General features: G+C 36.9%; 1 protein-coding gene across 1 annotated transcript; it reads left to right on the top strand.

Moving 5' to 3' along the window:
* The first annotated feature begins 80,430 nt into the window (after positions 1 to 80,430).
* Positions 80,431 to 121,091, top strand: Anxa10 (annexin A10). Its single transcript, XM_041674200.1, has 12 exons — positions 80,431 to 80,447; positions 80,616 to 80,725; positions 84,815 to 84,909; positions 98,311 to 98,424; positions 100,280 to 100,370; positions 102,035 to 102,114; positions 111,447 to 111,500; positions 111,594 to 111,687; positions 112,495 to 112,590; positions 114,668 to 114,726; positions 118,633 to 118,755; positions 121,023 to 121,091. Exons 1-12 carry the CDS (start codon positions 80,431 to 80,433, stop codon positions 121,089 to 121,091), a joined length of 1,002 nt encoding a protein of 333 aa, XP_041530134.1.
* The last annotated feature ends 805 nt before the right edge of the window (positions 121,092 to 121,896 follow it).

Here is a 121,896-nt window from a genome sequence, read left to right on the forward strand (position 1 = left end):
AAATGGTGTGCCTGCGTTTGTCATGACTTACACATTTATTAGGATGAACAAGTCTTATAGTGCCTTCAGTTCCCCCACTCTGTTTGTTTTATTTTCACATGGTCAGTTGTCCTCATTTGTAGTTAGTTTTCTTTAATTTCTTTTACTGAGACAGTCGCAGGTCCCCCAGCTTATTCATTCCACTTCTGCCCTCTATAAGATTCTGAGACACCAGAACTGGGGTACTCATTGGGGGAAATGAAGTTTATAGAATTTGAAAAGCTAAATAGATCAATATTTGGGTAGTGACATAAGGAAAGAATGGGAAAAAAGGAGGCAAAATCTTATTGAGAAGGGGAACACATGAGTTTTAGATATGAGAGATAAGAGAAAGACTTGATGTATAGAAGAAAGGGGCACTAATAAAAGTATTTTCTGGTAAGATGCAAGTTAATACAGTAACATAACAAAGAAAAACTGGCTATTTTTATTTCTTCTTTTGAGAACCATTAGTTCAGCTTCATAGTCTAGTTTTTGATAGGGATGGTTTTTTTTTCCTCATGATTCTTTGTTTTCTGAGCTCCTGATCCTCTATTGGATATATAATTGGCAAGTTGTTCTCTGCTCTGTGAGTATCCTCTTCACTCCATTGATTGCTTCCTTTGCAGTGTACAAGCTCCTTAGTTTAATGAGGTTCCATTTGTCAATTGCTGGCCTTAATTCCTGAGCAAATGGAGTTCTATTCAGAAAGCACTTTCCTATACTTATACTTTGTAGGGTTCTTCATTGTGCATTATGATGCAAATGTGAAAAGCTGAATTAGGTTTCTACCGGAGATGATCCGGAAGAGGCATGTGTGCAATTGGAAGCATGATATTCTGAAGGAACCAAGTAATTCAAGATAATGGCCAATCACTCTTACAAAAGAACTTCCTCAGATCATAAAAAGTGTGAGGTGAGATGGTTGAATAAGGGAAAAACATTTATAATAGCCAAGATCTCAAGTGGTTCACTAGAAGAAACAAGAAACTTTCCACGTCAAAATTTTAAAGTACTGGAAACTTGAGATAATTTTTAAAAGTTTAAACACAGGTTGTTCAAGAGTCTAAAGGATATATTAACTTTGGGGATATTTTACAACCTTCCTACTTTATGCTACTCAGGTAAGTGAAGCCCTTTCTATAGCAAAAGTGCTGTCTACCTGTCAGTTCTCTGGAAGCTGATCTACGGCAGCTGTTGCCTTTATTTGTTTCCTCCAAGATATATGCATCATGCCAAGATCAAAGGAGAGTCACTGTAACACAACACTGTAAAGATAAATAGCCATAAGATCCAGTAAAGAGTGAATCTCGTTCTGACCATTGAAACCAAGTCTGAGCACTAAGAAAGAGATGAAAAGTGATTGAGGAAGCACTTGGGCTGCTTTGTGATTCTTGGGTGGCATTCCAAAGCTCTGTATAATGATGGTCTAGAAACAAGAAAGGCAAACTCATTCCCAGAATTGGGATCAGTTCTTCTGAGACTGAACTTAGAGCCCTTGAATAGAAAAGACAGAATTTAGTGAACTTTCCCAAAATGGACACTTGGTTTCCTCAAGAAATATGTATATGAGGCTCAGTGTTATCATATTGGTGGCAATATTCAGAAGTCACAGTGGTTTTTTGAGCCTTAGTAAATGCATTGCCCCATCTTAACTGTTGTGGCCTGCTGTGAGACAGTCAAACACTCAATAAGCAAGGATATTGTTTGCTTAGATGTTCAGCTTCTTCTACAGTGTGTTTTCTGGAAGGTGACAAAAAGACATATTAGCTTCCTAAAACTTCTCTAAAATTTCACAACATTAGTGGTTTAAAACAACTTTCTTTCTGGAGGTAGGAAGTCTAAAAGGTCTGTCACAGGGCTGGAATCATGGCATTGTGAGTGGTGAGTGCCAAAAAAAGTTCTTGAGAATTGATTTCTTTGTTTTATCTCACTTCTAGCTTCATTTCTTAGATTCTCAGCCTCAAGGGCCATTCCTCCATCTTCAAATCCATCATCATGGTTTCTTATAACACCTCTATTTCCGTTGTCACATTGCCTTCTCCTGTAATCAAATGCATCATTGCTCCCTTGTTATAGGGCTTGTATTTAAGGAACACAAAATATCTCAGGATAATCTTAATTTTCAAAAAATGATTATAATTTTTGAGATTGTGATATAATTACATAATTTCATCTTTTCATTTTTTGTTCCAATTTCTCCCATGCGCTATCCTTGTTTTTTTTATCAGTGTTTTCCCCCTTGAATTGTAATCTCTCTCTCTCTCTCTCTCTCTCTCTCTCTCTCTCTCACTCACTCACACACACACACACACACACACACACACACACATTACTTTTCTTTTTATAGTGTTTTGAAGACAGGGTTTCTCTGTGTAACAGCCTTGGCTATCTTGGAACTCAACTTTGTAGCCTCAAATTTGCAGAGATCCATCTGCCTCTGCCTTCCAAGTGCTGATTTTAAAGACATGTGGCACAGCACCCCAGCAACATTTCTAAATACATAAATACAACTTGTTCAGTCTATACAATGTTACTTATATGTATAAGATTTCTGGGCTGGTATTATATAACCAGCTGGTGTACTCCCACCTAAAGGAAGACTATTTCTTCTGCTCTTAGGACTCATCAGTTACCTATAGTTCTTTGTGTAAGATTAAGACCTGTGAGTTTCCCTTCACACTAGCCATTCTACTGGTGGAGTCTGAGGATGCTTGTTTGTTTCCAGGTCACCCAGACCTAAAATAATAACTCAAAAATTATATTAGTTACAACAGTGCTTGGCCTATCTTATGCATAGTTCTAACTAACTCTTACATCTTAAATCAACCCATCTCTATTAAACTGTGCATCACCATGAAGTCATGATCTACCAGCAAGATTCCAACATCTGTCTCCTCTGGCAGCTATATGGCATCTCCCTGACTCTGCCTCTTTCTCCCAGCTTTCAGATTAGTTTTCCTGTCTAGCTCTATTCTGCACTGTCAAAGGCCCAAGGGACTTCTTTATTAACCAATGGCATTCACAATATACAGAAGATAATCCTACATCACCTCTCTTTTTCTGTTTAAAAAAGGAAGGTTTTAACTTTAAATAGTAAAATTGCATATAACAAAACAGGTATCAAGCACTAATTACAGTTACACATATCTTAACATAATAAAGGCAATATACAGCAAGGCAACAGCCAACATCAAACTAAATGGAGAGAAACTCCCAGTGATCCCACTGAAATCAGAAATGAGACAAGGTTGCCCACTCTCTCCATATCTATTCAACATACTTCTTGAGGTTCTAGCTAGAGCAATAAGACAACAAGAAAAGATTAAAGGGATACAAATTAGAAAAAAAAATTAAATTCTCACTATTTTCGATGATATAATAGTTTACATAAGTGACCCCGAAAGAATTCTACCAAAGAACTTCTACAACTCATAAACACTTTCAATAATGTAGCATGATACAAGATTAAATCAAAAAATCAGTAGCCCTTCTTTTCACAAATGATAAATAGGCTGAGAAAGAAATCAGAGAAACATTACCCTTCACAATAACCACAAATAGCATAAAATGTCTCAATTTAACCCTAACCAAATAAGTGGAAGATATATATGACAAGAACTTTAAATCTTTGATGGAAGAAATTGAAAAAGACACCAGAAAACAGAAAGATCTCCCATGCTCTTGGGTAAACAGAATTAACATAGTAAAAATGGCAATTTTACCAAAAACAATCTACAGATTCAATTCAATGCCCATCAAAATCCCTGCAAAATTATTCACAGACCTGGAAAGTATAGTACTCAAATTCATATGGAAAAATAAAAAGCCCAGGATAGCCAAAACAATCCTGTACAATAAAAGAACTTCCGGAGACATTACAAACTGTGACTTCAAACTCTACTAAAGAGCTAGAGTACTGAAAACAGCCTGGTATTTAGTGTAGGAGTTCCTTCTGTATTTGTGTTGCTTTCATTGGTTGAATAAAGAAGCTGCCTTGGCCTTTTGATAGGGCAGCCCTTAGGTGGGTGGAGTAGACAGAACAGAATGCTGGGAAGAAGAGAAGTGTGCCAGATGCCATGATTCTCCTGCCTGAGACAGATGCTGGTTAGAATCTTTCCCAGTAAGCCACAACCTCATAGTGATACACAGATTTTCAGAAATGAATTAAACTAAATGGGAGAGTTAGCAAATAAGAGGCTAGAGCTAATGGACCAGCCAGTAATTTAATTAATACAATTTCCATGTGGTTATATCCGGGCTAAGCTAGCCAGGTGGCTGGGACAAACAAAAGTCTCCATTCCATCTACAACAGGTATTAGCATAAAAATAGACAAAAGGACCAATAGAATTGAATCAAAGACCCAGATATTAATCCATACACCTACAAACACCTGATTTTTGACAACGAAGTCAAAAATACAAAATGAGAAAAAGAAAACATTTCATAGATAGTTCTGGCATAACTGGATATCAGCACGTAGAAAAATGAAAATAGATCCATACCTATCACCATACACAAAATTCAAGTTCAAATGGATCAAAGACCTCAACATAAAGCCAACCACATTGAACCTCATATAAGGGAAAGTGAGAAGAACACTTTAACACATGGGCACAGGAGACCACTTCCTTAATATAACCCTAGTAGCACAGACACTCAGAGAAACAATTAATAAATGGGACCTCGTGAAGCTGAAAAGATTATGTAAATCACAGGACATAGTCAATAAGACAAAATGACAGCTTACAGAATGGGAAAATATCTTCACCAACCCTACATTGGACAAAAGGCTCATCTCCAAAATATACAAAGAACTCAAAAAAAAATGGTCATCAAAACACAAACAAATAATCTAATAAAAAATGGAAAATAGACCTTAACAGAGAATTCTCAACAGAGGAATCTAAAATGCCTGGACGACATTTAAGGATATGCTCAACATCCTTTGCCATTGGAGAAATACAAATAAAAAACTCTTAAGAGTCCATCTTATGTAAGAATGGCCAAGATCAAAAACACTGATGATAATTTATGCTGGATAGGATGCATTGCTGGTGGGAGTGCAAGTTGGTACAGCCCCTATGGATGTCAGTATGGCGATTTCTCAGAAAATTGGGAAACAACCTTCCTCAAAACTCAACAATATCACTTTTGGGTATATATCCAAAGGATGCTCAATAGTGCCACAAAGACATATGCTCCACGATGTTCATAGCAGCATTGTTTCTCATAGCCAGAACATGGAAATAACTTAAATACCCCTTGACCAAAGAATGGACAAGGAAAATGTGGTACACTTACACAATGGAATATTACACAGCAGAAAAAATTAATGGCATATTGAAATTTGCGGGCAAATGAATGGATCTAGAAAACATCATATTGAGTGAGATAATCCAGACCCAGAAAGACAAATATCATATGTACTCACTCATAAGTGGCTTTTGGACCTAATGTCAGAAAAAAAAAACAGCCTACAATTCATAATCCCAGACAACCTAGATAACAATGAGGACCCAAGTAACTTACAGCAAGCTGCCCACAAACCCCATCAAGTGCTCTGCTTCCTGTAAGAGCCAGAGTTTCATACTGCCTGAACCAGGAAGCCAGATCTTATAGAAGCTGTGCAATTTTTTTCCACTAAAGCTGAAACAGGAAACCTCTTAAAGGAGCCACTCCTCTGTCTGCTGCCTGGGCTCCACAACTCTGCTTTTTGTTAGGTTGTTGTTTTCTATAATGGTCTTCAACTGTTGCACAAAGAAGTTACATTGATGAGAAGTGAGGGTTATACTTCTCAATGTATGTGAGGGCAAATGTTTCAAATGTAGTTAGGGATTGAGCTAAAGTTTAGTAACATGGTGGTTGTAGATTTTCCTCCAAAGTATGTGACTTTACTAGCTCTGGGTAGCTGACTAGGTTTCTAGGATATGAAATGATGTTTCTCTTGTTGAGTGGGTCTTAAGTCCAATTAGAGAGCCATTGTTTGCCAGCAAGGTGTTTGTGCCACTACTGCACAGATAAGGTTAAGACAACCTTAATTTGATCAGCCCTGTACAGGTTCTTTTACTCTAAAAGGTAACATTCATAGCCACAGGTATTGGGGTGCTGGACTCTTTGGAATCCACTGTCTGTCTACCTGAGTGTCACAAAAACTTCCATACTTTCCTTTATCCCTTTATGTTCCACTCCTCAGTTCTTCTTGGTTCATGGCTCAGGCATTTGTATTTCAAGTCACTTAGGCAGCCATTCTAAAATTGTGGTCAAAATACATTAGGGGTCCAAAGACTCTTTCACAGGGGTCACTTAGTCAACCGAGAAACCCAGATGTTTACATTATAATTCATAACAATAGCAAAATTGCAGTTGTGAATCAGCAATGAAAATAATTTTATGGTTAGGGGTCACCACATGAAGATCTGCATTAAAGGGTCACAGCATTAGGAAGGTTGAGAACCACTGCACTAATGAGTCATTCCATCATTATGTCTATGCAAGAACCTTTTTACTGTGGAAGAATATTGTTACTGTAGAACATATCTAAGGATATCTATGTAGTAGGTGCATGACTTGCATCTTCAATATGGGAAGATTCTTCACATTTACTGTGTGTTAAAAACAATCCTGAAAATGGATATTACACTAGTCATTTTCAATGTATACACATGAATCAACCTAGCTCAAGGACAAACTTAGCTCCATATTTTTTTCCTCACTTTCAGTTGGATTCAGAGAATTTATATTTACTTACTGGTACAAAGTGGAGGCTACGGCAGTATGATTCTGAGAGATGGCATGAAGGCTTGACTACCTGTTCAAAAAGTATTCTCATACCCCTGTTCCTACTCAATTCGATCTTTGGATCATTAGTTACATACTTTTTTAATTGGTAGATCAGACAGAACTCAGTAGTGAGCAAGTCCAGGTCCATTTTTACTTAGCGTTCAGAAGGAAATATTTTCTATCAGGATTATTCAATGTTTTATACCCCTCTGCTAAAAGTGTCATAATGGCAGGTGAGATGGCCCAGCTGGTAATGTCCTTGTCACGTTCTCAGCACCTACATAAAACCTGGACATGGTAGGGCAAGTTTCTCATCCCAGAATGAGGAGTTGGAAACAGACAGCAACCTGGAGCTCGTGGACCAGGCAGTATAGCCAAATTGATGATTCCCAGGATCTCAGAGAGACTCTGTGTCAGAAAAAAAAAGTGTAGGGCTACTGAAGAAGATACCTAACATCAACCTCCAGCCTCCACATACATGTGAAGACATGCACAGGCACCTGAAAACATGTACATGTACGTTACATACCCTCATTTTATGCACATATGCATACATATATATGTATTATATATAATCACAGATATTTATGAGAGATAGAGAGTCTGTAGGAAAGAGTGAGGAGAGGGATTATGGCTCTGCTGCAGAATACTGCGAGCTTATGCATTGATTCTCCAACGAATGCAGAATCCTGCATGGTTTTGAACTTGACCTTACTCTGGTGACTATGGAATGAATAAAGAACAGATACACACACAGAAAATATGGGTTCAGGTGGGCAAAGTACACTCTAATTGAGTGGTATCAATTATGCAACAACCCAGAATCTCATCACCTTTATTATGTAGTGCAAAGATAAGGGTTGGTTAGACTTCCCCTTCTAGAGATTGGTAGGAAATCTCTAGAAAGAGCAGTCTCAGGTTACAGTCATCGGGAAGAGGAAACTGTGGCTAAAGTTTCACTGCCCAGTACCAACATTTGCACTTAAACCAAAGGAAGCCTTAGCCATCTCTCTGAGGAAAAGCTTTGCCACTCCCATTAGTCTGAAGCATTGGGTATTTGACGTAGCTATTTCCATGTCTACAATATACATTCATTCAGGACTTCATCCACTTTCCACTCATTCAGTTAGGGCTTCTTTGGCTTTCCTCTTGCAGGGAGGCTTCTCCTGAGCTACAGGCTGCATTTATTTTCTTCTGGCACAAGTAGAATTCCTTACACCAAGCTCTGGACCTGTTGGAAGATTTTCTGTACTAGATTTCAATCCACATTCATCAACATTCATGCTGAATACTCTTTAGACTATGTGCCAGAATGTCTTGCCTATAAAACCAAGGAAAGGACCTCATAAGAGACAAGTGTGTATGTGTGTGTGTGTGTGTGTGTGTGTGTGTGTGTGTGTGTGTGTGAGAGAGAGAGAGAGAGAGAGAGAGAGAGAGAGAGAGAGAATGTCAAATGTGGTAATTTCTTCCTTTTAGATAGTATCTCAGTATGAGTCTGCTCCTTGAAACTCTCCAAACATCACTGGTAAGGTAGGTTCCTTCTAATCTTTGATGATCTGGTCTTCAGTATATCAACAAATATCCTCATGGGTATCAACCTAGGTTGTTCCAATCCATAATCTTGGTCTCAGATTCATAGTTTATTAAATAGCAATGTCTTGGATATAGTTTTTCAGTCTTACTGCTCTTTAACTTTTCCAATCATATCTCAGTTGCTCTATTGTACCTATAACAACACTGGAAGGTATCAACCTCTTTATGTAGCCAGACTATGCTTCTCATGCTCATACATAGTAGTTATTACTTTCTTCCCTTAGACAATCATCAATACAATATATTCAGAAAGGAAACACTTTTGTGCTACTTGTGGGATTTGTTTCTCCCTAGATTTCAATTTCAACCAGTGGGGACATTATTTTCCAGTGCTATTATTCCCTCAATGGCTCTCCTAGGGTCTTCAACAAAAAAATAGACGCTAAGGATTTCCATTCTCCCTTATTCCTTTTGGGTACTGGCTATTTTTACTAGAAAATCCATGAGTGATTCGGTCCCAGAGCTTCATCATGTTGTCTGTCTTCTTTAATCACTGCTATGTAACATATCAGTCCATTTCTTCTAAAAAGATAGCAAGGTTACATATGCATGTTACTTGTTGAAGAAAATGATCAACGAGTAATATGTAGAAAGAGCCACGGAGGGTGCAAGAATCAGTAGTCAAGAAAGGAGAACTGCTCCAGAAAGAAAGAAGAAAGGAAGAGATGATTTAAAGGGGTTTAAATCATGTTGTCTTTCTCAAATTAATCTGTTTTTAATACATACCCTTGTTGTGTGCAATGGCTAGCCTGAGGTCCTTCTGCCTCCATGCCTCAAGAGCCAGGTTACAGGTTTGTACCACCCCAGCTCTGTGTCAGTTTAGAGAAGTTAAATACGCTTCTTGAGCCTCATATCTCATAGAAGTGAAGCTGGCCTGTATCATTGCCATACTCAGCAACACAGACCAACTCAGGAAAAGTGTGGCCACTTCATGAGCTTGAAGATGGGGGTACACTTCCACCTATTAGATCATAGCAACTTAAGAAGATTAGAGAAGTCAAAATTGATGGTTACTGCATTCAATAACTTACCAAAAGCCCTTAGTGAAAGTCTTGCAGCTACAGAGTTGCTTTGTGTGTGGTTTTTTGAAGATGTAAGTTGCTCATGAGGAATTCTGTTCATAGGTTCCTTGATGTTGTATTCTGGTCCTGCAGCTGCATAGTCAAATTGCCTCCCCTGTCTTCTTACTATTGAGGAATATTCTTTTTGAAAAACAGATGTGTCAGAAAGGGATGAAAACTGTCTCCTCTATTCAGAATTACATTTATAAGAGACACGTAATCAACACTATCTTCAGAATCAAACCCCTCTGGTGGGAACTTTTCACTTTTTATGCAGTTGCAAAGAAAAGTAAAAAGACTGCTTTCTCATTCAACAGCCATCTTATTTGCCACTGTCACATCTCTACCCCAGTCTCTATTAAACTGAAACTGTTCATCTATGCAAGTGTGATCATGTGTAGCATAAAAGGCCATCAAATAGGCTGCGATTATAAAATATGTTGTCACAAAGCAGCAATGAATTCTCCCTATCTCCTTATCATTTTGCCTGTACTTTGCAAAATTGGGATGGAAAGCATGAAGAGTCTAGACTCTACTCACTTCTGAAACACTCCATCCTCAGTTTTTCTATCTCCTCAGGTATTCATTTCTTTTGCCCTTTATCTGAACTCTGACATAATTAATTATTACTGAAGATTGGGCATGGATTTTCAGGTGCTAACTTAAAATGTCTTTCTGTACTGTTGTTTGGAGAATCATTATCTGACTATAATGTAAAAGATGCCATCAATTTCCTTCCTTGACTATTCCTGTCAATCAATTGCATGCCTGTAGTAATAGGAGCGGCGGGCTGCATCCCCGGCACCCGGCCACCCGTATGGCTAGCTTTACCCGAAATAATTACACGGAAACTGTATTCTTTTAAACACTGTCTGGCCCATTAGTTCCAGTTTCATATTGGCTAGCTCTTACATATCGATCTAACCCATTTCTAATAATCTGTATAGCTCCATGAGCTGGCTTACCAGGAAAGATCTTAACCTATGTCTGTCTGGAGTGGGAGAATCATAGCGACTCCTTGACTCAGCTTCTTTCTCCCAGCATTCTGTTCTGCTTACTCCGCCTATTTAATTTTTGTCCTCTTAAAGGGCCAAGGCAGTCTCTTTATTTAACCAATAAAATTAACACAAGCCAGAAGACTCTCCCCCATCACATGCCCACACCCATAAGTGGAACCAATCCTGTGAAAAACAAGTACATGTTACCTAGCTTGCTCATCTTGTTATCCCCCTGCCCAATGTCTGTTCTCCCTAGACTGTGAATCATGGAACTATATGTAGCAAATGAAGCTGTCCTTCATTGTGTTTCCATTCCCTCACCTGGCCATGTTCCATTCACTTCCTGTGACTCTCTCACCACTGCACATCTACTGTGATTCCAGCTGTCTGGTGTCCACATCACGGCTCCAAGTGTTTCTAAAGACACCAAAAGACACTCTGCTACTCATCCTCAAAAAACCACTTCAACTTACCTATCCTTTACCAAGACAACTTTCAAGCAAAGGCCTAAATGAAGTTGGGGTAATAAATGAATATCTGCTTTGTTTTTTTCTAAAGATGATATGTTAGACTTTTTGTATTGATGTGCCATGTCCTTCTGTATATGTGTTGCTTTTATTGACCAATGAATAAAGTTGGCTTGGCTTATAGCAGGGAAGAATATAGCCAGATTGAAAGAGACATAGAGAGAGAGTAGGCAGACTCAGAGAGATGCCTTGTAGATGTCAAAGGAGAAAGATGCCAGAACAGAACCTTACCTGGTAAGCCACAGCCTTATAGCAATACCCAGATTAATAGAAATGAATTAATTTAAGATGCTGAGTTAGTTAATAAGAAGCATTAGCTAATAGCCTAAAAAAATGTTGTAATTAACATAGTTTCTGTGTGATTATACAGGTCTGGGCAGCTGGGAATGAACAAGCAGTCTCCTATTACGAAATGGCACTGATCATCAGGCATGGACCCATATAAGACCTAAGAGAGAAAGAGAGAGAGAGAGAGAGAGAGAGAGAGAGAGAGAGCGAGAGAGCATCTTGACCCACAGAAATGGGAGTCAAACACAACTTCTTGGTAGCTGCATTTTTTTCAAATTGGCTCTGTTTGCTGGCTGCAAGCAGAGGCATGGCTCCTTTAAGAAGTTTTCTTGGTTCATATAGGCAGTACAAACAGCTCTGGCTCTTTCAGGAGGTCCACCTAGAGAAAACTTAAATGGGGTTTGTGATCAGAGTGCTACAAGTTGCTTAATTGCAACATAGCCCCACTACATCCCTGGAGCTGGGGTGGTGAGCATGGCTCACAGAGCTGGCAATGAATATACATCCTCCATGTTGGACTGGGCAGGGCCAAAAGGCAAAGCTGCCTTAGTCCTAGCCAATTTAGCATTTTAAAAGGTGCTCCAAATCAGAAAATAATTACAGATATAGAATAAAAAAACAGATTCATACAGAAATAAACCTCTGAATGGGTTATAATGTGTTTTAAAAATGTGTATAGTCTTGGGAGAGAGAAGAAAAATATTATAGACAGTTAAAAAATAAATAAATAGTTTAAAAAATAAAACAAAGTCCTTAAAGAGACAGTAAAAGTAATTTAAAAGAGTACAGAAAATCATAGATCAAAGGGGTAATGAAAAATAAGCAACATAAAAATGGAATATATACAGAGAATCTGGATTATGTATATTATTGTGTTGTCTTTGAATTTTTTGACTGCAGAAAGCTATTTGATTCTGGGATCTGGTAAGCTAATCCAACATAAAGGTATCTTGTCTTCAAAATTTTGTTCTAAGGATATGTTGCTTTGAAAAACAGGTTCTGCTTTTGTTCTGCAGAGGAAAGGTGGGAACATGTGGTTTCCTTCCAGACTAATGTGGTTTGATGGACTAAGAACCCCCTAAAAGGTCTCTGTGAACCCTAAAAGTATTTCATCCAAAAAAAGTGCAGGAAGCAGTTTTAAGAAAATTTTGCCCAAATTTTCAAAACTATTATGTACAAATGTTAATTTTTATTTAAAGGGGGTTGAGTATAGTGGTTAATAGTCACAGTCAATCTCTAAAAAAAAATAAAGATATGATATAAAGATAAGTACTTGTATTGATATGGATCTTGGTCTACTGATACAAATTTAAGGTCTATATATTACACTGTGTATATATATTTCTACTCTTGTTTAAAGTATTATGTTTATACAGCTCTTTTTAAATGTAATGTATTATTAAAATTATATATTAATAAATACTCATTTATAATTGTCAGATTTGTAGTCATGTTAGTTAGATTTTCTAGATGTACAGAGATTTATTTCAGATAGATAGTCTTTCTTCAAATATGGCGTCTAAAATGTTTTAAGAACTAGACTTTTCCTGAAAATGAGACACATCTGCTCCTGGCAACACCAATTTACTTCAAGAGGATGATGGTCATCAAAGAGGCTCCTTTGGAGCTGGTTAGTCTTTTGGGCAAGAAACTGTTCTTGCTTGAAATTCTTGATGGCATGTTGTATGAACTAGGCATGCAGGACCCACGGAAAAGTGACTGTTGAATATTCCAAATTACAGGATGGTCCTTCAGGGTTCCTGCTTCACAGAAGAAATTGTCAGACATTCTGCAGGACACAGAAGAAAGTGACTGACTAACTACCAAGATAGGCAAAACAGCCTTTCAAATTTTCTGCTTCATGGAAAAGTCTGCCAGATACTATGGGCCTGTAGGCTGAAGATGGGTGCCCCAATGTTGCAGAAGAACTTTGGGTGACTGTCCAGGTAGCAAGACATCTCTGTCAATTCTAAAGTTTTGGAAGTTGTTTACAATGTACTTCCTGTTTACTTAAGTAATAGTATATGTTTTTGTGGTCTTGAAGTGTTGAAGAAAGATAGTTATAGTTTTCCTTAGTTATAACAAAGATAAATTAGATATGAAACTTAAACTTGCAAAGATAAAAGAGATAATAGTGTATTTTCTTTAATTTTGCCAAATACAAATAGACTAAATATTGTAACTATAATTCTTGTTTGAGTTTATTTTGTTATATGTAATTTTACTACATTAAAGTTAAGCCTTTTTATTTATACAGTAAGGGGGAGATGATACGGGATGGCCTTCTGTATATGTGTTGCTTTTATTGGCTAATGAATAAAGCTGCTTTGACCTATAGCAGGGCAGAATATAGACAGGCTGGAAGAGATATATAGAAAATGTAGGCAGAGTCAGAAAGATGCCATGTAGCTGTGGAAGAAGAAAGGCACCAGAACAGAACCTTAGCTGATAATCCACAGCCTCATGACAATATACGAATTAATAGAAATGGGTTAATTTAAGATGTAAGAGTTAGATAATAAGAAGCCTGAGCTAATAGGCCAAGTGGTGTTGTAAATTCATACAGTTTCTGTGTGGTTATTGGGGTCTGGGTGGCTGGGAATGAATGAGCAATCTCCTACTATATTATATTGGTATAACAAGAGGCTAAGGATTATATTATTTATAAGGAAAATAAACTTATTTTCATGGTTCTGGAGGCTGCAAGAATCAGAACAATAGAAGGTTTATTATCTGGTAATAGTTTGGTATGTGCTTTAATATGAACCAAAGTTTTATTTTAAGTTTTAATTACTTTCCCTAACATGTCCATGAAATAAAAATGCCTCTGAAATGCAAGCCACTTGCCCAAAGATGGATAATTCCTAAAATGTTTGAGGGCATTGTTTGTGGAAGATAACAAGCCATATGTTTTCTTTCCCTGAAACAAGATTTTTTTTTGACCCATCTTCATCAATGTGCTTGATAACATATGTGTAGGAGGTTCACAAGATGAAGCTATGTCAGGATGTATGCTTGTCCCTGATTGGATCTTATGAGAAATGCAATGAATTGTAGTTTTATCTGCTACAGACTGTGATTCTGAGCCATTTTTCCAGGAACCTCAGCATGAACCTGGTGAGAGCCTGTCCACCTGGCCAATATTTAAAGTTTGCTTCAAATTTGGCTTTAAAATGATGAAGTTGTCTTATTCTTGATTGGTGGAAATAATACTTTCAGAATGACAGGGCATCTTCTTAAGGCAAGAAACATTAATCCTATCATAGCAGTAGAAAGAATAACAACAGGAACTTCCTGCCACCTCTAGTACTTCGGGATCAAGGTCAAATTTAGAAGTTTTCTCCTCTTCACTAAAACTGACAATTCCTCTACAAGCAAAGTTTGACTCAGGAATCATAATAGTTTGTATTTACTCTTGGTGTGTTTATATGTTCAGTTTTTATTTTTGAGTTTTTTCTTTTGTTGAAAATAGATTTGTTTTAATACAGCATATTTTGCCAATGATTTCTCCTCTCCCAACTCCTTCTTGATTTTTCCTATCTTCCGTCCCAACTGAATCCACCCCTTACTGCCTCTGTTGGGAAGGCAGTTAGATATCTCAAGAATTATAATAAAATAAGATAAAATCAAACAAACAAATTGGAATAGGACAAAACAATCAACAAGAGAAAAAGAGCCAAAGAAAAAGTTAAAAAAGTATAGACACAGAGACTGGCAAGTTTGTACATTCAAGAATTTCATGAAATCATAAAACTGCAATTCTTAATATATACAGCAAACTTGTAAAGAAGCAAAAAAAATTATGAGACTAAGAATCTACAAAGATACCATTGAGTTCTTTTTTTTTTTTTTTTTGACCACCTAGTGCTGCCTGACTTGGGACCTGCCTTTCAGAGTGGTTTTTACACCCAGTGAGACTCCCTTAGAAACTGCTAAGTTTTGAGTGGTTGCCAACTAGAGATGGTCTCTGACTTAGAGATGGGGCCTTGTGTCCACGTCTCCTCTCTGTGCTGGAACCCCACCTGGCAGAAATCCATAGCCTCTGTGGGTTCTTATATACATTGGTGCAGTTGTGCTTACAGAGCCTTGTTTCCTTGGTGTCCTCCATCCGCTCTGGCTCTTACAATCCTTCTGCCCCCTGCAGAGTTCCCTTAGACCTGAGACTGGGGATTTGATGGAGACATCCCATGGAGCTAAGGATTCCCAGGCCTCTCACTCTCTCCCCATTACTCCGTTGTGGGGCTCTGTATTTGTTTCTCTATACTGCAGAAGGAACCTTCTCTGATGACATCTGAGTATGATATCTATGAATATATCATAATGCCATTAAAAGTTATCTTATTGCTATGTTTCTTTAGCAGAGCAATAGCATTAGGTTTTTCTCCATGGTGCCTGGCCTATCTGTCTCAGGCTCTTGGCCACCTTATTGGTGTTTTGGGTTAGTTTCATCTCATGGAGTGTGTCTTCAAATATTTTTGTTATGATCCTACTTCTCTTAGTATGGAACTTGTGGGCCCATGGAATAGCTCAGTGAATAGTGATGCTTGCCACAAGCCTGACAATTGGAGTTCAATAATAAGAACTCACATAAAGGCTAAAAGATAGAATCATTTCCATGAGTCTATATAGATTTACACACAAACACACAAACACAAACACACACACACACACACACAATGACAACTTCATGCCACTTACATCATCACAAATATACATACAATAATAATAAAATAAAAATTTAAAAATTAAAACAGTTGCTGTGCTATGCTAAATGAGTAATGTTGCCTACAAGTAGCTAATGAACATATTTTTAAAGTAATTTTTTCCTTGTTTCTATAATTTAACCTGAGTAGTTTCTGGTCCCGTTTAGGTGCTCTGATATTGTTGACTGGTTCTTGTTGACTTTACTGTCTTGTATTAGCCATGCTTGCCCACTGAATTTTTATTTAAAAGAGGAATCCTGATGTTTCGAATAAAACTCAAAAGGAGATAAACCATTTCTGTTCATTTATTTTATTGTTTGATAGCTTATAGTATATAAAACATGACAAGGTATTGCCAATGCTCTTCTTTTGGTTGCCCTCCAAAACTTTAAAAAATCATAAAACATGAATAAATCAAACTAGTACTCATCTGGAAGCTTCTCCACATTGGCTCACCTTCATAATGCTGGAAAGTTTTATGCACAGTGCTGGAATAAAAAAGTAATGTCACCCACCAGTGAGCCCTGCAAGCTAAAATAACGACTGGCCTGACAAGATAAGCCCACCAGTGCAATAATGGCAGTAATTTTTTTGGAGTACCAACCACCTTCCTATTGTTTCTTACAACCTATTCCATAAGGTAAAAACCCATAAATATTACTGTTAATGTGGCCAAGAACCTGGGCTAGGTGGGCCATGGGCTCTAGAAGAGAATTTGCTACCTTTATTCTGTCAAATGGACATAGCATTAAAATAATTACTGATATCTTGTGACTATATCCATAAATCAGGCCTTCTTTCAACCCTCTTCAGAGAAGCTTCTTTAAGAAAGAACTGAGTGTTGAGACTCCTATCTTGACAACATGCAGTAAGTAAGTGGCTGTGAGATGTTGAGTCTGAAATGGGAAATCCATATCATATCCACTACCATCCCTCGGGCTTTAGGAGTCTTCAGAGAAAAGTGTAGAAGAATTTAAAATCCAGAGATGGTAGGTGACCTCAAAAAAAAAATATCTTCCAGATTCAGCAGGGCAGTTGCACATATTAACTCACAGCAATTGCAAGAGCATGCTCAAGATCTGCATAATCTCAATCGAGACTAAATCCCAACATGAAGGTAGCAGTAAATTCCACTACTAGATAAGGAGATAGTGGTATTTGATAGTGTCTGGGAAAGGGAGAGTCAGGTTTCTCTAATGGTGTCAGCCCAGATAGGTCAACCACAGCCAGTGTACAGGTCTCACACCCAAGAGTAGCTGAACAACAGAAATTGGACTTTATGGGTGAAAGAAGAGGAGGAAGAACCAGGAAGAAGAGGAGACAGAAGTATTTCAAGCACAGTATTTTGCATGGGTAAGGAATTGAGAGTTGCATGGGTTAGAAAGTGAGGGTAGATCTGGGAGGAGTTGGAGGAAGGGAGCAAATATGATCAAAACACATATGAAATTAACAAAGTAATAATATAATAAAGGCACCCAGGTGATAAATCTGGTGCAACTTCAGATCCCATCTTTTTCAGAGATGAGAAATCTGGTACAACTTCAGAACTCATATTATTCAGGTCTTTTCAGAGTTAAAAGCAGAAGCTTCCTATATTTTTACCTACTTGTAAACATCTGTAATTTCCTCAACAGAAATATTCATAAGTAGGAAGGAAAATGCCAATAACACAAAGGTACCTGGGAAGAAAAAAATTACATTAGACATGACAATTCTAATTTTGTCAACAACAACTTCTGTCTCCCAGGAGGAGAACTTTTGAGGCTGAAGCTTTGTTGGTAAGCAGGTTTATATCCAACAGAAGGCTTAGGAGGCTCCTCAGAAAGAACATATCTGCAGTGCTGGCAACAGAGTTAGCTTGCCATGCATAATCTATTGGCGGAAAAGAGGCTGTTAGAATATGAACAGTACTGTTTTTCTTAGGCTGAATATGTATGTTTTAAATGAGAATACTTTGAAACTGTTCAAATTTTGAAGGTTGTCTTCATTAGCAAACATTTATGACAATTGTTGAAATATTTTCGTTTCACTTGTACATTTCCATAAGGATTCTCATTCTGGCAGTAATTTCATTTGTCAGTTTTGCATGAAGCTAGGAAAGAAAATCTGCTTTCTTAACAGCTAAAATGTGTGTTCAAGCACCTTATTTGTGGTAATATTAAGAAAAGAAACTTAAATGTGAGTTACAGCTTTCAGAGTAAAGACAGAAAGGAGCATGAGTTGAAATTCTTTTCCAAACAAATGTCTACTTCATCCCTGTCTCAGTGATCCATCAATACATACAGTAGGTGGGCATAAATTCTCAGCTTCCAATGGAGTAAAAATCCCCAGTTAGAGGTACAAAGTTTGTGATAAACACTAACTATGAAAAAAAGTGCTTAACTAAACAAAAGCCATCTTAAAAACTGTAGCTTAAATGGTTGTCAGTTACATTTAAAAAAATAAAAAAAAATGATAAAATCAAATTTCCTTGGAAAGTTTGAACAATTAAATTAATGCATGTGGGCATGGGTGATTTAGACAACGAGTTTCAGGAGGGCTCAGGAACAGGAATCTAGAGGTGAAGTGAGAATCGGAAATGTAGCTGACTGGCAGGTTCACTGATGTGTAAGGCCACCCATGTGGAGATCAGAGGATTCCATGTCTCAGAATCAGAGTGGAAGACCAAGGATAAAGAAGCATCTTTTCCTAAAAAGAAATACAAACTTGTTTCCTTCAGTAGAGAATTTAAAGTTTTCTCTAATTACATCAAATGATACTTGTATGTGTTCAAATCTTCTATCAGTTACCGTTTGATTTTAAGTAAATTTGGAGATGATAAGCTAACAATAGAACTCATAATGGTAGTTGGGATCTTAAATAGTTGATAGTTATCAATATTTCCTTTAACATATGAAAGTAACATGTGTGTGTTACTAGATGAAATTGATTGTCAATTTTCATTAAAATAATAAATTGTGGCAAAGGAAGTTGACTGTGAACATTGCTGTAAACTTGCTTTTTTAAAACCATACTACTAAAAAGACAGCACAGGCTCATCTGGCATCCTGTGGTCCTGCACTACCACTCAGAGCAATGTCGGGATAGGAGCCTCAGCCAAAGGTCATCTGGGCTGCCACCTGGGTCACAGTGGTGTCCAAGCACTCTTGCATGGACCATACCTCTCTGAGTCGCCTGCCCTGACACCCAAGGCCCTATGACACCTGGGGTGTGAACTGTGGTTGAGGGCTGTATCTGGCTGGGTCCATGGTCCTACTACAGAGTCTGTGTTGATGTTTATGGCTCACGTTACCACATCGGGCCATGGGAGAGCTGGCCCTCATGGCCTGGGCTACGGTCTGCTGGTCTCATTCCTAGCCAGCCACCTCAGGGGGAAAGCTGTCCCCATCCCTGGAGTGCTGGACCTTCATATGAGAGAGCTGGCTACTCCCTTCACCATTCTCAAGGGAGAGCTGGACATACCCCTAAGCATTCTCGAAAGAGATCTGGCCCTGCTTCTTGCTTGAGTAGGTGGTCCCAGTGGAGGCCTGGACTGACCAACTCAACTACCACCCATGCCCACCTCCAAGGTTTTAAGGTGGCCAACACCAATATCTACACCATCTATGACTTCTAGAAAGCATGGAAGGGCCATGGACTCTTCCTGATGAACCATGGCCACAGAATCTACACAACTTGGGGAAATAGCAGGATATCCAAGAGAAATTTCGGTGAGGCTTCAGTATTGAGAATGTACCCAAAACCAGAAGCTTTAAACCAGACCAACATCTCACTGCAATGAAAATATCCAAGTAAAGCTGTTTCAACAAAAGGATAACTTTGGGTACACCACAGCTCCCAAGGCCACTGTGCCAAATGAATATATAAAGATGGAGGAGTGAAGCGGGTTTGGTGTTGCTACTGTTGCTGTGTGGCATCTTGTTGCTATTGTTTTCTTTTTTTAAATTTTATTAGGGGGGACTACCATGGCGGAGGGCAGACACGAGACTGAGAAATGAGTATGTATGTTGTGAAATTCTAAAGATTCAATAAAAAATTACATTGAAAATGATCTTAAACTAATTTTATCCCTCAGTATGGCTATAATAGGGCCATTTCAGGCTCCCTCTCGTCAGCTGCCCAAGGAACTAGCTGGGGACATCTTCTTGGATACCTGGAAACCCATCTAAAGTCAAGTCCCTTGCCAACCCTAAGATGGCTCCCTTAATTAAGATATTTACTTCCCTGCTCTCATATCCACCTTTCCTCTATCCTAACCCTCCCATTCCCCCAAGCTGTCCCCATCCTCCCCTTCTCACTTTTCTCTCCCCATCTCCCCTTACCCCCACCTCACATCCACCCCCAAGTTCCCAATTGTTGCCTGACAATCTTGTCTACTTCCAATATCCAGGAGGATAACTATATGTTTTTCGTTGGGTTCACCTTCTTATTTAGCTTCTCTAGGATCATGAATTATAGGCTCAATGTCCTTTATTTATGGCTAGAATCTACTTATGAGTGAGTACATACCATATTCATCTTTTTGGGTCTGGGTTACCTAACTCAGGATAGTGTTTTCTATTTCCATCCATTTGCATGCAAAATTCAAGATGTTGTTTTTACCACTGAGTAGTACTCTAATGCATATATATTCCAAATTTTCTTTATCCATTCTTCCATTGAGGGGCATCCAGTTTGTTTCCAGGTTCGGCTATTACAAATATTGCTGCTATGAACATAGTTGAACAAATGCTTTTGTAGTATGCATATCACCATAGAACCTTCATCTGGCAGACGGATGGAGATAGAAACAGATACCCACATTGGAGCACTGGACTGAGCTCCCAAGGTCCAAATGAGGGGCAGAAGGAGGGAGAACATGAGCAAGGAAGTCAGGACCATGAGGGGTGCACCCACCCACTGAGACGGTGGGGCTGATCTAATGGGAGCTCACCAAGGCCAGCTGAACTGGGACTGATGGAGCATGTGATCAAACTGGACTCTTTCAATGTGGCTGAAAATGAGGACTGACTGAGAAGCCAAGGACAATGGCACTGGATTTTGATCCTGCTGCATGTACTGGCTTTGTGGTAGCCTATTCTGTTTGCATGCTCACCTTCCTAGATCTAGATGGAGAGGGGAGGACCTTGGACTTCCGACAGGGCAGGGAACCCTGACTGCTTTTTGGACTGGAGAGGGAGGGGGAGGAGGAGGGGGAGTGGAGGGAGGGGGAGGAAAATGGGAGGAGGGGAGGAGGTGGAAATTTTTAATAAAAATAATAAGAAAAAAATAATAATAATTTTATCCCAAGATAATTACATTCAAATTAGCAAAAAGAGTAAGCTCATTTAGGTTTGAAGACAGTTTGAACATAAACCTAAAGTCAAATATGTTCACCACTTTGCTCCCAAATCAACTTGAATAGAGACATCCTAACTTTAATAGATGGAGAAATTTACAAAGAATTTGGTATAGTTTTTAAACCTTTTCCTGTAATATTTCCATCTGTACTACTGTAACCACCCTATTGCTGAGGGTTCCCCAAGAAACAGCCAGTAGGGCATTATGTTCCAAATAGACAGCATGCAGCCTTAGTATGAATCTTAAGACCTTAAGTTCAGGAAATCTGACAGCATAAACTCCAGTCTGGAAGCCAACAAGTTATAGGACACCAAAGCAGTGCACTTTATGTGAGTCTGAAGCCAGATAAAACCAGTGTTAAACTGTCTCACACCAAGTGTTTCTCCTTCCTCAATTTTACACACAGCAGATTGAAATGAAAATAAGACCAGCCACTACAGAAAGTAAAATAGAGCTTCCTCCCAGAAATAAACATAGACCTATCATGTGACCCAAACACTCTGCTTCACTTATTAACTTAAGGACTTGAGGTCAGTATATCATAGAGGTCCTGGTATAGCAATGTAAACTTCAGCATTAGTCACAATAACTAAATAACAAAATTAAAATACATGTCTGTCAACAAAGGAGTAGACAAAGAAATTCTGTTTTATGTACACAATCAGCTAACAAGATAAGTAAAATTATATTATCTATAAGAAAAGTAGATATAACTGGAGAATAACTTGCTAAGTAAAGTAAGACTCGGAGAGACATATATCATGTTTCCCTTTATTTTGGACCCTACACTTTATATAGACACATAAAACCATGCATGCATATATGCCATGAAAACAGAAACAAAACTATCTAGGGGGAAGGGAAACTAATGGGAGGGTAGATGGAAGATTGAGGAGATATGGGAACGAGGCAGGGCATGTGGTCAAAGTACATCACATGTTTATATAAATAGCCGTGTGCTATTTGTCCTGAAATATACAATCACTTAAAAAAGGAGGGGGAGATAATCTTTGATCAGAATTACAGTTGGTTAGAGAAGGCCCTCATAGTAAGGGGGATCATTGATATTTCTCAACTCCTCAATACAAATGTTGTTCTTACCCAGAGTATCTTCACAGATATGCCTAGAAAAGCACTGGACTGCCTGCCTGGGCACTCTATAGGGCAAGAGAGTTAACTAACAAAATTATCAAATTTATCTGGCCAAATATTTTTATAATACAATTCCTATTTTTACAGACAAACTTTATTGTCTAAGGCTATTCTATTCATTCTGTTTAATTGATGTGGGGATATATTAAACGGATCAATATTGAGATGATTTGTTTAAGAAAATCTAAAGTGTATGACTAGATTTATGAACATGTACATAGCCTGTCTGTGATACACCTGTGCACTTCCAAAAACTGTTCTGAAAAATCTGGAAAGTGTGATTACTGCTGTGAATGTCTCAAGTCTCCTACATTTATTTATCCCCTTCATATAATCCTAACACAGTTGGCATCTATATATGTATAAACACAATTGACATCACACACACGCGCACACACTGAACTGATACACATATCATTTTAGCTAAGTTGGAACTGAGTATCGCTGTAAAGTTCCTCTTTGCATGTGGTTCAAGTTTAGAGTATCTCACATGTAATATTGGGACTGTCAAACCGGAATAACAGATATTTTCATGCAAACGTCAGAACTCTAGGACCAGAATTGCTGGAATTCTAATTCCAAATGGGTTCGATGACCTGAGACTGATGTGTAAAGTCAGCGCAGCGAAGGAACTATGACCACCTGTTTCAAACAAGTGCCCACGGATAACCTGGACTGTTTTTGTATATACAGTGTTAATAGTTTAGCCTGAGTAGTTTTACAATCAAATTTGTTTCCTTGTTTATCTAATAATGGTTACAGTCATTGTCAGTTTGATTTTGCCTCATTTCCCTTACATCCTCCATGTTTCCCACCAGTAACCATTAACTACTTGATTCATGACGCTAATGGAAGAAGCATAAGTAGTGTTACGAGTAACAAAGGAAGCTTTTCTAACTGGTCACACCTATAGATAGAATGGTATGCCCAGTTGGCAGCATTTGCAGTTACAGAGACATGCAAAGAAAAGGAGTTTTGCCTCTACTGATTAATGTTTACTTCTGGCAGGGCCTGAGTCCTCACAGGTGACTCACCAGTCAAAGCTAGATCAATTCATTCTACAGTCAGTTCTAGTCTATTTCCTATGGGGATATACCAGGCTTTTCCCCATCATCTTGTAAGAAATATAGCTTAAATGCTTACTCTTAATAGTTTATTCCCTGTTCTCATATCACCTTCCTCTTAACTTCCTACAGTATTGTCACAACTCCTAGAAATGACAATGATTCTGCTTCATTCTCTGCTCCTGGACTGTTCCTATTAACTCCTGATAACATCTATTTATTAGCATTTCACCTAGACTCTTGTGGTTAAAAACATTCTCTCCAGAACAGTTATATTAAATATATAATATCATGAACTACTAAGACTCTTTCAGGCTAGTCACAGGGTGCATAGGAAAGCAAAATCTTGTTCTTAAGAAGACTGAATTCGCTGGTTGTGGTGGCACGTGGCAGTAGGATTTACTGAAGGAGGCAGAGGCAGGAGGATCATGACTTTGAGGCCAGGATGGGCTTTACTTTAAAAAAAAAAAAAAAGAAGAAGAAGAAGAAGAAGCCTGAATTCATGGTGGCCACACTTGAAACATCAAAGGCTTTAAAGACTGAATCAGATCCACTGTATATTTTTAACAGCATCCCTTCTGGCTGAACCAAAGGAGAGGCATCAGGTGGAAAGTTTCCTTTTGTAATAACTATTTCATCCATAGCTCTGAGAAAGTAAAATGAGAGGCAGCCAGCAATATGATTTATATAAAGAAGGCAAGGAGAGCAGGTAGCACAGATTCCCCTGGGGTCATGCCCAGAATTATACAGTGAACTATCTACTGGCCTTGCCAAAATGAGTCAGTCAGGGTCTTGCCACAAAGAGAACTTGATTGTTCCATTCTCAGGTCTTGTCCCCAGAAGAAGTCTCATGGCTCCCGGCAAAGGATGCCTTGTGAACAATCTGTCCATGGGAGGTGTTTCAGTGTGGGTATGGATCATCTCACTTCCACTATTCCCTGATTTAAAGAACAACATCATCTGAAGCTTCCTGCAGGTGCAGTGTGATGGCACAGGGATCCCACCCAGAAACTCAGTTATGACAGAGAAGATGGAGACAGAAAGTGATGCCCTGCTCCAGCTTGTTAGCGTGGGTGTTATTTGACCCCGAGTGTTCTTTTCAGGTTTTCATTTCAGTACCTGAGAGTTACTGCAGTTCTTTCTTACCTGTGACTTACTAGGGTCAGAGGCTTAACACTGGGCACAGAGAAAATGCTCCCAAATCCCACATGGCACTGCACAAAGTGTGGTTATTTGTCTAATGAAGTCCTCATTTTGTGTTGTTCATAATCTCAGATGGTAGCTTGATAGTCAGATGCCAAGTATCACAATGACAACAACTAAAGCCTGTGATTGTATGATGTGTTATAAAGAAAATTCATCATACATTTCTGGCAAAAAAAAAAGTGTCTAACCTTGATATAACCCGAACCTACTCTCAGACAAACATACTTTAAAATATTCATGAATTAATTGGTCCATGTTACCAAAATGTCAAGGTCATACAGCAAAGGAATCTTAAGAAGTTTTTCAAGTTAATGGAGAATTAAAAACACTGCAGCAGAAAGCAATTCAGGCTTCTTGATTAGATCCTAAGGAGAGAACAAAAATAGACATAAATGGCATTAATGGAACAACTGGGGAGACGAAGCATGGGATAAGGATCAGGTAAGAGCAAGGTGTGTTACATTTAATCATCCATAGTGCTTCACTAAGAGTCAAAAAAATCTTTGTCCTTTGATAAATACAAAAGAAAATATCTGTGGCTAAAGTACCTACTTGTGCTCAATTTCTATGCATTAAATTGATACCCAGTGCAGATGTGTGCACTTGTGCCAGTATGTGTACAGAAAAATTAAAGAATATGAGAGTAATGGACAAGGAAAGAGACTTGAAGTGAGCATGCTACAACAAAGGCCCCAATAGAAAGGATGTTGGTAAATAATATAAGCAAACATTGTATGGATATTCTTTTTATTTGTCTTCTTCATATAATTTTTCTGTAAGTTTGTAGTTATGGGAAATAATTTTTCGACACCAAAATTGCTTAAAATTATTTAAGAAACAGCTTGATATTTTCTAGTCTTTTCAGATGAGTGACCTATAAATATGTGAGAATGGATCATGTTGACAGGCATATAGATATTATAGGAAGCTAACCTTTCTCTGTACAGTTAAACTATGGTAATTACAAACATACGCATTCTTGACAGTTGTTTCATGGTGGACTTTTATAGGCATTCTAAAAGCAAGCATTCAAGCTTAACGTACAGTGCTTTGTTTATAGATATTCAACCTAACCTTATGCCTTAAATTAATAAGATAGCCATCCCTATGTTACAAAGGTAAATTATAAAATGAAAATATGCTGTTAGAATGCTAAATTCTAATGTATGAAATACAAGCTTCATGCAATTTTTTTAATTCAGAATGATTCTTCTATAATAATATAAGAGCCCTCAGCAGATGTTATGTGTTCAATTATCTTAATCACTTTGAAATATAAGGTGAAGTGCTGAAATTACTGATTAAGTATTGCATCATTCAGAAACAGAAGCTTTTGATAATTATAGAATATAACTGTAGCAGCATACATTGAGGAAAATTCACCAAATTTTTCCATCACTTTCCATCATGTCAGCTTTATGATATATTTAATATTTTATTCCACTAATATGCCTTTTACATTTAATGCAAAATACCTCCCCCAGAAGCTCTTGAGTTTAAACCCGTAGACCTAAGCTAGTGAGGTTGCTTGGAAAGTAATGGAACCTTTAGGAGGTGGAGCCTCCCTAAAGGAAGGGGTGGGCCTTTCTGCCTTAGAGCCTGGCACTGCGTTCCATCCACCCTGCTTCCTGAGTATGGATGCAATGTGTCCAGCCATCACCCAGGCTCCATGCCTTCTCTGTCAACTACTGTGATTTCTTTGTATGATTTGCAATGATGTAAAGATCTCCTCTTACTGTAAACCAGAATAAATCTTTAAATTGTGTCTTGTCATATATTTGGTTATAGCAATAATAAAAGTACAATGACTTTCGGTAGATTTCTAAAATAGTTGTTAAATATATATAAATTTATAAATAAATATGTATATAAATTGTTATGTGTGTGTGTGTGTGTGTGTGTGTGCGTTTGTGTGTGTGTGTATAAAAAATTTAAAATCTCTTCTTATTGGGGCCAGCAAGATGGCTAAGGACCTGAATTGGATCGCATGACTTGATGATAGAAGGAGAGAACTTATTTCCTTGAATAGTCATTTGACCTACGTGCAGCATAGTATGTGTGCAGGTGCAAACATTTCATACAAATTAATAATAAATAAGTAAAATGTAAATGGAAAAATGATCTTTTACCTCACTGATGTTCAATCCATTCCAAAGGAATAAATGTGTTACTAAATCTTAAAGAATTAGCAGTGTTTTGTAGAAGAAAGAGAGAGAGAGAGAGAGAGAGAGAGAGAGAGAGAGAGAGACTCATTTGTGCCTTATGGATATAGTTCTGAAGGACCTATCTCATGGACATGAGGACTGACTGACTGACTTCCAACGGGTAAGGAAGAGAGGAGAAACTTGTTTATAGCCATCAGACAAGTTTAAAACAGTGGCATAACACTAGATTGTAAATAGTTTTATAAAATCAAAAGGCTTAATTTTCTCCCCGGCAATTGGGTCTACTTCCCTTAGCCAAGAGGATAACTATATGTTTTTCCTTGGGTTCACCTTCTTACTTAGCTTCTTTAGGTTCACCTATTGTAGACTCCGTGGCCCTAATTTATGGCTAGAAACCAATTATGAGCGAGTACATCCCATGTTCATCTTTTTGGGTCTGGGACACCTCACTCAGGATAGTGTTTTCTATTTCCATCCATTTGCCTGCAAAATTCGAGAAGTCATTGTTTTTTACCGCAGCGTAGTACTCTAGCGTGTATATATTCCATACTTTCTTCATCCATTCTTCCATTGAAGGGCATCTAGGTTGTTTCCAGGTTCTGGCTATTACAAATAATACTGCTATGAACATAGTTGAACAAATGCTTTTGTCATATGATAGAGCATCTCTTGGGTATATTCCCAGGAGTGGTATTGCTGGGTCCAGGGGTAAGTTGATCCCGAATTTCCTGAGAAACCGAAACACTGACTTCCACAGTGGTTGCACAAGATTGCATTCCCACCAGCAATGGATGAGGGTACCCGGTCCTCCACAGCCGGGGAGAAAATTAGGATCTTGGGGGTGGGGTGGGATGGGGGTAAGGGGAGATGGGGAGAGAAAAGGTAGAAGGGAAGGAGGGGGGATTTGGGGAATCAGGAGAATTGGGATAAAGGAAAGGTGGATAGGGGAGCACGGAACCACAATTCTTAGTTAAGGGAACCACTTTAGGGTGAGCAAGAGATTTGACCCTAGAGGGGCTCCCAAGTGCCCAACATGAGGTTCCCAGTTAGTTCCTTGGGTAGCTGAGGATTGGGAACCTGAAATGACCCTATCCGAGAGCAATACTGACGAATATCTTGCATATCATCATAGAACCTTCATCTGGTGATGGATGGAGACAGAGACAGAGACCCACACTGGAGCACTGGACTGAGCTCCCAAGGTTCCAATGAGGAGCAGAAGGAGGGAGAACATGAGCAAAGAAGTCGGGACCACGAGGCGTGCACCCACCCACTGAGACAGTGGAGCTGATCTACTGGGAGCTCACCAAGGCCAGCTGGACTGTGACCGAAAAAGCATGGGATAAAACCGGACTCTCTGAACATGGCGAACAATGAGGGCTGATGAGACGCCAAGGACAATGGCACGGGGTTTTGATCCTACTTAATGTGCTGGCTTTGTGGAAGCCTAGCCAGTTTGGATGTTCACCTTCCTAGATATGGACGGAGGGGGGAGGACCTAGGACTTACCACAGGGCAGGGAACCTGGACTGCTCTGTGGACTGGAGAGGGAGGGGGAGAGGAGTGGGGGGAGGGGGAGAAGGGTGGGAGGAGGGGGAGGGAAATGGGAGGCTGGGAGGAGGTGGAAACTTGTTTTTTGTTTATGTTTTTTTTTTCTTCTTTTCTTAATAAAAAAAAATTATTAAAAAAAAATCAAAAGGCTTTTGTTTCTATCCCAAGGTCAAAAAATATATTAACTGTTTTAAAGAAATTGAAGATGGAAGAAAGGCGTTATCTCAGATGAAGAGCCTGGTCATTGGATCTTATGGAAAACTGTTATAAAAGATGAAGTAAGGGATGTCAGTACCTTTGGGTAAATTTTGTTTATGTGTGAGTGTACATGTGAGTTCATGTGCGCAGAAGTAAATGCTAGCTGTCCCTTTAAAATAGGATCTCCCACTGAACCTGGAACTCTATGCTTCAACCAGGCAAGCTGGCTCACAACCAAGACCTACTGTCCTATGTCCTCTCCCCAGTGCTGCAATTACATGGGCACACTACAGTGTCTGATTTCATTCGCTGTTCACCTCCCCAGGGCTGTGATTATATGTACACACTACAGTTTCTGACTTCAGCTTTTGTGACTATATTGGATATTGTCTACGTCCATCAAATTTTATGTTTGAAATACAAGTGAATAGAAGATGCTACAGTCTGACTTATATGAAAAACCTGTAGCATGTGGGGTTACAATGGTGGCTAAACACAGTAGATAATTAGAAATATTTAACCTACCTTAATCCTTCCTCTGGCAGAAGGCAAAACTGAAAATGTAATAGCTCATTTAGCTCACAATGAACTAACTCAGTAGCCCACATGAACAAACTCAGTCAGACAAGCCTTTGGCTTATGATTGTGTTGAGGCTACATGCATACAATTCTACAAGGCTATTGAAGGGAGCTCAAAAATGTGGGGTGCTCCCTTCTGGACCCTATAATAGGTACAGACCACACCCAAATGCCAATTTCCAAGCACAAACCAAACACAAGAGATCCTCTATTAAGCAAGGCAGAGACAAGGTGGCTGAATCTGAATTGTGTAGAAACATCAGCAAATAGCTTTGCAGGTGTTAATTTTAAGAGGAAAGAGGGGAATGAGCTAGAATATGTTGGTAAATTCTGATTGGGTATGTAAATTAGAGCCAAATGGGATTTATGATTGCTCTACCATGATGTTTTGATAGGTTGACCTGGGTGGTCAGTCTTAGGAATGAGTCAGACATAAGAAAGTGGCCAAATAAGGAAGTAAACCTTGGTAACTGACTTGAAGGATGTTGTAACAATGCTGTCTTTTATTATTCGTGCAACTGGATGTAACTAATGGTTTAACAAGAAGACGGCAATGGGAAAAGCACAACCTGATGGCACCATGTTTGCCACGCTCCTGTCTGCTAAAGCCCTTCAGATGCAGAGCATGCTTTGAAGCCAGGACTTCTCACACAAAACTATACAGCAAGTTGCATCCAGAAACTTCGGTCTCTCTGCAAGTCAAGCCAACTTCGTCAAGGTAGGAATTACTTCAGATAAAACAGAATACAAGAAAGCATTTTTAATTGCTCATAGGGAATTAAATTAATCATGATTTTGAAGAAAGAAACATGATTTTGTTTGATGCAATTAGACTGAGAAAGGAAAGCATAGACATGTCCTAGTTATTTTCTTTGAAATATATAGACAATATAGAGTGTCTAAATCAAGTTAATTAACCAACATCTGTAAGTATTCCACATTCTTTGGTGTTTGTTTTGGTAACAGTTAACATCTGCTATTGACTGACAGGATGCCTCAGTCGTTAAAGGTCCCAACTGCCAAGCATGAAACCTGAGGTAGATTCCCAGATGCCACATAATGGAAGGAAATAGCCAGTTCCTGCAAAGTTGTCATCTGACCTCTACACTGATGCCCCAACCCACCCCCCCAGTCTCTCTCTGTCACTAGATCTGTCTGTCTATCTCTGTCTGTCTCTGTCCTTGTCATTCTGTCTCTCACCCATTCTCCCTCTCTCTCTCTCCCTCCCTCTTTCTGGCTCTCTCTTTTACACACACAGAATAAATATTAAATAAAAGTTAAATAGAAATAAAATCTATATTGAGCCATTTTCAGTTAAAATTTACTAATCCCAGCAGAGACTGGCAAATCACTTAACTAGAGGCCAGCCTTATCTAACTGTCAGTTCCAGGCCAGCCCAGGCTACACAGTGAGATCAGATATCACAAAACAAACAAATAAAGGAAAACAGATTTTAACCAATATTATAGGTACATCAATAGCTTTATATTTATTCAGCAACTACTATCACCTTATTTCTAGATAGTAAATCATTTGCATCAAATCCACACCCAATAAAATTCTGAAGCTCAGTGTTAATTCCTATGAATCAGTTCTATTTAATAGAAATCTATAAATTATAGTGTGTGTGTGTGTGTGTTTAAATTAAATAAAAGGAGATTACCTAGAGAATCTCCTTTTATTTAATTTTTCCAGATGTAATCTTCCTATTTGTCCTTTGGAAATTAATGAGTAACCTTGAGTTAGTGTGTAAGACTAGAACAAAAATAAACACTGCCTGTTCCCTCATTTACATGGAGAAGCAGCTATATGTTCCATGTGTTGTTAAATTAAATGCTAGAATATTTTTTGAATTTCCCTACATTACTTGTGCAAGTAAAATGGCTTTGGTTTGTGAAGGTAAAAACAAAACACTTTTCTGTGTACTAAAATTATAATGACTATCCATAAAATTCAAATTTAAATCAAAATTTTCAGTAGGGTTTCATTGCTCTTAAAGCACCAAGGAATTGTTATGTACATCAGTTATATACAATTTGACTTTTGTTATAAATAAAAACAAGATTAATATTCAAGTTTCTTAAGATGAATCACTTATAGAGATCTACTTCCTAGTATTATGACAACGGAAGTTTATTGAAAACTTCAAAGTTCTTTGAGAAGGCAGCTAGTGTGTTTGCATCTACCTATAATCCCAGCACTCAGAAGGCTGAACTGGAAGATTTTGACTTTGAAACTAGCCTGAGACTCACAGTGAGGTCATGTCTCAAAAAATTAAATGTTGAGGTTGGATCTCTTCTTAATTTATCTTATCTTTATTTCAGACAGATGAACAGACATAGAGGCATACACAGACACGCACACTTTAGTAAAGTTCAAATATATATATATATATATATATATATATATATATATATATCCGAAAACTTAGAAAGCAAATAGACAAATTATAGCATTTAAAATGAAAACACGGGGTCAAATTAATGTTTGATATATTGCCAAAAACTCAGCACAAGAATACCCATAATAAAACAACGACTTAGGACCATATTACTTTGATTTGCGAAGTATTTATGCTACTTAATTTTACAAATACACTTGGTTCTAGAAACCAATATAAAATTTTAGAATCTTTGTGGGCACAAGCACTCTTTTTATAAAACAAAAGTAAAAACTGTAACTAAGTTAATATAATATTATCATTAGAACAAAATATGTTTAGAAAGAGATAAAATTGCTCTGTGCAGACAGTAAGGAACATCAGAAGATCACACAATATATACATTTATACAATAAAAATCTGTTGTCCTGCATCCAGTGAGATGGCTTAGCTGGTACAAGCTTTTGCCATTCCACAAAGCCTGATGAACTCCATAGCACATCATGGCACACATGACCCCCAAATAAATAATACATACATATATGAATGCATACATGCATATGTGCATACATGCATGCATACATACTAAAATACCACCATGTTAGTGCATTTAATGAAGTTACGTATTATATGCAACGCATAAAAATAACAAAAATATAAATAGTATACATTCAGTCTTACATTGTTTATCATCAATGAACACATAATGTAAGGTGAAAAGTTACTCTGTTTACAGCTTTAAAAGGAAAAACATCATATTTAAAGTTAAATAAACATGGCCTAACAAAATTGAACAATATACTAATGCAAGCTGTAAGAGCTGATCAATCCTTTTAACAATTACCTACATTTTTGTTTCAACTTATGAAGAATTTTTATCAGAGAAATCCTGTTAATCAAAGAGAAATTTCAGAAGGCTTTTTGTTTTGTTTGGTTTTGGTTTGGTTTGGGTTTTGGTTTTAGAACAATCTATTTGCACAGTCCTGGCTGTCCTCGAACTCACTATGAAGACCAGGTTGGCTTCAAACTCAGAGAGATCTGCCTGCCTCTGACATTCAGACTGTTGTTAGCATGGCCAATTATAGAAGCATTTTTGAAAATTTCTGTATAATGAGTGTGATTTTGTGTTTTCTTTGTGAATTTTTCTCACACTGAGTTCATGGTACTCATATAGGCAACAATCAAGAAAACCAATGAAAGAAAATGTACCAAAGCCTACATTTTAGGTGATTTTCTCAAGAGGAGTAGTTTGCTGGATTATTTATTTACTTAGCTAGATTATGCTCTAATTTTCACTTTTGCTACAAGCCACGACATTATACAGCAATTGCTCAGCCATCATTTGCACGGGGGTTTATCAAAACAAGGGGATCTGATACAGATTAAACCAAAAGGCAAGGCTTTGCGGGGGGGGGGGGGGGGTTATTGCTTTGTGAATAAGTGGCTATCCTTTGCTGTAGACTTTCATTGTAGTTAACTCCCTTTCTGTTACATATTTGGCAATTAATTGTCACAGTTCAGAACTGTTTTTCCCCTAGCTACATGTTAAAACAGTTTCCCACTGCCAGATACTTATACCTCCCTTTTAGGTAAATACAGAGGTCTGCTTTCCTACAATTGTCTTTATCAGTGTCTTGTTTATTGTTTAGGGTTCAGGCTACAACATCCCATTTAAGATACTCACAGATATCCAAGGACTCTGAATCACTACTTGCCTAAAGCAGTTCAATCACAGTTGCTCAGATTCTTAGAAAAATAAGCATGCCCTGGTCTTACCTCACTCAAAAGATTCCTAACTCCTTAGTTCAGTTTACTGATAGTTTTAGTTCAGAAAATTTACGGCTTGTGTTTTATTCTCAAGTACAGCAGAAGAGATTATGAGTTACAACCCAGAGAAAGACCTACAACGCCCACAATCAGAACGACTGAAAACAGCATACCCGGAACTGATAATTTAGAGGCCTTAGTCTCCTCTTTGATTCTTAAACTCTAGACATAGGCCCGGTAGAAATTGCTAATCAGATCAGGGGTCAACAGCTTTCCCCTGACTGTTTGTATAGGTTGCTTGGTTACCTGGTAGCCTCTATGCATGCTGGAAGAAAAGAAGCAACTCACTGATTTAAACAATCTGTGCACTATTCATAATTTTACTGAAAATAAAGATTTTAGCTCTTTTATCTTTCACCTAAATGTAGTATGGTGCATTAACCTTCCCCCTATAGATTGACCTGATGATTTAACTCCTTGGACTTGTGTGTGTGTGTGTGTGTGTGTGTGTGTGTGTGTGTGTGTAAGAGAGAGCGGGGAAGGGAGGGAGAGAGGGAGAGAGGGAGAGAGAGAGAGAGAGAGAGAGAGAGAGAAGAAGGAAGGGGAGGGGAGGGGAGGGGAGGGGAGGGAGAGAGAGAGAGAGAGAACTCTTATCTGATTTTTAAAGGACAAAAGAAATTGACCCCTGGAAGCTGCTAGGGCTGGGCAATTCCTGGTGTTAGGGGGATATACATGACTGGTAATGCTTGTTACAGGGAGAACTGATAGAAATGAGAAAGAAGAATAAAGAAATATGGATAGACAGAAGCTGTTGTTAGAAGACTTCTTAACCCTCGGATTTTTAACCCTCTTTTCGCTTATTGTGGATTATTTCTTGAGCCCTGGGAGGGACCCCTAGAAGCTGGACCTTAGAAGACCTGAAACACTTTGCCACAAACTCTTCCTTCCCCCATGACAGTCATACACAACATGCACATGCACCACAGAGAGAATGGTTGGATTCTGTTGTCAAGGGATTCCAACAGCAGAAATTGATAATGCCTAAGTCTGACAATTTTTGTTAAACTTACTGCTGTACTTTTAGCTTGTCATGTCAATGGTTCATGTCATTTTATTGCTGTTCACTTCATAATGTATAAAACAATTGACTTTTTTTATTGGCTAATTTTTTTAAATTTATTTATTTATTAAAGATTTCTGTCTCATCCCCGCCACCGCCTCCCATTTCCCTCCCCCTCCCCCAATCAAGTCCCCCTCCCTCGTCAGCCCAAAGAGCAATCAGGGTTCCCTGCCCTGTGGGAAGTCCAAGGAATCCCCACCTCCATCCGGGTCTAGTAAGGTGAGCATCCAATCTGCCTAGGCTCCCCCAAAGCCAGTACGTGCAGTAGGATCAAAAACCCATTGCCATTGTTCTTGAGTTCTCAGTAATCCTCATTGAACTCAGGACCGCGAGGGGTGCACCCACACACTGAGACAATGGGGATGTTCTATTGGGAACTCACCGAGGCCAGCTGGACTGGATCTGAAAAAGCCTGGGATAAAACCGGACTCGCTGAACACAGCGGACAATGAGGACTACTGAGAACTCAAGAACAATTGACTTTTTCACATAATCTTTATGTCTTGTGAACTGGCTAGACCTAGTGGTTTTAGAAGTTGCAAATTGTCTAGATCATTTTACATACTGTCATGCCATCTAATAATAAAACACTGATTTCTCCTCTACCGTCTAGATAGCATTAGTACCATTAATTTCCCTAATTATGGTAGTAAAAATCTTCAACTCAATGTTGAATCAGAGCAATGACAACAAGAGGCTATTCTTTATCTCCATATGATATTAGATATCATTAGATATAGCATTCTGATGGAAAGTTCTCTTTCTATATTTTGTTTCTTGTCTTTTAACACAAATATGTGTCAGGTATTGTCAAATAATGGTCATTTAGCCAGTTTGCTAATGTAGCACATCAATTAATACTTGTTTTCTAAGCCAGTCTTGAATTTCTATGACAAATCCAACCTGATAGTGGTATATAAGCTTTATAATGTATTTCTGGAATGATTCTCTTACATTTTCTCAAGAAAATCTGTATGCCATGGCCCTACTGTAGCCAGGGTTTGTGCTGATATCCAATGCTTCTGTTACCATCGAAGGTCAAACAGATACCCATGATCAAGGGCCAAGTTAGAGTCTCAGGGCCACATTGGCAGTAGGAACAGTGGTGACATTCAAACCCAATGGCAGCTAAGAACCATGTTGGGTCCATGGTCATACCCCTGCTGGGGGTCTGACCTAAAGTCCAGGTCCTGCTCTGCCACTAATGGTTACATAGAGGCCCAAAGTTAGGGCCACAAGCTGAGGCCTTGGTGGTGCCCAACTGCCATACAACTGCAGGAACCATTCCCACCTGAGTGACCATGCCCTCCACCCCGAGCCATAATTGCTATTCTTAACTAGTCACTGACATCTCAAAGTACCAAATAACTAATCTATGCAGGTTAAACAAAAGCCACCTAGTTGCATACAGAATCACAGACCCACCAACAGCTTCTCTGTTTCTGCCCCATAAATAATACCCCATATTTTATAACTCCAAAATATCTTTGCATCCTCATTCTATCTTCCATGACAAAATCACTAGTTCACACTTGTGTTAAATTATTTACTCAGTGGGGATTTTCGCTCCCGATTTCAAACCAGTTTCAACTGTTTGAACCCACAAATGGAATATTCGTAATCATTCATAATATTAGTGGTGACAATGTAAAGTGAAATCTTTCTTCATTAGAGAAGAGGGATCATCCACTGTCACTAGTGTTCACAGCTGCATGCCAGTCAGAGGTATAGCATCAATGACTCTATTGGTGTCTTTGTTTTCTTTTGTTTTTCTGATCTCATGATAAAAGTTCTCTGCAGGGTTGGCACTGTCCTTTTCTCCAGTAATCTCATCTGGAGCTTGGGAATAAAGCGCAAAGATGCAGGACTTTCCTAGATGCAGGAAGCCCTGCATTTAGTCCTGAGCATGAGCACTGAAAATAAATACATCACTTCCTTAATTGTTTCCAAAAAAGAAGTTTACAGGGTGTATCTGTCCTTCAATAAAAGAAAGTTACCATGTCTACATTGATGTTAGATACATCAACTACAAACCATATTTTATGATATAACTTTCCTGTTGATTTTTTTAAATCTTTGTTTTTACTTGTTTTGATGTGTATGAATGTTTTGCCTTCATGTATGCCATGCACCACATACATGTCTGGTGCCTAAGAAGGCCAGAAGATGGAATCATATCCCCAGGGACTGGAATTACAGACAATTATTAGTTGCCATGTTCATATAAATGTGTGTGTGTTGTATAAAATCAATGATAAAAATCAAGGAAAAAGAAGCAAGAAAAGTTAAAAGAATGGAAACTGCTTTTATATTCCCTTTCCTCAGAACATTAAGAGCATTACATTTGGTGATGAATGAATATTCAGTTAACATCATAAAAATCAATTACAATGCATTTTGCAGCCATCTGCATGTTCAGAACCCATTGTGCTGAGATGGTCACAGTTATACATTTAAACTAAGTGCTGTTAACAAAAGTGCCTGCTTAAAAAGAAAATCAGTTCACTTTACAAATGAAACTCAGGTTAATACCAGTTGTCAAGGCAACAGCTGAATGCAGAAAGGTGGGCATTTTGCTCTTTCAGCTTATTCAGTCAGTTACCTACATGGGGCACAGGATATGAAGTTAAACATCTATAGAATTATAATGCTGGGGTCAGATCTTTCCCCCATGGCCTTTGTACATTACCATTAAAGTTATCTTGCAACACTATTAATTAGGCTTGATTGTCTTCTTGTCTACCTTTGAAAGCAAATGATTATAGAGTACTTATAGTCTACAACTTCCTGATATTGCTAGTTAGAAAATTATTCTTTCCAATATTGTGAGATTGTATTTTCAAGAAAAGTCAATCTATCCAGTGTTAAATCAAGGTTCATGCAGCCATTTGACTTTCACATAAACCATATACAAAACTTAAAAACCCAAATTAATGTCTTATAGGACACCTTCAAAGAATCTCTGTATTGTAACTTCATTGTTTTCTGATTTTTTGAACTTTAAAACACACATAACAATTTACCAGAGAGCTATTTTTTGCATGCAATTATGCTTGCATAGTCTTAAATATTAATTTATAAATGCTAGATTTATATCTCTGGTGTAGCAAAAGATTTTTTCTTCCTTTTTTTTATACTAACTAAATATACTATGTAAAATGGCTGTTTAAGTCACTGTTTTAAAAATGTTTATTTTTGGTTGTGAGTCTTAGCCTTTTTAATAGTGGGCTTAGCTATCAAGCCTTAATAACGTTTCGTAGGTGTCAACTGGCAATTGTAGAATGCTTTTTATTTTATCTGTGTCAATCGTTCATAAAAATTTTAAGTGTTTCTCACCCAGTTGTTTGTGAATAATGTTGGAAGAATAAGCACATTCATGTGAAGGATATTTATGGTAAGGATATTAGAAACAAGACTGGGTGTTTATTGAAGTATGGACCTGAAAAACACGCAAACAAATCTCCACCCCAGTCAGAACTAAAGTATCAGATAACTAATTTTTTAGGAAGTATCTAACAGTCTGATTGGATAAATACTAATTGCTATGCAAATGTGTGTTAAGTTTGAGAATGAAAGACTTCTGCTTTCCCAACACCTGATTGTACATGCTTGCTGACTTAGGCAAATCATTTACTATTAAACTGGTGGGAATTGAAACTACAAGTGTTTTATGACAAAATATTATACTTTAAGATGAAGTTTTATCAGAATTTTTGGTATTAGTTTGTCTTCTTATAGATGATGGTAAGTAATTCTTCCTCTGATTTATAACTCATCTGTACTCTTAATACTTTTTGCACCTGCCACACAGTACTAGTCCTGCTGTAGGATAATGCTTGTACACTGTAGAGATTTGTCACTCCTATTGGTTTAATAAAATGCTGATTGGACAGAAGCCAGGGAGGAAGTATAGGCTCGGTAAACATCTAAGAGAATTCTGGGAAGAGGAAAGGCAGAGTGTCAGTCACCAGTCAGTTGCAGAGGAAATAAGATGAGAATGCCTCACTGAGAAAAGGTACCATGCCAAAATGCTAAACAGACAAGAATTACGGGTTATTTAAGTTGTAAGAGCTATTTAATAATAAGCCTTAGATAACAGGCCAAACAGTTTATAATTAAATATAAGCCTTTATGTGTTTCTTTGGGACTGAACAGCTGTAAGATCAGGCAGAACAGAAACTTTCCTCTACATAAATCCCTTTGTTCATTAGCAGAAACCCAACCAACTAGGTAGAAGAAGCTTCTCTAAGCCAAATAATTATCTGTAGAGATCAACAAAAACCCAAATCTCTTTGTCTTGGGAGCCAGTGCTATTTGAACATACTGCATCTTCTCTGAAGAAAGAGCAGATTGTATCTTAAGACCTGTGGTTTAACAGCAGCAGGAAACACCAAGTATCTGAATGCAAAGAAAAGTGAAGGAAGATCATTTAATAGATTCACATGATTTCTCTTGCTCATACTGCTCCTTCCTGTCCTATGGAATCATTGTACATGCAGCTAACTACAGGAGTTGTGTTTTACCCAATCGTTTGCTAGTAAAAGGTTATGTACTGTCCATAAGAAATCAGTATTATATAGAACTCAAGGACCTAAGAGGATGATGTACAGACCTAAGGATGTTTGCTTTTGTTTCCAATAGGCAACAAAATGACAATTCCTAGGGTGATAATTACTTGTTAGTGCTTTGTATGCCTATGATACATATCTTTTAGCAAAATTTAAGTAAAAATTTAGGAAAATATACTGGACTAGAAAAAATATATTTTTATTTGTTTTTGCTTGGTTACTAAATGTTTCCTACATTCTCTTAAGAAACATGTTTAAAGCTAGAAATCATTAGGAAATTTTCAGAAAAGCAATGTCATTGCAATGTGTGTATTTTATCATTTTAAAATTACATAATGTTTGGACATGGAAAGACTTTGTTTTAAAAATGTAAAAGATCATTCCACCAAAATGAAACTCCTTTATATTTGGAAAATCTTTATTGTAATGACTAATAATAACTATATGCATCCATCTTTGTGTCATTATACTGAGTGCATGAGAAAATAATTTTTTGAGGAATAGTTGGCACCATTATACCACATAGGAAGAATATATACTTGCCTTACATTTTTCACTCTGTACAAAATTCTGGAATGACATACTCTATAGCTGAATGCCAGAAATACCTTTCCATCACAGAACCCACCACGCAGTGAAGCATTCTCATAGGATCCTATTAACAACTAGCTCCACCCTCCAAAAGGAACCATTTCACTTGAATTCACCGCTCACATGAATGCTGAGAATAGAACACACCCCAGGGCCTAAATTGTTTGTGTGCCTTCTTTGTTTATCCCCGATCAGTGAAAACAGACTGAAGCTCTCAAAGGTGTTCATAATAGAAAGTGGAAAGATAAGGTAGTAGACTTTGTTTATATTTCAATTAATTACAAAAACATGAGTAACTTATACTAGCCTAGACACTGCACTACTTTGGCATCTAAAGAAGATTAAGTTGTAGCTCTTGTTCACTATAAATCTTGCTAATAGGTATTTACAGGCAATTCAAGTGATAGATTATTTCCTTTGGTATAACTAAGTGGCACTAGTTCATTTCATAAGGAAACGGTACTGTAGCAAATATAAATGACTGTGAGCAAGCACCAGGTGGTGTTTGTGCAAAAGAAATCTGACAATTCAGCGATTTTGGTGTTGTGGAGATTATAAGTCTCTGAAAGTGACTGCAGGTTTTCCAGAGAGGCTTGCAGAGACCTGGGCCCCAAGCAGGCTGAAAGTAGGACCTTTGCATTCAAACCTCTGCTTTCCCCGCTAAGAACTATATAAAGCTCTGAGCATCAGAGAAGACTGTTTACCCTTGGGACAACTTTCTCCATTATTCATTTCTAGGGCCAACCGAAAGACCACACTCTTGGATAAAGCAAGCTAACATGGACATTAGCACTATCATTTATATTGTGTGTGGTGGTTTGAAAAAAAATGGCTCCCAAAGGGAGTGGCACTATGGAGAGGTGTGGTCTTGTTGGAGGATGTGTGCCACTTTAGGAGCAGTCTTTGTGGTTTCTTTTACTCAAGCTTCCCCCAGTGTGACAGTCAGTGGACTTCCTGTTGCCTGCAAGATGTAGATTCTCAGTTACTCCAGCACCATGTCTGCCTGCATACCGAACATGGATTGAACCTCTAAAACTGTAAGTGAGCCACCCCAATTAAATGTTTTCTTAATAAGAATTGCCGTGGTCAGTGTCTCTTTATGAACAAAAACCCTATCAAAGACAATGTGGTATTTAAAATTCTGATGGCTAACTCCTAGCATGTCTACATATTCTTAATTTATTAGATGTTTAGAAATAAAAGAGCCACAATTAGAACTTTAGAGAGGCCTAATAAATATCATGTTTTAGCACACAAGTCTTAATTTCTTTCCATCATAAAAATCTGTGCCATCATCACAGTAAATGATCATTTTTGCAACAGTGAAGTCTTCACAGGGACTATTGAAGACAAAGAGCAACAATCATTACCAGAATGACTTCTTGTCCCTCTCTCGCACAAAGTGGCACAAATCCATTAGGTCATCAGCAATGTTGGGAGGAAATGAGAACTAGGGGTTTCAGAGAGGTTAACATCAGCTTGTGTAGGAAGTTAAAGTGATTACAAATGAAATTCCTGGAGCCTTTCTCTTCTAGGAAATAAATGGCAGTAACAGCTTGTAAGGCAAGATATACCCAACTGATGCCATAGTGCCTGTATTGGGGGCAACCAACTACTTTCTGATTTGATTTGAGGCCAGCTCCAACTAGAGAATACATACCTGTCTTACCATGTCAAAAACACTATAGCTACATAGGCCCTAGCAGCAAATCTACTACAATTCTTTAGGTAAATGGATATGCTGCCAAACTTCCTTCTAAATGGTAAAGTTTATATCCATATACTAGTGTTGCTCAGGAAGTTCAGCAGACAAACTCTTCTTTCCAGAGGACAATGTATGATGAAGGGTCACTCAGCGCAGCATCACCAAGACAGGATTAATAAGTTACTGAAATACAAGGATACTCTGAGAAATGGGTCACCTTGCTTGTAAACCACCACAAACTCATTTCCAAATCCCTACAGAAATCAATGCTGTGCATGGGCAATCAATTCACCATTTCCCTCAGGTCTGATTTGGTCAAAGAGGTAATTCCATTAGTGCTCTCTCGGGACTCTCACTGAGTGCAGCTTTTTTAGAGATGTGAACAAATCTGATAAGTTCGATAAAGGTATAAAGATATGAACAACCTATCTTTAAGGTGGAGAATGGTCTAAATTTGCCCTTTGTCTTAAATGGGTTACTTAATAGACAGCTAAATGTAGAGGAAAAAGAGATTTTATAAATTGCAGTAATTTTAAAGATCTACTTGACTTCACACTTATGCTCAACACATGGTAGATATTACTCTGTTCGTTATCAGACTCTGTCCGTGAATTTTCTGCAGTGGCAGTCACTGGTACAGGAAACTACTAGGACACAGCCCTGATTGTCTACTGAAAATCATATATCACGATGATAAACTGTTTGAATTACCTAAAAAAGAGGAAAATGGTATTTAAAAGTTGGAAAAATCAGAAAAGTATAACTTAATGTAACTTTTCAGAAGGTGGTTTTAATAGCACTTACAAAGAGGAGATAGATGGGATACATACTGCCATGAGTCACCACATGAAAATTGGGTCGCCTATCTGCCTTGCCACTTCACTAACCTGTTGAGAACTGTGGTAGAGCTTCCGAACCTGCCTAGCCTTAATAAACTCTTTAAAATGTCACTATTGTAGAGAAAAGAATTTACAATTCTATCAAAGTTGGAACCAATTGTAATGATTTATTAAGAAGTGAGGAATGTGAATCTCTGACTGACAAAGGGCCTTGGTCACCTGGTTCATTTCCCAGCACAAGGTCCTAGGCTGCTTACTCTATTTTAGGTAATATGACACAAGAGTGTGAAGAAACCATAGTCAGAACGGTGGGCTCTGGCCCCAAAATCATATGATCCCAGTCTAATCAGTAAATGATGGCAGGCAAACTAGTTAAAGTGGATGAGCAGCTGCATAGGACATCAGGTAGGAGGACTTTGTTAGTGAAATTGTACACAGTTGTACTCGCCCTGCTGGAATGGACTATGGGTATAGGACTCTTAGCTTGGAGAGACGAAACCTACCAAAAACGATTGAGAAAAGCAATGCATACCCTGCGTATCTGTTCTTCATCATCCTTTAATGGAGCATGGCAAATGGGCAGGTTTAGAATTATGTAAGTTCACTCAAGTGGCTAATTTAAAACAATTAAAGAACAGTACAGAAGGGGCTAGGGTTGAATTCCTGAGCTGCATAAAGAACTTTGGGTTCAATTAGCCATCTTTTAGATGTGGGTATATCAGTATTCACAAACCCCTTGCTTAATGACCTGTGAGCAAAGCTGATGAATCCTCGAGACTGACTTTATGCTGTAGAGATATTAATAAATAACACCATGCGACAAGCAGGACGCTTATTGTATTAACTACTCAAGCTGTGAAGAAGCAAAAAGACCGTAATATTCTGTAACCAATTTGGCTAATGCCTTTCTTTTCATCTCTCCTTATGAAGAAATTAAAAGTAAATTTGCATTCACCTGAAATGGATGAAAGCAGACCCATTTCCTACATTCCCTGCTTTTTGTTGTGCCTGATGAGACGTGTCAAGTCCTGATGCAATAGTAAAAACTGCTACTCATTGCATTAATGAGATAATATTTATAGACTGATCTGAACACAAAGCCAGAACTAAATTATAAATGGTTATTAATCATATTATCCCACAGAATGGATAATCTAGCTGAAGTCCCAAACATAGAAAAAAAAGATAAAATTATTAGATAGTCCGTGGATCCTTCGACAACCAAAAGTAAAGCAGTTTTTGATTTTTATCAAAATCAGTCACACAGAACATATGGGACATGTACTAGCCTCTACTCAAAAGTACCCAGGGGAAACAAGAGCAAAGATACCCTGAATTTTAGTGGAATGTAGTGAAACAGAGAAAAAAGAAAACAATTTCCTTTCTTAATGTTTCAAAGAAACAAATCAGAATGGCAGGTTTTGTGAATTGGCTGTCCCTGTGTTTATCTCCCTACCACTCACACACTCAATGCTCAAGTAAATTTGATACTGTCTCATAAACTCCAGCGGGGAGAGCTGGAGCATTTGACAAAAGTACATTACTGACACCAAGAGGTAACTGCAGGTATTTTCAACTGGGAAGCAATATTTGAAGAATTAAAGAAAGCACAATTTGACAATAGACACTGTTCTACATGGGATATTAATGTCACACCACCCTCCAAGGCCCAGTGGACATCTCCGAAGAGCAGATAGAAATAATATAAACTAGGAGACAAGGAGGAGAGCCATGAAACACCGGTGCTAATAAAAAATAGCAATTGTGACCACATAGGCAGCTTTGTCACCTGCACAAGATTGGGCCAAAATGTTCTACTGCTCCCTGAGGGACCTGTTAGCAATTAATGCTTGCTGGGTGTCATTTTCTTCACAATGCTGCCACTGATATGTAGGAGTGGGTTTAGTGGAGAAGGAGCTTAACACTAATAATAGGGTAGCTGGACTGTGGACTGATTCTATTTTTAATTTTCAGAATGCCACATACTATCTTTAGATATATCTCCAATAACAGGATAACTGGGCCGTAGCATGGTTCTACTTTTAATTTTCTCAAATGCAACAGACTATTTATAAACTAATTTCTGTCTCTACCTTCTCCACAGCCTCACCAAAACCGACCTGCCTTTTGGGCATTGGCAATTATAACCAGAGTAACATGGTATTTTGTTGTTCTTTCATTGTAATGGTTAGTGATCTTGGGCACTGACCCTGATGGTTAATGATGCTGAACACTTTTTCATGGGCTTATTGACTATTTCTATGACGTTTCAGAAATGTCAATGTGGGTCTAGTGCCCACTTTAAAATCAGAATATAGGGCAGAATATTGAATGTTTTAGTGTCTTTTGTATTCTAAATATTAAGTCAATGTTAGAAATAGTTTACAACATCTAGTCCCATTTTCATCTCTGTTCATTCCACTGACTGTCTCCTTTGATGATTATAAGCTTTTAAGTCTGATGAAATCCCCTTGGTCTATTTTTTCTTTACTTTCTATGCTTTGGTCCTGGGTCTAAAAAATCTTTTTCCACTCTAATGTCCTGGCATGGTTCCCCTGTTTTCTTCTATATAACTTCATAATGGAACACATAGCACGACACTGTGTCATTTTAAGTTGATTCTTGTGAGTGGTGAGAGACATTGGTTTAGTTTTATTCTTTTACATCCGGATACCTAGTTCACTGAAATTACTCATCTTTCTCCAATGTGCACTTGTAACATATTCATGAAAATCAGTTGGCTCTAGGTATTTAGATATACTACCAAAGATTTCCAGTACCATTAATAAATGTGATGACATTGTACAATGTTATGTTAAATCTTAGAAGGAAGTATTTCATCTTTTCCCATTCTATGCAAAGAAAATTTTAGGCTTTATAAATAGCTTCATTAGGTGGATAAAGGTTTTCTGAATTAAATTTGGAGCTGTCATAGCATATCAAATGTCCTATCTTTATTTCTTAAATATTGTTGTGATTTAATAGGTTCTCTGGCTGGAGAATAGTCCACTTGCTTCTAAGAGTAATGTGGATTTTTCAAGACTGTTGGATGAAGTGCTCAGTGAATGTCTGCTGCATACATTTGGTCTACAGCGCAATTTGTCACTGATGCTTTTTATGTATTTACTGTTCCAATGATTCATGCATAATTAATCACAATAATTAGGATTTATTCTTATTTAATTCTAGTGTTATTTGACTGCAGTCACTCAGTTTGTTGAAGTGACAAATCAAGTTTATTAGCTTACTCATGTGAACCCATCTTTGCGTCTATAATATAACCTTAATTGGTCATGTAAAGTGATCATTTTAAGTTCTGTTGGCTTCCATTTCAAATTATTCTGTTAAAAAAATTGTGTTTATAATCATGAGGATATTGGCTGGTAGCTTCTTTCCATTCTGTCTTTGGTTTTAGTATCCAGGTAATGTTATTTTGAAATATTTTTCCTCTGAAATTTTGTAAAATATAACATGAGGGTCGGCTTCTTGGGGTTTCTGTCCTGCCCGGTACCCCACAGACAAAAAGTCCCAAAGAAAATCACACACAGGTCTACATTGGTTATAAACTAATTGGCCCATTGGCTCAGGCTTCGTATTAGCTCCTTTGACATTCATTACCCCATTATCCTTAACTATGTTAGCCACATGGCTCGGTACCTTTCCCAGCCAGGCAGGTTACATCTTGCTTCTTCTGTGATCTGAGCAGGAATGGGAGAAGAGCTTCCTTCTTCCTCCCAGAATTCTGTTCTGTCTCTGCCTCCCAGGCATTGGGATTAAAGGTGTGTGCTACCAGACCTTGAAGTAACAGAGGTCAATCTACCTTTGCCCCTGCAAGTCCCAGAGGTCAATCTAACTCTCTCTCCCAAGTTTTGGGATTAAAGGTGTGTACCACCACACCCAACTTGGCAGTGGTAGATTGACCTCTGTGCCTGGGAGGCAGAGACAGAACAGATTTTTGGGGGGAAGAAGGAGGGCTGAGAGAGCCACCCACCATGAAGCTGCCAGGTCAGACACGCTGAATCTTTCCCAGTAAGCCACGGCCTCATACTGACTTACAGTTCATTAGAAATGGGTTGAATCAAGATGTGAGAGTTAGCCAATAAGAGGCTAGAGCTAATGGGCCAGGCAGCAATTTAATTAATACAGCTCTCCATATGATTATTTAGGGCATAAGCTAGCCGGGTGGCCGAGAAGACAAGAAGCCCACAAGCCCGGGTGTAAGCCAGTCAGGCGGTGGGACACAATCCGCCGCTTCTTTTACTATAGTAAAATAATTTCAGGATTGCTCTTTGATGTTCTTTAAATGTTTACTAAAACTGAGAAAGCTACAAGATCTAGCCTTTCTTTCATGAAAACTCTTTTTCACTGATTCTACCTCAGTTCCTAAGTTTGTTAGAAGGTAATTATTCCAAAAATCATTTTTTGTTACATCAGGTGTGAGGTCCCATTTCTTGTCTCTGATTTATTAGTTGTTCTTTTTGTTCATATGTGTATGCCTGTTATTTCCTTGTCTGATTCCATTTGCGTGGAATATCCTTTTCTACCTCTTCTTGTCTGGCCTATGGGTCTGCAAATAGTTGAGCTGGGAGTATTGTTAGCAGAATGTCCCATTCATTCTTGACTTTTTATTACATAATGAAAGGTATTTCCATTAAGGTAGTTATTGATAGTTAAAGTTCTATTGCTCCTAATTTGTTACTTTCTTTACTTTCATTGTTGTTTCTTTTTACTTCTCCTTGTCTTAAAGTCCTCCTCTGCGCTTAATTGGTTTTCTCCAGTTGTATATTTTGATAATAACTTATTGTTTTATAAATATATATATATTGTGGTAACCATCAGGCTTACAAAAGAAGTTGATTAAAATAAACTATTTTGAGAAGACAGCAATTAACAGAAATAAAGAATAAAGAAAACAGACACATTCAAAGCTTCATGTATAATTCTCATTCCTCCATAAAATGAAATTTTGAGGTTCCATTTTAAATCTCCTCACCTTTCCCATCTTAAATGAATGCAGTTATTTTAATTAGTATTCATATTAAGCATACCATGTTTATAATATTAGATTCTAAATTCATCTGTAGGTGCTTTATACTGAATACTTCACCTTCTAATGTTTCGTTCTTGCCAACCTGGCTTTCATTTTAAAGATCTCTTTTTAGTATTTCTTGTAGGAAATGGGATCTCTCAGCTTTTGTTTGTGTGAGATTGTCTTCTTTTCATTTCTAAAGTATAGCTTTGCTGCAAGCAATATCTCTATTGGCAGTTTCTGTACAGCAATACTGTGAAAAACATTTCATCCCACTCCCTTCTGGTCTGGAATATTTCTGCTGAGGAGCCTGCTCTCATGCAAATTTCAAAACCCTGGTATATTATATCTTTTCCCTTGCTGCTTCAAGAATCTACTTTTTGTCTTTAAATTTGAATTCAGGATCATAGCTGAGCAAGGTATACATCCAAAGAGAATAGAATCCCCAAAAGCCAGTACATGCAGTAGGGATAAATCCTCGTGCCACTGCCAGTGGCCCCTCCATCTGCCCCAGCCATACAACTGTCAACCACATTCAAAGGGACTAGTCTGGTCCTATGCTTGTTCCTTCCCAGTCCAGCTGGAGTTGGTAAGCTCCCATTAGCTCAGGTAGATTGATTCAGTGGGTGAACACATCATGGTCTTGACAACTTTGCTCATATTCTTAGTCCTTTCACTCAGCCTAGATACAGTAGGGAGGGTCTTGGATCTTCCACAAAGCAATAGCCTTACATTCTTTGAGGACTGGATAGGGGTGGGGTGGGAGGGTGTGTAGAGGGAATGGAAGGAGGGGAGGAAGTGTGAACAGGGATTGATATTTTTTTAAAAATCTAATAAATAAAAACGACTCACATTCTGAAAAAGTGCATAAAAGTAACACCATAAAGACTAAACAAGTTACATTTAGGAATATATATGTATGTAAAAATACATATATACATGCAATAATAGCTAGCCAAATAGAGGATATGAATTTGAAACATAGTGCTAGTGGTTGGTATATAGGAGGATTTGGAGATAAAGAAAAGAAGGGAAATACAATTATAATTCCAAAACTTAGTAAATAAATAGCCTGATGCAACTTTATTTGGTGCAGCAGTTATTTCTTGGAATTCCCATTTTGTGAAATATTTTTGTATATTAGGATAATAAATAGGCCTGCTTTATGGTTGTTTAGGGGAATAAATGAAGTTACTTAAGATATTTAGAACAGGACCAGGACATTCATTGCTTAAAATAGTGTCATTTATCACTGACACCACAGTATCATTGCAGAAGCTCATATAAGATCTTTGAATGCAAAGGATAATACATACTTAAAAATATAAATTTTAATCCATTTATTATTAACTTACAGACATACATCATAATGAAGCTTTGGATTGTATTTTAAAATATGCTTAATGAAAAGTTATAGTATGTAAATATTGAAAACAGATTGTTTTCATATTATAAGAGGAGTAATTTCATCTGATTACAGGGAAACTCTGACAAATGTGAGATTCGTCCATATTAGAGCCCTGAGAACATATTCTTCCCTATGACTAGATGATTGACCCAAGACAAATGAGTCATAAGATATACCTTGTTGCAAAATAAAAACAAAAACATGCATAAATCCTAAAGGAAATAAGACAAAGAAACATTTGATGCTGCTTTGTAATATGTTTTGATTTTAAAAAAAGCATATCTCAATATTATTAAAATTCAACTGAACAATTTAACACAAGTATTTCTTAGCCTTTGGTAACAATACTCTGACTTCTGATATCTATGAAAGAGAGAAAATACTGTCGTAAATTTTTAGGGCTGTAAACTTTGTTTTGAATTAATATACATGACGAATATGCAAGAAGTTAATTTTCAAAGTGCTGACAATAATTTTGTACTAGTACCTTTTTCTTTGACTTTTAATTAAATTTCATCTTCAAGTATTTAAAAATATGATTTGGGCAATAATTACAACTGGTTAAAGTGAAAATGGTCAATGTAAATTTACAATGAGAATGAGTCACAAATGAACTTTAGAATATCACACTATGCACAAATTTCATGAATGTATATTTTAAAAACATATTTGGTTCATTTGCTTAAACTGTAGATATCTACTATGTCTTATATATAAATTTAGCTGACAAACTGCTTGACATTTGGCACCAATTATTTTTTTGCCAGTTGATAAAAAATAATAGTGACACATTTTGCTATATAAAATAAAATCTATTATTATAAATGACAGAACAAATCAGAAAAGATAATCTTTGCCATTTTGTTTCTGAAAGAACTAGAAATATAGAAATATTGAAATTAAAGTGATTACCAGGCTAAGATGATAATATTAACATTTTAAAGTTCTTTAAAGAAAGAATTAATAGATTTGGCCCATAAGCTCACAAGTACACTGTTATGCTTATCAAAGGTCAAGAGTACTACAAGAAAATATGCTCACCAGTAGAAGATTAATAAAGTTACAACCTGGTTAGTGGTCCTACCTCCATCTTCAAGTTCAAACAAAAAAAAGCTAGTCACTGAATGCTTATTAAAACAATGTAATACTGTTTTGATTGTAGTTGTAAATAGGACCAATAAGTTCTCTGCTCTTTTATATTTTATTTTAGTGGTAGATACACATTAAAAATAACAAAACTACATATCCAAAACAACAGGATCTCCATGACAAATGAAAATTACAGTATGACTAAGAGAATTCCCAGTAAGAGCCCATTATCAGTGGTGAGGTAGAAACCAGAGGCCTAGAGCCAGATCAACGACTTGTGTCAATGAACACTTGCAAGTAAAGATGAATGGACTAAAGGGTAAGCTGTGTGTCTCAACTGGCCACCTGAGAGCTTCCACAACAAGAGTCTTCTTTCTTTTCTTTTCTTTTCTTTTCTTTTCTTGTTTTGTTTTCTTTCTTTGTGTTCAGCATTTGGTTGGGGGCAGAGAAGACTGGAAAGCAGATTTGAGGTGACAGGGACATAAGCAGGATCAGAATGTAGGATGTGAAATCCAGAAAGGATCAAAGTTTACAAAGGAGTATAATTTCTATTAGTGAAAATACTAAAGAAAACAGAATAAGGTAGATGTAGAAATGGAATTTAAGTGGAATTTATAGTAAAGAGGAAGGAGAAGATAAAGAAAATAAGGTCATAGTAAACCTAAGAAGCTGTGGTACTGAGGGAGAATTTGTATTAAGGATTGTACATTGTCACTTGATGTGGGAGTCCCCTCTATATGCTATGAATACCATTAGTGAGTAAAGAAACTGCCTTTTCCTGTTGAAAGGGCAGAACTTAGGTAGGCAGGGACAACTGGACTGAATGTTGGGAAAAAGAAGAGCAGAGTCAGAGAGATGTCATAAAGCCACCAGAGTCAGACATGCTGAATTTTTGCTGGTAAGCCACTGTTACGTGGTGATATACAGATTCATAGAAATGGGTTAAATTAATAGAGGAGTTAGCCAATAAGAAGCTAGAGCTAATGGGCCAAACAGTGTTTTAATTAATATAGTTTCTATGTGGTTATTTCAGTTTTGGGTGGCTGGGACTAACAAGAAGCTCTCTCCCAACAAATTGGCACCCACGTGGCCAGCTAAATCCACTTAAAACCTGAAAGAGTTTGAAAAAGAATTCTAGACACAAAAGTACAGAGTTTAACACAGGTTCTTGCTGCTTGCTGGTGGCACGGCACAGCTCCTTTAAGAGAGGTTTTCCTGACTCAACAGCAGCAGCATAAAAAGAGCCATGCCATTTTGAAATGTAGACTTTCTGGGATGTGCTGCCACCATGACCACTGGTTCTTTCGGGAGACTACATATTTGAATGGGGTTTGTGAGCAGACTGCTGCAGCTTACTCAATGGCAACATAAACTGGCTGTGTGCCTGAGAATGGGGTTGCAGGCTTGGTTCTCAGCTGCAGTAAACAGTTCCACTATGCTGAACTGTGTAAAGCAAGCAGGCATACCATATATATCATAATAATGGTACAGCTTGAGTTTTAGAGTGGGAGGGCAAGAAGAAAGTACCATATATACCCTACTACTGGCACAGCTTGAGTTTTAAAAAGTGCTCAGCATTTTGAAAAGTTCTCCTGGACAGTTAAAAATTATAGATATACAGTAAAGAAAATCCAATGAGTCATAGTGTTGGATAAATGTATATAGGCTTGGAAGGGAGAAGAAAAAGAATATAGAGAGCCATAAAATATAGTTAATGCTATAATGAAAAGGGTCTTTAAAGGGACAGAGTAAAGATAGTCATAGATTAAAAATAAATCAATATAAAAATAAATTTAAAAAGTCATAAAAGGATTAAAAATTGAAAATTTGATAAACAAAGAAAAGGAAAATAGAAATATAATTTATAAGTATATAAGGTAAATTCCCAAAAAATGCAATCACAATTTAACTAAATTTATTAACATAAATTAATTCATTAAGATTATTTAATTTCTTAACATAAATTGATAGCACACATAAGCATATTATTTGATAAGTTTTAATAAATAATATGGAGATAAATGTTCAAAGAGAAGAAAGATGAAATATTCAGCTATTAAATAAGAGGGCAAGTTAATCTTTTTGTAGTTTGTTTCAATTTTATTGATAAAATATTAGATATTGTTTTTTCTGAAATTATTTTAATATATTATCTTTAGAAACTTTCAAAACCAGAAATTGGTTTCAAGTAAAAATTATTCTTTTTTCTTCTTTTTTTATTTTTAGAATAGTATATAAAAATTATGAAGATAGACAGCTCCTAATACACTCTTTGTTTTGTAGAACTTGGAACAGTTATTTCCTTCTGATTTAATAAATCATAAAAATAATATACTTTACAAAAATATGAAAAATAATGGCAACTGTATTTCTTGAAATATTTCTATTACCAGACAATCACTTTCGTCCTAAATACAGTATGCTTTAACAAAGACCAGATATACAATAACGATTACTCTGCTAAATGGGCATAGTATTAAAATGACTCCTAAGAATTTATTGTGATTCTCAGAGATCAGAACATCCCACAATGCAAATCAGAGGAGTTTTTTGTTAGATGGCAATTAGCAAAGAGACCCCCAACTTGTCAACAGACAGAAATTAAACTATCTTGAAGTTCTCAGTCATAAATGGGACATTCATATAACATCCCCAACCCAGGGTTCAAGGATCTTCATGGAAGAGTGAGGAGAAAGGCAGTAAAAGCCAGATGTGGAATATCACTTTAAGAAGGCAGTGTTTGTCAAAGGCAACAAGGCACATATGAACTTACAGCTATTGTGACAGCATGTGCAGGACATGAAAAGCTGAAAAGCTCCAAACAGACAAAATTCTCACATAGAGAAGGGAAGGTAGACAGGAAATCTCACCATTATCTGCGGAGTTATTGTCATCTGATACATCTCTTCAATAATACAACTTTGAGTAGGTCAAGCACTCACCAGGACATGCTCTACTCTCAAGCAGTTGGGCAACACAAATTGGACTCAATGGATAAAGGAAGAAAACAAAAAATAAATGAAGAATAAATTTCAAAGTTGGGTTAGAAGGAAAGGAAATAAAATGGTAAGTAATACTAGTGTATAATAGCCATGAATATGTTCAAAACACATAGTATGAAATTTTTAAATGACAAATAGACCATTTAAAAAATATTCTTCTTAAGAAAGTCTTAATAAAATCACAGCCTAGAATGGAGCTAGGGCTGGAGACCTCAGAGAGTCTGGGTGTTAATAATAATTAATCAGAAAATAAATCATTAACCTTGTCCCTAATTGGGTTACCTTTCCATGAGTCATCAGGTTTTACAAAAGGTTACACTTTTTCATTATTTGGCTAATGTACATTTCTTAAATCAACACGTAAGAAAGGGCTGGACTAGTGCTTCTATTTATTTTGTGTAACAATTCTATCTCTGTTGTAACATCATATCTATTTACATATGACTGATAGCCAAGTATAAATACTGTGCCTTGAGTCACACTGTTCCAGATTTGCCTCGAAATTTTCTTGTCTGAAATACTGGGTTGATCAGGTGCACATATTTAAATTTGGCAGTACAGTGAACATCAGCCATTCTGACCACAAAGGGAGCAAACTTACACTTGGTTTCTTTACTGAAATTCTTGTGATCTACACTGGTTGCTCACTCTCTTCAAAATGTTCTGCGGGGACTATGTGAGTACATTAATTACTTCTATATAAATTTTTATTCTTTTAATATTTCAGTTTCTTTGCATTTTTAAGAGGAAATATAGGTTTTAATTTGCTTCATTAAAATTTTGATTAGTTATTGTCCAACATAACTATTAAACAGACTTAATATTATTAAACATTAAATCCATGCTAATATATTATTCTATTAAAACTAAATTGCCTCTATTTTAATAAGTAGTTTGACTCAGAATAATGACTGGGTATAACAAAAATTGGTCATTATGTTTATTTCTTATTATGTGAAGTTAAAATAATTTTGATACAAATCAATATCTATTAAACTTAGTGTAATTTTAAATTAGTTCCATTTTTTATATGTTTTATTTCAACTGCTAGTCCACTATCTTTGGCAGAACCAACAGTGTGCCAGCTGCATATGCATACATGACAAAGTATCCATTTCACATGGTAATTTTATATATGTATGTATGTATACTGACAATGATTGCATTAAATCGATATTATAAATGCGCTGTCCAGGAAAGTTTTATGCAATAAACTCATGAATTCAATTGAATAAAATAATTTTCATTACTCATTTACACAATAGTAATCTCTGGAAATTGTAATGAGCACTTCAAATGTGGCTACTTCCTATCACTCTTGGCTTAGCAATTTACATCTGTAACTTTCAGGTCTCATATACAATTGGAATCTCCCATCACTTTTATTAGTTAAGACATAGGTATACTTCACTACGTAGAAATTAAAAGTGTTATGTAGCTGAAGGCCAAAACATAAATGATTTTACAAAAATCTTTATTTTTCTGGCTTTTTTATTTGAGTAAAATTACTTGAAAGTATTGAATGTTACATCTATGACTGTACGTTTTATACTATTATTTATGCCATTTTAACAAATGTTCTCAAAGAAACTTTTAGAAAATAATCTTTATAATTTAGAAATTAAAAGGAATCATTATGCAAAAATTAAGTTATACAGTTTACTTTGCTTTTAGAACTATTAAAAGTAATGATTAAAGTGCTATATTTAAACTCATCTAAAATTTACTTTAAATATTTTTATTAGATGTATTGTATCTATTTTGAATGTTTGTTGTTTTTTTATTGAGAAAAAGGAGAAAAAAAAAGTTTCCACCTCCTCCCAGCCCCCCATTTCCCTCCCCCTCCTCCCACCCTTCTCCCCCTCCTCCCACCTTCCTTGCCCTCCCTCCACTCCTCTCCCCCTCCCTCTCCAGTCCAAAGAGCAGTCAGGGTTCCCTGCCCTGTGGTAAGTCCTAGGTCCTCCCCCCCCTCCGTCCATATCTAGGAAGGTGAACATCCAAACTGGCTAGGCTCCCACCAAGCCATCACATTACGTAGGATCAAAACCCCTTGCCATTGTCCTTGGCTTCTCATCAGCCCTCATTGTTCGCCATGTTCAGAGAGTTCAGTTTTAACCCATGCTTTCTCAGTCACAGTCCAGCTGGCCTTGGTGAGCTCCCAATAGATCAGCTCCACTGTCTGAGTGGGTGGGTGCACCCCTCGTGGTCCCGACTTCTTTGCTCATGTTCTCCCTCCTTCTGCTCCTCTTTGGGACCTTGGGAGCTCAGTCCAGTGCTCCAGTGTGGGTCTCTGTCTCTATCTCCATCCATCACCAGATGAAGGTTCTGTGATGATATGCAAGATATTCGTCAGTATTGCTATAGGATAGGGTCATTTCAGGTTCCCTTTCCTCAGCTGCCCAAGGAACTAACTGGGGACCTCGGCTTGGGCACCTGGGAGCCACTCTAGGTTCATTATGAACACACCATGAATGGAGAGTAAGATAACCTTAAGTTTTACATCATGCATGTCATTATAATATGAACCAATTTTCTCTCTGAAGATATATGGTCCAAGTGTCTAGGGTTTAACATTAAGGCAATCAATATTTAAGGACAATTTAATTATTCTGTATCCATTCTGTATGGAGCTCCTTCAAACAAGCTATAATCTCTCCAACAAGCAAGAGGATTATCATTTTAATATAGATGATAAATAACTATGTTGCCAGTTAAATGTAGACTCCTAAGCCCTCTATTTAGCAGTTCTGATTTTTAATCTCATATAAAAATTTAAATAAATTTGAAAATACATGCTTGATAAACATACAATAACATTCCTAAGTACAGTATTACTTTAGCACTGCTATACCTATGTGAACCAAGAAGCAAAAACATATTTTCCTTTGAAAATCAGTGTGTGCTATTTTTTTTTATTATTTCTAGAGGTATGGAGTTAGAGGTCTCCCAGTGATGAAGGCAATTATAGTATGTTTCTTATAACCAGAAATTACACTTACCGTTGACATAATAAATGTGTTTTATATGTAAGACATCTATTGAGCATAAGATGAAATTGGCTACTGTGAACCTGAAATCATTTGACTTATATGTTCAATGTAAGTCATATTTCAGGAGGAATAAAGGAAATCACATAGCAGGCGATTGAATCATGCTCAATACAGGATTCAATCCCAGGCATTCCGACTTCCACAGAACTCAATCTCTTCAAATTAAGATGGTCTTTTTAGAATACATTACATTGATGATTCTAAAAAAATGATTCTAATTTTGTCTTGCTTTGTCTTCAACCAGTCCCAGGTGTTTTGTTAGCATAAGATTTTTTTATAGATTCATTGATAGGATGATAAGTCAATTTTAATTCTATCCATTTTATATTCCTTTTAAGACTTTTACATATTTCTACATATTCACTTTTACACATTTACTGATTGGCATAAAAAGCATTAAACATAATAATATTAAAAACAAAGAACATATTGAAACTTGGATCAAATACACATATGTCCAATACCTGAAATAACACTATTAGTATGCAGAAATTTGAGAAATCATTCTAATTTCTTGAGTAACTATTGTAGTATCTAACATTTTACAATTAGAGTTTTGTCTAATTTGATAGCCACACTCAAGTATTTCATAAGAATAGCAATTAATGAGGACCTTCGGGGAGGGTTGAAGGGGAGGGGAGGCAGGGAGGAGAGCAGAGAAAAATGTAGAGCTCAATAAAAATCAATTAAAAAGAGAATATCAATTAATATATTAGGTATTTTTAAAGTTCTTCTTAGCATTATTAGACATTTCTCTCAGTGATTCAGTTATGGGATTTTAGGCTTCCCATCTTCACTAAAACTACCTACCTCCTTATATCAGAGATTAAAATACAGGAACTCAGTGACATTAATGACTTAAGAGCCTGGAAGTGACAGACACAGGATCATGTCTAATTCCAAATTAATTTGCATAAGAAACAGAAGAGGAGAGGGAGGGACAGAAGGAAGGAAAATGGAAGAGAGAAAAAGATGAAGAAATAGCAAAAAAGAAAAGCTAGTATGATGATCAAAATAATTTCTAGTATTTTTTTAAGGAAAAGTAAACCAACTGTTTTACATATTTATTGATGTACCTATTAATTTTCTGTGGTAAGTAAACTCATGATTACTAAGCCACATTCCCAACCCTTATTGAATTTTATTTCAAGACAGGGTCTCATTAAATTTCCCAGTTTGGTCTCAAAATATGTGACCTTCTTGAAAAGGTCTCGGTCTGTTGAAATAGGTTCTGCCCCCCGAATAGTTGGAATGACATATGTACACATATCAGCCAATGAAAAGATTCCTTGTGAATCCAATTAAGAGACAGAAAAATAACAGTAATAGTTTTACAAACATATCCCTATTTCTAAAAAAGCTACAAAATGACTTTGACGATTAATTTTAAGTGACAAAAAGTGAATCAGTGTCTACATAGATAATGAGATGCTCAATATTTTGACCCAATGAGAATGAAAAAAGTGAACAATTGGCAATGTATTCTATAAACCAGAAAAAAAATTCAAGGTGCATTATCCAGAAGTAAGTGCGTGCGTACTTAGGGGAAGTCAGATCGGAGTAGAGGTTGTTGAAATGGCAAGATTAGTTTCAAAGCAGAAGTGGAAGGGTTATTCCGGAGAGAAACTGCACTCCAAGATATCTAACTTGAATTGTTTATCTGCAATATGACTTACTGAGCAAATATTATTAAAAGGTTATTCATACTTTAGATTGCTTTTCGCTATCACAAGACCACGTTGTGTGAACTTTACACATATGAATCAACAGAAGTTGGAAGTTGTGCTTGGTTATGACTTCAACCTTTACTAAAGCTTTGGTAGAATTAATGAGTACTGGAATGAAAAAGTTAAGTGAAATAACACTTTCCTTGGAGTAAAATGTAGGAATTGTGTTATATTTTTGAAAGAAAAGCAAACCTTGTTTTATCAACTGTTGGGTGCCTTTAATTTAAAGGCTGAACAAACATGCACTCATGCAGTCAGAAGCAGTCTTGTCATGTGGGATCCAAGTGGCTCGGGACATTTTCTATTTGTCCTTTGAAACTAGCTTCAATTCCTCTAACTATTTAGGGGATATGATCTCATGGTGGTGTTGCATGACGGCAATATCAGATCTTGGAGTATCAAGAGTCCCACTTAATTTTGGACTACACAATGAGTCTCCATACAACCTGGGCTACCTGAAGGCACCATCTCTATATAGCAACTGCCACTCTCTCTTGAGAATTAATTAATAAGTAAAGCTTAAGGAGAGTAGAAGGAGGATAGAAAGCATCTCGCAAAGTGCATTATTTTGAATTTTATTAAATATAAGTATCAAACTCTCCTAAAACAACTACTCTGGTTTTTCAGCATCACAAAATCTTGCATATAAAGAAGAAGTTAAACTTGTATCTATTACTAATGATTATATACATGTGTGACAATTATTGTTTCCCAGATTTTATAAGAAAATCTCCATGAGTAGAAGTATATTTTTCTTATATTAAGCATAATGTTTATTTGTGTAAATGTTCTACTACACAAAAAAATATATACAGCCATTTTCCTGAGTACTACCAACTTCTTTTCTGGAAAAAGAAATTAAGTATTCTCATTTGTCCAGTTTTCTCTAAATCAACTCTCATTAATTTTTTCCCAAAAGGCACATCACCTGCTTTTTTTGAGAAAAGTAGTGACCTTCACCTGTCTGCACACTGTGTCCAGTTCTTAATCCTATCTTAACTTAAGGTGTTAGCTTGTTGGAGGTATGCCAAAGCTAAGTTCTTAAAACTCTTCCCTTTCCTTCTTCATAACCATAGTGTTAAAGTAATAGATGATTTTTCTATCTGTTCAAAAGTTCCTTCTTCAGTTTACACATTGACCTAGCATCTATGCTTGAGTCCCTAACAAATAACCATGTATCTACTTGGTGATTTGGCTCCACTCTCCTGTATTGCAAACAAGAATAAATGAATATAAGAGAGAAGACCTTGAAGTCAGGGTTAGCATTTGTCTCTCTTTTATGACCTACTCTCAAACCATTCCTTACAAGTGTTATGCATAACTACCTACCGGGTCTTTAGTGAATAAGATGGCCAAAGTCTGCCTTCTGCAAGCATTTAGTTCAGGAATGCAATTCTTTAGAATACCTGCGCAAATAAGAAAAAAATAACAGTTAAATTTATAGACTTATTTTCCTAGGTGTTGGTTACTTGGGATCTCTTCAGATCTCTTTAGAAAATTGGTACTCACATCTCTAAATTCATTTTGTCTCCTGAAATTCTAGTATTTTCAAATAAACCAGGTGCACCATATTTTGTTTAAGAATATTGAAGTTTCCAAATGAAACCATTTGTTGATTTGGTTTCTTTTTTAGGTAGATTCTTACTAGAGACTGGCTAGCCTCTGACTCCCAACTGCTGGGGTTAAAAGTATGGGCCACCATGTTGGACCAGAAAGTTATATATTTGCTATTAGCATTAATATATTTAATGTCAATTTTAGTTCTCAATTTGAATGGAGAAAGTACGTGTAAACACATTTTTATTTCTTTCTTCTTAATAAATCTGCCCAGTTAACAAACAGTACAGAAAAGAAATAATTGGGTTATCACAAATCACGTACTTTTAAAAACTCTTAAACTGTAAGATAAAAGTCTTGAAAAAAAAATGTGTTTGGCCAGTAAGAGTCATGGTTACTTTAATGAGTCATGCATTTCTGCAATTAGGTGAAGTAGTAACGCCAGAAAGAATCTGTTACAGGACATTGCTCATTGATTTTTTTTTTCACTTTGTAGCTTAATCTCAGAGATCAACACCCAACCTCCTATGTACTATAGAATTATATCGGAAGAAGTGGCTTATAATCAGGAACAAGTCAGGCTGACTCACCAAAAAGAAAGTGATGACAGGAATTAAAAAAAATTAATTTGGAGTTCATGTTGTCAATCTAAAAATCTAGTTTCCTTAGAGCTCAATAACTCAGGAACATTTGTTTACCATTTGCAAATAGGCATCTTGTCTAAAGAGGAATAAATGTTTGAAAATTCTAGGGTCCATTTTCTTGGTCCAATGTCACACATCTTCCTAAGTTATGACTTCACTCTAGTACTTCAGACATTCTTGTTAACGATGCTAGAAGGGAATAAAAATTCTTAGACCATGACATACATCATGTACAAAATATAAATGTAATTTGTATGCATGATTGTGTTTATTGTACTGCTATATGAATAAAGTGAGAAACAGTTTTATTCATGAGCTGCTTCTGATCTCCATTTCATCTTGATGTCAGTCTGACAAGAAGTAACAGGGTATCGCAGTGCATTTTATCATGCTGCATCTTCACTGAACATTGGTGCTATTTTATTTAAAAGAATCTGGAAAGATAGCCTATGATTAGATTTTGCAGGCTGTGAAAAAGGAAAGCCCTTTAACCCCAGGAGACTCCCTGTCCCATACTGTGTGCTGTTAGAGTTTTAGATACACAAACAATATTGTATTTTAAAACTGGGTCATTCCTTTTCTTACTGTCATCATTACAAAAACAATTTTCCCAAATCATTGCTCAAATCTTTGGAGATATTAAAAAATATGTGTAAATTATGTACAGTATGTACATATGTACAGTATATTAAATGAATTCTGAGTATTCATTTAACTTCCAGTCTCAAAATGTCGCTGTTTTAAAGGAAGCAAGAAAATTGACAAAAGTGGGGGAAGACAGAGTCACTCATACCTGGGCACAGGGTCCTTCTGTGCATCTTTCAGTTGCTGCTGTGCTGACTTCTGGTTGTTTAATGAGGCAAGCAACTAGAATATAGGAAAGCAAATATTCACTGTGTATACAGTGGTCTATTTATAGCAGCCAGGCTCAGATTCATGAACCGTCAGTGTTAGAGGATCTAGGTAGTTGGACATGTGATATTGTGAATGTGTAACAAAAGTACAACAGAACCTCTCTCAGCAAACAGGGCCCCTCACTCGTCTACTCCACTACAATGTCGATTCTTTTTCCTCCCATTGCAAATTCTAGAATTAATATCTGTGGGTGCTCCAGATCTTTCTTCAGTGATTTCCTAATTTGAGGTTAGTGAGCAGGATAACATATCACCTGTCTGTCAGTAATAAAGAAACAGGTAGGATTGCCCCTTCTTAGCTGTAAGGCAATATTCCTTTCTCATAACAGATAGAGGAACACAAATTTAGGACTCATTTTGTTTTCTTTCTTTATGTTGATGTGTGTGTACATGCACACATACAAACATGTACACGTATGTGCAGAGGTCAAAGGCCAACCTCTGATTATTCCTCAGATGTTATCCATCTTGTATTTGGTACAGGATCTCTCTTTGGCCTGGAGCTCACCTAGTATATTGTGCTGGCTGACCAACCCCTGTCTCTACACTCTCCAAAACTCTGACGATATTCTTGGATTAAAAGTTCAAGACGCTGGCCATCCCCTAATTTTCAGATAGGGTCTGGGGAAAGAATTTGGGTCCCCATGCTTGCAATTGCAAGCACTTTACCCATAAATTTATTTTCCCGCCTTCTGCTTTGCTTAATAGCTCTATATCCTAACATGAAAATATTCACAGGAAAGTACACGTCTTTCAAATTTGCTATTGGAATTAACTGAGTGTGTATGGTAAATTTGGCAGGTCAGATGATATAGTTAAAGAAATCTGGCTTACTTCTTCAATAGTTTGTCGCATTTTTCTTGAGTCGTCTCCCAACACTCCCTCTGACCTGCCTATACAAGCATGGATTCAGGATAACTCTCACTGGCAATGTAACGAGTTCTTCCCTCAGTCCATTTGGATCTATGAAAAATGTTCACACCTCAGCCTGAGATAAAAATAAATCCACTACTGATTAAGTACACCCATGTATGAAATTATCTGCCTCTTCCCTATGGTAACCTATGAGGAAGGATATTTCAGAGAGTTATGGCTATGGTATTATTGTCACCTGTCAGCTCACAGCCTTGTTCACTCTATCTGTGTTCTGCTATTGCTTGCCATTTAAAGGCAGTTAGGAGCTTCCTCATTCGTACTATACCTCATTCTTCATTGTTCCTCCCTTTCAAGCTGTAGTTTACCCTGCTAGCATCATATTAACACATTACTGTTGAAAACTAAGTTCAGGCCCATGTACTCATATCTGACTAATTTTCTCCCATTTATGGATTTATGATAATGAACTTGAAGCTAAAACCGGTCATTTTTTAACCTTTTCTTTGGAGAAATTTTAGATTTATACAGTAATCATACAAAGTATTTAGAGCTGAAGAGATAGGTCAGTGGTTGAAAATGCTCATCACTCTTGCAGAAGACCTGCGTTTGATTCCCAACACACATATGACTTTGTACAATTATCAGTAACTCCAGCTCCTAGGGACCTGACACCCTGTCTGACTACCTTGGACACTGGGCATACACACAATGCAAAGACCTGCTTGTTAAACACTCGTGAATATAAAATAAATAAATCTAATTTTTTAAATGATTTGGATTACCAGTTATTCTTTCTCCAGGTCTCAATATATACAGACATCATCAAAAGCAGAATATAACAGCAAATAGAATATATTTAGATTATATCTAGTTCCTCATAACTTTCCTTTGATTCAATTTAATATATTGCATCTTGTTATTGTATCTCTTCATCTCTTATAATCTCTAATAATTCCTCTGCTTTGCCCTCAATTTTCTGACCTTGACACTTTAGAGGAGTATTTAGTTATTAATAAGATGCCTTTCAGCCTAGCACTCTGTGGTGCTTTTTTTTAAAATTGGGTTGTACATGCCCTTTGTTCAAAAGACTAGTACCCTTTCCAGTGCATCCCTTCGAAAGATCACAGTGCCAATCCATCTTGTACCCTTTCCAGTGCATCCCATGGGGGATCATAGTGCCAACCCACCTATCACAGATAGGATCATTTAGTGATGGTGAACTTGGTAAGATGATGGTGTACAGATTTCTTGCAAGAGTAGAATGAGTCTCTCATGTATTAGGTAATAAATGCTTTTTGACGATTGAATGATCTTCTTCCTTTCTCAATTCCCTTTTTGCCCAATTTCAGCATCCTTATTGGAGTTTATTTTCTTGTTCTCTCCTCCATTTATTAATTGGAAATCTTTTTAAAGAAGAGATATAAGCATATTGTTTATTGGTATCAAGAGATTAAAGGTGGAAAGGCCTCCATCTGCATCTTTGAGTAATGACAAACTCCTACAAGCATTTGCTCGCTTCCACAAATGAAGTCAACTCTTACATCTTATTACATCTGTTGTGTGTATACATGCATGCATATGACTGTGGATGTTAGAATCAGCTGACAGGAACTGCTTCTCTCCATCCACCATGTGAGTACTAGAGACTGAATCCAGCTTCACAGACTTATTAGCAAGTTGCTTTTTGTCTTCAGATGAGATGTCTTTTATTTTTATTTCCTAAGCATTCTGTTGCTACTAGTGAAAGATGTAATAATCTTATCTTTTTTTTTCTGTATTTGGCATAGAATTCACTGGTTTCCTAAAGTTTTCTGATTCATTAAACTTAATACTGATATCTGAAAATCTGAATATTAAAAATATGCATTGCTACTGGAGTAACTGTTGGTTTACCTTTTACTGAGTAAGGCAAAGAACAATGTACCCTTTCATCTACGTATAACTACATTCACTCCTGTTCAAGCATACAAATATATCTGCATGTATCTGCCCATCTATACACCATTCTCATGCTATCTACTCATCATGTATTTTATTCTAATGTCTCTGATCTAATCAATGTCACTATTTCAGTCTTCCCAGTCATTTTAACTTCTTTCTTAGGTAACAAAAACCATAAGTATTTGAAACCAATTTGTTTATATTATCAACCCAGCTATACATGTAGTTTAAAACTTTTAAGTCATTTTCCTGAGAACAACAGTTTATTTTCACTATTAGTTTATCATCTTAAGTCAAAAAGACCATTTTCCAAAGTAGACCAGAACATGTGGGAGAATGACCAGCCTTTATTTTTCTAGAGAAAAGTCCACTGCAACAATATTGTTTATTCTTTGAAAAATCAATCTCAAGTGTAATTGTGTAGGCCTGGCATTTTCTTGCTGACAGATTTTCAACTAATAGTTCCATTTTCTTGGAACTATCATGCTATTCAGGTTGTCTACTATTTAGCAGTGAGCAGAGTTTCTGACTCATCTTGAGGAGGTGAATATACGAAAGCAAGTCAACATTACAGGAAAAGAAATTTGAGGAACAGAAATCTTTGTGAATATAGCTGCAAGCATATCCATTAAAAAATCCAATGTGACAATATAAAAAGAATGACCCAGAAAGGTCAGCTGAGGGTTGTCTTAATAGAGCAAGGCTGTTTCAACATTCAAAGACTAATGAGTATATCTCACCTTATTAATACAACAAAACAGAAAAGTCTTGGGTCTCCAAATTACAAGATGCAAGAATAGAATTTGACAAGTTTAACCCTATTGCTGCTCAAAATTCTCAATAAACTTAAGAAACACCAATTTTCTTATCTCTGGTAAAAAAAAAAGATATACAAGCTGAAAAGTCAACATACCTAATGGTTGAATATCAAAGCGTTTATGCAACATCACCTTCTGTTCCAGTCTATACAGACTGGAATGAAAGCAAAAGTGTCCTCTTTAGGAACTCAATAATATTTCTTTTTAATATGAGAATCATCATCAACAAAGGGATACAAGTACAATATACTGTAAAACTCTGGATGTAAAGTCATTACTCTCTTGTTTTCAGTTACAATTACTAAATCAGTGGCTATGTGTAAGTATTGAAGCATCATTTCACGTATATAATACTTCAGAATGATAACACACACTTTATTTTATACTGCCTTGTACATATGATTTATTAAACCACTCATAAAACATTGAGGAGCATATTTTGAGCCATTTTATGGTGTTTACTTCAACAATTAGAAAATAACAGCATTAAAAATAATTTTATAAAGTAAAAGAACTGGTAGATTTAAGTTGTCATTTTTCTAGGTACAAGACTTTTGAGACCTAAATCTTTTCTTCTTGCTTCTAGAAGGAATCAGGTTCATTCTCACATTTAATGTTAAGAAACAGAGTTTTGGTGCCAATTTTTCTCCTTTGTACATGACCTAAATGTGTATAAATGTAATGTTTCAAATGTTAGCTTTAGTTTTTTCATTAATATTCACAATAGAAATTTGTTCATATCTAATGGTGTGACTTTTTATTATCTGTATTTCCCCCTTTTTTTCTTTTCGTGGCTCTGTCATTTATAGTATGTAGGTATCATTTGTTGTGGATGCAAGAAGTCTGTTTGGGACTGGGTAAACTTGTGAAGTGAAAGTTTAGAATTGTGGACACAGAGACAAGGATTTCAAGCAAATTGTTTAATTTTATAAGTTCCTGTAACAAATGATAAAGAATAAATTTCATAGCTCAGACCCACGTCATTTAATGTCCCTTGAGTTCCAGTGGCACAAAAATCTGTAATCAATTTCAGTAGCCTGAATTTAAGGCATCAGCAAGACTGGTTTCTGCTGGAGAGTCTATGGAAGAAAGTGTTTCCTTGTTTTTCCCAGCTTCTAAAGACACCTACATTTCTGGGTCATAATCCTCTCTGCGTTCAAAGTTAGCAGCACAAGTTATTGCTTCTATGATCCTGTTGCCTTTTTTAAAAGTTAAATCTCTGCAAAGCTTGCTGAAAACCACATGCAGAAAAGTAAGGGGTTTTTTTGTTTATTTAGCTTTATTTTTTAAAATATATTTATTTATTAAAAATTTCCACGTCCTCCCCTTCTCTCATTTCCCTCCCACTCCCCCACTCCCCCCCTCCAGTCCTAAGAGAAGTCAGGGTGCTCTGCCCTATAGGAAGTCCAAGTCCCTCCCCGCTCCATCCAGGTCTAGGAAGGTGTGCATCCAAACAGACTAGGCCCCCAAAAAGCCAGTACATGCAGTAGGATCAAAACCCAGTGTCATTATCATTAGCTTCTCAGCCCTCATTGTCAGCCACATCCAGAGAGTCTGGTTTGATCACATGCTCGTTCAGTCCCAGTCCTGCTGGCCTTGGTGAGCTCCCATTAGATCAGTACCACTGTCTCTGTGGGTGGACGCACCCCTTGCGATCCTGACTTCCTTGCTCATGTTCTCCCTTTTTCTGTTCTTCATCTGGACCTTGGGAGCTCAGTCCAGTGCTGCCCAAACATACTACAAAAGCATTTGTTCAACTATGTTCATAGCAGCACTATTTGTAATAGCCAGAACCTGGAAACAACGTAGGTGCACCTCAATAAACAAATGGATAAAGAAGGTGTGGCACATATACACTTTAGAGTTCTACTCAGTGGTAAAAAACAATAACATCTTGAATTTTGCGTGCTAATGGATGGAAATAGAAAACACTTTACTGAGTGAGATAAGCCAGACCCAAAAAGAGGAATATGGTATGTACTCACTCATAAGTGTATTCTAGCCATAAACAAAGAACATTGAGCCTATAGTTTGTGTTCCTAGAGAAGCTAAATCAGAGGTGAACCCAAAGAAAAACACATGTTTATCCTCCTGGATATTGGAAGTAGACAAGATCACCGGGAAAAAGTTGGGAGCATGGTGGTGGGGAGAGGGTGGGGGAAGGGGAGATGGGGAAAGAGAAGGGAGAAGGGGAGGATTGGGGAGAACTTGGGGGAATAGGATGGTTGAGATGGAGGAAGGATAGATATGGGAGCAGGGAAGAAGATATCTTAATTAAGGGAGCCATTTTAGGGTTGGCAAGAGACTTGGCTCTAGATGGGTTCCCCGGTGTCCAAGGAGATGTGCCCAGCTAGGTCCTTGGGCATCAGAGGAGAGGGTGCCTGAACTGGCCTTCTCCCATAGCCACAGTGATGAATATCTTGCATATCACCATAGAACCTTCATCCGGCTATGGATAAAAGATAGAGAAAAGTAAGACTTAATGAGAATTCTATAGTTAAGTCTTCTAGCAATATATTTTACTGTACATTGTAACATTTTCATAGCAAAAAAAAAGTCATTTCTCACCTTGTCTCCACCTTACAAAGCTAGTCATATTTATGACTTATTCAGATAATCTGAGGACACTGTTCTATCGAAAGACAATTTCATAGTATTAGAAACATCCACTTTGGGTAAAGAAACAGTCACAGGTTCCAGGCATTAGAAAGTAAGTATCAGGTGCTTTTAAAAGTAAGCGACATTTAAAGTTTTCTATTTCACTATAATTAGCTGAAGTTTAGTAGTCTTCTACTGAGGTCACATTATTTGCAATTACATCTTCCAGAAAATTGTTTCCTATAAATTAGCTAAGATATTTTGCATCTTCTCTGTAAAGAGGCTGTGTAGATTAGTTTTATGAACATCTAACTGTTAACTTACAAAGACTTTATATCCACTAATTTATTAATGAAATCTTGTTTATGAAGTTTGGAAAAATAACATGAATATCCCATTGTAGTACCACTATCAGTGTTGGTACTAATTAACTAAGCATCTCTTGATCAAACTTTATTTTTATTAGAAAATAAAAATATTTATTATTTGCAAGATATAAACTGAAGTCATGTTGTCTTTTTAGTCAGAACTTAAATCATAAAAATCACATGTTAGTGACCATTTTGCTATGAAGAAAATAAGGTTAATTGTTCTCTCACTTGAAGTTGTGTTACTGTTTCCTGAGATTAATTAGTTTAGGGAATATTCAATCAGCATAGACATGCTTTACTTTTTTTTTTATTTGCCCTTGAAGCAGAGCTGGAGTTTACTAAGAGGATTTAATATAGATTTTGACCTCAAGGGTTGAGAGAAAAAAAAAGTAGTCAGAAAAAACTAAGGCACAGTTAGAACACTGGCATGTCCTACTCAAAGGAAAGAACCATGCATGCCATGCCTCCTTAATGCCATCTGATCCTGCTATGGATCAGTCTTCATTCATTCCAATGCCATCATCAGAAAGCATCTGCAACCAATCTACTGGGGAACTCATTATTATTATTTTGCTGACCTTCCCTGTTACCTAGGTACCCTGTCCCTTTAAGAGACAAGCTCTGCCCACTCCCAACACCCCTTCTGCTGAGGCAAGTGGATCCTCTTCCTCCTCTCCAGCCTGCTCTTGCTCTTCCTGTCCCTCTTTTGAAAAGGTAGCTCCGCTCCTTTCTTGACCCCTTCTCTCCTTTCCCTCATTCTCTCCTTTCTCCCCTTCTCCCATAATACGCTAAATAAACTCTATACCCAAACTCCCTCTCTGGTTGGCCACTGCCCCTCATGAGACCGCTGCCCCTTGTGGGACTGGTCCCCCATCACCATATGTTTGTAAACAGTAACACTCGTGATAACAAATAAGTTCACATTGGGATACTATAGATTACTTAAAATTAAATATTAGGTATTTTAAAATGTTGAGAACCCAACTATTGGAAATTTATTTTTGTTTATCTTTCTTTGTTTTTCAGTCTTCTCTCTAAAATGCACACACACACACACACACACACACACACACACAGAGGTATGCACACACCTAGAAATTCACAGAGACACATATAACACACATTGTTGTCTTCTTCCACTTTAACTGACTTAACAATATGAGATAACATAAACATAATAATTTGCTTATGTAATTCTGTTTTATCCCTGTAGGGACCTTTAGGAAGAGAATATATTTTCTCTACCTAGATGAGAAAGACTCCCCATTTTTATTTATTTCATTTTACAACAATTACTGCTGAATAGATATAATACTAACTGTGGAGTCAAATTTGAATTGGAGTATTTTCCTCGTGACACACTATCAGTGTGCTCTTAAATAATTTAGCATCATAAACTCCTCATATATGAAGACAATGAGTAGAGTCAGTCCCCTAAGACTGCTCAGTGGAATGCAGGTGAAAACACATTAAATAAAGCTTGTTTATATGAGGAACTAATTTTAGAAATGACTGCTGGGTAACCTTAAGAACTCTGTCCTGGTTAGATGTTTTTGTCAGTGTGATATAAGCCACAAACATCTGAGAAGAGGGAACTTCAATTGAGAAAATGCCTCTATTATATTGGCCCATAGGCAAGTCTGTGGCTATTTTCTTGATTAATGAATGACTGATGTGGGTAGTATCGCATGTAGGAGGTGGTCCTGACTTGTATAAAAAACAGGCTGGCTAGCCCTGAGGAACAAAGCAGTGAGTAGCTTTCCTCCGTGCACTGTGCTTCAGGTTCTCCCTCCAGTTAATGCCTGGAGCTCCTGCCTGACTTCCCTTTATGATGGAATGTGATAAAATAAACCGTTTCCTTCCCAAATTACTTTTGGTCATGGTGTTAAGCGCATCAATCAAAACTTAATGTCCTTCTTGAACTCGGGGATTCTTATGATGTATAAAAATTCTTTGAGATCACATAACATTTCATGTACTACATTAGCAGCTTCAGAGGCAAAACAGGAAGGCATTTGCCCACTGGGAGTTTAGAATTTGAAGATAATGAAATGCAGCAAAAAGAGTCATATGTAATAGAGGTGCAGATGTAAACACTGGATGATAAAATCTAAAGGTTCCTTATAATTGGTGGAGCTTGAACTGAGTTTGAGTTTGGGAACAATATAATCCTCATAAATGGGACAAGTACCAAAAAGAAAAAATACTTTTCAAAACTATGTCTGAGGAGTCACTGTTAAGTGGCCTCTTGACAAGCATGAATAAAGTTTAAAGACTGAAAAGTAGATCAGGATCTATGCTTCTTGCATGGAAAAAGACAATTTACAGTTTCTTTCCTAGCTAATTATGCTACACAAGGCACAAACACTAAACATACAACCTTTGATACATCTTCCTCATCACCACAATAATAGGAAGGAAATTAATGTCTCTAGATCTTTCTTTTAAAAATCACCTATTTTCCAAAGTACCCACACTGCTAAATAATTCATGTATGGAACTTTTCTTTAACCTTATCAAAAGGTACAACTTTACCATATATGTATTTATGCTATAGAGGAAATTCTATGATATGTAACTATTGGATGTTCTAAAAAGATAATAAATAAATTCCCAGTGATTTGCAGAGTATATTAAAGTCAGGACCATCCTCCATAAAAATAACTTACTCAGAGCTCAAAGAAGCACATGATTTTCCAAAAATAGAGTAGATGAAAACAAATTGATCTGCATTTACAAACCTACATTCTTCATAAAGGTTGGTTGTTTGAATCCACTGGATAATAAAACATGCAGTTTATCATCAATTTTTTTCAAATTAAAAATTGCTTCCAAGTACACTAACATCATAATGTACTTTTAACACACCAATTAAAAGCTGTTGAATAGGCTTCTAGATAGATAGACAGATAGATAGACAGACAGACAGACAGACAGACAGACAGATAGATAGATAGATAGATAGATAGATCGAACAAAGATTCAAGCTTTGGGTAACTGTAAATAACCAATCCATTGTTAACACATATTCAAGTGCCTCTAAAGTCAATTGAAATATATAACCTAGAATATTGAACAATTGGAATCCTGTATCTTCCAAAATAACCACATTTAAAATGCATTTATAATTAAATACATAAATATGTATTAGGGTCTTTTCATTTTAGCAGAAATAAATCACATAATTTCATGGTTTTATGTTACTCACTTGCTATTATTCAGATACATATCAGACTTCCAATGAATCTATGTAGCTATCCCATGGTACAAGGATGAGAGACTCTGGTGTAGCTATGGAGGGAAGGAAAGCAATGTGTTCTATGCCTTATTAATATGTAACACTCTTAGCTACCCACATAAGCTCATGTATTTGAACAGCTGGTCCCCAATTGGTGGCACACTTCAGGAGGTAGTGCCTTGCTGAGGGATGTATAAGCATCACTGGGGACAGGTGTTGAGGGTTTAATCTATCCCGACTTCCTATTCCTTCTACTCCAATTTGCGGAGGAAAAGGCAACTAACCACTTTCCTGTCCCTACAGCCTGTTGTCATGCTTTCCCCACTATGATGGACTCTGTCCCATTAGAAGCACAATCAAAAGTGAATTCTTCCTTTTGTAAATTCATTGTTTATGGTACTTTATCGTAGCAACAGCAAAGAAGAGAGTACAGATATTACACAGCAAGATTTCATGAAGATTAAATAAAAGCATAAGCCTTCCTTCCCTTTCAGCCGAAGTGAGCATAATATCTTACTTCATTCTCACAGTGCATGTGTTTTCTATACTGGGGCAGAAGCTATTGTAACTCTTCAGGTTCTCCATCACCTATATTTATGCTGAGATTTTAGCTCCTGAAAACCCCCTTAGGGCCAGTCTGCAGGAGACATGATTGTAATGTGATTGCTCTCCAGGAACAGGGAGACTCTACAATTTGACTAGTGTCCTGTCTGCTCTAATAACTCATACTAAGAACAGTTTTCCAACACTTCTGACATTACTAAGAATCTGGCTTGTATTTTACCCAAAGGAGAGCTTTGAAACCTTGCAGAATATATTTAGTACTGGAGACGATTTCTCCTTGCTAGCCGTTTAATTATATCAGAGATTTCTAAAGAATGTGATTATGCATGTATTTTTAATGAAAATTTAAAATGTGTCTGGATATGCTGAAGTATGTAAGAATATCTTTGTTGTTTCTTTGGTGATTTTTCAAAAATTTTAATTAAGCTTCCAAAGCAAAACAGTTTACTGCCTTTGCTCTTGTTTGCCTTCCAAAACTGATAAGACTCTGTGGGTGAAGATGCTACACATATTTGACACAGGACGTAAAGAAACCAAATGGGTACTGACCCAAAAACTTCCTCTGAGCTGGTTAGATTGTCTAGTACCAGAAGGTCTTGTTTAGAATGCTGATAGGTGGGGGTAGTCATTAACACTCAGCTATGAACCCTAGGAACTACATCCAGGATATGTCCACTGTTGGGGACAACAATGGCATGGATGTTCTGGGGATAATCAAGTACTTTCTAATTGGATTTAAGGTCTATTCCATGTGAGCAAATCCATGCAAATATGACTGAGAATCTATGGCTAAGGGGTTTGGAGTTCCTGGGTGTGAACCCACTACTGTTACTCTGCAGATAGGGCATAATATCAGAATGCCTTCTAAAATCATAACACTGGACCTACAGATGAGTGTGAACTTCAGACTAATCAGAGAAATTTTATATGAGTGGACAGTGACTAATGCAAGAAGTCACAACTGACAAAGTTCAGAAAAAGCTCTCTGTGGATACACAGGGACAAGCTGGACACCTGTATCTCATTCGTTTCCCAAGATCCAGGGATCAGGGATCAGAAAGATTGTAAAGACCACAAGTCAGGGAAGACTGTAGTGAAGCAGTCTCTTCTGGACATGACAGGACTAATATGGTCATACTCATGAGGACATGACATCCATGGTTGTCTGCACAAGATCAAGCCAGATAATATTATAACATGGAGTAGAAAGAGGTTTCAAATACCCACAACTAAGTGAGAAACCTGGACAGTTGACTTCTGGGACAAAAAGAGTCAGTTTTCTTTAAAAATGTAGTTCCTGATTTATGATGCCTCAGTGAATGTCCCCACACCCTCGAATATATGACCATCACAAATTATACTCACTGGGAATAAAAAAACAGCACCAAGTTAGGATTTGGGGAAGTAGAGTGGATCTGAGAGGAGTTAGGTAGATGAGGGTCAGTGGATATTATCAAGATGTGTTATATAGGTTAGATTTTGCCACTGAGTCATCAGAAATGGGAATCTCATTTGAGGAACTGCCTCATCAAATTGGCCAGTGGATATGTCAATGGGTCATTTTTTTAATTAGTGATTTATGTGATAGGGGCAAATCCCTCTTGGATAATACTTTCCTGGGCAATTGCACCTAAGTTATAGAAAAAATTAATACACTAGGGTAAGCAAGTTGATGACCAATGCTCTTCTTTGTTTTCTACATCAAACTCCAGGCAGTTTGAATGCACACCTTACGAGACCTGGATAGAGGTGGGCAGTCCTTGGGCTTCCCACAGGTCAGGGAACCCTGATTGCTCTTCGAGCAGATGAGGGAGGGGGACTTGATCGGGGGAGGGGGAGGGAAATGGGAAGCGGTTGTGGGGACGAGGCAGAAATCCTTAATAAATAAATAAATTAAAAAAAAAAACTCCCACCTTGAGCATTTGCCTTGCTTATTCGATAATGGATTATAACCTGTAAATCAAATAAACCTTCCCTCCCCAAGTTAATTACTGCTTTTTATAGAACCTCAGTCAAACTAAGACATATATAGTAATAAATTCATAAAGAATTAGTAAAAGTACTATATAGTCTTTTTGGTTTTAAAGGAGAGGATTTCTCTGTGTATTTCTGGCTGTCCTGGATCTCACTTTATAGACGAGGCTGTCCTCCAACTCATGGAGATCTGCCTGCCTCTTCCTCCCTGAGTGCTGGGATTAAAGGTGTGCACCACCACCTACCACCAACCAATTTATATTCTTTAATTTTACTTAATTAGTTTGTTCTTCAACCTTCATATCTTGATTCCCCTGTGAATTTTGTGTATTAAAATTTGCAGTTCATAAATGAAAAAAATATTGTTTAAATAAAGATACATAGATAGATAGATAGATAGATAGATAGATAGATAGATAGATAGATAGATGTACACTCCAGTGTCCCAAACAAACCTGGTCTTCTATGTGCATTTGCTGATCATCATACTGAAAACCTTCTCATGTTTATGGCATGCCCCAACTTCCCTGTCACCTTACCTGTTTCTGATTGCAAGGAAATGCTTTGAGATTTTTTTCCAATTTCATACAAAAGCAACTGTAGATTTTTTGTGTGTATAGTCTTTATTGTGTTGAGATGTGTTCCTTCAATGCAGAGTTTCATTTGGACCCTTACTATGAAGAGATATTGATTAGTGGTTATTCTATATGTGAAAAATAGATAATATCCTGGAGTAAAAATTGCTATTCCAATTTTCTATCTTGTGTATTTTATAACATAATATTCAATATCTGAGTAATAAGAATGTATCTGTATAAAGATTAAAATGGTAGAAATTATAACTTTTGAACACATTTCATACTTTTGATGCTTGCTTGCATATTTTATTGGTAGTAGAATACTTTTACTGAACTTTTTTCTGTGAAGACATTTTTCCACAAAGTGTTTGTCTCTCTCACAGTTCTTTTGTTGTTCTCACTTCTAAGTACATTTTCATTTTCCATGGATTTCTGTAATTCCTGTGATAACTGCCATTTCAGATTGTTAAGCACCTCCCCAAGTTCTAGTGCACAATTTCATATTTCTTTGCTATAGTACTCTTTGATATCAAGGCCATATTATCCATATTTGTAACTGAATAATAAAATGAAACACACTGAATTTAAGGAACTTCTTTCTGTGTCTGTACAATTGTGTACTGACACAGAAGTAATTTAAATCCAAATCTCTTTGGTTTCTAAGAAAAAAAACATCTACACACTCTCCTAATAGCTTGCAGTGATTATTTTGATTTGAAGAAGTTTTACTGTGGCCACATTTTACCACGTAAGAAATTTGTTATGGGACATGACAAACACAGTATGCTTTCCTTATTAGAAATCATGCTTTGTATGCCACAGGGAATTTTTGACATCTGTAATGTTTTCAAACTTTAGCTCATTCCTTATCCAAAGTGCTACCAGACCTTCAGAACAAGACATATGTAATACTCATTTCAAAACAAAGTATAAAGTTTACCTTTGAACCTAGATACTTGCAGATGTTGTACTCTGTGAAGTACAAATGTGTTTAGAACTATTAAATCTCCAGAAAATTCTGTAATTCTGCAATCCCATGACAACTACTTCACTACGGCTATATGTCAGAACCCACTACATGGGAAATAATGCTAAAGGAAACTTCACACTGGTTCACTCTCAGAACCAGCTTGCAATTATGTCAATGTGTGGTGCATAGTTTTTTTTTTATTGAGAAAAGGAGGAAAAAAAAAACAAGTTTCCACCTCCTCCCAGCCTCCCATTTCCCTCCCCCTCCTCCCCCCCTACGCCCCCTCCTCCCACCCTTCTCCCCCTCCCCCCACTCCTTTCCCCCTCCCTCTCCAGTCCAAAGAGCAGTCAGGGTTTTCTGCCCTGTGGTAAGACCTAGGACCTCCCCCCTCCGTCCATATCTAGGAAGGTGAACATCCAAACTGGCTGGGCTCCCACAAAGACAGCACATTACGTAGGATCAAACCCCCGTGCCATTGTCCTTTGCGTCTCATCAGCCCTCATAGTTCGCCATGTTCAGAGAGTCCAGTTTTATCCCATGCTTTTTCAGTCACAGTCCAGCTGGTCTTGGTGAGCTCTCAATAGATCAGCTCCACTGTCTCAGTGGGTGGGTGCATCCCTCGTGGTCCCGACTTCTTTGCTCATATTCTCCCTCCTTCTGCTCCTCATTGGGACTTTGGGAGCTCAGTCCAGTGCTCCAGTGTGGGTCTCTGTCTCTATCTCCATCCATCACCAGATGAAGGTTCTATGATGATATGCAAGATATTCGTCAGTATTGCTCAAGGATAGGGTCATTTCAGGTTCCCTATTCTCAACTGCCCAAGGAACTAACTGGGGACCTCAGCTTGGGCACCTGGGAGCCCCTCTAGGGTCAGGTCTCTTGCCAACCCTAAAGTGGTTCCCTTAACTAAGAATTGTGGTTCCGTGTTCCCCTGTCCAACCTTCCTTTATCCCAATCCTCCTGCTTTCCCAAGGCCCGACCTCCTTCCCTTCTAACTTTTCTCTCCCCATCTCCCCTTACCCCCAACCCACCCCACCCCAAGATCCCAATTTTCTCCCCGGCAATTTTGTCTACTTCCCTTAGCCAAGAGGATAACTATATGTTTTTCCTTGGGTTGCCCTTCTTACTTAGCTTCTTTAGATTCACCTATTGTAGACTCCGTGACCCTTATTTATGGCTAGAAACCAATTATGAGTGAGTACATCCCATGTTCATCTTTTTGGGTCTGGGATACCTCACTCAGGATAGTGTTTTCTATTTCCATCCATTTGCATGCAAAATTCGAGAAGTCATTGTTTTTTACCGCTGAGTAGTACTCTAATGTGTAGATATTCCATACTTTATTCATCCATTCTTCCATTGAAGGGCATCTAGGTTGTTTCCAGGTTCTGGCTATTACAAATAATACTGCTATGAACATAGTTGAACAAATGCTTTTGTCATATGATAGGGCATTTCTTGGGTATATTCCCAAGAGTGGTATCCAGTTCCTGGTGAAAGACCACCTTATTTCCTGAGGTAGGGCTGATGCTATAAACTCCTTCACCCCAGTACGATATCCTTTCCAGCAGTATTTTCTCATCAGAAATAGAAATAAGGACCAAAATAAATCTATAATAAAATTTGAAATCTGGAGTAAAGCAGCTCCAGCAGCTCTATTATTATCATTGTCATTGTTGTTGTTATTCAAGATTGTTTTGTCTATGATGTGTCTTTATGATTCCACATTAAATTGAATATCATGCTTTTCAATTTCTGTAACAATTATATTGGGAGAGTGATGGGGATCAGACCGAATCTGCAGATTTTTATTTGTCTGCTTGTTTGTGCGTTAGTTTGTTTTGTTTTTCAAGACAGGATTTCTCTGTGTAGCTTTGGAGTCTGTCCTGGAACTTGCTTTGTAGACCAGGCTGGCTTAGAACACAAAGACATCTGCCTGCCTCTGCCTCTGGGATGCTAGGATTAAAGACGCATGCCACCACCACTCTGTCAGATTGTTTTTTGTAGGATAAGCACTTTCATATATGAATCCTACCAATCCATGATCATGGGAGGGGCTTCTATCTTTTGATATTTTCTTAGTCTTTCCTTGTTGTTTTAAAATTTCCATTATGCAAGTCTTTCATTTCCTTAGACACTTTTTTTTTATGTATTAGTGGTAGTTTGTGGTAGTTTGAAACAGAATAGCCCCATAGATTCATATATTTGAATATTTGGTCCCCAGCTATGAAGAAAATTAGGAAGGATTAGGAGATAGGAGCTGGTTGGAAAAGTTTTGTTGCTGGGGATAAGCTTCGATACTCCAAAAGAAAGTGCTACTCCCAGCTAACTCTCTCTGCTAGCAGTGGTTATGTCAGAATATGAGCTTTCAGTTACTGCTCCAGTGCCATGCCTGTCTTCCTGCTATCATGTCCCCACCATGATAAGTCGTGAACTTACCCCTGAAACTATAAGCCTCTAAAAACTCTTTCTTCTATAAGTTGCTTTGGTAAAGATGTCTCCACAGCAAAAGAAAAATAAATAAACCAGTATTGTTTCCCTGATTTCTTTCTTGATATATTGCCAGTGTACTTAAAAAAACATATATATGTATATATATACATATATATATGTATATGTATATATGCATATATATATACATATATACATTAATTTCTGATCTTGTTCTTTTGTTGAGTGTGTTTATCAACTATAGAAGCTTTATGGTGCAAGATTAATGATGTTTAGCATATAGAACCATGCTATTTGCAAATAAGACTACTTTGACTTCTCGCTCTCATATTTATACTCTTGTCATATTTTTCCAGCTAAGACTTGACTTTACTGACTATAAACGAATACACTTGAAATTCTTTGTGTTTGATTTTTTAAAATGCTTTGAGTTTTTCACTTTTTAAATCTTAAAAGAAGTTTTCAGTTGGCTGATTATACTTAACAAGATTAAGGCCATTAAGTTTCAAATAGTAATGTTGTAGTGGTAAATTCACTTCTAATTTCTATGATAGCAGAAAATAAGAATCCTCTTACTCCTCAAAATTCTTTTAATATGGCAGTTTGAAAATGTAGAAGACTCTTAGGACACTGAAGCATCTGTGTGGTATTATAAGCATCTGTGTGGGTTTATAATGATAAGCACATGCCCCTATAAATTTGTTTCAGTTCAAATAAGGTATACCACCAAAAGTGACCATAATATAAAATATTGACTGAAGATTATTATTATCAGGTACATGTAGCAATGTGCCACGCTGATAGATGTTGATAATGAGAGAGGATTTGCATATGAGGAGGGGCAGAGGGCATTATGGGAAGTCAATATCAATCTTGTTAAATACATTCTGAAGTTCATATTACTCTGAAAGAATTGATTGCTAAAAATTCACTTCTTGGTAAAAGAAATACACATATGTTTGTGTGTGTGTGTGTGTGTGTGTGTGTGTGTGTATTTTACAAAATGCAATGATAGTAACATAATCTCACAGTTAAAGATAAGTGATTATTACTTCCAATATCTATTTATTTTTTATTTTTTTGGATTTTCGAGACAGTGTTTCTCTGTAGCTTTTTTGATTCCTGTCCTGGAACTAGCTCTTCTAGACCAGGCTGGCCTCGAACTCACAGAGATCTGCCTGCCTCTGCCTCCTGAGTGCTGGGATTAAAGGCGTGCGCCACCACCGCCCGGCTTACTTCCAATATTTAAATCTTAAACTCATAATTGAAACATTATAAAGAAATTTGGGGGTTTAGAGAGATGGATCAGCAACTAATAAAAAAAACTTACTGATCTTGCAAAGAACTTGATTTCTCCTCCTAGCACGCATTTCAGGTATCTATAACTCCCCCTCCAGCTTCAGGATACAATATCCTTTTCTAACCTTTGAAGTCACCTATACACACATGGTGCACATCCATACATTCGAATCACATACACATACAAATAAAATAAATAAGACAAAAATATTTGAGATATGTAGATCTAAGCATTTACATTAAAATCTGATGCCCAAACTTAGTTTAATAATTGGAAGACATATTTGTCTGTCTCTTTACAGAATTCCACCCTATGACAGTTTGGTGGACAAATGTGTTAAAATTTTGTTTTCACCTACTAAACACCCTCAATAAGTGGCACTAACTCAAGAGAATGTTCTTGAGTTCATGTGCAACAAATGAGACTTTGGATGCTAACTGGAAATTCATTTGTAATTGAATGCACTGGAGCAATGAAGATGAAGAATGGGTTTGTAGTGGTAGATGTTTTGTTTCTTCAGAGTTTCACTCCGCAACCCAGGCTATGTGGAATTTCCTGTTTAGATAAGCCTTGACCTCACATATTCCTCTTGCTTCAGCATCCCAAGTGGTGGAATTACAAACACAAAAACTCTGGCAGTTCTCTTTAATGACATCTCCCTGTCCACGCAAATGCTGAAGAAGGACAGCCTACCATCATTGATGTTCTTCCAAGCATAAAACCTGTCCACATAAATGCTAAAGAAGGACAGCCTACCATCATTGATGTTCTTCCAAGCATAAAACCTGACTGCATTTCCCACTGCAGTTACTACATGGTGGTCTACTTCAAATTAATAGCTACACATGTATCAATATCATTGAAAATTGAATCTATTTGTAATTCATAAAAACAGAGCCTTTGTTTTTTCCAAAATTAACCATTTAATAAATACATTGGTATCAATAGATTGATACTTATCTAACAATTAACTAGGTCAGCCTTGTTCTGTTTAGCTGACTAACCTTCCATTAGACAATGAGTACTACAATGCTGTAGTTAATTCGTCTAACATTTTATTCCCAAAGTACTAGCTCATTCAAATTCTGTAACCCTCATAGGCGCATTCACTATGAGATTGCATTTATTTAAATTTTGTATTTTTTATTTAAAAAAAAAGCTTTTGATTTTACATACTAAGCCCAGGTCAACATCCCTCTCCTCCTCCCACTTTCTCACCTCCCTCCATATCACCTCCATCCACTTCTTAGAGGGAGTAAAACCTCCCTTGAGTAGTCAACAAGGTATGGCATACCAACTTGAGGTGTAACCAAGTCCCTCCATCCTGAATCAAGGCTAAGCAAGGTATCCCACCATAAGGAATGGGCTCAAAAAAATTGTTATATGCACCCAGGATAAGTTCTGGTCCCACTGCCAGCACCTTCCCCCAACAAATCAAGTCACATTACTGTCTCCCACATTCAGAGAGTTTAGTGAGGTACTATGCAGGATCCCAGCTCTCAGTCCAGAGTCTGTAAGCTCCCACTGGCTCTGGTCAGTTGCGTCTGTGGTTTTCCAAATCATGATCTTGACTTCCCCACCCTGTACATATGATCCCTCCTCCCTCTCTTCAACTAAGTTCCAAAAACTCAGCCCAGTGCTAGATAGCATTTTTATTTTCCAGAGTTCTAGACACACTGACAACAAATCTAGAAATCTGATTCTTGTTCTTGATAATATCTGATTTACAGCTCTCTTGTGTTGAGGGTGAACACAGGATACAGAGCCTGAAATCAGAAATTTTTCCTAAATATTCTGCTATTTTATTATCATAAAGAGAGGAAAGGGTCAATCTTTTTTCTTTGCACCCAAATATTTCAATTTTATCTAGGTTCTTCAAATTTTTAGTAATACCATAATCTACATTCAAGTATTTTAATTTTTCTCATATGAATTTAGCTTCTCTTTTGTTCCCAAAAAGCATTATAATAGTGAATTATATTTATAATTCAGATGAATGGCCTAAATCTTTTCATATGGTTTTCTTTTCAGCTTCTATAAAGTAGTCTTCAGTTCCTAAGAAAATACATATTGTAAATTTTGTACTTATATCTTTTTATTGGTGGGTCTAAAATCTCAATGTCTTATTTGGATTATGGATACCAACATAGTGTAAGTCACTAAATAAAACACACTGAACCAAATTAGCTTTCTATATTTGGCACACAAATATGATGAAAAATAAATGTCAGTGTAGTATAGTAATTTAAACTTATAGAAGGAATTTCTGCAGATGTTTTATGGAAAATTTTGTTGAAACTTTTCATTAAACTAATACAGTCTCTTATGTTTTGACTTTTGCCACCAGGTTCAAGGAACCATCTTCCCAGCTCCAAATTTCAATCCTGTGATGGATGCTCAAATTCTAGGGGGAGCACTCCAAGGATTTGGTAAGCTTGGGACTTTCATGCTTTGTTTATTAAATTGCCCTTCTTTACTGTGTGGTAACATTATAGAATGAGTGTCGAATAATTAGAAGACAGACACAAGACCATAGAAGTAGGAGAAAATAGTAGAAGACCATGATACTGAAGAGAAATTACAGTTTGCATGCTAAAGAGAATTCCTCATGCCCTCAAATATCTCACTGTGAACTCTCGGGTAAAATTCCAAAGCAAATAACATATTCGGAAGTAATGCATCTTCCTGACCTCTGCACTTGTTGTTATTTTAGCTTGTTTCTGTTGCTACTTACTCTTGCAGCCAAATCTAGCATCTTACTCTCCCAGATGGCTCTGTTTGTTCACACCTCATAAATTGGCCCAATATACTGCTGGCCTGGAATGCGTTTCTTTCTCTGGACTGTTTTTAACCTAAATATCCTCTTTGCATTCCTTCTCTGAGCACCCCAGGCTCTACCAACTGTGCCAGCCAAGGCAACTTTCTTCCTAGCCCCTTCCTCCTTGATAATCATTTGCTTTGTCCCAGTCCATTGCACCTGCAGACTTGTCTGTGAGTTCCTAGAATGTGGTATTTGGCTTAACAAATTGATGTTCATCAGATAAGATCAGAGTTTAGAAAAGAAAGGTACAAAAAAGGAGGTAGTACAGTTAGTTTGTTTTTAATTCTTTATTCTTAAAAGCTCAATGTAAAACTGTTAAATATTCATTTTTTAAACAAAACTCATTTTTAAAAGACTTCTAAATGGGCAGGAATATAAACATAGACAATATAAAAGAGGTGATTAAAAAAGAAAATTAAACCCATGCATAAAAAAGCAAACTCTTAACTTCAGGACATGGTTACTTGCTTTACAGAATCTCTCCATCTCTTTCTCCCTCTATCTCTCTCTGTCTCTCTTCTCACTATCTCCATTTCTGTCTCTCTGTTGCTTTCTCTTTCTGTCTGTCTTTCTCTTTCCTGTACATGAATGTACACTACATACCTACACACCTTTGTGTTTCAACCATGAATAGCATACCACACATAGGAAAATAACATATTATTAAATATATTTTCTGACTTTGGCTTTAGGACTTAACAATCATTTCATGCCTTTTAAAAGTATCAATAGTCACTAGAAAAACTACAGAGCATAAATAATTTTTTCAGAAATATGGCTGTAATTTTTTTCTTTAAAATTGAAGTACAGAACAATTTGGTCACATACACACACACACAAATAATAATAAATAAATAAATTCTTTGTTCCAATTTCAACTTTCCTGCCATTATAAGTAAAGTGAAAGTATGTATTTATTTTGAATGTCGTGATGTTTTGCTTATGTGGTTTAAGCTGACATATTTCAGTTGTTTGGAGTTTGAAGGCATGGTATCTGGGGAAGCATTCAAGGGTAAGAATATAGTTTCATATGTACTAATAGTCTGCAATTTTGATGACTTTGGTTAGGTTCAATTGGAAAAGATAAATATCAATATTTTGCCCAGAAATCCTTAATTATATAACTCTGAAGATAAAGAAAAATGGATTCTAAAGAATATGAAAACAAGAAAGCTTAGAAAAAATTGTAGAAGTATGCTTAAATAGGTATTTATTCACCCTAAAATGTAACACTGCTTAGACATGCATCTCCTAATAATACCCTCACATTCTCAACTCACCACCATTAGTAGCTGCTTACCTACATTTGCAGAAAAGCTTTTTTGTTATTGTCATTGTTGTTTATTTTTTTGGTTTTTGTATTTATCATCTGTAAGCATGTATTTTTTGAAATCTCCATGTGACACTGAAAACTGAATCCACTCTTAGCCTTTATCCTTAAATCTTCACAACAGGATACACAAGTCAAAAGTAATCTGTTTCTAAATACTCCCACTCTGATAAATGTGGCCAACTTTACCATGTGAAGGACCTTTCTTGCCGTGATAATAATCACGAGACTTTGCAGAGGTATTTTATCAAACTGAAGATATTCCTTTTGATTACTACTTTGGTTAGAATTTTTTTTTGTCTTGAACAAATGTTACATTGAAGCATTTATCTAACTATTATTTTATCAATAAAAATTCGGGAGTCAGATATTGAATGATGATGATGGATCAGAGAAGAGGCAGAGTAGTGATCACCTCTCTCTTGCCCTCCACAATCCCGAAGATCAGAGAATCTCCTAAGCCTGTCCCTACTACTTCATATGCCTCTACATATGTCCTTGATCCTCCAAAGCCTCTATGACTAATTTGGTTAGCTAGTAACCAGCTCCGCCCTCTGATTCTAGGTAAATTTTATTGTCAGTCTAGGCACTGTCGAAATGTGATGAAAATATCTCACAATATTGCATTTTATCAAATGTGCTTTCTACATCTTTCCTTATATTCACATGAATTTGCTTCTTTAATTGTCAATTACATAGGTTACACTGATTGTCTGATGTTAGACCTATGTATAATTTTTCATACACACTGTTGTATTCCATTCTATTTTCTGGGTTTTGTTTTGGAAGGAGGATTGCATCGTTGTTTATGAAAGATTTGGGTCCATAGTTTACCTGTAATGTTTGTCTCTGGTTTGGATGTTCGAGTAATGCTGGAGGACATCAGAACATTTCAGGAGTGTGGAAGAGATGGGAGACAATTGTTAGTTCTTCTTTTAAAATCTGTTGGATTAATTAATATAAATATTTAATATTAACAAGTTTATTCTCACAGGCTATTAATTACTGATTCAATTCTTTTATAGTTATATATCTATTGAAATTGTCAATGTTCCTTGTATAAGTTTGACTACATACTATCTTTGAAGAAACTGATCCATTTATCTAGACAATTAAAATTTGTAATATAGAGTTATTTGTAATGTTCCTTTATTGTCCTCTTAATGAAATCAATGAGTAATGGGTTCTCTTTCATTTCTTTATTAGTATTTTGTTTCTGTATTTTAATTAGCACACTATAATGAAATTTTTGAGATACATTTAAAATTATTATGCAATATCTCCTAAAGAGTAACTGAACAAAAACTACTATAAAAACTAATAAGCACAAAGTAAGTCAGAGAGAAAGTTTGTGTATAATCTCACAGAGCAACAAAAACAGATGAGAACAGTAACTCAATAAATGTTATGATTATAAGAATAATCTATTTATCATTCATAAGTATCTTACAGTCTCCTCTCTTTAAATTATTTATCTGATATTCTCTTGTGTAAAATATGGATGGATAGATAGATAGATAGATAGATAGATAGATGAAAGATAGAAAGATCGACGATGGGTAACAAAGACAGCATTTACACGTCTGAGGTTTTTAAGATAAATACCCTAAGAAAAAGGAGGTCATTAGGCTTTAGATAAAAAATTAATCTGTTTATATTGTAGTCAAGCTAATGCAGAAGTTAAAGTTATCTTGGTCACTCTACTCTGAAATACAACACAATAAAAAGCAATTATGATATATTACTGCTATGAATATTGTGATGTGATAATATAATACTTTGGTATGAATAAGTATATACAACACAGAAAAAAAAAACCTTGATAATGGGTAAAGGACCAGGTTCAACCCAAGTTTTGAGAGCCTCATTTCACCCAACAAAAGTATGCAGACACCTTGCGATTCCACTATTTCTTTCTGGGTCATTCCCCTTTCTTCGGTGGATACCATGAAAGCAGCCCAATTTTTAGAATACATGTTCATTATGAGTCATGTATGTAACTGTGCTGTAAGAAGGATGTGGTGCTCAATTATTACTCAGGAGCTTGAAAGTTGGGGGTAGGGTGCAGCTCTCTTTTAGAAGGGTAGATCAGATAGTTGAAGAAAAGCTATGTTTTCCTACCTTCCTATGTTTCTTGTGGAATTTTAGGTGGAAGGAATGCAATGTATATTAATGACACTAATGGCAGAGGTGGGGGAATACCTAGGATTCATCAAGCATTGCCATTGTGATATCCAATTGTATTTAAAAGTAAGATGCTAACAGGAATAACCCCTGCCCATTGGCTAGATAAGATTAGTCCATAAAGGATGGATGCTAGAAACTGAGCAAGAACCTCCTTAATTTTCTGTTACAATTCCTTCCTAGAATGTAACAAAGACTTGCTGATTGACATCTTAACACAACGCAGCAATGCACAGAGGCAGATGATAGCCGGGGCCTACCAGAGCATGTACGGCAGGGTAAGACTTCTGTACCTCGACCTGTTTCCTTGGTGACTACACCCTTCTCAGAGAAATGAACCTATAACTTCCCTCACTCTCACTGAACACATTTCTGAACTCTGTATTAGTTAAAGATGATCTGTCTTGTTCTTACATGTTTTAAGAAATAAGAGCATATTATGAAATGTATATATGCATGAGGTATATTCACACTCACTGTGTCTACCGGTGCTTTTCCAATTCATACAGCTTCTTTCAAATGAAAGGCTAGGTAACCTTTTATGCCACTTGGTCCAATTAGGCTCTGAAAGTGTTGAGCTGGGAACAGCTATATGGAGCTTTAGGGGAAGCACAGAGAGAACTAATGATTACTAGGGTCAGAATATAACATTTTCCCCCAGTTCTCTGCAGGTCCACACCTAGCTCTGAGCCAATAAGAATTTTCTTCTCCCTTTTCTTCTCCACAGCATGCAGTGATGGAGACCATTAAAAAGCGAATGGCAGTTTAAAAACAGTTTAAGGCAATAAAACTACCCATGTTTTAAAGTAATCACATTCTAATTTCAAAGCAAGTGCCATTAAGGAGTCTTTGCTTTTGTTATGCATTTAAACCACAGATTCAGAACAAAAACTCTTTAGGCCAAAAGGGCCTGAAATAGCAATTACTTTGTCAACTGAACATTATCGATAAAACACTCTCATAAAACTTTCTCAGCAGAGTTAGTCCATATAAATTGACTTTACAGCTCAGCCTTTCAACAACCATAACACATCCAACACACAGTAGCCCTTAGTTTTAGAATGGTTAACGATCCAGAGCTCTGCAAGTGGAGAGATAAGTTAAAGTAAGCCAAAGGAGGAGACAGTATACCTTTTGTCCACATAAAAACGTTACCTCAACTTAGGCTCCCAGGAATAACATTCTTGCAAACAAAATGTAACTGTAATAAAAATAGCACATGTGCTAATATAATGTGATATAAATGGGCACAGAAATTAAGTGATGTCACTTCCTGTGAACATTTTTTTTAATCCAAAAGAGTATCTATATCCTAGCTTTTCATATGGCAAGTTAATTTAGGTCAAAGAACTTCTGATTATCAAACACTGCAAAATCATCACAAAACAGATTAGAATGCAACACTGAGTTCCTTAGATTCAAGGACTTTAAAACCCATTAAAAAATAACTTGTGCTGGAGTGAAACCCTTTCACTAAGGTCTTAGAGTTGATTACTCTGTGCTCTTGATGGACAATCGGCATTACTGAAGAAGCAGGACAACACAGAACCAGGCTTGTCCATCACCTCAGAACCACTGTCATTCAGGCAGTTGTCAAGCCCTGCCATTTATCTCCCCGTCACATTCTTTTCTTTCCCTCCATTACAGATGCTTGATTTAGATCACCATGGCTTTCTGCCCATACTAATCCTAAATGGCTTCTACTAAAACTCTCCCCCACCTCCCCTCTTTGCCTAGACCAGTCCACTATTCAATCTAAATCCAAAATAATGCAGAACATAAAATTTCTTTAGTATTTATTCTATTACTCCATCATAAATACCTATGTGTGCATGGCACAAACCTGAATCATTTCTCATGGTATGGGAACACTTTTACTTTACTTTTATTTTGCATCTGTATTATTCTCTTCCTCTCTTTCCATCTTCTTGTATCTATCCTTCACCTTCTCTCCCTTTTCTCCTCCCTCTCCCTCTCTTTTTCTCACTCTTGGTCTCTCTTACATACATCCTCCAGGAAGCATCTGTAGTTTCTCACAGCACTTCTGCCTGCTTCCCCGTCTTCTGCCCTCGGGAGTCTCAGTTTTCATTACATTGGTTGTATCCATCACTCTACCCATAAAACTACCAGACACTGGAACCCACCCCTGAAATCCAGTACAACCTAACTCATGAGGTTGTTTGTGTCTGTTCCTCATTACCAGTGGGCAAACTTGGAATAACTTTTGTTCTGCCAGAGCTTAGTATAGCATTTGCCTAATACCAAGACTGTTTGCTTGATGTCTGTTGGATGACAGTGGCCTCAAAGCTAAGTGAAACTCCTCCAGTAAGGTGCAATCAGGGTGCTCCTGAAAAGCTACCCAGCTTGCCATGTACTCTCGGCTCTTAACTAAGTGCTTTGTGTTTATATCTTATCAAGTTGACTGTAACACCTAAAAAAATATAAGGACTGGGTTATTTAGTACCTTCTCTCTAGAACTCAGTCCAAGGTCTAATATGGAGGATATTCTTCTTTTAAAGTATAAGCCAACCTGGTGAATTAGATTTGGCATAGTTGTCAGTATAAATGTGTAAGTGATTAGATTACCCACTGGTCTTTCCTACCACAGCAAGTACTGTGCTGTTGACAATGCAATAGGACCAAGCAAATGGGAGAAGGTTGCCCATGCATGACAAACTTGACAACCAGACAATCACTCCTTAAGGGCTTCAACTGAAGCATTAAGCAAGACATGTTCCCATTTTTCAACTATAACAGGAGTGGTCAACTCTGAAATATATTGATTTCTAGCAATCATTTAATCACAACATTGGCTGTGTAATTTCGTGCATGGCCAGAATAAAATCATGTGACTAAATTGTACCTTCCATAGCCTCTCCTTAATGTTATTTCTTCTCAAATTAGAATGCACCAGAGTTGTCAAAGACAGTGACTACCTATACATTCTTCAAGGTTTCATTCAATGTCAACTACTCCAGAGAATTTAATATATTTGACAGTATCACTCACTCCCAAGGCATATACTAACATTTGTAACTCCTTCTCCTGTTACTGTGTCTGTCCACAGCATTTGTGATCTTAATACATCAACCAATTTTTCTCATGTTGCATCACCTCCCTCTGAAATACAAGCTCCAGAGAGGAATGAATAGTTGTTCTATTCACCAGTCTGTCCAGAGCACTGACCACAGTCCCATTGAGATGGCTGACACTATTGACTGAGTCGAGATGCCTAAAATGTACATGTCAGAGCTACACCTCCCAGTGTGATTATGTCTGGAAATAGACTTTTAAGGACATAGAGGAGGAAAGGGTAGATCCTTAATCCAGTAGGATGTCTTTCAAAATTGGGGTGAGGGAGAGAAACGAAGGGCATGTGTATGACGAAAAGGAGGTAGCTGTGTATATGCCAAGGAAATGGACTTCAGTAGAACCCAAACCTTCATACCAAGACTTTGGACGTTTTGTGCTCTATACCCTGAAACAAAAACTTAGAAATTTAGGCCTTTGCTACCCTGCTATATCACATCAAGTTATCTAATCCCATTAAGACTGCATAGGTAGATGTGAATCATGAAGAGTTCATTTTTCAAACTCACCTTGTGCTCAGATACACTTTGCCTTCTTGTCTCTGAGCTTCATGGTTAAAAATATCAATACCTAAAGAAAAATATAACTAGGAAGCAGTTTTCTAGAAATTATCTGATCTACTTTATAGATGGCCCTCCTTCCTATAAGAATTCTTTCTCCTTCAGCCTTTACTTCTAGTTTGATGGGGGCAATAGATGTAGTTTTAGCCCAAAGACTAAACTTCACTATATAATTTATTACAGGTAAATATTTTATAAATAACTAATATTAATTAAGATGAGTTAAACAAAGCTTCTGATAAAACTAGAAAGTTAACAGATAAGAAAAATAATTTCAGATTTCTAAAAAAATTTTAAATAATCAAAATCAGCAAATCACCTCTGCAGTTTTCTATTGAAATACCGCTCTTTGGAATGATACACACTGTATGTGCTAAGTCAGGAAGGAGGAACAAGAGGGGAGGGGCTGGAGAAATGGACAACTGACTGCTATCACTCCTGCATTACAGGTGGTCCTTCTGGGCTTCATGTTTCTCTGTACATAAGGCATTCTCTAAATTCACACTTCTACTCCCTTGCATTATGATTCCTGATCCTCAGGAGTCATCAGCAACACCGATGATATGAAGCTTCTTCAGTATAGCCAGTTCATCATACGGGCACATGTGAAATCTCACTGCAGCTTTAACCATTCTATAATGCAGATGTAACTGAAATCTCACTGCATCTATAATCATTCCATAATGCAGGTGTAACCGAAATCTCACTGCATCTATAATTGAAATCTCACTGTAGCTATAATCATTGTATAAATCAGACATAACTGAAATCTCACTGCATCTATAATCATTCCATAATGCAGGTGTAACTGGAGTCTGGCTGCAGCTATAATCATTCTATAACATAGGTGTAACTGAAATCTCACTGCAGTTTTACCTTACCTTTTTTCCTGATGATGCCTAATGGTGGTTATCTTTCCATGTTTCTTTCATAGACAAGATGCTGCTTGCTTACAGTTAGCACTCTCTCCTTTATGTGTTTTTCTTTCAGCATTTTGCACTTTCATATTTATATGATGTATTTAAATATTTATATATGTTATTTCTTTATATATATTGAAACCGCTTTATTTAAATACAGTTCTATTTTATGTAAGGCATATTAAATTATGTATCTATATATTATATAGATATGCAGTAAGCACTAAGAAAGGTGTAAGATTTTAACTTGTTTACAAGATAGCCAATTAGTCAACCAGAATGACATAGATGTTGGTACAGAAGATCCTTGAATGAGAGACAAAAGAAATTTGAGTCATCTCATTAGTAATAGTCAAGCACATCTGAGCTTTATGAAGTCGTTCCCCGAACTATGTGAAGATGCTCTCATACAGGGGGTTGCCTTGTAACCAAGGAACCAAGAAATTCCAAAAACCAAAGCCTTTAAAATGGGCAGAATGCAGGCCTACCTTCACTCTTCGGGAAGACCTTACCTCAGTCTATAGAATTATGCAAATATCCCGAGAAAAGCAAGATGAAAGGAAGGACTGTCAGTGTCTTACTGTGCATACTGCTTATTAATATGAGACCCTGAGAGGACTCACCTGCCTGACTTAACCCCGACTTCTACACAACTGTGAGAACAACTGGCACACGTGACAACTGTACCAACTGTAATCCACTCTAACTACTCCGAACAGGAAAATCTGCCAGGTCATCTCCATTAAAACTCCCATCAGCAGGACGAAGATGGCATATTATACCTAACAGTGCCTTCACTGAATCCTAGATCCAATGAGCTAAACAGTACTACATGTCATCAGGAATAATTCCGAAAATCCCAAGTGTCCTTCTTTTCAAATTCAATACTGACTCGCCATGTGGCCGGAGATTTTAATCTAGATATGAAACTGTTTTCACCTTGGCCATAAGAAGAAAGTCTAAGGTGGGCCTGTCATTTGTAATAATCTCAGCTATTGCCACCATGAATGCTTTCCAAGGTCAAGATCATGTGATTGAGGAGTCCAAGCCTGCACCAAGTGGCAAGGCTATTGTTCCTGATTTACCAACAGAAACCTGTCAGCTTCCATTTCCATAGCTCTAACTTTAGCTTTTGTTGGATTATATCCAACACATAAAAAGGACTAATGTTTGGAATTGTTGAGTGTTGGAAGAACAAGGTCATTTTCGCTGATTCCAGGAAGTATATATGTTCTACATACTGAAACAGTATATTCAACAGCATAGGAATTATTCTTACACAGTCCAGAACTGCAAGAATCCTGAGACAATGCAAGTCGGTAAAGCAGAATCACATTAGATTCACCACTTTTGGTTAGGCTATTGATAAAAATAAGAGTGTAGACCAAACATTGTACCCAGAGGTCAGTCAGGAGAAAAAAAAGTAATATCAGGCTTCGGAACCGTACTGTTAGAATATCAACCATTAATCATGAATCTATATAACCTTGGTACCCCTTGCTATGAGCATTGTCTAGGAGGAAGCTGAAGGCAGATGCCACTTTTCCCTTACAGTGCCATAGCTGGGAACTAAATGTCCTACTGAGCTGAGTACAGCAAAAGGAAGGAGAGGAAGCAGTCTGAACTCTTACTAGGTTGATCAATTTAGAGATACCGCTGGTGGAGAACCCTGGAGGTCTATGAAATGACTGCATTCTACTCTAGTTTTGACAAGCTTTTGTATAAACAAAACAACAAAAAAATCCTATAAACAAACATGTAACATGGTCAGTCCAGAAAACCTAAAATATAGCATGAATTAGTCTTGAGGACTAGGGTCAAGTGTGACTGGAAACAGACCTGAAATAACAACTTTGTGACTTGGAAAGGTTCAACCATGGCTAGCTTCAAAAAGAAATTGGGTTTGTCAGAAGTGCAGGGCATTCTCTGTGAGATGACTTCCTTCCTGCAGAAAAAAAAAAAAAAAAAAAAAAAAAAAAAAAAACAGGCTAAATGTAACAAAAGTCACAAGATTGGCAAGCACTGGAAACCTTGGCATGTAAACCACTGAGGATCTCTCTACATATCTGGTTTGTAATGAGGTGTGCTTATGATGTCCAGATGGTTTTATCAAAGATTACACCTTCCTATGACTGCAAATATGATATCAAAGGTATTAGCAGAAGTCACAATATGTACAGTGAGATACACAATTTATAATTTTCAAACATTAAGGCAAATCAATCAGACCAGCATTCCAAATGTCTATAACAAGGTTAAATTCATCCAGGGAGGGATCCAATCACCAGAGCTTTGAGAACAGTCTTGGTTATGCCCTTGGGTAATGATTTAAACAGCTGTATCAAATGATGCAATAAATGCTTTTTTATCTTCATATACTCTACAATATTTCACATTAATAACCAAAACCAAATAATTTTCCTGGTTTCCCCAGACATTTTCAAGGTCACCTTGAAAGCCAACCTATTTCCTTATATCCTACTTCCCATTTTCCCCCTAGGTTTTTTTTTTTTTTTTTTATTTCGAGAGTTCCTATCTCCATTGCTGACAAATGTTTTCTAAAGAATGTCTGTTATCGTTTAAATTTGTATTGAGATGGGCACCTTTTGGATTAGTCAGGTTTCTGTCACGAGACAAGGTATCTGAGACAATCAATTTATAAAGAGAAAATATTTACAGTGACTCACACTTTTAGAAGTTCTAATCTATTAGCAAGTGACCCTGTGGTTTTGGACCTTTGGTGAGCTGCCACATCATCATGATGACAGAATGTGACAAAGCAGAACCCCTCATCTCATACCTGAGAAGGAAAGGGGGGAAGGAGGATGGGAGGAAGGAAAGGAAGAGAAGGAAAGGAACTGATATCTCACCACTCTCGTGCCCCTATGATTTAAGAAACTCCCACAGGTCCCACCTCTCAAAAGTTCCATTACCTCCAAATAAAGGTACCCTAAGGACCAAGCATTTAATATGTAAGCCTTCAAAGAACATTCAAGATCCAAGCTGTTCCAATTTTGATATGCTGTACTTCTCTAGAAGACCAAATAGTCATCATTCTCATAAGACAAAAATCAACAACCCATGTATCCACTAGAAATGATGCAATAAATAAAATGCGACAGTGCCCGTGCAGAGTAGCTATGTGAAGGAGCATTCTCTTCCTGCAGCAAAGTAGCACAAGTCTCACAAATGTCTTTGTAATGAAACACAATTGTTTTTCAAGGGGTCACACACTGAGTAGAATTAAGAGAGATTCTAACCTTCCATCTGTGAGCTTGCCTTATGAGTATGTCAGTAATAGGCCTATTTTGTGATTAATTAGGAAACAGAATCTAAGTTAAAAACACATGAAAGTGTTCCCCCGAGTCTATTCAAACAAAGAAGATGTCTCACTCCCACCTTTGACCCCACTGGACCCATTTGAAGATGCAAATAAAAGAAACCGTGGATGAGAAAGCGTTGTTTTATTTTTAATTTAATCAGAGTGGTCAGAAAGGGTTTGGTGGTGGCACAGAACATCTCAATTTGAAAAGCAAGTACTTATTAGCTTAATGGAAGGCCAAGCTGTGATTCCAATGGAGCCTGCTTCAGGCCAAGGTTTCAGTAAAGAGGAAATCAGAAGCAATGAGGCTGGGGAAAGTCACACTCCCAAGGTTGCACCTGAGAAGTTATTTATGTAGCTCCAAGTGAGAATTTAAGGCTCTAATTAGGAAGCTGATTTGAGTGTTCCTTTCAAAGTATACTTATTTAAACATACAATTCAATATTTATCTTCCCAGCTGAAGGCACAGTCTCCTTCCTGGTGCCCTGATAATAGCAAGCTATTCCTATCTTAATAGGCCTCGCCCTGCTGTACACTGTGCCCAGGTTATTACCCTGATTTCTGTACCCTCCAATAATGGGAGGCTGCTGGGAGCAGAGCTTGCTTTCCTTGTTTGTTTTCAAACTGCCGAGAATAACTACAAACAAACAATGGTTGAATTACATGCTGCCTTATCCATTCACTTGCTCACTTTGTTCTTATTTTGTACTTAGCAGTTAGCAGGCACAGCTACAGGGGCTAATGAAAGAACTATGGAGAAAGGGAGTCAAATCTCTGCCATGGTGCAGCCACTCCATGCCTTGGTGAGAAGGAGCATTACTAGTAAAACATGTCAGTTTGAAGACAGTACCTATTGTGGAGTACAGAGAAGCCAGATGAGAAATGTGAGGTCTGCTGAACTAAGTGGCTATATGAGTTTTTCAGAGAAGGCTGCAGGGGTGAGGGTACACAGGGGAAGAACATAAAAGGTGGAGTGAAGTCCAAAGTCAGACAGCAGAGCAGATCTGCTGTTCCAGAAGCAGGGGGATGACCACCATACCTAGAGTTGGCCAATCAGGAACAAGGACAAGAGCGATGAGGGCCAAGAGGTGATTAGAATGTATCATGAATCATGTCAACCCTGGTAAGAATGTGCATGTGTAGTTACATGCAATGATGTATCCTGCGTCTGCTTTCTTCAGAGATAAACCACAAACAATATAGAAGGATGCCGGTGTTTATTTTGGTGTGGGGGAACATTTAAGGCAGAAGAATGATTTTTCTGATTTGTGTTTCTACAGATTATTAGCATCAGATTTTTAAAGAGAAGGTAGGGAATAAGCACAGGAAAAAAACTCCCTAGATGCCTGCTCTGTTATTGTAGAAGAAAGAAGATGGCCTGGCCAGGGTTTCCAGAAGTGGAAGCAGCAACAGTTGCTTATCAACACGCTGCTTAACAAGCACAGGGGTTGAGCAAATCATTGGGCGACGTCATCGCATGAACCTCACAGACTTCTCAAATAATGAAATCAAGAGTCACTAAGTGATGAAAACCATCTCATCCCCACTGTGTTCTTATAGAATCACCATATATGAACCCACAGAGTACGACAGTGTTTCCCAATTAGAGACAACAGACTGTGCTGACAATGAGACTTGGTGAAAATAAAAAAGAGGAAAGATAACAGACAGAACTCTGAACTGTGGAGATCGAAAGAGACAGAGACTAGGAAGACAGGGAGATGGAAACTATACTGTAGTGCGACCGTTTATAGCGAAAGACTGCTTATTTGTAAGCATTGTTTAATAGTTTGGAGGGAATGACATACTGGTAATATATTTTGAAGTGTTAAAATATTATTAAACAATTTCATTCAAGTCTTGTAATGCTTAGACCAATCCTGTGAGGAGGGCTGCTGTTTTCTTTACTCAGTAATGAAAATACAAAAAAAAAAAAAAAAAAAACAAACCTTAGTAATATTCTTTCAATCTCATGACAATAATTTAAACTAGATTAATAGTTATAACAATGACAGTAAAGGGTGTCTAATATATACGGTTTCTTTCATAAAACAGTTATTTAACTGAATTTTTTTTTTATTTTTTATTTTATTTTTTATTTTGGTATTTCAAGACATATTTCTCTGTGCAACAGACATTGCTACTCTGGAACTAGCTCTGTAGACCAGACTGGCCGCGAACTCACAGAGATCCACCTGCCTCTGTCTCCCAAGTACTGGGATTAAAGGCATGTGCCACCACCACCCAGCCCAAGATGACATTTTAATTCTTAACATCTGGCCAAAACACAATGACACCCAAGTAAGTAAAAGAAACATCACTACATCTTTTTTTTTTAATAATTTTTTTATTAAGAAAAGAAGAAAAAAAACATAAACAAAAAACAAGTTTCCACCTCCTCCCAGCCTCCCATTTCCCTCCCCCTCCTCCCACCCTTCTCCCCCTCCTCCCACCCTTCTACCCCTCCCCCCACTCCTCTCCCCCTCACTCTCCAGTCCACAGAGCAGTCCAGGTTCCCTGCCCTGTGGTAAGTCCTAGGTCCTCCCCCCTCCGTCCATATCTAGGAAGGTGAACATCCAAACTGGCTAGGCTTCCACAAAGCCAGCACATTAAGTAGGATCAAAACCCCGTGCCATTGTCCTTGGCGTCTCATCAGCACTCATTGTTCGCCATGTTCAGAGAGTCCGGTTTTATCCCATGCTTTTTCGGTCACAGTCCAGCTGGCCTTGGTGAGCTCCCAGTAGATCAGCTCCACTGTCTCAGTGGGTGGGTGCACGCCTCGTGGTCCCGACTTCTTTGCTCATGTTCTCCCTCCTTCTGCTCCTCATTGGGACCTTGGGAGCTCAGTCCAGTGCTCCAGTGTGGGTCTCTGTCTCTGTCTCCATCCATCACCAGATGAAGGTTCTATGATGATATGCAAGATATTCGTCAGTATTGCTCTCGGATAGGGTCATTTCAGGTTCCCAATCCTCAGCTACCCAAGGAACTAACTGGGAACCTCATGTTGGGCACTTGGGAGCCCCTCTAGGGTCAAATCTCTTGCTCACCCTAAAGTGGTTCCCTTAACTAAGAATTGTGGTTCCGTGCTCCCCTATCCACCTTTCCTTTATCAGTGTTTCGGTTTCTCAGGAAATTCGGGATCAACTTACCCCTGGACCCAGCAATACCACTCCTGGGAATATACCCAAGAGATGCTCTATCATATGACAAAAGCATTTGTTCAACTATGTTCATAGCAGTATTATTTGTAATAGCCAGAACCTGGAAACAACCTAGATGCCCTTCAATGGAAGAATGGATGAAGAAAGTATGGAATATATACACGCTAGAGTACTACGCTGCGGTAAAAAACAATGACTTCTCGAATTTTGCAGGCAAATGGATGGAAATAGAAAACACTATCCTGAGTGAGGTGTCCCAGACCCAAAAAGATGAACATGGGATGTACTCGCTCATAATTGGTTTCTAGCCATAAATTAGGGCCACGGAGTCTACAATAGGTGAACCTAAAGAAGCTAAGTAAGAAGGTGAACCCAAGGAAAAACATATAGTTATCCTCTTGGCTAAGGGAAGTAGACCCAATTGCCGGGGAGAAAATTAGGATCTTGGGGGTGGGGTGGGATGGGGGTAAGGGGAGATGGGGAGAGAAAAGGTAGAAGGGAAGGAGGGGGGACTTGGGGAATCAGGAGAATTTAACTGAATTTTTAAAAATGAACTTGCTCTAGCTCTCTTTCTCCCCTCACACACACCACTACAAACTATAGATATATATCGCCATCTAGTGGCAATCCTCACCTCAGTTTGCATACGCGATATTTGTCTAGAAAATAAAAATGCTGTTATTTCTTATGGATTGAGAGAAGTGGTCAAACAAATGTGCTTCAAAACTAAACCAAAGACTTGGTGTGCTAACACTACCTTTAGCTTAAATAGTACGCTTATTCTCTGCACATAACCCAAAACTATTTCTTTTTCTACATTATTTATTCATGTGTTTGTTTATTCTTTTATTTTTAGTATTCATTTACATATTACACATGTTCTATCTATGTTTTGTACACAACCCTGTTGTACAGAAAAATGCTGACTTTAAAATGTTTTGAGACAATTTGTGTGTTAATAGAGACTGAAAAATATATATGTATATGAAGTTTTATTATATACCTACATCATTATAATAAAATAAATTTAAAATTATATGGGTTTCAAATAAGAAATCAGCTTAGGGTTAAAGCAAGGCTTGTAGGCCAGGAGCCAATCCATGTGTCTCAGGGTTGTATCCACTGCCTGAACATGCTTATCTCTTGCGAATGGCATAGTGAATCTGTCCATCTGTATTCACATTTTCAATGCACTGCACTACACCTCATTGAACACAAACTCCGCATTCACAAAATATATGCCGTACTCATTGTCTAGGCTCCTGGTACCCTACATTCCAGTACAAAACAGACTGCCTGGCCTTGGTGGCACACACCTGTAATCACAGCATTAAGGAGGCCTAGGCAGGAGGATAGAGAATTCAAAGCCAACCTAGCTAAGCAGTAAGACATTTTCAAAAAACTACAAATAGACCAAATTAAGGTACTGTCTCTTATTTCTCTCCTGAACAGTGCACTATTTATATTTAATTATAGATTTGATTCAGAGAACCAATATTCTTTTCACATCAAAATCCCTTTTGGGAGATAGCAGCAATAAATCGTGGTTATTTAAACCCTCACATTCTTTCCCATCTACTTTGTTCAGATCCCGTTTTTAAGGAGCATTTCTCTGTGTCTTGAAAACAGGTTGGAATAAACAATGTCTGAGTCTCCAGAAACATTTAGATTTCAAACCAAATTGATACTGACTTAAAGTTAGTTTGAGGACTCCATACAGACATCCTATTTTACCTGGCCAATGTCTTCTCTGTCTTTCAAGTTTATCTCTTCTGATATTGACTTAGCCTTGTAAATAAAGTCTGAAATGTTTGAATTTATTCTAGTAGAGTTTGTTATGACTCAGTAATAGTGTAAAATACTAAATACTGTTGCACACTTTTAATTAGATCTAGATACACTACAGGTTTTAGCAAAACCGAATAAATGCTAAACATCTCTCAATTGTCCTGATCAACATTCAGAAATATAATTTAGCAGTTTTTAATTTCTTCACATACCAGAAAAATAGAAAGCAAAAGCTAAAGTATTGGTTTAATATTTTGTACCTGTATTCCAAAAACTAAAATCTAGCATGTATGTTTTGCTATTGAAGTATTTAATATTCAAGATCTTAAATTATGTAACTGTTATTGGAGAAATTTGTATGATTAATCAATTTCTATAAGGTTTTAGTCCACTAAATAACCAAGTACACCCTACTAAAAAAGATTTACATAATGAGAAACTAAAGTAAAACACATATTTTATTAAAGGATTGGCTATTCATGAGCTCTATCCAGGAGACTAAAGGCCCCAAACTGAAATGCTTGCAGGTTCAATGTTTATTTTTACAAGGAAACCAGAAGAGGCATGAGGGTTGGGGAGTATAGAAAGAAATAACTCCTGTGCTGATGTGACTAAAAGTTCCACATGCTCTGTCATTCACAGATGGGATTATAGTAGTAATCATTTCATTTTCAACCCTCCAGTCCATTGTCCGGCATAACCCAAGGGTATGTGTCAAAGCCAAATCACACTTATCTTCTAATACTAGAGAAAGGACATTTTCATAGAAGACTGCTCACAGTCATATTTCTCTTGTACACTGGGGTTATAAATTTTATGTTTCCTTCTTCCTCCATAGGACCTGATTGCAGATCTGAAGGAGCAACTTTCATCTCACTTCAAAGAAGTGATGGTGGGCCTGATGTACCCCCCACCAGCTTATGATGCTCATGAACTCTGGCATGCCATGAAGGTAGTGATTGATCCAATAATACATTTGCATCAGACACAGACTGATCCAATAATACATCTATGACAGGGAAGGCTCATATTTCAACAGAGACTCCCTTGGGATGGTCCTGTAGTTTATGAATGGGAAGACAAAAGAGAATATCTAATATCTAATATTTACCCATGGCAACTGTGCTAAAGAGAAGCTTTCTTGGGAAAATGGCATCTCTGAGACAACAGGCTGGGGCCAGCCTTTTCCTTGGTAGTAGTGACTCAAACATAGTCGTCTCCAAGCTCAGCTTCAACAGATATGAATGAGTTACTCCTCAGAGCTGCTCACTTTTGTCTTTCTTCCATATGTGTTCTCAAGTTGAGGAAAATGTGCTTAAAATCACAAGAATCATTTAAATTTACTCATAAACATTTACCTAAGAATCAAAATAAATAGTGAATCAGAAACAAAGTGTCAAGGATATTGTTATTTTTATGCCCTTAAATTAGATACATATGGGAAATACTGTTGAGGTGCATTAAAATTTTACTTCTAAGGAATTATGACCTTACAGAAAAGTCATTTTCATGAAATGAATTACAGATTTGTTACAGATTTTACTGTACGAGGATATAAGAGAAAGGGGGGCCTTGACTTCTTTCAAATGCTGGCGTTAGACTCGGGGAGACAGTTAAAATTCTTCATTGTGTGCTTTCTTTTTTATTTTATTGATTTTTATTGATCTCTACATTTCTATCTCCCCTTCAACCCTTCCCCAAGGTCCCCATGCTCCCAACCCAGGAGATCTTGTCTTTTTCTACTTCCCATGTAGATTAGATCTATGTATGTCTCTCTTAGTGTCCTCATTGTTGTCTGAGTTCTCTAGGATTGTGATTTGTATGCTGGTTTTCTCTCTTTTGTCATTAAAAACCATTTATGAGTGAGTACATATGATAATTGTCTTTCTGGGTGTACGTTACCTCACTCAAAATGATGTTTTCTAGCTACATCCATTTTCCTGCAAAATTCAAGATGTTGTTATTTTTCTTTGCTGTGTAGCGCTCCATAGTCTGTTTTCTAAACACCAGATCACTACAATATGTGACAGAGATGAGGTTTAAGCAAGAGACAAAAAATTAAATACACATTAATTTTAATTATAATATTCACTGATCAGAACAGTGATTTTATAAAATTCCAGTCAATTCCAGCCAATCACATTTTTTCAATCCTATTTCTTGTGAAACTATATGCTAGGAAACTGTAAGAATGAGATCATATGTGACTGTTTGGAGGGAATTAGCAAGATTTCTCAATACTTCACAGAATGGTAAGGTGTCCCAAGAACTTTCTGCAAGAGATGTGCCACCTTTAAGACCATGATCACAGAATGGAACCTTGTATGCTCTAAGATATGATCTTGTATGCAGAACACAGCCAGTTTCAGTGCTGTGGAAATCTGAGCACAGTTCCCCAGCCAGAGGGATGCAAGCATAGGTCACCAAAATATACTCGATAAATTATTAGACCTGTGTTTTCTAACTTCAAAATACTTAAGAGCTGGTATTCCAGCAACACATGGAGTTTCAAATTCCACTACAGAGGAAAGCTGAAGCACTTAGTGGGTTTTACTGTGTTGACTGGGAGTGCCCATGCTGTTGTTTTGGGTCAAAAAAGGAAATTCCAGCATCTTGTCATCTTTCCAGGGACATTAAACAATGGACAGTTGACACAGACCTGAGAGTGAGCGGAGTTTTATCCTGAATGCTCTTTCTTTCTTCTCTGCCACCGCTAAGAACACCATGAATGCTTTGTTCTTGTATTGTACAGAAAGTAATCTATTGTTCCAAATAAAAGTGTCTTCATATTTCTCTCTGACTTTTAGGGTGCAGGCACTGATGAGAACTGCCTCATTGAAATATTAGCTTCAAGAACAAATGGAGAGATTTTCCAGATGCGAGAAGCATACCTTTTACGTAAGAAAATACATGAATAAGTATATATTATGTACATGTACAATTACACTTTTCAAGCAACAAATAACAGTATTGAATTTTATATATTTTAAATCCTTTTAAGGCACCCATCTGGTTTTTGTTACTGTGAGAAAACACTGACCAAAAGTAGACAGGGGCAGATTATTTGACCTTCAGGTCCAAGTCCATTTTGATAAAAGTCAGTGCAGTAACTCAAACAGGAATCTGAAGGAAGGAACTGAAGCAGAGATTGTGGAGGAGCACTCCCTAACTGACTTGCTTCTCCTGATTTGCTCAGTAACTTATCTTGTCTAGCCCTGACCCATCTGTGCAGAGATGGCACCATCCACAATAGGCTGTGCCCTCCTACCTTGAGTAGCAATTGAAAAATTCCAGTACAGACATACCGACAAAGGAGTCTGAGGAAATCATTTCTTTAAATGAAGGTCCCTCCTCCCAGATGAGTCAAGATGACAATTAAGATTAGGCAAGACAGGTTCTCTGACAATTGAAACATGACTCACTGGAATAGAATGGGTTTTTTGGAAGCCCTGGAGTAGGTGGGAGGGAGGATGGGGAGGTTGATCCACAGGTATATTGTCACATACTGGAGGAATAAGTTCTGATAGACTATTGAACAGGACAGTGAAGAACAATAATAATAATGTATTTTATACCTCAAGGTAGCCAACAGAGAGGAGTGGTTGCATCAAATAATAATAACTGATGGACAGCATTACACAATGTAATCATGGGTTTTAACATTATATTGTACGATATAAATATATACAACAATTATGTATCAATCAAAAGACTAAAATACGGAAGCCAATAAATATAATGAATGCTAATCACTCAAAACCAATGTGTTCGTTAATTAAAAATAATTATTATTATGCTGAAAATGGAATAATTCTCTAGGAAATCAAGCAAATTTTCCTTAAGTGTGATTACAAATATCGATGAGGTAGATACTTCAGTATGACAGGAAGTGCCCCGCACCTTGATTCAGATGTGTGTTATCCTTTACCCAATAGACATCTTGAGTATAAACAAAATACAGCAAGCAATAACCATTGCTCAACAAATACACTTTCTTACTTAATATCACCATCCCTACAAATTACCTCAAAATTAAACATCTTCACATTTTAAACTAAAAAGGTGATAATTTTCATATTAAAAAATATGTAATGCCTTGATTTCTGCACCATGGTATATTGTGAACATTGAGAATTCCTTACAGTCAACCATCACACTTCAAAAAACCAAAAACGAAAAGAAACCCAAAAGTTTCTTACGGGGAATGAAGTAACTTTCACTTGAAACATTGAGATGAGATGGAGCACTTGGGGAGAATGGTTAGCCCAGCCAACAGTCGACAACATGATAAAAAAACAACCCCAATCTACAGAATGAGAGACCGACAAGTGATTTCCAATCTTCCTTTTCAATGTTGGCTCAAAATTAGCTCTTCAGTAAAACAGGTGTAGGCTAATATTACCATTAGAAGACAGGTGTTTTTGACATAGTGTTTTTGACACAAAAAACAGAAAACTGACTAATGGCGTCCTCATCTTTAACATTCAGTAGCATTAGCTTTATAAAGCCCAATGATATGAGGTTCTGTAATAACCTTTTAACATGGATATTTTATTACTCAGAATACAGCAATAACCTTCAAGAAGACATTTACTCAGAGACCTCGGGACACTTCAGAGATACTCTCATGAATTTGGTTCAGGTATGACATTGCAAAATCATAACATTTTATACTCTTTAAAAATGAGCACATTTCATCCTCGCTAAATATGACAGAAAATCCAGTTTATTACAGTTCATTCATACATTCTATGTAACAACATTTACTATCAGCAAAGTTCGAGTCACTTAATTTAAAGCTTGACTCACACATTTCATAAGTATGACTGTCAATTCTGTCTTAAAACGTTGCAAATCTACTATGTTCCAAATTATTACAAACACATATATGTGTATAAATGATTGTTTAGAAAACTTAAAATTTGACATTTTATTTATAACTTGAATTAGAAATCAAGTCCAGAATTTTTTTGCAACTAAAATATTTTATTTGTAAGGGTGTTTTCTCTACATGTATATCGACACACCACATGCATGCCTGGTGCCAACATGTAGCTGCTGAGAAGTGAACCCAAGTCCTTAAGAAGAACAGCTAGTGCTCTTAACCTTTGAACTATCTCTGTCCAATCCTGTATCCAAAAAAAAAAAAAACAACCTAGTAGATAAGTTGAAGACATACTAAATTTCCTGGGCTGATACTCTGTAATTAGCAAGTGAATTAACTTCTCATCTAATTCAGTAGAATAGTGTAATACAAATATTCTTAGAGATATTTTGTAAATAAAAAAACAAAGAATAAAAAATAAGGTATGGGAGTTGAGATATATATAGTTTAGCAACAAAATGCTTTCCTAACCAGCACAAGCACCTACGTTTAAGGTCCAGCAGCACAAAAGTGTGTGTGCATGTGTGTATATGTGTGTGAGCATGTTTGTGTGTGAGCATATGTGAGCATGTATGTATATGTATATGTGCACCGATTATCCAAGAAGCCAGTACAATGAAATGCAGAATTGAATTTGCTCTTATTGTATTTTACTGCCAGCAAAAGATCTCAATGTACCCTTTACAAATTCTATTATACTATACATTACCAAAGAGGAACCGTAGTTCAAATTAAAATTATATCTTGCCATTTATCTTCTTTACTATAATGACTAAATGGTATGCAATTATTTCTATCCAATTAACATTTCTCTGCAACATTCCACAAATTAATTGTAATAACAGTAATATTTTAAAGTATAATCATCTTTTAGTTTTATATCTGCCTTTGAATGTTCATGTCATCCTGTCGAGTAGATATGTGTTCAGTAATTCAAGTAGAGTTAGTGTTTAGTACTTAAACAGTAATAAAAAAGTACAAAACCTTACAGGTTCAGAAGACATCTTGAAGGCCATGGACTTTTCTTTCATTTTAGGAAATGCGTGTTATGGTGTGGATGCTTTGGTATGTATGTTATACTGATTGTGTTCTGGTGTGTGTATCTGTTATAGTGTGCCTAAAGTAAAACAACAATTTATGAATCTGCAAGCTTTTCCTTTATAAATCAAAAATATCAGCCCAGTAATTAGCAAAACAAATTTATTAGCCATAGAAACAAAAAAGGCACTAAAATTTATAGAATTCCATTCACGATAGTGTGCATTGGAGAAAAGAATCCACTGCCTTTGAAGAAGAGAGCATAAATAAATGTCCTTTACAATAAAGTAAGAAGAGAAGTGCCCGGGACATACATTCTTTTTCTTTAATTATTTTTTTACATTTTTGGATTAATATAATTACAATGTTTCCACTTTCCCTTTATTCTCTCCAAATCCTTCAATATACCCTCCTTCTGTATATTAAAAAATATGACCTCTTTTTTATTCATTGTTGGTGTGTGGGTGTGTGTGTGTGTGTTCCTAATGTATGACCTGCTCAGACTGGAACTGGAGAAATTGAGAAGAGCACACCCGATGGCTACCAAGAAGCACATTCTTTCTGGAGAATCACCAGATGGATACTCAATATGATACTTAATGTATTCATTCTCTTCCCTGTAAAGCTCTTTTGCTGATTACTATGCCTTCCTGCATTTTTCAATTAAGATGCATTTATGAGGGTAGCACCTATATACTACGGTACCAGTATGAAGGTCAGTGTGTAACTTGTGGGAGCCAGTTATCTCCTTCCACCATGTGGGTCCCAGGGATCAAAATCAGGTCATCAGGTTCAACAAGGCTTTTACCCATGAAGAAATTTCACCAGCTCCCTGAATTGCTTAACCTATACATTTCTGTGGCTTTTTCCTCTCGTCCTTTATTACTCTTGGCTTTCTGTGATCTTCCATGGAGTCTACTCTCCTCGAAGGCTCAATTTTGACAAATTTACAAGGGCCAATAGCTTACTCATAAACTAAATAGCCAGTATTTTTTTTAAAAAAATAAGTTCCTAAAGTCTTTGAAAATTAACAATCCTGAAAACTTTGAAGAATCATGACCTACCCGGTCACAGTTAGACTCATGCTCAATTACCCACAGTCCAAACTTTTTGAGATGTATGTTTTAGATTATTTATTTTTGCATTCTTGCATCTTCCCTTTCAAGTACTCTGCAACTCTACAGTCACATAGTTTGGCATTTACAAGGATTTCTGCCTTCTAACTTTTAAAAGAATCAGATTTTTAAACTTCCTCTCTCTTCTTTAACTTCATTAGTTGCAAGACAACTAATTCCTTACTGTGATCAGCTCCTTTTTTTAACGCCTGCTTAAAACAACAGTTTCCAGAGATTCTTCTATATAACTGAATTATAATTGAGCAAGAGGAAAAGATAATTGATCTATTTATCTGCCTATATATCTATGTTGTGAGTGTGGGTGTCTGTGTGTGTGTGTGTTTGTGTCTGTATGCGTGTGTCTGTGTGTGTTTGTGTCTCGGTGCCTGGATGTGGCTCTGTGTGTGTATTATGTATGTGTGTGTGTCTGTGTGTCTGTGTCTGTGTATCTGTGTGTGTCTGTGCATGCATCTATATGTGTGACTGTGTGTGTATGTGTGTCTGTGTATTTGCGTGTGTCTGTGTGTGTATGTGTCTGTGTGTGGGTCTCTGTGTGTGTCTATGTCTGTTTTTGTGTCTGTGTCCTGTGTCTGTGTGTCTATGTGTGTATTTGTGTCCTGTGTCTGTGTATCTGTGTGTCTGCACATGTGTCTATGTATGTGTGTGTCTGTCTGAGTGTGTGTGTTTGTGTGTTGGTGTTGTGCTTTTCTGTGTCTGTGGGGGTGGGGGCTGAGTGGGTGTGTGGTGTAAGGGATTACTTTGACACTGAATTCCACTTAATACAATTTTAGATTGATAAGATAAATTATTGATTCTTAAATTTGATATCTAAAGTATGAACATGAACATATGTTCTCTTTCTTCCTCTATCTCTGTCTCTCTGTCTCTGTGTGTGTGTGTGTGTGTGTGTGTGTGTGTGTGTGTGTGCGCGCACGCGCGGACCCTGGAAGTAGCATGAATTATAGTAAAATTTTCAACATAAGAAAATGACGGTGAATTGAGCCTTAGACTTTTCAGGCAACAAGAAACAGTTTACTTAATTTACTCCTTTATCAAAATGTTCTTACCTTTTTTTTATTTTTTTTAATTTTACTTGTTTCTTTTCCTTAGCAGTCTGCATGTAAAAACAATGTTTATTTAATATTATATGTTTCCATAGTTTCATAGTACTATTCTTAAAATGCTAAACACAAAGAATAAAAGCAGTGCATATTTCATGGGGATTAGTAAACTCAGACAATAGAGAAAACAAATTTCACTAATATATAATTAATTTGTCTCATTTATTTATAGTGCTTTTGAAGCACAGAAGTTCTAAGAAGATTCAAAATGCTTACTGGATTACTTTCAATAGGATTTTAGATATTTTAAAAATTTTTACTGACTTTGATTACATTTAGTGAAGATTTTACTTGGAGCTCCTGATGTAGAATTTATGATTCTGTAAAGTGATTTGGGAAGTTGAGAGTCGGTTAGCTATTTGGACCAATGTATGTGGAGCATATTTCTGCTGAGAGACTACATTGTGAGCTAATAGCCTCTAACCTCACAGCTGCAGAACACTGCAATTCAGATTGATCTCCCCTACCCATTTCTCTAACACAGTCAAGTAGATATTCATTTTTCTCTGCCTCTGTTTTTCTATCTTTCTCTCTATTATACATGTGCGTACATACACACACGTGTGCACGCACACACAAACACACACACACCAAAGGAGATGGATAGAGAGATGATAGATAGATAGATAGATAGATAGATAGATAGATAGATGAAAACTAGATAGATAGATAGATAGATAGATAGATAGATAGATAGATAGATTATCTTTTCTTCTTTCTCTATTATAATTCAGTTATATATCCGGAATATATATATATATGGATTTATCACTTGACTTAAATTTTGAGACTTAGACTGCTGTTCACCAAATTCGTGAATATGAGTTAATTCTTCTTTCAGTTCTTGTACAGTACAAATATTTTTATCTTTCTTCAGTGGTGGCAATCACAACATCACATCCTGTGTGCACCCTCATTTTCAGAATTAATGGAAAGGTTGTTCGCAGATTTACTTCTTCAAACATTAAAACTCAGATACACGTTTTCAGCATATGAATGGAGACATAGACTTAGAACATAAGAACTTGAAGGTATTTGTGAGCTGCAAAGGGTGAAAACAACTGCTATGGTTTCTGGGAGGAAAATCTTGTACTTCGTCTACACAGGTTTTCTGCCAAGAAACGACTGAAGGGAAACACCCTCATCTTGAAAAAACTGATGCCATCATTGAATAAATGGGACTCCCTGAGGCTGAGAAGCTTCTGTAAAGCAAAGGACACTGTCACTAAGACAAAAAGACAACCCACTGACTGGGAGAAGATCTTCACCAACCCTGCTACTGACAAAGGTTTGATCTCCAAAATATATAAAGAACTCAAGAAACTAGACCGTAAAAGGCTAATCAACCCAATTATAAAGTGGGGCACTGATCTGAACAGAGAATTCTCAACAGAAGAACTTCAAATGGCCAAAAGACACTTAAGGTCATGCTCAACTTCCTTAGCGATCAGGGAAATGCAAATCAAGACAACTTTAAGATACCACCTTACACCTGTCAGAATGGCGAAAATAAAAAACACCAATGATAGCCTTTGCTGGAGAGGTTGTGGAGAAAGGGGTACACTCACCCATTGCTGGTGGGAATGCAAACTTGTGCAACCACTCTGGAAAGCAGTGTTTCGGTTTCTCAGGAAATTCGGGATCAACCTACCCCTGGATCCAGCAATACCACTCTTGGGAATATACCCAAGAGATGCCCTATCATACAACAAAAGTATATGCTCAACTATGTTCATGGCAGCATTGTTTGTAATAGCCAGAACCTGGAAACAACCTAGATGCCCTTCAACGGAAGAATGGATGAAGAAAGTATGGAATATATACATATTAGAGTATTACTCAGCAGTAAAAAACAAGGACTTCTTGAATTTTGCATACAAATGGATGGAAATAGAAAACACTATCCTGAGTGAGGTAAGCCAGACCCAAAAAGAGGAACATGGGATGTACTCACTCATATTTGGTTTCTAGCCATAAATAAAGGACATTGAGCTTATAATTCATGTTCCTAGAGAAGCTAAATAAGAAGGTGAATCCAAAGACAAACACATAGGCATCCTCAGGAATATTAACCTTCATCAGGCGATGAAAGGAGACAGAGACAGAGACCCACACGGGAGCACCGGACAGAAATCTCAAGGTCCAAATCAGGAGGAGAAGGAGACGGAGCACGAGCAAGGAACTCAGGACCACGAGGGGTGCACCCACACACTGAGACAATGGGGATGTTCTATTGGGATCTCACCAAGGCCAGCTTGCCTAGGTCTGAAAAAGCATGGGATAAATCCGGACTAGCTGAACATAGCGGACAATGAGGAATACTGAGAATTCAAGAACAATTGCAGTGGGTTTTTGATCCTACTGCACGTACTGGCTTTGTGGGTGCCTAGGCAGTTTGGATGCTCACCTTATGAGACCTGGATAGAGGTGGGCAGTCCTTGGGCTTCCCACAGGTCAGGGAACCCTGATTGCTCTTCGAGCAGATGAGGGAGGGGGAATTGATCGGGGGAGGGGGAGGGAAATGGGAAGCGGTTGTGGGGACGAGGCAGAAATCCTTAATAAATAAATAAATTAAAAAAAAAAAAAAAAAAAAAGAAAAAACTGATGCCAGTGATTAAGCTGTCCCACACACTTCCTGCAAGATTTTAGTACTCTTTATTTATGGAAGGTCTAATTATCTGTCAAATAAAGAAGGATTAGTCTCTTGGCGATTAATTAATCAACATGTGCAAATTACATTGTAGAGAAGTATTTTCTCAAAGAGATGGGAAGCAACCTGATTAAATACTCCAGGCTTACTCCTCATCTTGACTCACAGGATCCTCTGGAGGGCCCTTTCTGGAATCTATACATTGAAGCATCCATGGCACTACTGCCATTCTCCTTCTGTTATCAAGTGTAGTCAGGTTTCTGCTTCTAATTTCTCTCCCTTTTTATCTTTCCCTTTACTCAAAAACTATTCTCATATACAGATGGTTACCACTGCAAGTTAGATATTCAAGATGATCACCTTTCTAAGCAAAAGCTCATATAAATAGAACTGCAGAAAAGCTCTAGCTAGTTCTCCCATTATTTGTAAGTGAAGGAGTTTAGCTGCATAGTTAAAGATTACACTTCAAAGATCCAGAAAGCAAATATAAAAGTCTGCCATCCAAAAGCATTCTTTGACTTACCTAGGAGGATTTCCTTGTTACTTACAATGTGACAAATATGATTTCTGACAATTCTGAATCCTCAGAAAACAAAGGAGACAAAGTCTCTAGGTCTTGTGAAATTCACATTTATCAAAGCAAATGACACTATTAGACAATAATGAATACGGACTTTATAAAGGACTTTGAAAGCGATGAAAAATGTATCCAATCAGGAAGTAGAAGACAGAAATTGTAGGGCTGGGCAGAGTGGGGAAGTTGAATTGTTGTATAGGCTAAACTGAATAATTTTTAATGAAGCCAAGGCAAAGAAACAAAGACTACATGATGCCTAGTAATGAAAGCACTGAGGGAAAAAAAGACAAAATTACACAAAAGCCTGTCAAAACTCAAATAAGATAAAAACTAACAGTTACTGTGATAATATTGTCAAATAAATAGTATACATTTACAGAAGATATAATGTTTTAATTGTTTCCACTTTTTGTAAATTAAATTTTTTAGAGGAAATTTGAAATAGAGCCCAAGGATATTGGTTGTTTAGAATGAATATCCATATGATAAACTAGAAACCAGAGCAAACAATGCCATTGCTATTTAATGATTGTCCTTCTCTAACTCTTAGGCTAGAGACAATTGATTTAATAATTCTAAATTTATTTATTTTTATCTCTAAAATCAGATAGAAATGTAAGACCGCAAGGGATCTTTCACTGCCATATATTCATAACTTACAGATAAAATGATACCCATAATCCCACTGGCTAGTAAAATCACTTTCATTCTTTAGATGCTGTCTCCTGTTCATAAATTTTCAGAACTACAAATTTAGTCATTAAAAAATGTGAGATTTATTTATTTATGAATAATTATGCTTTTCTAGATGTGTCTAAATATGTGTTAGCAAAAAATAGAAGAATGCTTAATATTTAATTTAATATGGCAAATTTAATCCATCCAATAATTTAAGCAGTCAAATTGTATGGATACATATTCAATCTCTTTGATAATTCTGTTGAGTTGGCTACTCAATTCAATGTTCTCTCTCCATCACTTCTTCTTTCCAAGAAGCTACTAGGTAGAAAGGTGTGTATATGTAATTTATAGGATAAGATGTCTTGGCAAAGGACGGTTTCTCAAATAGCACTGATATTTTCTGCATCCTTTATGATCTTGATTGTGAAATTACAGGTCTGAAAAACCCTGAATAGATGATGTAAGGTTTTACTGTCCATGAATTATGTAGAGGTTTCTTAGTACTAACTCTACAAACATACAGATAGTTAGCTAAGGATGCTTTCTCTGTTTGTTAGGTCAAAGCTAATTTAGCCTCATCTTTACCTTCTTAGCATCTGAGGAGTCCTGGCTAATGTCCAGCCTTGTCTTCTATGCAATTTTAATCAATGTTTTCTCAGTACAACCTTTGAATTACTGTCCTTGTAATGATCATAACCAACACCATTATTCAGGCTTCGCCACCAGTTCCTTAACCGAAGTGTAAGTTCATCTAACAAGAAGCATATAAGAAAATTGAGGTACTATTCATGTTATTTAGAAATTGAGACTAATTCAGAACCAATTCCAATGTTATCCACTCCAGAGAGACACACGCGCGTGTGCGCGCACGCACACACACACACACACACACACACACACACACACAAACACCTTCCAATCTCACTGACTTCACTGGCATGAACGCATGCATGGCAGGGAAAGGCATTGTTTCCTTCGTTTTCTCTCATACTTAGTCATTTCCCTCTCCATACTTCAACTCAAAAAAACGAAATTAACTCTGATCACAAACTTCTCCCCTCTCTCTGCTGTCTTGCTTGACCCTGGAGATGACTGGGTCTTACATTGTTTAGTCCTCCTTCCTTCTGTTTGGAAGGGCAAATGGACTCTGTTGTTTATTTGATAGAGTGGGGGTTAAAAGATTTTACAGAAAATTCTCATTTGCAAAGCCTATACTTCGTTACTATTTGGTTGTTATATAAATCCTGTTTACAAGCCAGATACTACTATATCTACACCATTGTATTAACAGTATCAAACTCCATCACTACCTCCTCTGCCAAAGGGATAGATGCTCATCATGATGAAGCAAAATACCTCATGGAGATAGGAAAGGCAAAAATCACTTCAACGTTTTTCACCAAGTTCTTCTGTTGCAAAGAAAAGCTCAAAAAAGAACTCCTTAAAAACAACACACTAATTCCTCACGTGTTGAAGTATCCAAATCAATAACAGAGATTGCAAAGGAGTCACCATTGATTGCAAGTTCTGGGATTTTTGCCCCAAGAGTTCTATATTGTTGTTTACCATTTTGATTGCATTCTGATTCTCTGAAGACTGACAATAAAGTTTGTTTTGAGTAAGAGGGCAGAGCTAACTGTCCAAAATTGATTATAGAGGTTTGAAAAAAAACAAACAAACAGGGGACAGATAGAGAGAGAGGAAGTAGTTTGGTGGGGCTTAGAGAGAGTCTTGGACCTTTTGGATTGAGGAGCTGAAGTGATAATAGATTCCTGATGATTTCTCTCTCACTTCTTACGACAATATCTGACTCCCGATTTTTATTAATAAAGAATAATTAGATAAATGCTTCACTATATGTTCTGTATATTGAGACCATCTAAAAGACCATTTCGCTTATTTCCCAGGGAAACAGAGAGGAAGGTTATGCAGATCCTGCCATGGCTGCTCAGGATGCAATGGTAACTAAGTCTGACTGCCCCCCTGAATAACAGAGCTTTTGATAGAGCGAATGGAGCTGGTTCTGACTCCTTCCTAACTGTGTGATGTTGCAGGTCCTGTGGGAAGCTTGCCAGCAGAAGACTGGGGAACATAAAACCATGATGCAGATGATCCTATGCAACAAGAGCTACCCACAGCTCTGGCTGGGTAACTAGAAACAGGCTATCTACAGCTCCTTAACCAATTGAGTGACATACAAGTAACTAGCATGAAAGAGGGACTGTCACTCATCAATAGAGAAATATGTCTATACAGTATGCCTCATTTAATGGAATTGCTAAAGAATAAAACTCTACCACTAAATTTTCTTTCAATAAATAAATCTCACAGCTTTCACATACAGACTCTTAAAAATTGCCTATACCAGGTACTTTATATTGTGTCTTGAATAATCTCCAGTGAGCTTACTGTGGCCAGCCCCTGAGTCAAAGTTGTTGTTTTATGAAATATCTATACTGCCTACTGGTCTTTGAGATGTGGTCACATTAAGCTACACTTGACTTTCTCCAAACTCTGCACCTCTCTTTTCCATTATTATAAAACAGATTAAATACATTTAAATGAAAAGTAAAGTCCTATCAATTTTAGCAATGGCCTACTCTAATTAAAATATGCCTCTTTTACTTATGTCTTATGGAAATGCATCATAAACAATAGCTGACTCTGTGCCTTCCCTCCATCTAAATCAGTTTTTGAGTCATTGAGTTCCAGGGGGGTAACCATTGTTTCCCAGCTCAGCAATAGCAGGTCCTTAGAGTCCAGGGTTCATGGAAGTTTTTGCATCTCATAAGATCTATATTTATTGAAAAGAGTAGATTCTTTGCCACAGTGGGTAGCAGCACTAGGAAATGCGTTAGTTCTAAACCATTATATGTATAGTAAAATAGCCATGGTTTAAGGTTTAGTTTATGATATTTATAAAAATCTCTTTTGAATTGCATAAATTTCTTGTAGTTTTCCAGGAATTTCAAAATATTTCTGGACAAAGCCTGGTGGATGCCATCAATGACTGTTATGATGGCTACTTCCAGGAGCTGCTGGTTGCAATTGGTAAGCTATATTTTTTTATAATGAACAACTGACCTTTCATTCCACAATCAATACTGACTGGTTCTGACTGGATTAACTGTGCATGAGTAGGATTTATGAAGCAATTTTCTCCATGAAATTATTTGGAAAGTTCTATAAACTCCATGAAAGTTCATGAGCTAAAGGTTTGATGCAATGAGATAATAAGCTGGAGACATTAATGAACTACCATATTTGCCTTAAATAGGCTCAACTTTTGTATGACAGAGAGAATCTTCAAGTGCCCTTTCTCAAGAAACAACTTGTCACAGGTTTAAATCTATGTTAGGATCATTGACATCCACCCCCTTGTCAGGAACAGATGAATGTTAACAGTGTGACTATGTTCTTGTCTCTGAGAAGAAAGGATATTTTCAAATTTTACTTTTGATTTTATTATTTTATTATCTTTAATAAATTTTCTTTTAGGAACAAATCATATTATCAAAACCCTAAATAGTTAATTAGCAGTGAGTTCCACAGGCATTCTTCCTGAATGTTATCTAAAATGATATGCGCACTGTAGAAAAGGCCATTGCTCTTATTCATAATGACTATTCCAGTGTTCATCTTTTACCATGTAGTCTGTGGCTTTGCTGCCCACACTTCAGGAAAGGTACATAAACAGTCGTTGTGAAATGCTCTGTAATAGGTTCAAAAGATGAACACTTTGATTGGTGTTGAATAAACCATTGTTGTGATTTTTCCATACCAAGAATGTCTTGCCATAGAGCAGAGAGGTCACAACATTTTTATGAATTAACCAGTAAGCAAATATCGTATGAAAATGATTTGGTGGGTTTTGTGAAACCCCTAAAGATGAGTGATGGAGTTGGTTATTAATATGAATGTGTCTGAGAAAGAAATACATTTATAGTCCATCATATTCCCAATAGATTTAATAGGCATTCATCACATGCCAGCTAATTAGCAACAAAGTTAGAATAGAACTCAAATTGTTGAAATTTCAAAGCAGTCCAAACAGTGAGTCTGACAGGAACAGAGTGGACATCAGGAACACCAGGAAAGATTTAGCTGGTCCATTCCATCAATTAATATTGAATGATTGCTTACTGTGTCTCTAATTGGGTACTTGAGGTAGAATATCAAAGCAACAAAATAAAAATAACAACAGATGCCCAAGCCCCCTGGGAACTTGCCTTCTAGAAGTGACAAGATTAGTTATTAGGTCTACTTCTTTCTGTAATGTAAGTTAGATAAAAATGAAGATCTCATGATCAAAACAATTACTTAAACAAAAGAAAAGTTAATAAGATTTTATTTTGAAGAAACAATATAGCTCCTCATTTATTACTTATGTATGTAATGAATCTATGTACCTTTTCAAACATGACTATTTGATGGTCTACAGTTTTAACCGATATCCACAGAGACAACTGTTGGGAAGCTCCAGGCTGTTTAAAGCCATGGCAAGCTTAGTCAAATAATATCTAACACTGGAGAAGAACACTTTACATTTGTTACAGCTTCTCCTTAAAGGACCTCTCATCTGGTTACAAATCTATAAGGAATCTGATGCCACTCAAAGAGCTCCTAGTTTATATTAATTTTAAAGACTATATGAATAGGCAACATTTGGGAACATAAATAGATTGTATGTGTGAGTATTTTAATATTTAACACAACATTTTTTTCTTTGTTTTTTGAGACAGCGTTTTTCTGCAGATTTGGAGCCTGTCCTGAAACTTGCTCTTGTAGAGCAGGCTGGCTTCAAACTTGCAGAGATCTGCCTGCCTCTGCCTCCCAAGTGCTGGTCTTAGAGGCATGTGCCACCACCAACCGGTTTAGCACATTTTTTAAAAAAATAGTAATAATGTTCATATGTTTAGTTAAGATCAAATGTCATTTTAAAATAAAGTGTTGACAGTGTATATTTTTTTAGTAAAGTATGGCTCATGCTAACATTATTCTAAGTATTAAAATTGCAATACAGTACCATGAATCTGGAAGATTATAAAAGTGTTCTATTTGTTCTTTATCTCAACTTCTGAAGAATTACAGCTTATTAAAATATCTTCCTTGCTCTCTACCTCTCTAGTTCGCTGTGTCCAGGACAAAGCAAGCTATTTTGCATATAAATTATACAGAGCAATCCATGTAAGTATAACACATCTTAAAATTCATCTAAAATTAATATATATTGTCTTTATTTCAAAGAAATTGTGTTTAAGTAAAAAGAAGTGAGTTAAATACCAAAGCAAAATTTATCAAATACAGATAAGTCACATAAGACATATGTGAAATGAGTCATTCAGCATAAGCACATAAAACATAGGGACTTCAGGGTATATATCCTTCAAGTAGTTTAGAGTCTGAAAATTTATATAAACCAATAATTCATATGCATTCAGACATACTCAAAGACCCTACATCACATATATGTAAACACAGAAAATTCAAAATATTGTAAACTCGCAGCCAAAAAAAGACCAGTTATAATTTTTGAAGCTTGAAAACAAAATATTGGTACTTGATTTTAATGTACAAGTACTTTATGTCAAAAATACTATAAAATATCATTAAATACCAATAAAGCCTAAAGCTATTTTTTGTAAATAACTGATAGTGTTATCCTTGTCTTGGTGTGATGTTCAATAGCACACACAGTGGTTGTTCATACTCTGGTGTGGGATTCAGTTGCACACCCTGTACCAGTCCAATTTAAAGACACAAACACTTAAGCTCATCAGATAAGGGACCTGTTCTTTATCATGTTCTGACATTCTCTTAAAGAGGAAAAAGGATGGACTAGTGAGATGGGTCCGTACCTCCATCTGAGATGGCTCTTCCCTCCAAACCTGACAACCTGAGTTCAATCCCTGACACGCACATGGTTCAAGGAACAACTCCAACTAGTTGACCTCTGACCTCCAAAGGTATACTATGGTATACACACACTCATGCACGCGGGCACACACACATACACCAATGCACACATGTACACACACCCAAACACACAACATATGTACACACACAAACCAACACACCTACACATACAACACACATAAACACACATATACCTACACATACATACTCATAAAAAAAACATACACACACAAACCAACACATATATACACACATAGAAGCACATACATATACATAAACATATAAGAACACATGCACACACACAATATATAAACACACAAATGTACACATGTACAAACATGCACATGCAACATATACAGCACACACAGACGCACATGAACACACAAATAATGTAATAAAAGTCTAAAGAAAATATAATACATACATATATCACATACCCTTGAAATAAAGAAACTTTTAGTAAATGTAATAGTATAGTGATTTGAACAGTGTATAAAATTTTAATGATCAGAATATGTTATTCATAAAGCAATTTATTACTCAGTAGTACATATTATTTGTACAAAAGAACAGGCTTCATTATGATATTTTTATGCATGTACGTAAAGTATTACCAAAAACACTTTACAGGCCAACTTCTTGATATTTCCCAGCATGTTGGGGAATTATGCTAATAGTTAACAACATTTTTATTATGTGTCTTGTAAATAGGAGTTAACTTATGCATAAGAATGTATTTAGCCTCAGAATGCAAGAGAAAAATCTTTGTAGCTTCTTTGCATTGTGCAAAATAGCATCTTGAGCAATGCTGTAAAATAATTCAATAATTCCTCTCCAATGGGCCATGACTCTGCCGCCAGAATAAAGCTTCCCCTGTGAATTACCCTAGGCAAATAATCAGGTTTTTTTTATTCCAGCTATACCCAGATTAGGTGAAATTCATTCTAATGACTTATAAATTAAATCATAAGCCTATATGTTCTAGGTAAAAAAAATCTTATATTGATAAATAGTGTGCTGTTAAAGTCAATTACATATAAGTAATCCAAAATACTTTTTTTAAAAAAATTAAATCACTGCTTGGCCCATTAAGTCTAGCTTCTTATTTGCTAACTCTTACATCTTAATTTAACCCATTTCTATTAATCTGTGTATCACCACAAGGCTGTGGCTTCCTAGGTAAAATTTCTGCATGTCTTCCTCTGATGGAAGATCTATGGCATCTCACTGACACCACTTCCTTCCAGAATTCAGTTCCATCATCCCCACCTACCTAAGTTCTGCTCGATCAACAGGCCATAGCAATTTCTTTATTAACCAATGAAAGCAACACATAGACAGAGGATCTCCTATATTATTTCCCCTTTTCTGTTTAAACAAAAAAGCAAGGCTTTAATTTTAACATAGCAAAACTATATATAACAAAACAGGTATCAAACAAGAACTACTGTTACAATATTTATATCTACTTTATCTTTATCATAACTAAGGAAAACTATTACTATAACTATAAATTCTTCAACTCTATCAAAGACTCCAGAAGGATATAATATTACCTAAGTTAACAGGAGGTGCATTGTAAGCAACTTCCAAAACTCTAGAATTGACAGAGATATCTCGCTGCCTGGATAGTCACCCAAAGTTTTTCTGTGTCATTGGGGCATTCATCTTCATGCCTATCAGGCCCACGGTATCCAACAAACTTTCTCATGAAGAAGGAAATTTCAAAGAGAGTTCAGTCACTTTCTTATGTATGCTATAGAATATCTTACAGACTCTTTCGTGAAGCAGGAACCCTTAAGGATTATCTCACCTTTACACAACTTCAGCAGTCATTTTTCTGTGGGTCCTGCATGTCCAGTTTCTTGCCCAAATGGCTAACCAACTCCACAAGAAGCCTCTGTGATTCCCATTTTCCTCTTGAAGTACATTGGTGCTGCCAAGAGCAGATGTGTATCACTGTCATGAAAAGTCCTAAGTTCTTAAACATTTTAAAATGCCATATTCTGAAGGTCTCTGAAATATTTGAAGAATACCTATCTGAAACTGAAACATATATCTATAACATCTAGAAAATCTAACTAACATGACTTCAAGCTTGACTATTATAGAAGATTATCTATTAATCTATATTTCTTAATTATACATTACATTTTTAAATGAGCTACACAAACACAATACCTTAACCAAAATCAGAAATACATATACATATAATGAAATTGACCTTAAATTTGTATCAATAAAACAAGATTCATACCAATGCAAATTATTCATATCTATATCATATCTCCCTTTAAATTGTGAGATGGAGCATTTGAGTGGAGTTTGTGAGCAGACTGCTACAGCTAGCTTGATGGTTGCATGGACTGGCTGTGTGCCCAGAAGTAGGGCAGTGCACATGGTTCAGAGGTGCAATCAGCTCTGACATGCTGGACTGGGCAAAGCAAGCAGACAATGCTATATTACCCCTAGCAATGATGCAGCTTAAGTTGTAAGAAGCATTAAGTATTGTAAGAAGTGTTCCTGGGCAGTAAAGAATTGCAGATTCACAATAGGACATAAACAACCTCTAAAAGGGTCACAATATTGGACAAAATTCTTATATAAAGAGCTGGAATATCAAGTATTAGCAATCTGTTTTTATTTCCCTGAAACTTTGTCATAAAAAAAACTCTAAATGACTGACATTCTAAAAACAAAAACTTGGTCAGATAATTTGTTTTAATCACTTCAAATCATAAATTCTTTTTTGTTTTTATTTCATCAACACTCAAAACATTCTTAAATAAAAGCTAGATTATTAAAGAAAACCAGCCGACAAACTACAATCCCAGAAAGACAAGATCTCCGGAGTAATTTGGGAACATGGGTACCTTGTGGGAGGATTCAATGGAGGGAGGGGAGAGGCAGGGAGGAGAGCAGAGAATAATGTAGAGCTCAATAAAAAATCAATTTTAAAAATAAAAAAGCGAGATTATGCTGACTGACCACCAGATGGCAGCATTATTCCATTTCAAGATATTTGAACCATCCGTGCAGCTAGGCCTCAGAGATCCCCAAGCTGTGGTTTGGGAGGCATATAGACCTGCAAGCATATTGCTACTGAAAAGAAAGTCTTAGATGTTGAACAGGCCTTTAAAGTACTGTTTTCTCTACCCACCTTTCTTTACCTTTTAGGACTTTGGCTTCCATAATAAAACTGTCATCAGGATTCTAATCGCCAGAAGTGAAATAGACCTAATGACCATACGGAAACGTTACAAAGAGAGATTTGGGAAATCCTTGTTTCATGATATCAAAGTAAGCCTTCTCTCCATGTTTGACTTAAACTCGCATTTTGTTCTTTCTGAACTATAAATAAAAGCTTTAATTTAATCAGCTTGATGTTGGGATCTAGAAAACTACGTATCTGTCAAGGATGGTGGACTCTAAGAGTCAAGTCACAGTGTTAAATGCTTTAACAAATAAATCTTAACCTGTGAAGTCATTGCATCTTGAAAGTAAAACCTTTCCTTCATTGCTTTTAATAGTCACTCCCTATGACTGTCCTTCAAGGGTTCAGTTCTCACATGAATACACAGGACCACCTGGGTATGGCCCTTCCCCTGTATTTATAGCTGCAACCTTCACAATAGAATTACTACTCCACACTCCTCATAGCATCATAAAAGTCCAGAGAGTCAGTAAATATCATCAGCTGCTATAATGAAGAACTTTATTAGTGAATGTATTAAGCTGTATATGACCAACCACTTCACCAATCAGAGGGCAGGAAAATAAAAGTTCAAAACTAAGCAAATCAATGTCTTATTCTGATATTTCAAAACTTTCATTAACTGTTTTGTAAAACTTGGCAAAAATGGAAAGATATGAGTTATCTAGGTAATCTGAGTGCTCAGTATGAAAATAAAAATGCTTAGTTTCTCCTCCAAAGAATCAGAAAGATTTCCAGGAAGGAGAGAATGGAGCATAAGAATGCACACAGTACCTGACTATGTCTTAATTTATACTTTGTACATTCACGTTGCTTTTTAATGTAATTTGAAAGTCACAAGAAAGAACATTTTAGCTCCATGAATTATTCAAGATATGATTCAGCATCTCAAATATTACAGCCACAAAAGCCAGAAGATTTTCTAGGACTTTGTAGGAGCCAAAGTGATTCTAAGAAATGGACAAATCAGTAAAAATTAAGCTTATTCTTTTTTAATCTTTGATAAAATGTTCCTTTGTCTACCTTGGAAATCCAGAGCTACAAGTGACAATGCACACGTACCATTGAGAAATAGTTAGAACTAGATTAGTGAATAAGCAAATGCACATACACACTTGTCATTATTCCTAGCTGTCTCAATGACAAGTTGGAATAATACAATGCTACTATGTACTTGTGAACCTTAGTTACACAGAATCGTGTAAAATTGCACAACTCTGTGTAAAAGATCAGTAATATGCTAAGTGATATTTATGAAGCTGACTTCTATAATGACAGTCACTCAACCATCTGTACGAGAATATTTAGAAATGGTGAAAGAACATAAAAAGAGAACAAAATTGCCCTAATTTTCTATGGTAGATTTCCAGTAATGAAATTTTTTGTAAGCCCTGCTATGACTGGAAAACATGTGCTTCCCCAGATCTCTACATTGAAACACTAATCCTACAGAGAAGGTGTTAAGAGTGTGACCTTTGAGAGTTAAGTCATGAAGGTGGAACCCATGAGCAGTTATTTTCCTTACTGGAAGAAAAAAGCTCCAGAATATTACTTTGTCCCTTTTGCCATGTCAAGTTGGAGTCTATGAAGAAGTATGCTCTAAGTGACAAAAAAAAATGTGTTGTCACATAGATTTTCTATTGAACATAGATTTACAACATCTTAAGCCACCTCATTTATGGAAGCCCTAGGGGACTAAGATAGCCATGGTTGATCTTTCTCAAAAGTGCATAAAGAATAACATTTTGCTGTCAAACAAATGATTTTATTAAACCAGGAAATCCCCTTGTATAAAACATACTATGAAGTAGAAAATTTATCTTGCATGATTACCCACTGCTTTTCAAGTTCTCATTGATATGTATAATGTTTCATTGATATGTAATATTATGATGCATATGTGTTTATAGATCTCTGTGCTCATCCATAATTGAAAAAATATTTAAAATGCACTTCTTTATATGGGATTCCTGAATTAAAGAGTATAAATATTTTCATATCTTTTGAAACACATTATCAATGTCCAGAAACCATCAATTAGTATATTAATATTAGGGTACCAATTCCTAAAGCAGAAGAGAAGATTCATTTTACCATGTTATTGTGCTCACAAATAAACATTAATATTCCATCAGTTTTACATAAATCATATTGTACTGAATATAAACACAGCATTATTTTAATGAATTTCATCTTTAATAAGGCTCAGAAAATCTTTAGACAAAAATATAAATCATTTTGTGAAAAATAACAGTCCACAAATTTAACATATGGCTATTAGAAGAATTGCAGCTGATATTTTTAGGGATTTAGAGATTTGATTTCAAGTGCCTGTATTTTTTTTTCTTTTCAGAATTTTGCTTCAGGGCACTATGAGAAAGCACTGCTTGCTATATGTGCTGGTGATGTGGAAGACTACTAAAATAAGTAAAGAATGGAAGGGCTCACATGTCTTATAATTCTCTTTACAGTCACCTCAGATACAGACTGTTGAACCTGTGCTGTTATTGACACTGAAACACAACCACAGAATCATATTTCTCTTGTATCTCTAAAATTATTCTGAGAAATAAACTACTGTTGAAAATATGTAATCCTGGATTTGCACCTCTCCTTCAACTGGTAGTTAATTAAATTGCATGTGGTGGAATAAGAAAAACGTTGCATTGGAGTAGATTTCTTTTAGTCGTGAACCAGTTCCTACCACAGGAAAGTCTGCTCATGACTGTCTTTAGTATCAGTCTGAAACCTATAAAATAGAAGTTTGTTACCGTGCTCAGTATGTGACCACCCTCAGCATGTGCCCACTCTCAGGGAAACTGCCTGGACTCTTGAACAAACCCAGTAAAGCCCTAAAACTGCCTTTAAATGAAAAAACCCAAAAGTAAAATGTACCCAAGAGGTAATAGGTAATATTAGGTAATACTACTGGATTAATTAGTTGTACAGATATTGGATAGAAAAGCAAGGGTTCGTGTGTGTCTCTGTGTTTACCTTGATTGTGCTAAAGCCACTCCAGTAAAATATCTAAAATACTTCTAAAAAGTTCTTTCTTTAATTTTGGAGGAAGGGTAGTTGGGCACATGTACCATGGCAGATTTAGTCACCAGGCTGTCTCTCAACTCATGGCCTCTTTTTCTCTAATTGTTGTTGTTTTGTGTGTGTCCAAAATACATAATACAATCTACTCAGTCTATACAATGTTACTTGAAGATATATAAGATGAA

The sequence above is a fragment of the Microtus oregoni genome, unplaced genomic scaffold, assembly GCF_018167655.1.
Source record: "Microtus oregoni isolate MIOR12 unplaced genomic scaffold, Mior012 000025F_ref0000491, whole genome shotgun sequence".
In the NCBI taxonomy this organism is placed as follows: Eukaryota; Metazoa; Chordata; class Mammalia; order Rodentia; family Cricetidae; genus Microtus; species Microtus oregoni.

What these genes read in the sequence shown, in the direction of transcription:
- Anxa10 (XM_041674200.1), top strand. An exon ending in ACCAGAGCATGTACGGCAGG is followed by an intron (nt 84,910 to 98,310) that starts GTAAGACTTCTG and finishes CTTCCTCCATAG; the next exon opens with GACCTGATTGCAGATCTGAA. An exon ending in CCTTGTTTCATGATATCAAA is followed by an intron (nt 118,756 to 121,022) that starts GTAAGCCTTCTC and finishes TTTTCTTTTCAG; the next exon opens with AATTTTGCTTCAGGGCACTA.